General features: G+C 39.4%; 4 protein-coding genes, 1 long non-coding RNA gene and 2 pseudogenes across 7 annotated transcripts; 6 read left to right on the top strand and 1 right to left on the bottom strand.

Annotated features, from left to right (window-relative positions):
- The first annotated feature begins 21,832 nt into the window (after positions 1 to 21,832).
- LOC101470258 (uncharacterized protein C14orf132) lies at positions 21,833 to 56,374 on the top strand. Its single transcript, XM_012921066.3, has 2 exons — positions 21,833 to 22,217; positions 53,721 to 56,374. The coding sequence occupies exons 1-2, from the start codon at positions 22,191 to 22,193 to the stop codon at positions 53,955 to 53,957; spliced, it is 264 nt and encodes an 87-aa protein (XP_012776520.1). The 5' UTR covers positions 21,833 to 22,190; the 3' UTR covers positions 53,958 to 56,374.
- Positions 56,375 to 75,988: 19,614 nt separating this feature from the next.
- LOC101487206 (B2 bradykinin receptor) lies at positions 75,989 to 79,593 on the top strand. The gene is made up of 2 exons (XM_004540378.3): positions 75,989 to 76,081; positions 77,390 to 79,593. The coding sequence occupies exons 1-2, from the start codon at positions 76,062 to 76,064 to the stop codon at positions 78,423 to 78,425; spliced, it is 1,056 nt and encodes a 351-aa protein (XP_004540435.1). The 5' UTR covers positions 75,989 to 76,061; the 3' UTR covers positions 78,426 to 79,593.
- A 3,313-nt stretch (positions 79,594 to 82,906) lies between these two features.
- LOC101469974 (B2 bradykinin receptor pseudogene) lies at positions 82,907 to 83,935 on the top strand (annotated as a pseudogene).
- A 3,736-nt stretch (positions 83,936 to 87,671) lies between these two features.
- On the top strand, positions 87,672 to 89,283 carry bdkrb1 (bradykinin receptor B1). The gene is made up of 2 exons (XM_076877884.1): positions 87,672 to 87,761; positions 88,205 to 89,283. Exon 2 carries the CDS (start codon positions 88,213 to 88,215, stop codon positions 89,281 to 89,283), a length of 1,071 nt encoding a protein of 356 aa, XP_076733999.1. The 5' UTR covers positions 87,672 to 87,761; positions 88,205 to 88,212.
- Positions 89,284 to 93,408: 4,125 nt separating this feature from the next.
- On the top strand, positions 93,409 to 96,479 carry LOC101469423 (B2 bradykinin receptor pseudogene; annotated as a pseudogene).
- A 1,368-nt stretch (positions 96,480 to 97,847) lies between these two features.
- Positions 97,848 to 103,319, top strand: LOC101486926 (B2 bradykinin receptor). Of its 3 annotated transcripts, none has more exons than XM_076877681.1 (3): positions 97,848 to 97,996; positions 98,847 to 98,908; positions 100,832 to 103,319. In XM_076877681.1, the coding sequence occupies exon 3, from the start codon at positions 100,860 to 100,862 to the stop codon at positions 101,805 to 101,807; it is 948 nt and encodes a 315-aa protein (XP_076733796.1). In that variant the 5' UTR covers positions 97,848 to 97,996; positions 98,847 to 98,908; positions 100,832 to 100,859; the 3' UTR covers positions 101,808 to 103,319. The 3 variants fall into 3 exon arrangements, with proteins under 3 accessions (XP_076733796.1, XP_076733795.1, XP_004540434.1); XM_076877680.1 differs by lacking the exon at positions 97,848 to 97,996 and adding an exon at positions 98,056 to 98,290; XM_004540377.6 differs by lacking the exon at positions 97,848 to 97,996 and adding an exon at positions 98,056 to 98,328.
- On the bottom strand, positions 99,529 to 100,700 carry LOC143414046 (uncharacterized). The gene is made up of 2 exons (XR_013094613.1): positions 100,367 to 100,700; positions 99,529 to 99,775 (listed from the first exon to the last, which is right to left on the bottom strand). It is a non-coding gene; the product is annotated as an uncharacterized LOC143414046 (long non-coding RNA).
- Positions 103,320 to 126,574: the final 23,255 nt, after the last annotated feature.

Genomic DNA, 126,574 nt, shown 5'->3' with positions numbered 1-126,574 from the left:
ACACCCAAGAAAGTTCAGGCTGTGTTGAAGAATAGCAGAGTTCATGCCAAATATCGACTTCCAAGCCACTAAAATTGTGCAGACTGTTGTTACTGAATGACTTCCATGACTTCAGGGCTCAGTTAGTTGACATTGTTTATCCTTGGGTGTAGTCAACACTGCAAATCTTCACGACTGGAGGGAATGACAGGAAAGGAATCGTGGTTATGTCTGTGTGTGCGCATGCGTGTGAACAGACAGGGTTGGTGACCTTTTCAAAGAGCTATCGTTTAATCAACCCTGACAGCCTTTTAGAGACCACTTACCATTCATCTGGTCTACAAGATTAGACCCTCCAGTGAAACTACATAGTGATCGAATCATGGCCCCCAGACAGCATAGTGACAGCAAGAAAACACAAAATCAATATTTTAGTGGCGACACTTCATATTTTAGGGGTTCAGACAGCAACAGGCAATAGTCTTCCAACCATTCTTCTTTTTCACCTGATTACTATAAGGGCTGTGAGAGGCAGAAGATAAAGCAGGTCACCAGCCCACAACACACACAACAAAAGTTGTTATGGTTGAATACTACTGGAAAACTGGGACATGTTTCTTAGTTTTCCTTCCTTAAGTGGAACAACCAAACAAAAATCCTCTGAAAGTAGTCACATACAAGGACTGGACTGCAAATAAGGGAAAACGCAGACAATGACCAAAGAAAAAAACTTTTAAGGACCTTCAGAAAGACTCAGGACTACTGCTCAAGACCAGAACATCTTTAGAAAGTTACAGGGAACGTCATTGGAAGCAAAGCATAAAGAAAATGAGGGGTAGTTTAAGACTTTATCAAAGTACTATAAGTGATAATCAGGATCATTCAATTCAGGAGACATTCAGAACTTTCTGGAAACATTTAATGGAGCATCAGTACAGGATGTTGTAACGCAGTATCCTAAAAGCCCTGAGGGGAACAATTTTGTATGACCTACAGGAAAGAATATGAGAAGATTTTCTTTGTGCCCCAAATGAATGAGGCATCCTTGTGACTAACAGAAACCATAGGAGAAGGTGATGTCATTTTGAGAGGATTTGCAAAAACAAAAGACAGGTTTTAGGAACATTCCCAATTTTCTGTAATGTTTCTGGAAATTCATCAACTTTGAAGAACATTACCCAAGTTTTTTAGCAGGTCCTGTTCTACTTGTGAAGCCAGTGTCAAAGCAAACAGTGTCCTGGGTGCTTGGATTATACAGTCAATATGTCTATTCCTCTTTAACTTTGAACACTCTTTTCTATCTGCTCTTTCTCTCCTCACACAAACACTCCAACTGACAGGAGGAAGATTGAACCGGGGACATTATGAGTCTAAAATGACACTCAGCCCTCAGCCCTCAGGACAACGAACTGAGAAAAAAGTATTTCAAGGTTTAATATTTCAAAAACCGTCAAGTTCAGTGTACAAAACTAACCCACTAGGAGTAAACACACACATACCACTTGCACACACAACCCTGAAGACTGGTTCACTGTGAGTGCTTGGTTTCACGCACCGCTGCTGCAAACATGAGAAGTGCATACCGGAAACAGGCCGACGAGAATAAAAGCAAGAACACCAGCATGGGGCACGCAACTACTTTTCTCTTTGTCTGAGGCAGCCTCTCACCTACCCGGCTTCATGTTTTTTATATTAAATATGAAGCATTTACACATCCACGCTGCTTCTTAGTCTTGCATTTTAAATAAAAAAGACCAATCCCCCTGTTCTGTGAAAAACTTCAAAAGCTCATGGAGAAATCAGGCATCCCTGCTCCACACTTCTCTCCAGGCAGACTCGTGCAGTGCATTGATAGTACACTGAGGAATAAATTGATGGAGTTACATTTGGATGAATAAATTAGTTGGCCAACTTGTACTAGAATACATTTACATCCAGATGAGATTAAAGTCCTGACACGCCAGCTCATTACTGGCCTCTAAAGCTTCCTCCAGACGTCATCACCCAATTGCATCCCACCTCATTCAGTCGGATTGCTGTGACTGTGGGAATAATATGTACAGTAACTGGCTGATTGAAGTGATAAATTGCAGGCAGGGAACACAGAGAAGCTACCAGCCAAGCATAATGAAAGCTAGATTTTACTTACAGAGCTAAAGAGACTCCAAGGTACAGTAAAAATAAATATTTTAAAAATTGGGGGTTAAGAGCATTCTCAGTTAAAGGCTAAACTGCACAGCTTCTGTCAACAATCTTTGATGATGATCCCTCTGCCGTTTGCAGTGACCCCCCTTTGTTAAAGAAAAAGCCCCAAATGTTTACCCAATTATAAAGAAATATGAAACTGGTTTTCATTTATGTTTCTTTATGTAAGTAAAGGGCTGAATAATCTAAACATATAGATACATGTATGCACTACTTGTTGTGTATTCAATACAATATACTTATACATTTTTTACTCATGTTATTTCAATTAAATCTATTTTAAAGATTAAGAGTCTACATTGAAACTATAAGATGGCAAGTAAGAATAAATACCCAACAGCGTTTAATGTTAATAAAGTTATTAGATCATGTCAGCGAGCTACAACTCTCTGACATATATTTAAATAACAATGTATAAAATATGTATGTGACATTACTAAAGGGGTTATATATAGCAATGCACCTGCAGAAATGTGTAGAGCTTTTGTGTTTCACCTGTTTTATTGATTATTTGTGAGAACAGAAACCTTACTGGTTTGACTTGGTCTTACATGGAGTCGTTTTAGGGCACAGGAGGCAGCTGTGCTTGACAAAAAAGCTCTGACATCCACTGTACACTAATTGCTCGAAAGCAAAAGGCAGGCGAACACAGAAAGCTGGTGAAAATTGTTGTATTTATACAAGTCAAAGAGAAGAAAAAAGAGAGTTATAGTCATAAAATGAACAAGAACATGACTAACTGCTTAAATCAGTATCCTCCATTTTCTTCCACTTATCCAATTCAGGGTCACAGGGGGGCTTCCACTTATACTATTCCAGCTGTCTTAGAGCAAAAGGTGTAGTACAGTGTGGACAGGCTGCTGGTGTATCAGAGGGCTAACACAGAGACAGTCAAACCATTCACACCCATTCACGCTTAGGTCCAATTTAGAATTACCAGTCAACCCCCCCCCCCCCCCCCCCCCCCCCCCCGCATGTCTTTGGACTGTGGGAGGAAGTACCCGTGAGAGAACCCACCCACACAGGGGGAGAACATACAAAGTCCAAATAGAAAGTCCCCAGCCAGCCACTGGACTCAGACCAACAAACTTCTTGCTGTGAGGTGGCACGATCATGCTGCTAAGTAACGCAGTTATACAATACAATAACTTACAATTAAAAACACATTATTACCATGCTTACATCTGGTTTTCACTGGCAAAAAAGTTACCAGCAGTGTGAAAACTTGTTGGTATTTTGTGCACAAATACAACAGCTGAAGCAAGTTGGTTACCTTTAATGACCACATAGCCAAGCTGGTGATCCTTAAATTTAATGGCACAGTATTACAGAAAAAAATGTAAATGAAAAATATAACAGTTTACAATATAATAACTCTACTAAATATACCTCTATAAAGCAACATTAATAACAAAAAAGATATATAGCATCATGTATACAAAGTCCAGCAGAGTATCTTCATCAGTGTGTAATTATATGTGTGAATGTTTTGTGTTACACCTCATGAGCAAAGTGCTGAATTAATTAATATTCCAACTATTTAGAATGACTGTTAATTCAAAGGGCATGCTTGCAGAATAAAATGATCAAATTAAATTACTACATTCAATTCATTTAGTTTTATTTTCCTATACTGTCACAGTTCTACAGGAAAAACAAAACACACACAGCCAGTTTGCTGGTGCGCAGGATCAAAATGACAGAGCTAAAATGGCCTGCAGCTTAAAGTGAAAAGACTGGACAGAAATGGAAGGGGAAAACAACACCATGTGTAGAAAGGTAAAGGCTTTCCTACAGGGAAATCTGTTGAAGGGAGGAGGAAGACAGGACACCATGATCGGTGGCTTAAGTGCTCAAACAATCACGCACACTGAGCATGCACACAGACCTCTGAAGCATGCCCGAAGAAGCACTAAGCAAATATACTTACTCAGTTGTTATTTTTCATCTTTCATGATGTAAAGTGCAGTTTATTAAATGCTTTTTAATGACTATTATAAACTGAATCATGGTACGTTAGACTTGATTAAAAAATAGAAGAGCTACAGCTTCTACACCATTTGAAGGACATTGCCTAAAGAGTGGTCACATCAGCACCTGTCACTTCTTGCCTTCAGATGCCTTGTGACACTCTGCACTATCCATGTATAACACAACACAAAGCCATAACCTTCTTCCATGTGCGCCATCACATATTCAGGCAGCAATCTGGCTATGAGGTGCTGGGAGGAAGAGGAGGAGCAGCTGTGCAGAATGAGAAGTGAAAGGTGAAGTCGAGGACTGCAGTCATTGCAGGGCAGGTTATTGTGGACGCGTTTTGGCAGGTATATGTTATAGCTCTGAGAAATTGCTGCTGTTTATTGTTTACAGCTGGCAATAAGGACAAGGCAGTGGTGTCGATGACCTCACGGGTTGATGGGCTGCATTTGGTATTAGATCACAAAAGAAAACTGACCCATGTGGGATAAACGACACAATCAGAACAAATAATTTCTTTCCATTGAGGGACGACTCAAAGGTATTCGTTTAATAAATGTTTTGTAGCTAAATGTTTAATAAATAACTGAGAACATTTTGATTTGCAGTGTAATCTCTATAAGAGTTCACATTAATCTAAATAGTTAAATCCTAAACTCTGTGTTTTGACATTTATTTGTAGCTTCTAAATAAAGCTTGCCTCTTAGAAAATAACCTTGAACAGGTTACACTGGATTTATTCCTGAATGTGCACAGGGTAATAAAGGAAACTAATACTTAAATGGACTCTAATCAGAAAACAGCCGATGATGCTTAATGCGGCAGGTTTAATCAGAGAGCTGAACCACACATTGTCCTTGAATGTAGGTCTAGATCAGTACGACCTTTGACTTGGCTGTGATGAGTAAAAAAGTCTCTACAGGTCACAAGTGTGACCTATAATGCTGTTAATGATAGTGGGACACAATTATTTCTCTCTCTCTCTCTCTCTCTCGCTCTCTCTCTCACACACACACACACACACACACACACACACACACACACACACACACACACACACACACACACACACACACACTCATAATATAAAATTTGATCACTGTACTAGTTGAAAGCAGGTTAGTGGCCTGCCAGCAACACTCAACACAACACTGATGTGTGCCAACGGCTTGGTTATAAGAAAAATCATTGAAAATATATGACAGATCTAGAGCTGGATCAATGTTAACATTTAAACCAACACTAACTCACTGAATATGAATGTTGACTGGAACTGATCTGTAGATGTAATGCTGTCTAGCTTTTGCTTGTTGTATTGAAGAATATTAGGGGCACCTTTTGTTTACACGGATGTCAGAGTCTCAATCCGAATTACCCTAACTGTCCCGATCAGCTTGCTGATTGGGTAAGGAGGGTCAGGTGTCCAGGATCTTTTGGAAATTGCATGGTCACAAGTCATCTAATCTTCCAGATATGGGGACTGGATGACCACCAGCAGGTTGTGTGTGTTTGGGTGCAAGTAGGGGACTGTCTTAGGGCCAGAGTGTTATTGATTTAACCCTTGCAAGTTTAGTATTGTACATATAGTTTTTTTTCTTTGTGCACAGGTCAAACAAATCTTGCAGTACACAAATGTGCAGCGCTGACAGATTAAAATGCAGTGTCAGAGACATGTTAGCATCAGTGATAGTAGATGCTACAGACAGTATAGGTTTATTTATGTTGCCTGAACTGGTGACATAATGAGTTCACAGAGTGTGACATTGTCTATGAGGCCACAAATGAAGTGTGACATCACCTGTAAAGCAGAGCTTATTTTATCTATTAGTGAGACATCATCATGCGCACACACGAGGTGTAGGCCACGCAAGCCCTGCTTTCTTTATCTATGCGGGAAAAGAAATGTTGTTTTTTTATGATTAGTATTATTTCTTTAAACAGAACCTGACACAACTGTGACAAAACAATGTTGAAAGAACTACTGACTACGACAGCTGTATATAAGAGATAGCACAAGAATTATAGTGGTACAAAGAGATGAACAGACAACATTTGGATGGTTTGTCATAAAATGCTTTTGTGCTCTTGGCATTCATTTGCAGAACACTACTTATCCATCTCTCTTGCTTTTATTTGTCTGGCCCCTGCCTTCAGGCTGGCAAATGTTATATACACTTACCTTTTGGAAGATAGGTCACCATTCAAACATATGGGAATTAGACAAATGAGATGCAGCAGAGCAAAAATCAAATGTTGCTTCAAATATTGTTCATGCTAAAATATATTTTTAAAATGCTTCATGTAGTTTTATAGATTGCTGCAGGGATGATGGTTTTTTTTTTTTAGTAGGCCAACCTGCAATTTACCATCACCCCATATTGCTCAACAAAATGGCTGTCGAGGTACAGATGGAGTCAGACATGAAAACAAAAGGCAAGTCTTTATTGGACTGATGCAGTCCAAATAATAAGCAAATCCAACAGAAGAACAGCAAAGTCCACACTGAAACATGGAGGAGAAACAAATGTACAAACACAAGAAGAAGCAGAGCACTTTATATACAGATAGCACTAAAACAGGACACAGGAGGAAACAATTAAGAAGAGGTGAAAACAATCAGTAAAGCCACAAAAATAAATATAATTGAATAAAAAGGATTATATCAGGAACCAAAAAACAAAACAAACTAAGATGGGGCGACCGTGGCTCAGGGGGTTGGGAATCACATCTGTAACCGGAAGGTCGCTGGTTTGATCCCTGGGCTCTCTGTCCTGGTCATTGTGTCCTTGGGCAAGACACTTTACCCTACTTGCCTACTGGTGTTGGCCAGAGGGGCTGATGGCGCGATATGGCAGCCTCGCTTCTGTCAGTCTGCCCCAGGGCAGCTGTGGCTACAACTGTAGCTTGCCTCCACCAGTGTGTGAGAGTGAATGAATAGTGGCATTGTAAAGCGCTTTGGGTGCCTTGAAAAGCGCTATATAAATCCAATCCATTATTATTATTATTATAAGAATAAACAAATATATACTGTATATATTGAGGATCCCAAACTCATAAACATAACCACAGCTTGGGACCAGGACAGCAGTGGTGGGGTTTTCCAACTGCTTTTTGAATTACTAATGAAAATGATGCTTGTGGGTTATACATTTTCAAGATACTTGCATAAATAGCACAATTACTATTACAATTGTAAAGGTAAACCTATCTTATCTGGACATTTCAGAGTAAAGCTGTGAGAGACCATGATGATATGCAGTCATGAGGTCAGATTCACAACAAGGCTTTCCAGTAACTGACATACAACTGAATCAGCTCAGTCTCCAAGGTGTTTCCATCTTTTTATGTTGAGCGCGCACACAGACATACTAGATCCGCGGAGTGACAAAAATACCACAAAGGTCATTACAATTTGCCACACATTTGCTGCTAAAAGTCAATCATGTGCATATTTCTACCCATTGGCAAGTGGCCCAATGGCAGACTGCCATGAGAGACAGACTGAGCAATGTGCGTGCCTGTGGATTGAACCAAACCTGTTGTAAAACCATGCTTTCTAAGCTTTCCTTTTTTTTGGTCCAATTGAATGTATGACCACAAAGGACAAGACAATCACTGCCAGGAAGTGCACAAAAAGACATTTGAAAGTCAATTTTATTTACAACGGGTGAGTCCAGCCTCAGGCTAAGATGAATGTTCCAGACAGGCATCCACAAAATTAATCAGGTGATCATAGAAGTAGATTTTAGAGTATCAGCTCATTTCCATTAATTTAGGATGGGTGAGAGCACATGGTAGATGTGGGAAGAGAGGGTGGCCAAAAAAATCAAATAAATGAGTTTTGCTGTGTCACATGGTTACCTCAGGGTGAAGATGTCATAGAGCGCACATTAAATGAAAGGAGATATATTTGAGACTGTATTAAATATTACTTCAGGGGGAAAAGGGCACCCATTTCTAAAATTGTACTAACACAAATTATGTATGAAGAGAAAACATGATGGCTGGGTGTGACAGTTTGTGTAGTGCCTTTTGTGTGATATGCCCTTGATAATAAATAATGAACATAAGCCAAATATTCATGGTAAATTACACTTTATTGATCCCCTGGAGGTTTTTATTAAGAAATCATGAGGAGCAGATTTCTTCAGTATGACATGTTGGGAAACAAACCCAATGTTAAATCTGTAGATCTGTGATTTGATAAATGTTTCACTCTTTAAAAACAAATATAAACAAATAAAAAATATACAATTTGAATGAGAGGTTGAAAGGTGGATGAATGAAGCTCAAGGATGGGGTGAAACACAGTTGAGTGTTCAGTGGGGGAACAATGGCATTTCTACTGTGGAAGTTTAATAGTGATTAACCCAGGGAGGGAATACATTTCTCCTCTTCACTGTGGTTAATGTAGTGAGAGACAGGAAACAGAAAAGGGAGTTTGTAACGACAAGGTTTTATATGTGGGCTTTAGATTACAGTTAGATCTGGACTTTTTAAATTACAACAAAATCATTAAACTCTCGATCCAAAAACCAGTTACACATAAGCACTTTATCAAATAGTACCACATGACTGTAAAGCATGAAATGTTTGCAATAAGCAAAGAGTTTTTTCCTGTAAGTTTATCTTGGTAAATTTTACAAAATCTGTCTGTTATTTTAAATACACAAAACAGAACTAAAATGATAAAAACACAGTGTAAATTAACAGGTCTAATAATGTTAAAATGATGGAAAATCAGGCTCAAATGTTCCTCAAATACAGCAGGTTGCTGTCTGTCATATCTCCCTGAAGATTAATTTGCCAAGTGATGACAAAGAATATATACTACTGAAACAAATATTAGTTACACTGTTCATAAATATGACAACAGGAAAAAAGAATGGAGAAAAGAAACGGGAAACAAAATGGGCTGATTTTAGAGCGGTTGTGAAATAAATAAATAAAATGAAAAGCTTTTACTCGTAGACTTCCAGACGCATGTACTTCACAATGTTCTTTTATGGAATTTTTTTCTTTGTTCTTATGTCCTTACTTGCCCAAACCCTTTCATATCAAATACCTACTTCAGTAATATAATGTCGCATGAAGATGTTGGCTCTTAGCTGTGTGCTTTAAACTGACAGATTTAATAGGAAAAAATAACACTTTTTTAAAAATGTGATATTATAAACAAATTTTCCTGTAGATTAAACTGAAAAATGGCTACAAAAATAAGAGTTTGGTATTTTTATTGGGTATTTGTGTGACTGAAGATATGAACTTACTAGCCACTTTATTAAGTTAAAATGCAAAAATGTAATTAGGCAATCACAAGTCAGCAACTCAAGGCTTTCAGGAGCAGATAACCACAGTGGGCACCACTCCTGTCGGCGAAGAACAGGAAACTGGATACAGTTCAAAGTTTCACTAAAACTGAACAATGAAAGACTGTAAAAATGCTGCCTGGTCTGATGAGCCCCAATCTCTGCTACGACATTCAGATCCCAGGGTCTGAATTTGGTATGAACAATGCAGAGACATAGATTCATCTTGCTTTGTAGCAACGGTTCAAGCTGCTGCTGGTGTAATGGTGTGGGGGATATTTTCTTGGCATCAGGTCTGAATCCAATTGAGAACCTTCGGGATATGGTTGAATGGGAGGTTAACATCAGGGATGTGCAGCTGACAAATCTACAGTAACCGTGTGATGCTTTATCAGTATGGAGCCAAATCTCTGAGGAATGTTTCATCACCTCATTGAATCTGTGCCATGAAGAATGAAGAAGGAAATTCTGCAGGCAAAAAGGATATAGCCTAAGTAGCTGCAACTTAGTACCTAATGAAGTGGTCATTGTGTATACACTGATTTAAGATTAAGAGCTTAAGAGGGGGTAGTAATTTATAATTTATTGAAAAATGAGAATAAAATTGTCATTTTAGAAAGAAATTTGCTGACATTTTGATCAGACATGGGTCACTGTAGGAGCCATTCTTGGGTTAATACCTTATGTGGTCACTAGAGGTCACATTTTTCTGTTTTGATTATGTAATGTAAAGGTATTTAAGGTAGACGCACGTAATCGGCGTCAGGTGTGTCATTGAGAAGGCAAACAGTTTGTGACCGTTGTGCTGTTATGCTATGTCGATACGGAATAAAGACCAAAAAGGACAAGATACATACTGCTGGATTTATTGGACTGTGAACTTAATTCATGCATACCAGTGACATCGCGTCATCCCCGTTAACGACCACCTCAGTGGCTTCAAGCGTAGGCTTAGCCTCTACAATAGAGTCACAAACTTCTTTTTCTTTGGGGAAAAGTTTGTGCCAACTTCGCCGCGGTGTTTTGGAGACTCGGCGCAAACAGGAAAATTAAAGTCTGAGTGATCGATCGCCGCGGAGAGCTGAATGCCGTTTGGAAAGGTTACCGTGGAGGTTTCACGAGGAGCGGACAGCTGGACTAGCGGTCTGTCAGCTGACGACGTGGAATGCTTGGCGATTGTTCCGTGGATGTTGGAGAGGACTCAGAATTCTTCATCGGAATCAGTACGGCGCCCAACGCAAGGTATGAGTAGCGCTACTAATAAATGGCCATTTATAAAAGTGTGCACACTTATTTAAGAAGACGTAATTCCAATGCATTGGTGGTCAACCCAAATAAAACTGATTTATAAACACAAACTCGCATGTGCGCATAAACCCTCAATACTTGATAAATATTTGAGTTTTGGAACATTTGAACTATGGACACAAATAAAGCTGCTGACAGGCCCCCGGAGCCTGCTGCAGAATCAGCTGTGCAAAGTAGCAACGCCAGCAAGGCTGGGACACATCCAGAAAAGGAAAAACGAGTGGTGAAATTGACTGCTAAGGCACTGGCAGAGAGACTAGACAGGCTGCAACGTGATAGAAAAGCTAAATTAAATAAAGCTAATAATTTAAAAGAGAGTATAAGGGTCTCAATGGAAAAAAATGAAACTTCTATGGTTCAAGCATCATTCAATGATTTTGTTGGTTTGTGTAATGAAGCAAAAACAATTCATGGTTCATTGATGTGTTTGTTACCAGATGATGAAAAAGAAAAGCATGAAACATGGTTTAAAGCAAAAACAATGCATTATGATGAGTTCACTTATGAAGTGAAAGAATGGTTGTCAGGTTGCGAACATTTACATTTAAAGGGTGATCATGGTGTCGATGATGGCGTTAAGCCAGAGGACAGTGTTTCAAATGTTGCTGGTAAATCTTCAGTCACTAAAAGCTCATCTAGTGGTAAAGTGAGCACAACTTCTTCTGCCAAAATCAAAGCAAAAGCAGAAAAGGCAGCATTACTCGCTCGTATGGCAGTCCTAAAAGAGAAGCATGCTTTGGAGGAGCAAGAGCTAAAGCTAAGGAGGAAACGTGAACAGCTTGAGCTTGAAGCGTTGCTTTCTGCCTCTTCTCCAAGCTGCTGAAGTTCAAAGTATATCTAACATATCGTCCAATGCTATGAATTCATATTATGAAAGGGAAACCAAGAAAACAGCTGTTTCAGCCACAGTCAAGCCTAGTACACCAGTCAATGAAGATAAACCTGCAGTGCAAATAGTACAGACTGAAAGCAACATATCTGCAATGATCCTGCCAGGAACGGAAATTGAAAGTGAGCCACAAGCTCAAACGGTCATCACAACGCAATTTCACAATGTGGATCCTCCATCGCCCAGGTCCATTCCTACAGCGGCAGAAGGACGGTCGGAGGACATTTGTACCATTTTACAAAGACAAAACGAAATAACTGCAACCCTTGTTCAGCATCAGCGTGCATCGTCATTACCATCCAGGAAAATACCTGTATTCGATGGTGATCCTCTTCAGTACATCTCTTTCATTAATGCGTTTGAACAAGGAGTGGAAGAAAAGGCCAATAAGAGGGACTGCTTGTATTATTTGGAGCAGTTTACAACAGGACAGCCGAGAGAGCTGGTACGCAGTTGTCAACATATGGCTGCAGGACAAGGCTATATACAAGCAAAGCAACTGCTCAAAGAACACTTCGGAAATGAATATAAGATTGCAACTGCTTACATTGACAAGGCGTTATCTTGGCCTGCAATTAAAAATGAAGATGTGAAATCATTGCAAGCATATTCCCTTTTCTTATGTGGGAGTTGTAATGTCATGAAAACATTGCAACATATGCAGGAACTGGACATGCCAGTGAACATGAAAATCATTTTGTGCAAGTTGCCATATAAAATGAGAGAGAAATGGCGAGCGTTTGCATATGATATATTGGAAACCTCTAAACACAGAGCTCGGTTTCAAGATTTGGTTGCATTTATTGAAAGGCAGGTGAAAATTCTTTCGGATCCTTTGTTTGGGGACATTCAGAATGTAACGTCAACAATCCCTGTCTCAAAGGCTGACAACAGACTGAAGTCACAACCAATCAAACAAATTAAAGGGAACAGCTTTGCTGCTACAGCCACACCCATGAACATGAATAAAACCTACAGCACGGAAAGGCTGATTACTACAACAAGCCATGACTTTACAGTAAAGCCATCTTGTGTCTGCTGTACTCAACGACACACACTGGAGGAGTGTCAACAGTTTCAGCGGAAGAAGCACAGAGACAAAATGCTTTTTCTAAAGGAGAAAGGGCTGTGTTTTGGTTGCTTAGGTGCTGGGCACATAAGCAAGGACTGTGCTAAGCGTTTGATATGTAGAACGTGTGGTAAAGGTCATCCCACTGTCCTCCATATTGATAACAATGGTGTAATCCCTGAATGCTATGGAGAGCCCTCCTCTTCAAAGAATGTAAAAACTTGTGGTCATACAGGGGCCGGAAGAGAAAGCGGTTTGCTTTCCATTCTGCCAGTTCAAATAAAGTCTGTTAAAGGTACTAATGTCATACAGACATGTGCTTTTTTAGATCCTGGCAGTTCAGCTAGCTTCTGTTCAGAGCACCTCATGCAAAAGCTAAATCTTGTGGGCAAAAGAACTCAATTCCTGTTACAAACGATGGGTCAAGAAAAGGTCGTCTCTTCCCACTCACTTACTGGTCTTGAAGTTTCTGGTTTAGGCAGCAATGCCTTCTATGAACTTCCAGAAATTCTAACACAGGAAAGGATGCCTGTCACCACGAATAACTTCGTAAAGGAAGAAGATCTGATCAGGTGGCCATATCTGTCAAAGGTTCAAATTCCCCACATAATGGCTAATGTGGACCTGTTGATTGGATGCAACGCTCCCAAGTTATTGGAACCATGGGAGGTCATTCATAGCCAGGGGAATGGCCCATATGCTATAAGAACAGCATTGGGTTGGGTCATAAATGGGCCCATGGAAGATGATAAAAGCAACTTGGACAGCGAGCACCCACCAACAGTTGTAAATAGGATATCTGTTTGTAAGCTGGAGGAGATGTTGAAAAGTCAATATAACTATGACTTTAATGAAAGGGTTACAGAGGAAAAGGGTTTGTCAAGGGAGGACCTTAAGTTCATGAAGATCATGGAAAAATCTGCAACAATGGAAGATGGACACTACTGTTTGAAGTTACCTTTTAAAAAGGATAACATAAAGATGCCAAACAATTTTTCCATAGTTAAACAAAGATTGCAAAGTCTACAACGAAAACTTCTCAACAATGAACAGTTGCATAAAGAATATAAAACCTTTATGGACGAGATGATAAGTAATGGATATGCAGAGCAAATACCTTCACAGCAGCTGTCTTGCGAAAATGGAAAGAAGTGGTACATTCCTCATCACGCAGTTTACCATCCCAGAAAACGATCTATAAGAATTGTATTTGACTGTGGGGCATCATTCCAGGGGACATCATTAAACAAGCAGCTCTTACAAGGTCCTAATCTCACAAGCACATTGCTTGGGGTTTTGCTTAGATTTCGACAGGATCCAGTCGCATTTATGGGTGACATAAAGGCAATGTTTTATCAAGTTAAAGTTGCCAAAGAGTACAGAGACTTTCTGCGTTTTTTATGGTGGCCAGATGGAGATCTGAGCAAGGACATAATTGAGTTTCGCATGACTGTTCATCTGTTCGGTGCAGTATCTTCCCCAAGCTGCGCCAGTTTCGCTTTGAGAAAAACAGCTGAGGACAATCAAACTGAATTCCTAGACAAGGTATGTGTAACGCTGAAAGAGAACTTCTATGTGGACGACTGTTTAAAGAGTGTGGCCTCCACCTCAGATGCTGTTGATTTGGTCAAAGATCTTTCAGCACTCTGTCAAAGGGGAGGATTTACACTGACCAAGTGGGTCAGTAACAATCGCACCCTGTTGCAAAGTATCTCTGAGGAGCAAAGGGCTAAAGACTTGAAAGAATTAAATCTTGACAGAGACAAACTTCCGGTAGAAAGAGCTCTGGGCTTGCAGTGGTGTGTGGAAACTGATACATTCAACTTCAAAATGGATATCCCTCAAAAATCCTGTACTAGGCGTGGAATGTTATCAATATCAAGTTCCATTTACGATCCATTGGGATTTCTTGCACCAGTCCTGCTGCCTGCCAAAGGAATGCAGCAGGAGCTTTGCAAAAGGAAACTGGGATGGGATGAACCAATACCCCAAACCATGTTGCAAAGGTGGAAAGGTTGGCTCAGTGATTTGCAAAGGCTTTCCCATTTCAAGGTTAAAAGGTGTATACAACCAAGAGGGTTTGGACCTCTCTCACATGCACAGCTACACCATTTTTCAGATGCTGGTGAATCTGGATATGGAACCGTGTCATATCTGCGCATGCAAGATAATAGGAAATCCATCCACGTCGCATTCTTGATGGGCAAGGCAAGAGTAACACCTCTAAAACCTGTCACTATTCCACGTCTGGAACTAACAGCTGCTGTAGTTGCCGTCCGAGTGGATCTCATGTTAAGGGCTCAGTTGAGAATGAAACTCGAGCAATCTATATTTTGGACAGATAGTACATCCGTACTCAAATATATAATGAATGAGGATAAACGATTCCTTACCTTTGTGGCAAACCGAGTCTCATTGATTACAACTGCAACTAAACAATCACAATGGAGATATGTAAGCTCAAAGGAAAATCCAGCAGATGATGCTACAAGAGGGCTCAAGGCTGGGAACGTTGTTCATAGCAGCCGCTGGATCGAAGGACCAAGCTTTCTGCAGAAGCCAGAAAGTGATTGGCCAACCAATTTAATGGAATGCTCCTTAGAACCAGAGGACCCTGAAGTCAAAGGTGAGGCCACAGTAAATGTTACTCAGGTAAAAGACTTGCTTGATGCTACATGTCAATTGATGGTGTACTTCTCAGACTGGAGAAGGCTCAAGGTTGCTGTTGCTTGGTTCCTTAGACTGAAGGCAATCCTTCGTTCAATGAGAGATAAGAAAAAAGACCGCAACCTTACTCAGATAACCCAATTTGTAAAAGTACTACATAGGAGAAAGTAAAGAAACCGCAGCTGTACAGACTATCTTCAAAGGATCTTCTGAAAGCTGAGCTTGCCATTATTAGATTTTGCCAGCAACAACAATTTGGAGAGGAGATTGCTACGTTGTCAAGTGGGAAAAGTTCTGTGAGCAGGCACAGCTCAATTTATAGATTAGATCCTTATCTTGACGATGAAGGCCTCTTAAGAGTTGGGGGACGACTGACAAAGGGCTCCTTACCAGAAGAAACGAAGCATCCCCTTGTTCTTGCAAAAGATCAACATGTAGCAAATCTCATCCTAAAGCACATTCATCAACAGCTTGGTCATAGCGGTCGTAACCACACCTTATCCACACTAAGGAGAAGATACTGGATCACAAAGGCCAACTCAGCTGTGAGGAAGGTTATCGCAGAATGTAATTTTTGCAGGAAATATCATGGAAAAGCCTTGGAGCAAAAGATGGCAGATTTACCCAAGGAAAGAATTTTGCCAGATAACCCACCATTCACCAATGTCGGAGTTGATTACTTCGGACCTATTGAAGTAAAAAGAGGACGAGGTACAGCTAAACGCTATGGAGTCATTTTCACCTGTTTAGCCAGCCGAGCAGTGCACTTGGAAGTGGCTAGCTCTCTAAACAAAGATGCCTGCATTAATGCTTTGCGCCGTTTTGTGAGTCGAAGAGGTCAAGTCGCTCACATCCAATCGGACAATGGAACCAACTTTGTCGGAGCAGACAGAGAGTTAAGGGAGGCTCTTGAATCGCTGAAACATACCCAAATAGCGGATGCTTTGCGACACATTGGAATAAGATGGAGTTTTAATCCGCCTGGAGCATCACATCATGGTGGAATTTGGGAACGGATAATTCGTATGATCAGAAAGATTCTGAGATCCGTTCTTCAGCAACAACAGTTGGACGACGATGGATTAAATACGGTTCTATGTGAAATTGAAGCAATTTTAAATGACAGACCCATCACAAAGCTTTCTGATGATCCAAAAGACCTAGAGCCACTTGCACCAAATCACATCCTCCTGATGAAAGGAAAACCATCTTTACCACCCGGACTATTTGACCCTCAGGATATGTATCTGAAGAGAAGATGGAAACAGGCTCAGTACATCTCAGATCTTTTTTTGGAAACGATGGATACATGAATACCTGCCTTTGTTACAGGAGAGACAAAAATGGAACCAAAAGAAGAAGAATCTAAAACCTGGAGATATAGTCATTATAATGGATTCTTCTGCACCACGTGGTTCCTGGCCACTTGGAAGAGTTCTGGAAGCCATTCGTGACAAAAAGGGACTTGTGCGATCTGCACGTTTAAAAACAAAGACTAATATTCTGGAAAGACCTGTAACTAAACTTTGCTTGTTACATGAGACTGTAATCTAAAAGTGTGTTATTTATGTTTATTTATGTGAATGTATAGGTCTAAAGTAGACTGTATTAGTGGCTCCTTATTTTCTTTGTGATTAGAATTGCCATGTCTGATAGCCATTTCAATTAGGGGCTGGGGTGTAGGAGCCATTCTTGGGTTAATACCTTATGTGGTCACTAGAGGTCACATTTTTCTGTTTTGATTATGTAATGTAAAGGTATTTAAGGTAGACGCACGTAATCGGTGTCAGGTGTGTCATTGAGAAGGCAAACAGTTTGTGACCGTTGTGCTGTTATGCTATGTCGATACGGAATAAAGACCAAAAAGGACAAGATACATACTGCTGGATTTATTGGACTGTGAACTTAATTCATGCATACCAGTGACATCGCGTCATCCCCGTTAACGACCACCTCAGTGGCTTCAAGCGTAGGCTTAGCCTCTACAGTCACTCAAACGCTGTAGCATCCGAGCTACACAGTTTTGTTGTTTGGAAAAAAGTACATTGGCTATTTAAAAATAAATGAGGGTAAACTGAGGAAAAAGCTCCAAAGCAACAAATCAAAAAGCAGCTTGTTCATGCAAAAGAATTCATACTAATAGTCTTCAAGTAACTTAAAGAAGTCCAGACACTTTTCTTTGCAAGCTCCTTTGACTACGATGACCTGGATGACTGAGAACCTTCACAGACATACTAATAGAAGAAAATACACAGTGAGCAGTGAAAGGTGTGGCCGTGGAATACCTCCTGCTGTGAGTCTGATGCCAATGTGCTTTATCAAATCTGGCTGGACAATAACACCCACTGTCAGAGAAACAAAGCCAGAGAGGTTATTGCAGTTTTGGACTGTGATAGAGTTGAAATGCATTAATTTAGCCAGGACAGATGTTGTGTGCAGATGCACCCTGGCCTATAACAGAAGCTTCTCTCTGTAGTGTTGGTTGATAAAAAGCAAAAAAAAAAAAAAAAAAAAAAAGCACTCTAGTGGTACAGCAAGGTAAGTAACCAACTTAGAAGCTCTCGGTTTCAAAAGGCTGCCTGAAACGCGACTGAATATCTCAGAAATGAACTTTCATGTGGCTCACATGAGAACTGTGAGAAGCAGGTGCTGTTTGTAAAGCAAAGTCAAGACTACATCCCTGTGGATTTCCCATGGTCAAACACACATGAAGAACTCCAGTATATACAGCTGAGTATTAATAATGAATCAGCTGCGTCGTTGGCTCTGCATCAGTTGTGAAGAGGCAAACCAAGATGTACCGTACTGCTCGAAGGTGAGAAAAAACCTTATCCAGCACATGAAAGATGTGTGCGCCTGCATGTTGCATGCATAATGTGTTTGTGCGCACAAGTGTGGGAGGAGGAGCATAAATTTACTCCTTTAATAAATAATAAACCAGCATGTGTGGGAGGACTGTGTGGATGGTTCTCATTACATATCGTTTCTCTGGTGGTTCTGGCTCAGATATTCCCATGTTTGACTTTTGATGCCTTGCTCTTTTTTGGTTGATTATGCATAGATTTTCAGTGGGAGTAATGATATTCATAGGTTCTGACACACAGCTGTCAAAACCCAAATTATAACAACAACAAGCTCTCTCCCCAAGATTAAGGGTGACTGATCATCCAAGTGTCCACCCATACACGTACACGCTGTGTACATAAATACATGAAGCCACACTAGTGCAAACATGTGCTCTGCGAGAAATGAAGGCCTGGCCGACAGACCACATCAGTCACATCACAGGCTTTAATAAATGTTGAGCAGGCCAGCCAAGTGCTGTAGGTGGCATGACATTATTCCAACCTATAACTATCAACCAGGACTATTGTTACATGACAAGACCCAAACTGATGCTCATTAATAATCTATTTTTACCAAGTTGTGAATCAAGGCCAGTAGCATGTCCACATTAACATGAAAGAGAACAGCATAGGACATAGAAGCACACATCAAAGTCAACGGATATCATCGAACCTTACAATGTGATAATTTTTAAGGCTGTTAAAAACAATCTATGTATTTTCATGTAAGTACTGAGACAAAGATGCTTCTTTTGATGCTTTGATTGTTATTATTACAAAAGGAATATTAAGTGTATATATCAAAAATGGGGATGGAAAAAGTTTAAAGTGTTCATGGAAAAGACCAAGATTCTTTCAAAAAAATTGTGTTCAGGTAATGGCTTCATACATTGCCATAAAACAGTAATTCATTACAGCAGCATGGCATCATTAACCAGTCTTCAGCAGCTAGATCTGTCAGTACGCTTGTGTCTTTAGGAATAAAACACAACATCAGTATGGAAATGGATATGTGCTGCTTTTCTAACCGGATCAGTGAGTCACTTGAGGCAGAGTGTTCCACTGTCTGGTTTTAGGAAATATTGCAGTCTTCAAAGCCACAATCCTACTAAAGAATTCAACATTTGTTGGTGGAAACCTTGATTTCACATCAAAGCATAAATTCACAGTTTCTTTTCATCATCGGTTTATTAAAATATTCATTTCCATTTTTTTGAATGCTCATGGTACAGCCATAAGTTTATTTTGAGAAATTCACTCCACTGAAGCTTCTTTGAATCAGATAGAAAACAGGGCAACTTTGATGTCACTGGAAAAAACATTTAAAGCAGAATTATTACAGATCTTCAGTAATTTCCCTGTGAAATTATTTAACATGAGTGGGAAACAGTATTTTAACTAATGTATTGTTATGACTGTTTGGTTTTAGTAGTTCTTTATTTTCCCAGTGAGGCAACAGACATTACAAAATAAGGCCTGGATTAGTCTGAAAAGTATAACTGAAGCTGGAAACTGAAAGTGGGGGAGTCAAATCTTCTACACTGGAGGATTTGGATGTTCTGTATGCGTGCTCAGCAAAAACAAACAGGAGGAAGGAGAGTGAACTGCTGATCTAGGAGATCTGCTTCATCCCCTCCATGGCAGAGGTTATGGTAAACTATAAAAATCACAACATGGGATCAAGCTACTGTAATCGTGCTAGCCCAAGCCAAGTGCCATCAATATTTTCCACTAACCTAAAAGACTATCATCAGTCCATTCGTGTACATTGCTGTATTTCTCTTAGAAAGGGCACATCACTGTCCTTGGATGATTAATTATCAACTTCAGAAAAACAACAGATAAAGTCTGGGTTGTCAAAATACTGTTAGATGCACTTGCACTTTAGTGTTACTCAAACACAGAAAGAGTTTTAGTATGCACACTGAAGAGCGGGGTCACCATTAAATTAATCAGTCCCAATACCCAAAGTAGAGCGTGCTAATTGGATCTTTGACGAGCCTCTCCAATGAATAATAGCAGCATCCTTTATTCTGCAGGCCTAGTTAATTCACCAGCATGTCATTAGTTTTTAGGTTGGAATTTTTCACCAGAGCCTTGCAGGGGAGCTCTGGGGAAAGGTGACACAGTCGCACATATTTGCAGCATCTCTACCTGTCAGTCTACAGATTCAGCACCACAGCTACACACCTGTTGTTGCTTCTGACTGACCAGGGCTGCAACATTTATACCACATAGCTTAAGTGTGTAATGCACTTTGCAATCATCACATGCATGTTGCATCTAATTTAAAATAATGGAGTTAAAACTTTCTGCTACAAAGGTTCAGGCTCTTATCAGAAAGGCTTTCTGTTAGTTTAGTTATGTTACTTTTGTTGCTGTTGTTCAAGAACTGTATTTTTCTCCCCATAAGGTCACAAACAAAATTGGACAAACAGCCGGTTGAATCTTATAAAAACTTGCCCACATTTAGACGAACTCCGAGTGTTATGCAGTGTTATTAGCAGAAGGCAGGAAGGAAATTATGATGGGCGAAATCCGTGAGCTGCATCTGAATTTCTCAGAGCTGCTCCTGAAGCCACTGATATCACTCTGGCCCCAGAAATTTTGTGGTGGTGTGCCAGTATCAGCGGTTTGTCAGTGGCACCAGTCTTCGTTGGTGGAAATTCTCAGAACAGACTCTAGATCGAAGTCTCAAACATAAGGCTGGGGGTCCAGAATCGGCCCAGCAAAGACTCCAGTCTGGCCCACAATCTGGAAATTGTGAAGGACTGCATAGATTTTTAACTTCTAAGAGTATTTTGCAATTTATACTACACCAGAGTAAAGCAATAGATAAACAATTAAATGAAGCAAAAGTTCATGTTTTTAATCTACTCAAGAAATATCTTGTCTGTAATTTTACACAGTTATCATGTAGAAAAACCGAGATCTACTGTAGAAGTTGCACTTGTTTTCCTCATATTAAGACTTTAAGCAAATATAGAAAAGGCAGTTTCACCGGTTTGGCCCAATTTAGAAAGAGTTTCACATCCCTGCTCTAGATTTTGTTCCCAAACACAGAGATGGTAAAGGGGTATTAAAAGACCCAGCTCTGGGAAAGGTGCTATTGTTATGTTGAAATCCAGATTTCTCTGAATTGAAGAGTGAATATATTTTATACATGCATTGCATCATTAAAGAACTCTTCAGTTCTTATAAAAAACAGTGCATATAAACCAAAAGAATAAAGAGCTATAGTTCCTAGTTTTAGATTCAATGATTGAAAAAGCAAAAAAACATTTTCAATTGTTCTCCACAATGAAAGACTGGAACAATCTCCATGAAAAATGATAGCACTGAATGCTGTCTTTGTTAGGAAATGCAGTCTCATTGTGGGAAAAGATTAAAATACTTTCCCCGCTTTCATTCATTTTTGATTTATGAAATAAAACAGAAGAAAATGAGTAAAAAAACCGATTAAAAGGTAAAATATGAGAAAATGACGTACAACGCAGCTTGAAGAGACAAAGAAACAGCAGGGAGGCACAAAGAGAAAGAAGCATGACACACACACACACGAAGAGCGACAGAGACTGAGGACAGAGAGGGAGGACTTGCACCTCCTCCGTTTTATGTGGCAGTCCGGCTCCCCTGCCTCCTCCACGCTCTCCCTCTCACTCGCGCTGTCTCTCTCGCAGCCACATCTCTTCATTACCCCGTCTGCTTCGCCCCCTCCCTTTTCCTCCTTCCTCGTTATCCCCCTTCATTTCTCCTCCTCATATTCTTTTCCACTCTTCATATTCGACATGCGCTTCACGTGAAGTCCACCTACCAACTTGCGGAGTCGGTGGATGTCGAGTAAACAAAAGCAGGCAAATGCTCTGACGGGGAATTAAAGAAAAGAAAACACGCACGTTCGCATCTTTCGTTGAGTGCCTTGGCTTGAACGGAGCAACAGTATGGATCTCTCATTCATGGCTGCACAGGTGAGACGCTTTGCCTCCAAACTGCTCAAATATATTTAGCTTGTCTGAACTTTTAAAAAATTATTATGAATGTATTTTGCCCGTGGATTTCAAGGGCGTGGCCGAGGATTAAGTTCATATCACGCTTTGACACTTTCCAATAATTGCAGTGTGCAAACATGGTTCAGTATGGATACCATCGCGTCTTTATGCGCGCATATCATTGTGTGAGGGCCAGTGGGACGTTGTTGCACTTCAGCATCACTCTAACAGTCTTCAAGTAAATACTTTAGTTTCCTTCCTTATCCTTTCAAAGTTTATAGCTCGCAGGTTTTCTTTGCTTCATGTGTCACCATTAGGCGTTGAGTTGCTGCACTTCTGTATGCTTTTGTGTCAGAGAATTCAAAATAATGAGAGCTCCAAATGTATATTTTAAGCTTTAACCACATCGTGGATGTGATACTCTTCTTCATTTCGTTTTATTTTTGGCATTTGAATTGCACCAGCTTCACTGGCCCAAATCATTTTTGTAATTCATGCAAATATGGTATTGCACTGCTTTGCATAATACGTGCTGAAGTGATTTTGGCTCCATGGAGGACATGTGCTATTGTGCATCTGTTTAGAACATGGGGTTTGTTTTGATATTCTCCCTGCCCTCCTCCTCCTTCTCGTCTCTTTCTCTCAGTGTCTGGCAGCTTGTGGTTTATCTGGTGCCATCTACTTTGCCATTCGTTGCACAACTACTATTAAAGGGTTCATTGCATTATTTTTTTTCTGCCAAGGGCTGTTCTTTGAGGCAAGATGAAGCCAAATGCTCCCAAATCTTTTTAAATCAAGGACCTCTAAATGGAAATGCATTGGAGCATGGACCCATCTGAGAATATGTTGTTGTTGTTCACTATTACCTGATTTAAAGAGAAGCAAAGTAATACATTATGGAGAGCATGGAAACCTCACAAGTCAAAAGTGAAGATGCTGGAATTAGTTTTGTATTTTTTCTTCTTCATGCAAGGAAGAAAAACAGTGTGTCACAAATGAAATTCTTGGCAAAGGTCCCCAAAATGGGTAATAGATACAAGTAATGTTTAGAGATGGATCAACTGATTAATTTATGAGATGAATACCAGACAACTAGACAGCAACCCTTTCAGTACATAGGGGGAAAAAGAGTGAAAAAATGTAAATATTTGAGAAATATGCAATCATAGGACACTTAATTACAAATTACTAGTACCTGGTTGGACTTTCGGTTGTTTGCAGAATTGCTTCAATCCTTCTTGGTATAGATTCAACAAGGTGCTTGAAACATTCCTGAGAGATTTTCGTCAATATTGACATGATGGCATCACACAGTTGCTGCAGATTTGCTGGCTGAACACCCATAATGTGGATCTGCCGTTCTACCCCATCCCACAGGTGCTTTATTGGATTGAGACCTGATCACTGTGGAAGCCATTTGAGAAAAGTAATCTCCATGTCATGTGCAAGAAACCAGTTCGAGATGATCTGAGCTTTGTGTTTATCCTTCTGGAAACAGCCACGAGAGGATGGGCACACCGTAGTTATAAATGGATGGACACGGTCAGCAAAAATACTCAGCTAGGCTGTGGCATTAAAAAAATGTTTTGTTGGAAAGTAGGAGCCAAAATTAACCAGGAAAAGATCCCCCACACCATCACAGCACCACCACCAGGCTGAACTCTGCATACAAAGCAGGATTCATGTTGTCTAAGCCAAATTCTGAGACGACAACATGAATCTTCTGTTGTTTAATTTTGATGAGCCCACGTAAACTACAGACTCTGCTGCTGTTCCATCTTCTTTAAGATTCAGTATTTTATGCATTCAGAGATGCTCTTTCTATACTTTGGCTGTAATGGGTGGTTATTTGAGTTATTGTTGCCTTCCTATCAGCTTGAAGCAGTCTGGCCATTCTCCTCTGTCCTTTGGAATCAACAAAGCACAGAGAACTGCTGCTCACAGGATATTTTCTCCTTTTCAGACCATTTTCTGTAACTCCTAGAGATGACTGAGTGTGAAGTTCCCAGTAGATCAGCATTTGTGAAATACTCATACTACCGATGTCTGGCACCAACAACCACACCAAGTTAAATCACCCTCTTTCCCCATCCTGTTCTTGGTTTGAACTTCCACACGTCATTTAACCATGGCTACATACACTGAGCTGCTGCCATATGATTGGCTGATTAGATACTTGCTTTAATGAGCAGTTGAACGGGTTTATCTAAGTAAGTGGGAAGTGAGTGTATATTGCCCTTTGTCCTATTGTATGTTAGTAATATATTATGGACAAAGGAAACATGTTTTTAAAGAGTAAAGGACAAAAGTGTGAAATACTTACACTGTAGGCAAAGCAATGAATCCAACAAAAGACCAACAGAATGTTAATATGTTTTATTATATGTATTTATAGCGACCTAAACTCAGTTAGCAAAATAGCTTTTACAGCGCACCAGTAGATAATGCTCCAAGGATGTTTGGTAAGTAGATAAAACTTGTTTTTCAACATTTGCTTGATCGCACATCTGCCATATGTGTCTGTAACACCTTCAGTTCAATTAACATGTGAGCATCAGCTTCAAATGGCCGATAAAGGAACTGCAGTTTTCGGCACTTGTGTGTTTATTTCATTTTGAATGAATGAATTGAATGAAATGAAATGGTGAAAAATCTTGGTAGTTAAGACTGCTGTGTATTACTAGCCCCACACCAGACGATTCCCCTTTAACTAATTTCAGTCCTAAAACAACAGTAAACAAATGCTTTAAAGGGAATTTTGTATTTGGTACTAGAAAGGTGGCTTACCACTCCCTCTTGACTCTTTACCTCACACTTGCCATTTTTGAAGTTCACCTTTTTCAACATTCACGTACCTTCCCCCCAAAGAATGCAGCTTTCTCAGATCAGTAATGGCTAATTTAACTGAAGTGAAATTCATTCCTGTGCCCTGAGTCACTCTGTAATGGTGACTGTGAATGAAGTCAGGCAAATGTCCCTGGAGTTTTGAAGACTGACTTCACAATGGATGATTTTTTGCCCATCCATCTCAGTGTAGCTCTGCTGCCTGCAAATCACTGGACCTTCACCACCACTTTGTCTCTAAAAGATGACGGATGCTGCTAAAGCTGTTCTGGCCTAAAGATTGGAAATTTTTTTAAAGAACTTTAACTCAGATGAGCAGGTTTCTGATTTTCTCTATGTAGAAAATTGGTGGGTTTGAAGATGCACTGGTCATTATTGTTGTAGTATTTGAAAAGAGGAAATTGACCATAGAAACTGAGTAGCTTGCTTGTCATTCAGAAGAACCAATAACATGCACGGTGTGTACCATTACACAGAAACTGGTAGCATTACTGGCTATTGTTTTTCAGCATTTCTCACTCCTGTTTTTGTTAAAATGGTTTTGTATGTTATCCGAGAAACATTTCTAAATAGCTCTTGACAGAACAATGTGTGCACTCTTGCGTTTGGTGAATGATTTGCATTTGGCAGCAATGCTTCGCTGGTTTGAAATGGAAAAAGGGTATACAGCATTAGCTTTAAAGTGGTGGCATCCTCGAGCATTGTGAAACATGGATTAATAGGCGACAATCACGGCAAAGCTTTTGAATGCTAAGCTGAGTGCGATTCGGCAGTTTGCGTTTTATCTATTCAATTAGACTGAACTGAGAAATGTTTCACACAGCTTCCCTTAGATCCCTGTGGATATCAAGATTAATTTTTGACATCCACATACTTATGAATTTCTTTTTTTCCCCAATCCTGCTACTTTGATGTTAATTATATTGTGTATATCTTAGCATCTTGTTGAGGCTGTCACTGTGAGGTTATTTAACTGGCAGATGTTAAGGCATAAGAAAATGAATCATTGTGTTAGTAACTGATGTTGAGGTCAGCCCAAGTCAAGCTTCGCAAACATCCTGGGCATTCTGCCAGTCTCAAACGTGCTTCAGCTGACAGATCTGCCACACAGGGCAGCAAAACCCTTAAGGGTCTGCCTATCCAGTGGAGGGTGTCCCAGTGGCCTTTGCCTTTTACTCATTTTTTAGCTCTTCATACATGCACTATAACCACCTCTGACATATAGGGTTATATTTAATCCCCTGTCATGTCTATTTCTTTCGCTTTAAAATATTTTCATTACCTGGCCAAATTCATAGCTAAGGATGAGTACTGGTTTGTTTCCACATTCTCTCTTAGGCTGATTTGTCTCTTCATGGCAAGCCATCATGATTTCTCGTGAAATTATAGCCCCAAGTCATTCTACCTGACAGGCTTTGTGCATCTCTTCTTGTGTTAAAGAGTACAGATGAGAGTGACAGGATGATGAAGTAAAGCGTTGTTGACAGCAGCAACAAGCAGACCTATGTATATAGACACAAAACCACTTTAGTTTATTTGCCAGATGACATAAAAAGCAAGTGTTTAAAAATGAGCACAAGCTGATAATTTAGAATTAGAAAGACATGCTGGAGATATAGCAAGATATGTTTGCGCACCACCACCCCTGGATATTGAGTCAGATATAGAAATTCAAGTTGACTTATTCGCAAACTAGATTATTTTTCACTAAACACAATTTTGGAAATAGACACAAAGTGTAAATCTAGGCCATTTTTTCTCTTTTCCTTTTTTTTAAACCCAACTTCATAAAAAAAGTCGAGTTACATAATGATATTATCTCACTGTGAATTCTCCACGAACTGACTGCCCCTATTAAAAATCTCCTGCTTTCTATAGTCGTGGCTAATTTGAAGAGTGTAATAATGTCACGGCAGCCTTTTCATCTTGAAGAATTTATTTCCCCTCTGGTCTTCTTTTGTCTGCTTTTTCAGCAATTGCTTTTACATGAAAGCTGTAGTCCTGAGATAGTGAAAACTTGCAACAGACCCAGATTTTCATGTGTCTTCATATTTAGAGGCACACAGGTTGAATGCAAACAGTCAGCTCAAGCAAATTACACGGAGCTGTTTGCATGGGGGGGGGGGGAAAACAATCAGTGCTTTAAATAGATGAAAAGCAGGTAATCGTGCTTTGATAGGTATGTTTTCTATTCTGGTAGCTTATCAAGAAATGCAATTTGAAGGCAGGTCACTGATTTATTTTCCTTTATTGTCTGTACATGCAGTCTTTTCTCATGTCTCTGGGTATAAAAATTTGATAAATTCAAGGACACAGAGAGAGTGAAAAGGCAGTAACCAACATTAAAAAGTTGCTAATGACAAACTCTTATACAAACCCTTAAGAGATGTTGCCCTGCTTGACACGTCTCCATTAACAGATGGGTTGAAGGAGAGGTCGTGCTCTTCAATGCAGGGCCACTTCGTAGTTTACTCCCACTTGATGGATGCATGTAATACAGAATAGCGGGGGGAGACGAGCATACAGTAGTACTGTGGGTTGGTGTTGTCAACTGCTTTTTATGCAGTCTTTCCTAGAATCAGATAGATACATTAATTATCTCATATCGAAGACAGAAAATGCTGAAAAGTCAGTAATGCTGCAGCAGGTGGTTAAATGGCCAGCTCCAGGTTCCCACCCTTCCTCTTTCTCTGATTTGGGCATAAACCACACTAGCAAAAATGCCACGAGTTTCCAATTCATTTCCCACCTGGCTGGCACTTTGTTGTATGTTCATTCCCCTGCTCGCTCGCTCTCTCTCTTTATCTCCACCGTCTTTATCAAATATCAAATAAAGCCATAAAAGTGCCAAAATGATATTAAAAGAAAGCATGCAAATGGGACCATCAAGTTCCTGACTAACAGGAAATTGCAAATCTCTGTTTTTGGCTCTCATTATTCTTGGAATGAAGCATGAAACTGCCTTCTTGTAGAATTCTTTAAACTAGGCAACAGTAAAGCACCTCCACCCAGTGGTACGACCAGTACATCTGTAGTAATGTATTTGTCCAATAAAAATAAAAAAATAATAAAAATATCTATTCACTAAGTCTGTCTTGATTAGTAAGAGCTCACTGCAGTGAAGTTATCAACAGGTGTAGTATTTCTTTCTTGGATGAAAGCTAATGTTATGAAACTATATATTTTTGTTAGTGACTTTAGCCTTTGGAAATCTAAACCAGGAGTATGTAGCATTTGTTAAGCAAGCAGTGCCTGCAGAAATCTCTGTGGCTACACATGGTTAATTAGAGGATGCTAGCTCCAATCCCCCTGTGAGCCTAAATTGGAAGGAGTGGATGAAAATGGATGGATGAATAGTGCCTTAAATTCTGCTGAGCTCTAAATTTAACGAGAAAGGATGCTTGAACACAGCCCATCTACTGCAGATGCAGTAACTAACATTTCAATCATTTCAGAACAGCAACATTTCAAAACAAACCAGCATTTTTACTGCATACTGGAGTCCAGTTCCCCTTGTTTTTCCCTGATCATGAATCTCTGCCCTTTTAGGAAAGAAGCCTTAAGGTAAAATATGGTCAGGAGAAAGAGCAATGGTTCCTCATCCCCTTTTGTGTGCTCAATCTTCACTGGAGCAGGTGTGATTTATTGACCACCGAGCAAAAGTTGGGAAGAGATGGAGATGGAATAGCAATACCTGCCAGCACATTGCTGTTAGTCCATATGCTCAAAGCTTTTTGTATTGTGTGACACTCAAATGATAATAATAATCTGACATACAAGTTTTGTTTTGGTGTCACAGGTGGGATCAAAAATTATTTAGCTAGTGGATTTAATATTGTAATACATTAGGAGGCAACACGTTCTCACTCCCAAAGCGTAACATTTTACACTAGGTGACAAATCATAGGTATGTTACGCCTTTGGCCACCCAACACGTCCCTATATTACGAGTTCGGAAAAATTAGGAAACACGAGAACCGTTTGGAATGAATCTACACCTGTACATTTATTTTATTTAAATCGCTTTGGAAAACACTATCTAACGCGATTAAGGTGGTGGTTAACGTTAGGGTTTGGGCTGGAATACACGACTGGAACGTGTGTTACTGCAGGAGCGTCATTCTATTCGATTTCATGCACAATCCGGTGTGTAGCATAGGAACGCAGACGGTCACCTTTTGCGTTCCCATGGAACACCTCGTGACATGACAAATCGTCGGTATATTACGCGTCGGGAGTGAGAAGGGGGTGTAAGAGGGGAATGATCATGTTAAACTGATCTTAAATTGATCTTGAGTTGCTGAGGATTAGGGTCGTATCGTATCCCATAGTCCCAGAAAGTTGGCTTTGTTCATGTGGACTTTTCAGATGAAATCAACATGTTTGACCCTGCAGAAGTTAACTTTAGAAGCCTGAAATCAATCAGAAGACCCACACCCCAAAAACAGGGGTGTGGGTCTTTCTATTTCAAGTAATGCTATATGTTTTTAAGTTATAAATTTGACTTAGCTATAGCCAAAAGCATACGAGTCAGCAGTAAAATGCATCCAGTGGTTGAAATTCTCTCGTAAAAGATCTATTTCAGTAAATGGAAAGTCAAACTAGAGATTTTTAATGGGATCTTCCAAATTCTTGTCACCAGAGGGACAAACATGTATTTGGCAACAGCTTACGGAAGGCTTACTATCTTGAAAATTCCTCAGATTTTGATTTATAAGTCTATCAATGTTATCAAACAAAATTTAGCCAAGTGAGACCAGATAATTGATGGATGTAGCAACAGTAACCAAGGGAGCCGGGGCTAAATGAACTGTCAATAACTGTCATATTACAACACATAATTTCTCAATTTCACCTTGCCATCTTATTTTACAACATATTTGCACTGTAATAGCAAATGTCTCCCAGCTGTTTCGTACCTAAAATGAGTGGCTACATATTGAAAAAAGTCCTGGGGTGAATGAAAGGGAGACTTGATGGACTGTGACAGCCAAGTATGAAGTAATAACATCTTTCCCTGATAGACCTATGCCAAATGTTTCTTATAGTGTGCTGCTTTAGATATTCTGCAAGCATCAATTATACATTTTGGCATGAATAATCTATTCCCCCTAGATAATTGCAAAGTAGCTTCATCAGCCTGTATTGATGTGTTTTAAATAAAATTAAGATACAATTTAGGGTAAAACTTTGAAGAGTAGTGCCTCGGCCTGCTGTTTGAAAATGAGCTTCAAGCTGATGCTCCAGACGTTAAAACGCACATAAAATGCACATCTGCATTCAGCTCATGAGCAGTTTTTTTTTTTTTTTTTTTTTTTTTAATGAAAAGGAAACACGATTGGCAATTGTGGAGAGTTAAACAGTGAGTGGTTGTTCTGCTTTGGTGAATGGTGAATGGCAGAAGCTGATTACACACTATTAGTGAGGAAGCAGTGATGAATTATGATTGTAGTTAAACATCGCCACGGCTGCTGTAATATATCGGTATCATTATGCATTTTTGGAATCATTAGTATGCTAAAGGCAGTATAAGTGGGTCGTGAGTCTCCAACATGGCGTCTGTAGTTTTCCAGGAGAAGCCAGTTAAATTGTTTACATCTCCACAGTTTAAGTTAATTACCCGCTCGCAGCTTTTCCACAACTTATGTCAGCTGTTACTCTTTCCAAACTTTAAAACCTTACTGGCTTCAAACAATGCCTCCATAATAATACCAACAACAAAATCCTGCTTCTTGATTTGATCTCTTTCACTGGGCCTTACTCTTTGAGTGTGACCTTGGGTTTGTTCAAAGAAAGCAGCCCTAAGGCGAGTGACAAAGTGTACAAAGAGGCCTTCCCCTCCCTCCATTTCCCTCTCATTCAACTCCTCTTCAATCTGCAAAGGAGTTTAGGTTGTATACCACACAATATTACTTCACTGCTCACGAATACTGCTGCCTTAGGAGAAAAGTCTTCCTTTAGATTGGCTTCTAAGGCAACAGCTGACAGTCTCTGTTGTAGCTCTAGCCACAACTCAAGAACAGGCTGCTGACTGTATTTCATATGAAAACATATGATACCTCTCCCATTACAACCCTGGTTGTATTTTAGTACTAGCAGGGCCTCCACTGTCCTTGTGATGTTTTATATAAAGTAAATCTGGCTGCGACCTTCCCTTTCTGGGCACATACAACTTTAATGCCCAGGTAATGAATCAGGCACTTACAGTATGTAAGCTGTATTACATATGGAAGTCATTTGGCATCTCTGCTGGTATGCTTGATTTGTGGAGAAGTACACTAAGTTTGCATTTTTTTTTCCCTTTTAACATTGAATTTTTTATGACGCCTTCAAGGAGTTGTGAATCAGTTGTTGGCAAGTGCTTGAACCTTCTCTTAGCAGGTGTTTTGATGCATTTGAACTTCATAACTCTGTTTTGGAATCAACAGTTTCAGACCTAAGCTTACACCAAACTAAGAAGTATCACAATATTTTACCCGGGGCGTTTTACTCTAGCCAAAATAAGTAAATGGATAGTGAGGATATTCATACTGGAACATGTAGTGCATACGCCATATCAGGTTAGGCTTACGGCTATGCTTTAAGCATAGCATAGGCCCTGAAGGGTCAAAGCTGTGCAGTCTTATACTTTACTGTCGCTCATACTTGTCATTAAGAAGCGATGATATTGTTTGTTGCTGCAGTTACTGATTTCACACCTGAGTCCCGCTCACTTGCAGCCTGTACACATTCTGTGTCTCACCACCCACTCACTATTGCTCCCTGTCATTTGTATACATCTCAGAGTGCGAAAGTCAGAAATTATTTATTTATAATGATGACTGATGGATAGAAGGTCCAGAGACATAAATGCAAGGCTTTCGTGTGCATACGTGGGCTTTCGTGTATATCTTTCATGCTCATTTTTTTCCTTCTTTTGCCGTGCAATAATTAATGTAGGCTTGTCCAGATTTGTTCTGTCAAATTATTCAGAAACTAATGTGTTTTCATGATGCATTGTACATGCAAACATTTAAATAAACTCATACTGCGAGAATTTTAATAAGAACAAACAGAGAGGCACCACTGTAATGTAACTAGGCCAACATGGCACACACATGACAAATGTATGACATCCACCCACAGGGAAAATAACCATTCATAAATGCTGATGTCAACCTACAACAGTCTATAGGTTATACACTGTACTATACGAGTGTAGGCATAAGTATTCTCACTGCCGACAACATACACACTGAAGAAACATCGTCCTCGTAGCTTAAAACAGGCTTTGTGTTTTTTCAATTTTGCATGGATAATGAAATAATGCTTGCTTTTTGTTGTTTACTACAACATACAGCAAACTAAAAAGGCTCAAGCGTCAAATAAATATGACTGACCACTTTTTGCTCTACCAACACCAAGCCCCAAGGACAAAATAATGATAATAAAAAATACATTTTCACTTTGTACTTCAGATCCACTTAAGTAAAGGTCAACCAAAACTCATTCACTTTGCAGATCATTATGCGCCATGAGGCCACACTGACATAAACAGGGAAATCTAATTTTGGAGACTTTACAGCAAGTCCTGCAGCACTTTGTGGAGCCTTCTGTGTTTATTCTTGTGTTTGTTCACAGAACCCCTGTGGCCACTCTTTTTACACCCACACAATCTATTTTGATTAAATATATAAAAATATCAATATCAGCTGGCAGGTTTATGTTTTTTTGTTTTGTTTTTTGAAAAAAAAAAGCATAATACTGAGACTGTCATTGCAGAGAAAAGCATAAAATGTCTTTTGGCTTTAGTAGCCACCCATGGATACATTTAAATGGACTGGATATTATTAAGATGCTTTGCTTTTTTTCTTTAGGGTTAATGTTAAAAAGAGGCATGTTTAAATCCTTTTTACACCTAAAGAAGCATTGAGGCCTTAACCTCACCAAAGAGCCCCTGATCACCAAAGCATTTATAATAACACCACAAAAGCACATCCCTGTTAATACGAGCAGCATAACCAGTTTAGTTGTGTTCAGAGCAGTGCTTGCATTATGGATGGGCCTCTGTATCCTGTAATTGCATCCCCCGAGGCTGAATTCTATGGATACACTTTGACTATAAGTTACACTAATTCATACAATATTGGTAATGAAAAACGTAAACACCCATGTCACTAGTTTTAAAGCACGACCCTTGTTGAAAATTGCAAAACAAATGGAAATGTGTTGAGCGCTCACAGTCAGCTATCCTAGTGTGCTTCTTTCCTGCTTTGCCTTGAAGACAGGTATTTTTGGAGTTTTGTAACTACAATTTTCTATCAGTGTGCAATATGTGTATGGTTGTAATTACTGGAAAAGAATTGACAAGTAAATGAATAATTGTAAAATAGCAAAGTGACTTGAGGCAAGTGGCCCCTGTTAAAGTTGGTTCCCCGTCCACTTCATGGTCTGCTGCCAACCCTGATTCAGAGGTTAGGGATATTTTGCTGGAAAGCATCCATTATGCTAGCAATACAATACAAAAATGCCTTCCCAGCAGGAAAAAGGAAACTAAACCATCCATCCATCTTCTTCTTTTACAGCATCATTTCCCTCCACCCGCTACAGGGTCAATGAGGGAGGCTATAGTCTATCCCAGCTGTAACAGGGCAAAAGGCAAAGAAGCTGGAGTACCCGGAGAGAACTCTTACAGGCAGAAGAAAAACACACAAACTCTACATAGGAAGGCTCTAGCCTGTCTTTGAACCTACGATCTGCTTCCTGTGTGGCAGCAGTGCTAACAAAAGTCAAATCAATTTGATCAAAAAACAAATGTTTATTGCTCTTGACTTGCGTATTGTGTTTGCAGTTAATCTTGAGGAAATCAAAGTACTATTTACTGTGTAACAGATGGATCACTTTTCTAGTGCTTTTTGACAACCATTCGTACCTCTTACATTATCCACCTCATCGGTTTTGTCATTTTATCTTAAATTCATACATATATGAAAAGAATATATGAAAAAATGTGAAAAACACATAGCACAGAGATGACTTTACATTTGCAGTTTACATTTGACAGGAAGTGTTGGTTCTTAATGCTCTGCAGACCTGAGGGCTGCTCTGACGCAACACGTGTGCACATAAGTGGATTACTGTAGGTAGGGGATGTTTGCTCTGATAACCCACGTTTAAATCACATTATTATGTCATACACATACACAAGCAGTATTTATACCAGCAGCCATGCGAATGTTGATTTATATTATACTGCATATTCACAAACAAAGAGAGAAATTCTCTTAATCTGCCTTAAAAAAAAATCCTACTGCCTTTCAGTCACATATCCCAGTAGCTTTACCTTACAGTAAGAATAAACAAATCAAGTTGCTGTTGTTATAAATATTTATAATTTAAATTTTTAAATAAATATATCATGGTGTGGGATGAAAATAGATCATCTTAGCTGTGAATTACAGAAATTAATAAGACAGGTCATTAAGTAGAGAGATGCACAGTGCATACAAATTATCCAGAGATGTTTCAAAATGCATCCATTTCTCTTCAGGGATATACAGTGATACACATAACACACAAATTGCACGAATAGCATATGAGGCTGCAGAATTCAAATGTGACTACTGACGAATAAAGTATAGACAAACATACAAACCAATAGCCATGCTTCTATTCAGGCACTGGTGATCGGTCCTAGAGAGGTACAAACATGGTTAGAGATGAACTCACCAAAACAGAAATAATTTTGTTTGGGGAAGCCAAATGTGTACAACAGTGCCATTTGTCTTTTAGCTTCTTACCGTCACCCCGTGTGATTTTTGACTGTGCATTAAAATGTGAAAAGCAGATTATGAAAGAAGACAAGCTTATTTCAACAAAGTATCCTCAGTAAGGTGAAGGAGTACCTCCCGCCACATGACTTCCAGAGAGTAAGTCACACTTTTATTACCTCTTCCTTAGACTATAGTAATTCTTCATATGTTGCCTCTGATCAGTCGTTACTTTGTCACCTGCAGGCTGTAGAAAATGCAGCAGCTCACCTTTTGACAGGAAAGGAACTGCGTGATCACATTACACCTACATTCCAGCTCATTTCAGGGTCCAGTTTAAAATTTTATTACTTGTTTTTAAGAGTCTCAGTGGTTTTGGCCCAACCTTATTTAATTGAACGTTAGCAACCTTACACTCTTACGGAGCACTGACGTCTGCAAGCCAACTGCTTTTGTACATTGCTAGGCTCAAAAGCAATGAAGAGAAAGCCTTTTCAGTAGCAGCTCCTCTGGAGCAATACTCAGTCTTTCATCCATTGTAAAGCACTATTAAAAACCTACTTATTCTCACTTGCTTTCAATTCTAGCTGAGCAGGGTACCCTGGCTTTCATTATGCACAATCTTATTTACTTTGTTTAATTTTATGATTTTTTTGTGTAAATGTGTTGTATATTTAGTTACTCTTATAGTGTTGTTTTAAATGTGCTATAGAACTAAACACAAATATATTTAAGAAATCTCTTAAAAAATAGACCACAAGTTGAGGCTGGCATAATATTTAACCACCAAAACATTTTTTTCTAATATCTGTAATTTGCCAGCTTAATTGAAAATAATAATGAGGTTTACCGATTTACAAAAAAGCAGTAAAGTCAATGATTATGGAGGAGCTTGCATACACTGGTGGATTAGCCTCAACAGAAACATTTAAAAAAATGATTTTGGTAATTAGCAGCACTGTTAATTTAGTGCAGCTGTGGCTCAAATCTTTCATTGGGTGGTGATCTAATAAATTAATCACTGTATATGTACATAAAGATTTGTAAATACAGTGAGATGATAGTGTAGAGTGTGAGTCAGTAGAATCCTTGAGGAGATAACTTTTCCGCCTATATAAGACGAGTGACTCCCATTCCCATGTCACTGAAGCCTCTGGGATTCAGGAGGAAGAAGATATGAGACCAGCAATGACAAGGTCAGAGCAGTCAGTGACTGAGGGGGAAAAGGATGTCAGGAAGAACTCTGGCATCCAGACCTCATTGAACCATGACCTGGAGGCGTTGAGTGTGCAGGTGTGCACAGATTCTCAGCTTTTTAGGATTTTAAAGTGAGAAAAGTGACATGAGGTGAAATTGAAGATGAATTATTCATGAATCCTCACAAACGCTTGCTGTAATTCTGTTAATATTGTTGCCGCAACAATATTACCGTTATTACTGTCGCAAATGAAATTTAGTCGTAATGAGAGTCTTTTACAAGCTCAAGCAGAGGAAGTGAGATTCTCAAATTAGCCTACAGAGCAGATGACAATATTCTCATTGCAACCACTGTTGGATAAGTTCACCTCATTGTTTGTGTAACATTAGACATTAGATTAGTCTCCTTAAACAGCAAACCTCTCTTTGGGAAGACTTGCCTTTACAGTACAATGCATGTGTGTGTATGTAACACAGACGGGAGACAGAAGTGTGCATAATATGAAATGCGAATATTTGAATACTGCAATTTGCACATCATTATTGATAATTACAATGATATCTACCTTGATATAATTTACAAATGCAGTAGTCTTAAGGTACGTAGGCATGTGGAGGAGAATGTGGTTCCTTGAATCACTGACCCTGAGATCGCTTAAAGGAGAGCTACTCGTCATTTCAATAGCTGAAAAGATGATTCTTCATCTTATTGCCAACTGCTTTGTACTTCAGATAATGAAGAAGATGTGAGTCTTTCTGCTTGGCCTGTATATTAAGAGTAAGAGCAAAGAAGAGCCTGCCCTGCAGCACATCACCTCAAGCCTTAGTCTTACATGAGCGGACACTCAATTCAGCACTTTCGTCTCTGCGCTTGGTTTCTCTGTAGTGAATGAGCAGACATGGATGGAGATGTAGCTGTGGCTGACAGCAGCAACATATACAGCAAGTGCATGGTCTTTTCTAATCTCTCACAAGTGTTCCTTATATACACATTCAACCTGTTTGCCCTGATACTTACCAGTAAAGTTTGAGAATGAAAACCAGATCACTCTATGTACTGAACTTTATAGATTTTACTGAGATTGGGAAATAGAATAAACTCTGTCCTTAAAATCTCAAATGCAAATTCAGTTTAACTCTTCTAGATTTGACCATGATAAAGATTATTTAATCCTGTAAATGAGCCCAGATGTTTGTTTGTTTTTGAGGGTACAGGTCTCTACTCGTTATTTGCTAAAGAGTGTCTCTGAGATGGGCTTATGGTTTGCATCTTTTTTTTTTTTTTTAGAAGACTGAAAATATGACTGAAATGAGTTAAGGCACAAATAAAAACCCTGTAAAAAGTCATGAAAGTAGATTTGCTTTGAGATTTGAGTTATCAGTTCACTTTTATGATCTTACTGCCTTCATTTGCCTCATATGGTTTTGTAGAAAAGGGTAGCAAGTTAATCAGCATTTATTGTGTCCATATATTGTGACAACCTTGCTTGAGGTGGAACAAAGACAAGTTCCTGCCAAATGCAGATGCAACAGCTCCACATGATTCATCATCTGAATTATACAAAGAAATATAATAATGTTCCAGATATTTTTCAGCTTACACAGCTCATACAAACATAACAAAGCTAACGAATTTTAATGAGTGAGTATTTTATTTGTATGTTACTAATTAGCAAGTATCTGCCCGCATTCATAGTGGGTGTGTCAGTAATTAGTATACCACATCTGCAGAATTGGCTTACTTGTACCTCCAAAAACAAAGGTAGCAGTGGCTAATTTTTTTACACAGATACATGGATATTGATTAATTTATTTAAGAAAATAAATCTAAAAAGCAAAACACTTTTGAAAGACTTGCCTGCTTTGTTTGTAAAATGAAGTTAATGATCCAGCTCACAATTCTTTGTGTAAAGGCAGGAACACAGCATCTCAGGCAGTTTTAGACTTTGAGGAATAATGTGATGATTTGAAAAGTCTGAATGCTTGCATCAATAACAATTATGTGTATCACGAATAGAGCCTAAAGAGGTAGTCAGCACATTAATCATCTAAATAATAGAGCAGAAAAAATAGATTTTCTAGACTGCCAGCCTCTGATTTGATCTCTTCAGTTCGTTAAGACTTGTTTTGGAGGATATAGAAGTGAAATCCTGAGTCATCTTTTAACTTTTCAGCTCCATTTTCCCTTATTTCTGGTGTTTTTTAGGTGCTGCTGACTGATGCCATTTTTAGCTTTAGGATTTCTCCTTGTTTTGTACCTGTGTGAACCTTGTGAGTAATGGATGAAGGTATAACAGACCTAGATAGGCACTAAACATACCTCGACTTTAAGACTCCCCTTGATATTTGATGTATAATCAGCCAATTCATCTCAGCGTCTCTGAATAATTGTCTGTCTTTCACTCTTTCTTGTTGCTATAAATCCTTATCTGTCTGCTCCTTGGTGTGATCTAGTTGGAATAAGAAATCAGTCTTTGTTTTGGTGCAATTTAATGTTTTGTAAGCTGATGGATTTAGTTTAATCTCACATTATAAGTTTTCACACTACTGCTAATTACAAATGTGCGAGTAGCAGACACTGAGTAATTACCCCCAGATGTGAACATGCATTATTACAGATATTGTGTTTCAAATAAATGTGGCCTTTTTCTTTAGCTGTCCTACTTTTAATGCATTGTGAGTAGCAATAATGGGGGAAAAGAAAGGTATAAAGTCGAGGTCAGAGACAAAACCAGGAACGCTGATCATTTATAATATCTAAGAAGTATATTAAACTTTCTTCAGTCCTGCTGAATTTCCACTGACCTGACAGATTGATCGAGGCGTCAAGTGAGGATCACTTGGGCTACACTTGTTCTATTGAGTTATAAGATTTATTAAAAAATGCTGCTGGGCTGCTGAGACAGGGAAAATCAATGAAAGCAGAGGTGTAAATCTGACCAGTAGGAACCAAAGGGGTTTAACACTACCGTGCTGGTGAAGAAACCTTTTAAAAACCCTTAAGATTTATGGTATGACTACCTCAATCTGCTACAGTTTACTAAGGAATATGCTAAATTCAAAGTTTTTTCTTGGTGCCTACAGCCCTATAGAGAAGAGTGGTCAGAGTGGTATATTTATTTACTTCCCTGATTAGTACTGTAATTCAGTTGCATCTGTAGAGAGCTAATGTTACCAAAGCCCAAAGTCAATATAGTTCTGCAAAGCACGCCTCCAGAATCTGCAACTTTTTGTTGTCAGATAAGGAAACAAAAAATATTCTGAAATTGAAATGTAATGTAATACTCAATGTATTCAATGTAATACATTTTAATACTGCCTAAAGGTTTCTTTCTATGAGATCTGTGCTGGCTCTTTGCAGGCTATTTGTCTGCAATCTGGTGCTTTCACGAACTCACGAATCTCTTCATTGCTGACTTTAACAATAATACATCTGCCTGCTTGAGAGTGTTGTAACCAGGTCAGTGTAGATGTTGCAAAGCTGTTTTTACCATAGAAATAATTCTGTCATCCCACCCTCTATATGTCTACTGTGGTCTTTCGGGGATTTGGAAGTGGCTGAGCTATCAGTGCTTTCCTTCTGCTAAAGAAAGTAAAAGATTGTTCATTTGGTAACTTCAAAGGTTTTCTTCAGATGTTATATCTGCTTCATTTGTTGTGAAACAACATGGAAAAATGCTTCAACTGGCCATGAAATTACTCATTAGTCATTAGGCCTCTGAAAATGGGGTAATATGCATAAAATAACTTTAATTACTAGAGTTAACATTTATTATTTGATTTCAAATCCACAGAGGTGGTGTACAGAGAGAAAATGACAAAAATTTGGTCTGTTTCCAACAAAGTTTGGACCTACATAAAAAGAACTTCTTCATTTTTAGGGGTTCAGTAGATTTAAGCTATAAATCTGAAATACATCAACAAGAATGAGAGTCCACAGCTGTGTTATGAGCTCTGAGAGAGAGTATTTAGGCACAGCAGTGTTTCAGATAAACGCTAACATCAGCATGCCAATATGCTAACAATTACATTGCTAACAAGCTGATTTTTAGTAGGGCTGTGTCCAGAATCACTCAGTCTGCTGTGTCTATCCAACAAATGATGTACCTATATATACATTTTGATGTTGTGCAGATATTGTAGCCTGTCATCATCACTGGTACTGTGGGATTCTGAGTGTAAAATTTGTTCTCTCAGTAGACTCTTTACTGCTGCCCATATTCATTGCTAATGAAAGCAGCAGGGTGGCGATGTGAGAAACCTGCCAGCCTTTTAGAGCAAGTCACATCTGTGCGCAGTTACATTTAGTATCTGTTGCTGGATGATCTCACTGTTCCACCTGTTTCACTTCTCTGAGAAGAGCACTGATTAGACAGGATTAGATTTAAGTGTAGTAATACATGTCTTATGCATATGTACAGTTTTAGGTCATCTCACCACAAAGGTGGTTTCACTGTAACTTAATGATTAGGCATGCTTTCAGCAACTATTTTGGGGTGTGGTTGATTGACATCCTTATGTCTTTGCACATGGGTGAACCAGCAATAAATAATTCTGAAGAAATAAATGTCACTTTCAATAAAAGTCATATTTTAGTAACTAAAATAACTGTTTGAAATCATGACATTCTGATAAATATTTAGTTATACTCCTTCAAATAAACAGTTTATTAAAAATGTATTATAGGAGGTTTGGGCTTTGGACATCAATTTTGGACATTGTAAAAATAAATAAATAAAAACACCCTTCAGTAGAAAAAAAAGATCTTTCTGCCTTTTGATGGTGTGTGATATTCTCCGTGGACATGTTTAACTAAATCATGATTTCAAAGCAGAAGAGCGTTTGTCTTCAAGCAACAAAATAACTTAATTGTGAAAATGTTGAAACCAAAGCCAAGATGGCTGTGACGACTGAGAAAATCAACAACTTTGTGTTTTCATTGATTGTGCTTGACTTTGCAAGCACAAAGTCAATTCTGAACGCAGCAGGGATCCACTTCTGTGCCTGTTTGTTCTCTAAAGTACTCCTTGTTTTTTTGTTTTTTTTCTTCAAGAGTGCAAGTATTGAGTGTGATTTCAGTCTAGCGTCACTACACCGGTCAACAGTTTTTCAGAAAAATTTCGGCTTCTGAGATAAAATGTGCTGCTTCTTATTGACTTTTATGTGATGAAAAAGAACTGGCTATCTTTTAAAAGACTGTATAGTTTTTATGTACTTTTATTTTTTATTTATTTATTTTTAAATGTATTTACTTTATGGACCCATGTCCACTTTTTTAGATGCATTTTATTCATCATAAACTGTCTGTCCATATATATATAGTAATTTTTCATCTTGTTTCATTAAATAAGAATAAAAATATAATAAAACAAATAAAAATGATAAAGAAGGACTGAATGTAAAACATATTACTACTATTATTATTAAGTGTGGCAGGACTCTGTTCATAGCCCTGTACTGAATTTATTTAGAGCCCCAGCCTGGTGGGCCAAGTCAAAATGTTCTGTCTAGGTGTGACTTCATTATTTACTCACAGTATTATTACATCTTTTTGGATGTCTCCAGAACCAAACTTTTTTATTATTTAACAATGTAGGACACCAATGCAAGAAATATAAGGATTATATTTCACCTGTGCAAGTTCTTTATGCCTTTTCAGCATCACATTGTGAAGAAAATAAACAAATATATTATTTGTGGGATATTTCAGTCTACCTTTACTTTGCACATGCTGCGTCCACACCTACGTGGGGGATTTTTGAAATGCGGCTTTTTCTATGCTTTTGGGCCTCACTGAAAACAAAATGTTTAAAAACTCCTGCCAGGCTGGAGATTTTCGAAAACTCAGTTTTTGCGTTTACATGTGGACGAGGAAAATAGAGATTCAGTCACACGTCAAAGGTGTGCGCCTTTTTTTGACGTCACGCTGTGCGCCATGTTATTATTTACGTGAGATGAATTTGTTTATGCTTTTCCTCCCAGGCTTCTAGACTTCTGATTGGCCAACATTTCTAGATGGTTAGGATCATATTGCCACCTGTTGCTTTGGCATTCTCTTAACAGCATTTGACTTTGTTTGTTGCGTTTACATGTGGACGAAAAACTGCACGTGTGGATGGGATTTTTTTTTTTTTTTTTCAAAACAGAAATGGAAAAATACCCATGTACGTGTGGATGTAGCCACAGATTTGCTGCAAATTGTAAGGTCAAATTTAAGGTCACAGGAGAGGTCAAAAGGTAAAATAGGAAAAAAAAGTGTATTCGGATTTCATAGTTGATGCAATTCCAAATCGTAAGAGCCCAATTTCAACAAAATTATATTAATTTAAAAAAAACTTTTTACCAACATTTCAGCTATTTTGGCTAAAATTCAGGTATTAAATAATGTTTTAGTCATTTTTACTGCAATGTAAAGCATCGTGTTCAATTCAAGTGACTCAAAATTTGGGATAAATAAACATCAGTACAGGAGGGGCACTGTTGCTTCATTGCAAGAAGGTCCTGGGTACCCCAGCCTCCCCCACAGTTCATAGACATGTTTTTTAATTAGTGCTTCTGAATTGTCCGTTAGCATGATTGGTTGCACTAATATTAGATTGACAAGCTGTCCAGGGTATATACTGCCCCCTGCTTTGTGACAACTGGGAAAGGCTTCAGCCCCCCGTATTCCTGTATTGGATAAGTGGAAGTAAATGGTAGGGTGAAAGGAAAAGTTTGACTACATTTATTTCCACTTGACCAGTGGATTAATGCTGAGAACCACCTAGTTCTATCTGATTTTGTTTTAATGGTCATGCGTGAGTGCTTTTGTGGTTAGGTATATGTGTTGGTTTCTCCACTCTTCAGAGACATTTGTTTGGGCTTTTCTTATCTGGAATAAAAACCATTTCAGTTCAACACTTACTGGTGGTTTATCCCCCAGGAGGCAATTACAGTCCATTCTATTTCACAATTACTGTGATCATCCATGTAGGAGGACAGCTCTAGGAACAGCTGGGACGAATAAATCAAAGCTGTGAGAGCTGAGCAGGTGGAATTGTACATTTTCACTGTATCATCTGCTGTAGATTGTAGTTTTGCTGCATGGTGTGTTGCACAGGTGTAGCCATCACTCAAAGCCAAGAAGGTGTGAAATATGCAAGTTGGGCAATTTCTCCGCTGTTATTGGAGTGAAGTTGTGTCCCAACTTTTTACTGTTTTAGTTTGTGTGTGTGTTGATTTCATTTAATAAAAAAAACAAAACAAACAAACCACAGATTCAATTGGTTAAAGATGAACAGTAAGTTGCATTTTTACAGTTTTTTTTTCTCAAATTTATTTATTTTTATATGCTTGTTCATTTGGTTTGTTATCCACACTCCTGTACTGATATATGTATATACGTGCAAATGTGTGTGAGTATTTTTTTCCTGAGGTGCCTGCAACAAACCCATTTGAGTGGCGTAAACTAATTCCATGCCACTCCAAGGATGGAAAGTTACACTTGAAAAATTTAGTGACTGCATGTCTTTTCCAAAACAAGGTCGTGTTGGCTTTGAATAATCCAGACCCCACTCTCAATAGCTTTAATTTTAACCACTTCATTTTCTCTCTTCTTCTATTCCATAGCTTCTGAATCCTAGCCCTTCGTGTTCAAATAAAGGATAAACATCTGCACAACATTACACAAAATACTACACTATCATATGTATTATCTGCACAGCTGGTCCTTTGAATTGAAGGAAAGAAGCTATTTGCACTTTTCGATAGCTACTGGAAATTGGGAAAGCGTGTAAATGTATCCAGGAGGCACAGATGTCAGGCAAATGTATTTGTTTAGCTGACTCAAGGAAGTGAATCATCGGAAAGTCAAGTTCCCTACTCCATGAATTTGATACATGCATGTATGAAAATGTAGCCATATGAAATTATATTTTGTGGTCTCTCATTTTCAGACCTCGTATTTGGCATTTTTGAAAACAGACATTATCACAGAGGGGGAAACAGAGAGTATGATTCTGGTAGGATAGCCATAAAGTATGCCATAAGCCATAACCTTAACAGGAATCTGTTTACTGAGGTCATAAATCAAGTGAGAAGTCAATTTCTAATAGACTTCTGTAAAATCGGGCTTTTTTTTGCATCAATTTTGCAAAAAGTAACGCATTATGTTACTTGTTTATTCCCAGGAGAAAGTAATTTGTTACACTACTTGTTATATTACTTTTGCATTACTCTACAACATTGGCCTGGGGTGCAATGTCACATAACTACCAATTAAAACCTAAACCTTAGGCTGTAGTCTTGCACACCAACATAAATCTCTATCCAAATGAGGACACACAGTATCTTTATTTTACTGTTCCATAGTTGGAAACCAGGGCAAAGAGTGCTTCATTGATTAGACTTTAAGGTAGAATGAAAATGAAAATAATATTCATAAGTGTGCATGGTAAAAAAATACAAGTTAGATTTTTTTTTCATGTATCCAACCATCATGCAGATAACTGCCACACTTTTGAAATGCAAGTAATGATAGATTACAAAAAACACACTATCTGTAAAGTGATTATTGAATTTAGTAATGTTTTATAGCATTGCATTACAAAAAAAATGCAATGTGATATCAGCTGTGGTAGAAAGTAATATTACAAATTCCAAGTTTAAGGCATTTCCAAATCAACTTCATTTCTTAGACTAGGAGGACAAGGAGGTCTTTTTTTTTTTTTTTTTTTTTTTTTTAAAGCAACCATAACAAGTAGGTTGGAAAATCTTAACAGACAAATCTGATTACTTGCAAATAACAAACAGACAATCTCTCCTAATGACTGCATTTTACTCCAACAATGCTGAGTAAGGCGTTTAGTGGAAGAAGTTAGCTTTCCTAGTCCACTGCTTTTGTCAGCTACAAAAAAAGTACTGTGCATTAAACAATTGATTTATTAAACACGTGACCATTTACGATGGGATATATCAACCACAATGCTATGAACATACCCATCCGGTGGCTGATTTTATACAGTCATAATTGTATCAAGACAACGTCTTGTACCACAAGGCCTTCAAGAGTATAGAGAAAATATTACAGTAATTACACAAGTAATAACTTTTTTGAAAATCATCCTTTTTTTTTTTTTCTTTTTTTTTTTACACTGTTTACTTTGTGGTTGAAACACAAATATCCACAAGTTACAAAACAACCAGAGAAATTAGACTCTTTTCACCTTTCCCAGTGGGATACTCTTGAGTGCTGAGGTCATTTGTAAGGTTTCAATTTGGTACCAAGATGGTCTGAAAGTGGCTGAATGTGGTTATTGAAGCCATTTAGCCACTTGTTCACTGTTATGTTGAGGAGATGAATGTTTCCAAATATCAGGAAACTTTAGTCAGTACTAGAGCTTTATCCTAGCAGTAATTCTTAGGGGACGGCCTCCATTTCCTGCCTAAATGTTCAAACGCTATGGGATGCATGTGACCTTGAAGGTTCTAATTTCCAGTGATCCATTAGTTTTTAACTGCTTGATGCTCTACTCTCATATGAATGAGCCACAGAGTAATTGTGGACTTGTAGTTATAGAAGCAGTCCCACTTATCATCTGAACAAGAGGGCCAAACCTAGGGGATCAAATATTTATATTAAGACGTATTACTGAACTAGTATTTCACACGCTTCCATTATCCACTTCACTTTATTAGTATGAATACCCACTGATCCAGACAGCTTGCTAATGAGTTACCAATAAATAAAACATAAAGGTAAAGAATGCAGACAGCGTGGCACACATCAGTTATTGTCTGATTGAACATTAAATTAGGCAAGATGGAGGTGGAGCTCTGAATGCAGGATAAGGTTACAATTAAGGTAGTGTCTAGAGATTAGAGTGAAATAATCAAATCAGTCACTTTTTGAGGAGAAAGGTTGGAGTTGGCTTGTAAAGGTACAAGGTAAACAAATAAACCTGTGGGACAGTATTTGAAAGACAATCCACACAGATCACTGTGCATGCAAATGTCATTAATGTCAGTTGTGTTGCAATTGTAGGTTTGTTTTAGAGACATGGTTAGATATATAGTATGACATTTTTAGGTGCGGCCTTGTGTAGTGTGGCTCTGTGACAAAGTGGAGGAGCAGTTGCAATGCTCTCCATTTGTCCCATATGGGTTTACCTTTTTTTTTGCACATTGTACACATTATTCTGTTTCTATGTATTTGCTATGATTTGCTATTTGTTAAGTAACATTGCTTCACTCACTATCCCGGGTTTGTTTGTGTAAGCGTTTTGTTGCCGGCAAATCAAACATTCTGCAAATTAAGACAAATACTAAGTTATGTTTCTTTATATTTTATTATGTTACTGATTAAGTCATTTGTTCATACTTACTTTGTTTGTCTTTTCAGTCTTCATAAGGGTCAGGTGTGGGGAAACGCCTGCCTGGCATTTCCTCATTTTAAAGTCCTGCTGATGTCACATATGACATCAGCAGGTCAAACCAAGTGGAGGGGTTTCTTTTTCCATAGAGATGCTTCCTTTTGTTTGTGTTAAGGTTTAAAGTGATTTGTTGAATGTTTTTCCTTTCGTTAATACTGCCATTTAGTTGTGTAAATGTGCATGTTAGAAGTGTGTAGAGGTTTTGTGTTTTTAGATAATCTGTGTAGAGTTTTAGATCCCTCAGTTGAGTGAGTGGTACTGGCTGGTGTTAAGGTTAAAGGATTAAAGAACTGAATCCTGTTTAGAAGATACAATGCCAGTGTTTTAAAGCTGTGTACAAATCTTAGAGGGAAATTGTGGGACACGTTGACAAAAAGATATCCTTTGGGGAAAATTAGTGAGGGTTGAAGGAGGAGAACAGGTTTGATTTCTTTTGATTTCTAGAAGTAGTGGTTATAATGTAGGCTTACACAGACAGATATTACACAGAAACACACATGACAGTATTGATTCCAGGCAAAAGGCCTCAAATTCATTTAGCTTTTAACTGAACTTAAAGAAGGACCAAAGAGGAAGGAAAGCATATATTTTGGTTAAGTCTGATAAACTAGAATTAGAAGGTATTGTTAAATTAAAAGGAGCAAATGAAATAAAAAGGCTATACCAAAAACGGGTTATAACATAGGAAATGTGAGGTTAAAATGAAGTTAACACATAGGAGTTGTTTTTAGGCAGCATTTAGCTATGATGAAATGTATACAGGAGTAATTGCTTATATGCTTAAACTTAATTGATTAAAGTGGTTGTTTTCTTTTGGATCTTTTAGTAGAATAGGCGCTTACGATGATTTTCTTGTTAAAAAGGTGACTTAAGATTAGCGTAGAGGAACTTGCAGCAGCGACAATTTGTGCACAGGATGTAGATGATCAGATAAGGGAAAAATAGAGCGAGCAACCGGACGTGAAACCAGCGCTTAAAGAATTTTAAAGTGATGAGGAACGTTGAAGAATATATATAAATACAAGTCAATAAGTTAAGAGCATAATTAGGATCATGCTTTTGATTGAAGAGTCCCAAATAGGATAAGTTAGGGAGGTGCAGGAAAAGGTGTTTTGTTTCCTTTGCAGAAGATCTCGACGACCACAGGGAGGTCCGAGGCCACAAGAGGGGGACCGAGAAAACCTAAGCTTACACATGGAGTGTTCTCGAATGGGAGCTGGTTGAGCCAGAGGACGGCTAGAGAGGGTCTGAGCGAGGACACAATGTATTGCGACCTCTGGTGTTCCAGAGGTCGAGAGAGGGAGTGTGGAGCAGGGAAATTATTTTACTGCTATTGTTAAATAATCATCATTATTACCATTGCATTAATAATATAATCTGCAGTATGATCATTGCTTTGACAATGTAACAGATAGCTTTAAGATGGCCTTAAGATGTTTATGATGATGTTAATTTTGTATTTCAGATGCAGTTTGTACTCTCCTTCCTCAATTTTGAACCTTAACATTTGGGGGCTCGTCCGGTGGTTGAGGGGGGAGAGAATTGGAGGTGTAGATGGAGAAATTTGGTCTTAGGTGGTCTGACGGGCAGACATGAATTCCAGTGGTCGAAGTGAGTGGGCATAAGCCGGCTTATCCAAAGGTAAGGCACTACCTGTTGAATTATTTCCAAAGTGTGCCAAATTGGACATGATAAAATTTAAGTCTACTCACTGAAGTTACTGGTGGATGTCTGTTTTGATTTTGATGAAAAATCTCATGAGTTGAAGCAGTTAGAGTTCTGCTAAGAAGAAAGAAGAAATGAAAGCAGTTAAAGTCTGCTAAAGCAGTTAGAGTCTGCCAGGAAAAGTTTAAATACTGGGTTGAAGTCCCAAAGAAATTGAGTTAGAGTCTCAAGTAGTTTGGTAGGGAATTTGGTCATTTTGTGGGTTAAAGTCCCGGTTGGTCATTAGGTCAGACCTTGGTTGGTCATTTTGTGGGTTAGAGTCCCCATTGTCCATCAGGGTAGATCTGCCTCAGTCATACACTTGTGTTGGGGTGTTGATTGTTGTTTCAAAGTATTATAAATTATTCTAGAATGGCAGTTAAAGTCTGCTAGGAAGCGCAGAGCCCGGAGGTTATGCTCCCTCCTTGTCGTGGACGCGCGACATTGACCTGTCGGCGAACAGGGTTAGTTCAGTTTGGCTTAACTGTGGGGTACAGGGCATCCTGGAATGAAGCTAGGAGTTAGAGTCTCCTTACCGTTTGGAACGGTAGTCTGCGCTTTTTTGGTCAGAAGAAGTTGGACTTCGGGCGTGTAACTTTAACTTAAAACTTCGGGGAAAGCCTTGGCTGGGAAACGCCAAAAATAGAGCTTCAGGCAAAGTTTGGGTTGGTTGACGCTTTTAAATTGAGTTAGGGATTTTAGAGATGAGGCCAGAAACAGTTAAAGTCTGATACTGGTTAATTGGTTGCAAAAAAACTCAGGGAGTTTATCCGCTGGGCGGTTATTTTAAATTTGTCGAAATTGTGTAGGCGCTAAAGCTGACAGATCTGACAGTGGTTGTAAATATAAGACGTCGTTGTAATATAGAATAAGAAAATTTGGTGTGAGAGATCTCTGTGTGTCGAGTCAGTAATGCACTGACTGCCTGCTGCTATTTTTAGATGTGTGTGTGTGAGTGTGAAAATGCAAATGAGTAAGTAGTGAACTGTTTAAACCACAGTTGGTTTTACATATACTGCTGCAAACATTGTTGAGTGTGTGTTTCAAATGCCATTTATGTTCATTAGAGGGTTATAAATAAAGTTTTGAGTTGCCGTAGTGGATGTATAGTAATTGACTGAGTTTGAATGTAGATAGATAAATATAGAGTGCACTGTGTATATTTAAGATTAACATGTTACTTTCAGTACCTTCTCTCAAGCAATAGTTGCTGGTGTGTTTTATTTTTTCAATTTCTTGTGTGTGCTGTGAGAATTAATAGGGGTTTCAATTGTTTTTTGTTTTTTACTTGCTCTTTCTGATCATGACAAGCATGTCTAAAATACTTTTAGGAAAGCATATTTTGAGTGATTCTAAGTGTGTGAATGCTGTGAGTAGTAGGCTTTGAGGGATTGGGTGTGAGGTGTACAAAATACTAAATAATAATAACACTATGAAAGTTTATAGTAGAGTGAGTGCAAGGCGGTGGGTGAACAGAGGAAGTCTGAGAGAGAAGTGTGTGCGTAGGCAAAATGCAGAGTGTGTGCGTGAAATAAGGGAGTATTGTTTTTACATCAAGGTTTAGTAGAACTAAAGTAGAACGTTACAAACAGATAAAGAAGGTAAAATGAAGAGAGAAAATAACTGACAATTACATTAATGAATAGAAAACACACATACACAAAGTGCCATATGTGAAATTATTCTAGGAAGGAATCAGAAGTGAGATAGTTTAATATAAGATGCAATGAAGGAAGCAGCTTACACTCCTTTAATTTCCAGAGCCAGTGTGTTCCCTCCCCTGCCCACTTGGGCCCCGTATCAGGCGAGTATGGAAGGCTGGATAGCCCATGACGGGTAAGATCCCACCTTGAAACCCTGGGACAACCTAAGGCAGGCACAGTCACGATTACTCGGCCTCACTCAGTCCCTGTGAGCTCAGACTCACTGGTGAGATGAAGTGAAGAAGACGGGACCTTAAGGGTAAAGCCGCTGGGCTGAGGCAGAGGGGGAGAGTGGCAAGTGGAGCCCTAACTTCTGGCTGAGGACAAGGAATGCTGTTATTTAAGGGGAAATCAAAATGAGGGTTAGTAAATTTGGGAAAGAAACTGACGGCTTAAGTGGAGAATTATGAAGGAGTCTGACACACTGCAAAAGAAAAATACACAAACAGAAAATGCATTAACCTTATAAAGACAAGACAAGCTCATGATGATTATTTGTATAGATACTGATTAAACCTGGCTTAGAACACAAAGATACGCAATGAAGATCAGCTTGCTACTTGTATGAGTGGTAGAATGGTGTGAATGGTTAATGAAATACACTTGCGTTTGAAGCTGAGGAACTCAAAGAAGTTATATGACGAAGGGAGTGAGTTATGAAAACAAACGGTGATTAAAGTAGTTTTAAAAAGAGTGACTTAGGAGTGCTCTCTCATACTGAGTGATCAAGTAGTGATCACTGTAGAAAGAAATAAAATGATTTAATGAGTTGGTAATGTTTAAACATATGTTTCTGTTGTTACAGCAACTCATTGAGAGATGACTCAGTATGCAAATTAGTTGGAGTGAGTGGTGACGAAGGAACTTCCTGTGTGTGTGTGTGACTGAGGAAGTGACTTTCAGAAGAGGAAGCATGGCAGACAAGAGAAGTACAGATTTGGGTAGGAAATAGTTTATAGTTTAGTGATTATATGTTGTCGTAAGGGGGTTTTATGCTGAATTTAAGTATGTTAAAGGGGGTGATTTTTGTGTGCAAATTGTGTGGTTTTAATGAGACTTTCGGTGTATTGAGGAGGTGAAATTATGTGGTGGCAAGACTTGTGTGTTTAAGGTTGTTGAGGTTGTTGTGGTGATGGGTTGATTCTGTCAGTTAGGTTTGGGTTGTTGTTTTTGTTTTTAATAGAGGGAGTTTTAGGAAACATCGACATGTCTAAAATTGGGCCCATTATTTTGTAACAGTACACTTAAAGAAAACCTGTCAGGTGATTTTGTTTTGTGTTTTGTGAGCTAACAATCAGCTCTATTTTTTCATTTCTGTTTTAAGCAGGCCTGCAACAGTGAATAACGGCGCTGAAAATTCTCGGGAAGAGCAAATATAAGGGGGCTTTCCAGATTACAATTGGCTGAGGAGAAAGCTACCTGTGGGGACTATTCAGGTCGTAAGTCCCTGTAAAAAGGATTTTATGCGAGGCAATCCAGTCCAAAAGCATAAAGAAATATTTTCCTATGGAAAATAAAAAATGACTGAGCTCATTTTGCTGAGGGTGGAGAATCTGATCACTTGCTCCATTATTAGCAATATATGGTGTGACTGCATGTGAGTGAATGTGTGACTGGATGAAGGTGTGGATGAATACATGTGGACAAACAATTTGTTTTTACCAGAGAAAATTTCTGTTTTGTTTTGTTGACTGGGGTTAGATTATGGGATTATAGTATATTGTTGGGAGAAGGCCAAATGTTACGGGGGAGGCATTTTCTGATATAACTCAGTTACCATTAATTGTAGAAACACATGACTGATAATTGTTCTGTGTTAAGTTTATTTGTATGACATAGATTGGATCATGAGTGGGGAAAAACTGAGCATTTTAAGTTTTGTATAGTATTGTGGATGTATAGTACTGGGCAATTGGAGGGAAATTGATGGCCCTATTTAAAGCCAGTCTCTACCAGATGCAGGAGAGAGGAGAGGTGAGCGGTGTTACCAGAGCCATGTTGTGTTGAGGTTTGTTAATTGAATTGTGGGAAGTTTTGTTAAGTTATACATTAAGTTCACTGTAAATTGCTCACCTCTGGAAACCTGAAATGTCTGCATAGTCTGCTTCTCTACCACCTTCCTTGACGTTCGTGCCTGACTACTTCACAGGCTCCCACTGATTCTGATTTGCATTACATGTTGTTCGTGCAAACTTTTAATATAAAAAGAAACGTTAAAATGGAAAAGGTTGATTTGAGATGCCACAGTGGGATGAGTCAGCACTTACAGTGACAGAATGGAGGGCAGAAAACACAGGTTGCTGGACCTCATGCATGCCTGTCTACCCCCATCATGCTCATGTGAACAGCAGGCGCTTTACAGGATGTGTCATGTCATTATTCACCACCAGGGGCCAATGAATGGAGAGTGGCAGAATGCTTTCTAAACAGTGTTTTCCCTTGTGCGAGGGAAAGACGAGGTGTGTGTGTGTGTGTGCGCGTGTGTGTGTGTGTGTGTGTGTTAACGTCTTTGTGCATTAGCCCGTGTTCGGGAGAGAGAGTGAAGGTAAGCAAATGAGCAAGAGAGAACGTCTGTGTAAGCGAGCACTCAACATGCCTCCGAGGTATTTTTAGAATGGTTTTTTTTGTTTTGTTTTTTTGCTCTTTTTCCCCAACATCCTCTGCAGAGTTAGTTCTCCAGTCAGACAATATAATGGTCTGTCATGCATTTCTCAATCATGCACGTTGCTAAAGCCAGAGCGTCAACATTTATAGGACTCGGACTCCTAAGCAATGAGTCATTTTCAGTTGTCATGTTTGAAATCTAATTTTCATATTTATCAAGCATACACACATGCTGTGTTTTAAAAACTTATCCAGCAGTATCTGAAACTAAAAGGACACTCCATGCCTGTTTAGGAAACTTAACCAATTACCTTACAATCTGGCATGCTGGGTTTGGAGGGAAAGGGCATATTTGTCTTGGAGGTTTGATGTGCTGCACTCAAAGTGGGGATTTATGTTTTGTCTATGTCAGATTATATTCTTTCATCAAAGACAAAGTCACTTAAAAACATTAATATTCAGTTGAATTAGATGAGAGACTACAGGCAATGCTGGGAGCTCGGTAATAAATTAAATAAATTTTTAACTTTCTGAAAAAGGTCTGAAGCGATAATGTCAGTGCAGTTAATACGAACTCTTTGGAAGAGGAGGCCCTAATGGGACATTTGTCTACCATCATTTTTCAGACAGATTTTGTGCAACTGCTAAAGGGAGACAGGGATAATTCATGGTCAATTCTGATTGGCTAATTTTCTTGACCTTCTAAGACATGTCGAAAGTTGTGAGGTTAGTGTGTTGGTGAATTTTTAATGACAGATTTTCAGGAACGTTAACAATAAAAATAATGATTGTTATGAAATCAAGTAATTTTCACACTGATTCCTATTGGTGAATTTATACCAAAATATTGTGTTTTACAGTAGAAACACAGGCAAAATAACTTTATTATTCAAAGCCAGTAATTGCACCTTTACATCAACATTTTTAGTTTTATTACAATTTATATTTACATTTTCACAAAAGGTTTCGTCCATACCTTGATATACTAAAAGCAACAGTTTATTTCTAAAAGCAAAAAAGATGATTGTTTATGTTGTCAAATAAACAACCAAAATCCGTCTGAAAAACTTATTTTTAAATGGTTTATGAATTTGTGACCTTTTTTATTCAATTTTAATTTGGGAGTTTAGATTTAGATTTCAGACTTCTTTTCTGCATGAAATGTAAGAATATACCTACAATCTTGTAATGTGAAAATAATTTTCTCTGCATCTCCCTTGAGTGCAAAACTTATTTTGTACTCTCTCCTCACTTTCCCTTCTCCCTTCCTAGATCCCTGTAATGACAGGAGCCTTCATGGACTCCTCGCCCAATGATGACTACAGCGGCGAGCACTCGCTCTTTAACTCCTCGGCCAGCGTCCATGCCGCTGCCTCAGCCGCCTCGGTACAAGGCCAGCAGGATGAGCCGCAGTCCATGTCCAGCGATGCCATCTGGCTCTGGATTGCCATCATCGCCACTATTGGAAACATTGTGGTGGTGGGCGTTGTCTATGCCTGCACTTTCTGATGAACACATGCTGACAAAGACAACCCGCACACTCACACATCCTGCTTTTTCTCAGTCTCCGGACCCCCGAAGGAGGCTTTGTAGACAGTCTCTCGCTCTCTGTGTCTCTCGCTGTCTTTCTTTTTATCCCTCACACTTTTTGGCAGGGAAGGGGAGGGACAGACCTGAGGGTGTAAAAGTAGCGATACTTGACAGTGACATATACACTGCTATACTTCTTCGTTGAGGGGAAAGACTGAAATTTGGCAGCATTTATCAGCAACAAGCACTTTTGAATGCTACAGCTTGAGAACTTGAGAATAAGGTTATGTGCACAGCAACTCTTTAGTTAAAAACAGAAAGAAATCTTTGCTCTCAACCATTAATCAAAAGGATTTTTTTTTAGCTTAAGTTTGTTTTCGTGTTTCTGCTCATACGACACTCACTTATTATGTAGGAGGGAGGATGGAAATTAATGGGGCTTAAGATTCAGGTTGAACTGGGCCATCTGAAACAACCACCAGATAGTTGCTAAGCAATTTAGGACAAAGCAGCTTAATTATGCCACTGAACAGAGATGGTGCTTGTTAAAATATTTAGAAAGTGTTAAAATATCTGCAAGATAAGCAGCACTGAGATTCTCCTATATGCTGATGAAACGGACCATATGGTTATAATGATCATTAGTGTATTTGGTGTCTTTCTAAGGTGAAAGAACAGGAAACTGCATTCATTAAAGACACTTAAATTGACTGTTACAGCAGTGGCATGTCAATTACACAAAAGTAATTTTTATAGACATCACCCCATGGAAGTGCATGTGCAGATGTCCAGCAGAGTCAGATCAAAACCAGCCAGTTCCCCAGTACACTCTCACAAGAGCTTGATGTATAGCACCTCTGAGAATAGAGGAGCTAACTGACCTGTGAATTCACAGCGAGTGAGTGGGCATGATTTATCTGCTTTTTGCATGCTCTATCCTGATAACTCTCCTTACCCAAAATAAACTGGGTATTTCCATTTGTGAGAATGCATCTGAACTTGACCATCTCATATTATCCTTTATGTGTGAGAAAGGCATCTGGTTAGTGCGCTGACCAGATTCTCATAATAGTGAGTTAGGAGTAATGACTTGTTGTCGTCATGCCCTTAATGTCAAATTCCTTCAGTAAAAGTGGCTATTACAAAATCTAATCATATTGTCATAGTCTGCTTCGATAGGACTAGATAGATGTGAACAAAATGTAATTAGAAGCACAAATCAAATTAAACACACACAGCTTTTTTCCCCTGCTCAACCTTTTCCATAGTTGCTTTTTCACCTGTAAGCGATGTATTTCATCACCCAGCAGCAGAAGGTGGAAGTTTCTGATATTACAGTTGTACTGTAAAAACAGTAAATGTATGTATCCCGAAATGATGTAACACTAAGCAGAACTGTGGTAAACCTTGTTATAAATATGTTCAGCTATGTATGAAATCTCATATATAGTTGTCCTTTAAAATTTTCACTACTGGAGGTCATTTGTTCTGTGTTAGTGTGGATGGTAGTGCCAGCTTTTCAGTGGCAAGTAGTTCTTGTCCTAAAGGGGTTACAGTAACTTTACCTTAAGACCCAAAGATACAAATTGGTTTTCACATGAAACATACCATACGATGCACTGCACTTACACTGAAAATGTAGCTAGTAGGCTTTGATCTGCTAATTGATGTTTGTGCTTTGGTTAAATGTCCCTTACAAGCTGCAATGGAAAATTATACAAATATGGGCCTACTAAAGTCGGCAAGTTGTTTTATCTGTCAACTGTTCTATTTTTTTAGTATGATAAACTGACTGTTTTCCATAAGCCTTGATTATACTCCTTTGTGGATATGAACACAGACAGCTGGAGACAGTACAGCCGAATAGTCATTCTTGTTATACTTATCTGAAGTTTGCCGCCTGGGGCGCGTGCGTAGTTGGTGTATTGTAATGTAAAGTCTCCAAATTAGTCTGTGTGGGTCACAAAACATGGCAGGCATGTGGATAGCCACATGAATCCTCAACCTCACTGTCTGCTGAAAAATTTGACATCATTTGGACCCAAGTGGACCCACGTTGAAAGTATAATCAAGGCCTTAGAGGGTTGATAGCTCTTTGCTCAGACAAGTAAGTCATGTTTTCCTGGGATTTAGACATTACCAGTATATAATCCAGTCTTGTAAACACCATAACTGTTCAAATGTTCATACACTAGAAAGAAAAAACTGGCTTACTGTATGTATTGTACTATGTAAAGTAAAATTTAGACACTCAATTACTATAAGAGGACTTTTCAAGCCTGTTATTTTTAATAAAGTGTTGATGTAGAAATATTTAGAAATGTTGTAAACCACATACACAATGCTCCTTTTGTAAAGACATATGCTACTATTAAAATTTATGTACTAATGCAAAATTGGCTTTCTGTATTGACTTAAGAAGCACACACTTATATTTACTGAAATGTCACAAAGATGGATTAAAATGCAAAATATGTGGCTTTGTACGCCGATTGCAGAAACAAGAATTTGTTTCAGTTTCATCTTCAGCTGAATCACCTGGTTTTGTTCTCAGTGAAGCCAGTTCTCTGGCAGACATCAGTGCTGTTTGCTGCTTAGCCATCAGGTGAGATTGATTCTAAGCTCAAATCACGCCATCTGTCATTTTGACACAAGCACCACTTGTTTAAAAATTACCTGGATTTTGTTCTCTGCAGCACTTAGCTACTCTGACTCTCGGATCTCATACTTGTTTTGCTGAACAAACAGGAAGGCTGCAAAAAGCAAGCACTTTAAAAAACATGAATGGGTGTAGAAAGTGCATCTGTATCCTGCTAAATAAGTAACAGAGATATCAGTGTATTTTCAGCAAATCAATGCAACAACAGATAGATGAGAAACCTTTGACCTAGATGTATTTTGAGATGTACAGACATGGTTGCTATCATGAATAGTCATCAAACAAATAGACAAAACTAAAACAATGTGATTTTTTGTTTGGTTTTTTTTATAGAGAAGAGTCACTTTAGCTCGATTAATAGTTAAGTGACTTAACTAATGTACAGTCATGTGGAAAAAGTACCTTTTTAGTTTAAAGGTTTTATGTATCAGGAATAAGATAAAAAATAAAAACATCTGGTCATCTCACCCTTCTGAAATTAGTAAAATTTAACCTCAGATGAGTGAAACATTAGCAAACTAAGCCTAAACGCAGCAGCGTGAGGGGAAAAGTAAGCACATCCCATGACCCAGCTTGTAGAATCACCTTTAGCAGCAATAACTTGAAGTAATTGTTTTCTGATTTTATCAGTGTCTCTATTTGATGTGGAGGAATTGTGGCCCACTCTTCTTTGTAACGTTGCTTCACTTCAGTCAGGTTAACGGCTGGTTGTTGACTGGGCCATTCCAACGCTTTGATTCTTTTCTTTCTCAGCCATTCTGTTGTAGATCTGCTCCTTTGCTTTTTACCAAAGTCCTGTAGCATGATGGCTGATGGATTTAGCTGATACGTATCCTCGTCTCATAAGGAAGCAATAAGGTTGTTGGTTCAGTTTTTGTTAAATACTTAATAACATTGTGTAATAAGTTGAGGTTGTATTTTCCTTATTTTAAAGTAGAAGCAAGAACTTCTACAATTATGTTTGATATATAAAACTTTAGAACCGAAAGGTGTTTTTTAGAACATTTTTTAATCCCAGAATAATTTATTTGCAGAGGTTTGAGATTAAACAAACAAACAGCCATCCTGATGTCAAAAGCACTGAGGGATCACATTCATAATTTCATTTAAATGCAGTGATCTTTACCTCATCCTAAGAACTGAGTAAGTCCTTTCCCAGTTGAAATGCCAGCCAGACTTGGTAATATGTGGATCAGCTCCTTTCAGATTTGCCTTGAGCATTTCTGATCCCCCACCAGCAGATGAGATACAGATGGAAGCAAAACTGAATGCACATGATCTTCGAACAACCTTCACATTGCTTCCGCAGCGTTGCGCCTTCTATCCTCCAAATCCGATCAAACGACTCAGTTGGGGGAAAAAAATCCCTAGGGTCTCACAACAGCCGCTGACTCCTAGAGGGAAGTAAGGCCAGTTTTATTTATAAAGCCCCAAATCACAAATCACAAACATGCCTCAGAAGGCTTTTCACAGCAGCCGGCGTCCTCTATTCTTAACTCCATCAAAGAAAATAAATAACTATTGACCTTGCCTGGGATAATTTATGCTAATGTGGGGTAATCATTACACTTTTAGGTGATGGCTTTGTGAAATGCACATTAGTTGAGACTTCAGCTCTCATACGGAGAAAGTGAAATGACACTGACTTTGCCTGTGAATAATAAATGTTTATTTCAACCTAGCTGGAAAAAAAAATGTTGTGAAGTAGTATGTGGGGAGAGGCTGTCTCACTCCTCCACTGTTGGCCCAGAGTCTCACAGGATGTAACGCTTCAGCTTGAATCGCATCCAGTTGAGAGTGAAAGGTTGGTGATGAGTTGCTGGATATGCTAATGTGTGCCAAGCTGCTTAGACACATCTTATCAAACTGTCACTTTAGAGACACATGGGGACACACAGTACACTGTAATAGTAATTAAATACCAAATATAAACAAAGACAATGTCTGCAGCTTTCTGCCACTATAGTACTTTTTTTCTTCTTAAATAAAAGTTACTGGGCATTTCCATAAATCACATTTAATGCATAGTTAGAGAAATGTAAAAACATCTGCAAATTTGGAAATTTTCCTTCATTTTAAAATGATACATTGTATCAGAACATTTTACCTGTCTCAACAAAAAGGAAACGTTATCATCTGTGGTCTTATAAAAACCTCATAACAGCAAATTGTTATGTGTGAGAAAGCATTGCAACTCCAAGAGCAGAGGCAAGGCAAGATACCTGGCAGAGCTTGCTAGTGTTTGTATGTATGTGGGCGTTTGAAGGAGATCAGGTTTGTTACAGGCAATCAAATACATCTGTGTTTTAAGAAGATGCACAATTGCATGACAGTTATAAGGATCCTATGCAACCAGATTAAGGTCTGACCATATTCATATTCATCTAGGTGAGATTGTGCCAGAACAACTAAATAATTATAGTCTACAGGGTGGGCCATTTATATGGATACACCGTAATAACATGGGAAAGTTATGTTGAAACCAAGGACACCATTGTTTTTCTTGTGACATTACCAATATGTTTGATGTGTCACATGGCCCTCTTCCTATTGAAAAAACAAAAGTTGTATCCAAGATGGCCGACTTCTAAATGGCCACCATGGTCACCACCCATCTTGAGGAGTTTGCCCCCTCACATATACTAATGTGCCACAAACAGGACTTTAATATCACCAACCATTCCCATGTTATTACGGTGTATCCATATAAATGGCCCACCCTGTATTTATATACTGTGTAAAAAAACAACAAAAAACCCCAAAACGCTTTAATTATTTTATTGATCCACTGTTTTGATTTATTCCAGGTCTGCACTTGGGCGATCGTAGCTCAAGAGTTGGGAGTTCGCCTTGTAATCGGAAGGTTGCCGGTTCGAGCCCCGGCTTGGACAGTCTCGGTCATTGTGTCCTTGGGCAAGACACGTCACCCGTTGCCTACTGGTGGTGGTCAGAGGGCCCGGTGGCGCCAGCCGGCAGCCTCGCCTCTGTCAGTGTGCCCCAGGGTTGCTGTGGCTACAATGTAGCTTGCCATAACCAGTGTGTGAATGTGTGTGTGGATGACTGGATATGTAAAGCGCTTTGGGGTCCTTAGGGACTAGAAAAGTGCTATACAAATACAGGCCATTTGCACTGGTATATGCTGCCACTCGCTTTACTTCATTGTAAAAAAGTTGGCAGTGCCACTGACTGCCTGAATCTTGTTTTTCCTTCAGGGCTTATGTAGTCCTGTGAGCAACATTTAGCACTACAAACCTGAATACTCCACTCACTGCCCCCAGTGTTCTCATACATGCATAACTGTAGCTCATACACCGAAGAATCCTGAAAAACACGGGAGCCCTAAGGCTCGAAACATTCATTCATTTACATTCTCAAATAGTAAGTAGACCATGTTTGTTAGTTGGTTAGCATCATGTGTCCTAATACTTTCCACTGTTGCTCATGTTTGGCAAGAAAACTGTTTGTGCATTACGTATTTTGTTTTGATTAGATTTGATTTATTTTCAGGGTATTATTTTATGATATAGCATACAATAGTATTTCTGTTCCACTCCATCACCTGACCACAGGCTTAATCATTTGGAAACATAATGATGTTTTACTCCCCAAGTTGAAAAAAAAAGTGTGTGTTGGTTACAGTTATATTGTCAGCACCATGTCTTGAGTCATGGGCTTGGCTGTGCAGTAGGGAGTTCAAATGAATGAATTTGTTGCGGCACACCACAATAGAAGGAGCCTAATGGAGATGCATTGGTTTGCCGGAGGTTCATGTTAATGGGTTTTCTGAATGGAGATTAGGTTGTTACTGGAATCGATACTGGGATTTTGCTCACATGTTTCAACTTGCAGTCACTTTCAAAACAGGAAAAAAAAGTGCCTCTTTCTATCAGATCACCAGCCTGCTTTCGCTCCATATCACACTGTATTTGTTTAGCTCTGATGAAAAGAGACACTAATATGGTGCAAGTATCAGAGCATGACATGAGTTATGCTGTTTTTGCATCATCTGTAATTGACTCTAGCATGAGAATGATTTATGTCTTGAATAGGATATTTAGGATAATATTTTATGCCCTATCCAATGACTATGCAAGTAAATGAATGACAGCCGTCATTGTTTTGAGATGTTACAGAGATCTAATGTACTGGCCTTGTGTGATTTCATGTTTCATATATTTCATAGCTTCCAAATAGCAAGCTCGGTTCCATATGTGATCTACTCTGTGGAAGTATGGTTCAACTTATGCAACACCAACACTACTCCACTGTATATGCTACACACTAAAGCTCTAAGAATTATAAATGGAATGGATTATTATAAACCAACAAAGTGAATATTCAATAAACTACACATCTTAAAATGTTACAATTTAGTTGAGTATGTTTGTTTTGATGACATCTAGTCAGAAAAATCTTTGCTATTTAAAATATGCAGTGTCTTAAGGTTCAGCCTACAGTTTTTCAGTCAATAATTTACGTTCTTCCCATTGAATTTAATTCTTTATTGTCAACATTTATTTATTTAACTTCTTTTTGTTATTTTGAGAAAGAAAATGTAAATATTGCCCAAAGTAAACTATCATTTCAAATTTGATTGGTAACACACAGACTGAATGGGCTATGGGCTTGTGCAGACAGATACTTCCTTATTGGTCCTTGTCAAGTTTCAGACAGAAAAGTCAAGTGTAAGGCATAGCAACAAAAAAGCCCAGAGTAGTAACACATTGACAGAATAAGGTAAATGTTTTGAGTAGGACTAATGACTGACTTTGGGTTTATGAAGCTATTATGTTCCAGTTTTTTGTATTCACTCTGCTGTTTGTATCCCCAGGTCTTAGTTTGATATCTAGCCTTCAGGTTTCTGTTATCATTCCTTGTCTGTGTTCCTCATCCTCTTGTGTCTAGTTTCCTGTGTTAGTTATATGTGTCCCCCTGTGAAGTCAGTCATGTCTCCATGTTTATTTTCCCCCATGTCTTTGTATGTCTACCTGGTGTCTCCCTCTCTCTGTGTGTTTAGTCAGTGTTACAGTGTGTTTCATGTACTTTCTGTTTTAATCTGATAGTCACTTGTTCTGTGTGCATCATGTTCAGTTTTGGTTCCCTTGTCTCGTCAGTTAGATTATGTCCATCTGTGTTCCCAAGGTGTTTCCTCTCTGCCCTGATTCCCTCTTGTGTATATTGTCTGAGCCTCTTTCTGGCAGTAGAGGACAGTAGTGATCTCCCTCATCCCTTGTGTGCCTGTGTCGTATTTCCCCAGTTTAGATTCCTAGTGCCTTACTAGCTTAGTTATGTAAATCTTTAAATTCTGCAATAAAGCTGTCTTTGGGTTTAGTCCTGCTTGAGAGTCGTGCATTTTGGGCCCTAAACCTGTCTGCCTCACACAGCCACATGACAACTATGGAAACACTAATTACAGAACAGGACACAGGTGAGGGCAGAGCACAGCAGGAAACAATTAAGAGCAAGTGAAAACAATCAGAGGAAAATAAAGTAAAAGCACAAGAGGCACATTAAGATAGGTATTTACCAAGATAAAGCAGGGAGATGAAAGCAAAAACATTTAGATAACAAATCATACAAATGAAACAAAAGAAAAAACTGGGACAACAAAAATATTAAAATCAAAATGAGAACCAAAACTAAAAAACAACCAATCAACAAATCGCCAAGTTTTAAACTATTTCTGTTGTAAAATTTGGTCTTAAACATGGAAACTGTGGGATTTGCCTTTGGACCCATCGTTAAGTGGCTTTTTGAGGAACTGCAGTTTTTAGTACTTGGCTTCATTTTTTCAGTTCTGAAGGTTGCCACTTGTTTCTCACACACAAACACCCCACAAACATGCACTCTAATGATGCTGTTCATTACAGATGGTTATCAATCCAGCTAATATCCTCTGATGAGGAGCGCACAGTGCAGCTTGATTAAACAAGATGATAAGCCCTGTAAGCAGAATCGCTCTTAATGGAATAGTGTTAACAACCCTGCAAAAATTGACACATTGTAGATAACTGATGATGTGCACCGTCAATAAAATTCCTTTTGGTAATTTAACATCAAGTCATAGTCATAATTGAAAGCTCTCTCACTGAGTCATTTAGTGTTCCTGCTGTTTGTTAAGACACAGAAGTAGAAAAAAATAATAATCCACTTCTGCATTAAGCTTTCCTTTTCCACCTCCAGTCACTTGGGATGGTAAATAGTGTTCCAAGTGTGACAGGGAACAGAGAGTCTTAATGCAATCCTGGGGGCTCCACCACCCCCTGATGCTGCCACAGCCTCAGTGAAAATGCTTCATTACTGCTACTCCATGATGGGAGCTCGGCATCACCAGTCACCCAAAAGGCAGAAGCCCTTTTCTTTTGATTTAACATTGCTATTGAGTGGATAGCTGGGTCTCTGCCTCTCTCACCCACTGTTCTATGACACAGGAGGACAGATAGAAAGAGAAATATCCGTCTCTGCCTGCCATTGGTCTCACAGAAAACATCATTCGAAAGAGATGAGGATTTATGAGGGAGTTGCCCTTTGAACAAGATTAATGCGGGCCTGCCCACCTGTGCCCTGAGTCAAATCTCTTTGACATATTAAGCTTATTACTGTTATTATGTTTTAGCACCACTTTCATTTTTATGAGGAAAGTTGGCAGAGAACAGACACATGCAGTATTAACACAGCCTACAATACCCCTTGTAGTTCTTGGTGGTAGAAAATGTAGTGAGGCTGTACTAAAACACAGTGTGTTGGCTAGTGTTATAAAATAAAGTTGCTTGCTTACAGTAAACCTCCTACCAGACATATCTGGAACTATCATAGTGTCTATATTAAATGTGTGTGTGTGTGTGATGTATTTGGTTCATTGTTGGTTCATTGTTTAACCACACCGGTCCCAAGTTCATATTTTGCATTTACGTGTCGCAGAAAGGTGCGAAAGCTCCCGCTTCATTATACCTTCCCAACTGTGGTAAATAATGGAAACACAGATGCAGACTATTTCCTTTTGTGTCTCACAAAAACTCAAGATGTCTGCCACTTAAATGCTTCGAGCTCTAATCTGAGGTACAATCGATTGCCAATGTTTGAGGCCAGGAACTCTAATGAACTTATCCATAACTCTAATGAAACTATCCTCTACAGCAGAGCTAATCCTTGGTCTTTTCTCCTCCCCATGAGGGCCAGTTTAATCACAGTTTTTGATAGTTTTAGCAGGTGCACTTGAAGACGCTTTGAATTTATCGACATTTTCAAAACCAGCTGACCTTTCATGTCTTAAAGTGATGATCGGCATGCATTTCAAGGCAAGCTTTTTACACATTATAGATTAGCACATTTGTAAGTCTGTTTTCTGTGTATCAGAATTACCTTAGTACATTGCAACTGATTCTCTCACTTTTCAATACATTTTAAATCATTCTAGGTGAGTAAAACGTCCAAGGTACATAAAAATAGACCCAATGCATGCCAGTGAAACCAAAAAACTGGATCCCCTTAGTGTATGAATGTATGAATTCAGGCTTCATGTGTCAACCACAGTAGTATATGCAATGAGATTTGCATTCACTCACATCTTTTACACATAGTCATGTTTATAGAAAGGGGGGTTGGACGCCCTTTTTGCTTTGTTGGTCCATATTGCCATTATAGCATCACAAAGTTGCAGCAAATGTGTTGTCCCATTACACCATTTCCCAAAGGTCCTCTATTGGACTGGGATCTTGTGACTGTGTACGCCATTTAAGTACAGTGAAATATTTTTGACACAAATCATCATTGTGCTGGAAGCAGCCATCATAAAATGGGTGCACTGGGGTCATAAAGAGATGGACAGGGTCAGCAACATTACTCAAGTAGATATGTCTGTGTAGGTTCTCAGTCATTCAGGTCATGGTACTCCGAGGAGCTTGGAATCGAAAGCAACTGGATTTCTTTGAGTTTCACGAAAAACTTCATAAAACTCAAAGTCCAGCTTTCTTTCCAAGCTGGTCAAAATGGTTTGCTCAGTTGATAAGAGATTCAAAGTCTGCCAAGAAAATATCCCCCACACCATCACAACATCACCTCTACCAGCCTTTACTGTTGATACAAGGCAGGATCGATGATGCGTTCGTGTTGCTCTACCTAAATTATGACTCTACCATCTAAATGTTGTAGCAGAAACTGAGACTCATGGGACCAGGCAATGTTTTTTGCAATTTTCTATTGTCAGAGGTGCAAACTGTATCCTCACTTTAACTGTATCATTGGTGTAGTCGCCAGCTGTTGCTTCAAGGTTTGATGTGTTTAGAGATACTCTTCTGCATACCTTGGTTGCAAGAAGTGGTTACTCAAGAAACTGTTGCTTTCCTTTCAGATCAAAGCAATATGTCCATTCCTTCTGACCTCTGACCTCAACAACAAACCATTTTCACCCAGAGAGCTGCCGCTTGCTCGATATTTTTTCGTTTGTAAACCCCAGAGATGACTGTGCATGAAAATCCCAGTATATCAGCAGTTTCTGAAATACTCAGACCAGTCTGTCTGGCATCAAAATGCCACATTCAAAGTTACTTAGATCGTGGCTCACGAGTAATCAGAAGGTTGCCGGTTCGAGCCCCGGCTTGGACAGTCTCGGTCGTTGTGTCCTTGGGCAAGACACTTCACACGTTGCCTACTGGTGGTGGTCAGAGGGCCCGGTGGCGCCAGTGTCCGGCAGCCTCGCCTCTGTCAGTGCGCCCCAGGGTGGCTGTGGCTACAATGTAGCTTGCCATCACCAGTGTGTGAATGTGCGTGTGAATGAGTGGATGACTGGATGTGTAAAGCGCTTTGGGGTCCTTAGGGACTAGAAAAGTGGTATACAAATACAGGCCATTTACCATTTATTTATATCACCTTTCTCAGTTTGAACTTCAGCAGTTTTTGTCCAAATCTACATGTCTAAATGCGTTAGATATTTGGCATAACAGGCATTTGAACAGGTATACATATAACAAAATCACTGCGGTGTGTGTGTGTGTGTGTGTGTGTGTGTGTGAGAGAGAGAGAGATTGCAAAACAAGACACAGGTGGTGGTGGATACAGTCAAACATAGGTGAGATTTATGATATACCTAAATTAATGGAAGGAAAGAGACACCGAAATGAATCCTGAAAACTAACAGCAAACAAAACAAGCCCAAGTGGAAGCAGAAAGCAAATGGATAAACTGGAAGCAAAGTGACACAATAAAACCAACAAAATACAGAATATAACTTAATTGAGATTAAATGTAAGTGTCAGATTTCTGTGCTCTGTCACTACACCAAACGTGAGCAGATATCAGCATGCAGACCATAAGGCCTGTCACCATGGAGACTGACATGTTTTACTCCCGTCGCCTGATGCATCCATTGGCAGACACAGTTGAGTCTCACTGACATGGTTGCTGGCCAAAATAAAAGTGGAAACCACTCCAGGGCTAATGCACGATCCATTAAAAGGAGAGTGAGACACATAGAGAGACAGATGGGCAGGCTGACCGAAAATGACAAGATGACTGAGATGAGAAAAAAAAAGGGCCAAAGTAAAGGAAGGAAAAGGATTAACACTGGATGTCCATTTCTCTGAGTTGTGATGAATTTCTGACGTGTGTTTGGAAATTGATCGATGCTGATATCTGTCATCTCAAGCTCACGCTGAAACTGACAAGTGACCCCGGGACACTGTTTTCTCTGTGTAGCAATTCCTACATGTGTCATCACACATAATTATAATTGTTATCTAATATACAGTATTATGAAATAGCTTAGATATCATAGTGACCACTTTTATCTTCAACACTAAGTGTAAAAAAAAAAAAAACTAGTCTTTTTTTGTGTAAAATGTTTCATGCACAGCCTTTACTTAAACAGTACTTTTATTTTGTTACTTTTTTCTTTTACATAATTATATTTTTAAAAAGCACCTCTTCTTTCTGTAACGGGTCAAGGAAGAGTTAATGTCACATCTGACAACAAGCACGCCGATATCATGTGAATTATTTTCATGCATGTGCTGTGCACCAAATTTGTTTAGTTTTAGGAATTCATTTGTTCATTCTGTCAAGGCACTGAACACTACATACTTTGCCCAGTAGATGGCTCCCTATTTATTTTTTTCAAACGCTGGTATCCAGGAAAATGAAGATTTGAAGTAGACACATTACATCCTGTATACAAAAGAGTCAGAGTAACAAGTGTTTCCAATAAATTCCCTTTGGTTTTCTGCAGTTCAAATATGAATATGACAAAGTGTAACAAACACAAGAATGATGTTTAAACTTTCAAAGAGGTAAGATAAGATAAGATAAGATAAGATAAGATAACCTTTATTAGTCCCACACGTGGGAAATTTGTTTTGTCACAGCAGGAGTGGGCAGTGCAAAAGTTATGACGCAAAAATTAGAATACAATAAGAATAAATACAGTACACAGCTGTACAGAATAGAATAAAATAATATACTATATACAGTAAAATAAAATAGAATAAAAATATACAATAAGATAAAAATAGAATACGAATGCTATATACAACTGAGTAAAAATACAACGATGCCAGAAAAGATTATTGCACTTAGTCTTATTGCACATGTGTGGATGTGTGTGTTTGTTCAGTTAAAGTCTTTGTTGTGGAGTCTGACAGCAGTGGGGAGGAAAGACCTGCGAAATCTCTCCGTCCCACACCGTGGGTGCCGCAGTAGAATAGTAGAATATTATTATAATTATATTATTATTATTATTATTAGTAGTAGTAGTAGTAGTAGTAGTAGTAGTAGTAGTAGTAGTAGTAGTAGTAGTAGTAATAGTAGTAGTAGTAGTAGTATACCCATATACTGAGACTTAAGTTTGACACTAAATTAAACATTTTTACATGAAAAGATCCAGGCTTCTCCTCAAAGTGCAGTCTGCAGTTAATGTTTGTGATTCTAAAATCTTTCTTTAGATTAATTATACATTAAGATTACTGTGTAAGTACAGCATAGCTATATAAAGTATATCTTATTTTCATCCCTGTTGCCTAAAGTGAGATTCCCCCTCTTCATTTCTCAAGAACCAGGCTTCTCCTCAAAGTGCAGTGTGTACTTTATGTTGTGAGGCCCACCCCTGCAGAAGCCAGGGCCACACCCTTCAAATCGAAGCAGCTTGGGGAGCAGCCAAGGAAGGATCATGTCACAAAGTCTTCTGATACTTGAAGAATCTTATCCTTTGGAATTATAATCACAAACAGACTGCCTTTTTCTCAAAACAATGTAGCTTTCCTAGTTTTATCACAGAACTTGCTTTCCAGTACTAAACTCTCGACAAACAAAGTAAACATAAACAAAAGGTGCTTTTCGCATTTTATAAATGCTCTCTGAAAGCTTTTTTTTTTTTTTTAAATGGAGGAACATTTTGACTAGTAAGAACACACAATAGCAATACCTAGTTGTGATTTATTTTCTAAGTATCACCACTATTTAGTTTTTCTAAAGATAATATTGACCTTTAAGTCTTTCAGACTGTCAGCAAATAAGGAACACTCCCATATCCTGTGTTATGAGCACCTTATGATGACTCATGTTGCACCCGATGCGCCAAAAAAAACATGTTTATGTTTAAGTGACAGAGTCCTCTTGCAGATGTGCAAAGGAGAACGCCAGGTGACATTCAAGAGCCACAAAGCAAGTAAGTGTGGAGAGCCTGTAAGGAGCAGAATTCTAAAAAGTGACACCAGTGTTTGTTTGTTTTTATTTCAAAACAAGGCCAGATGATAGGCATGTCTGTTTTGAGGCTTGAACTATCAAAATAAGACGAGCATGTTTGAGTTATTGCATTTTAGTCTTCAGACATTCTTTTAAAGGAAATTGAAAAACATGAAAAAAAAAATGAAACAGTGTGTTTGTATGCTGCAGAAGGCTGAGTATCAGAATAGAAAGCTAGCTTTTTCTCATAATTTGCACTGTGGTCTGTTCAAAGAAAACTGTTAAAAATAACTGTTCAAAACTCAAACGTAAGTCTAAATAACTGGCTAAGGTGGTCTGGCAGCAACATAGCTAGTGTCGAGAATAGCACAGATGGGAACTTCAAAAGTCTGTTTGCTCAGAGTCTCTGTTGATAAAAGACTGCCCTTTTGAAATTATTTATGTCAAGTAAATCGTAACCATGAGTTATAGCTACGATTACGTACTTTGCAAGTCACTGGAAGATTAAATATTTTTCCCTAATAAGGTGATCTTCTACCACAGTTTACTTCTCATTCTCTTTTTCTGTAAACTATGAACATACACAACTTTCGCCATAGTCAGTTGACGCAAACACGTTTGAAGTACCATAAATGGTAGATTTCCTGGATCTTAAAATTTTAAATCTTCTTAAAATGTTTTTTTTTTTCAAACAATCAAACCATGAGCTGAAAACAGAAGTAAATTTCAGACGACAGACATTCAGACTGTGGCTGCCCACTTACTGCTGACTCAATGTCTTGCAAAATAATTGTGATGGTTGGTTTGTGATTGTCTTTTTTTTAATTGATTTCAACATTTTGCAATGCCTTTATTAAATCAAAATATTAAATGTAACAGGGGCATCTGTGACCAACTTATTTCACAAGTTGTGGATTTCCAGCAGTATAAACAGCATTGTTCTGTGGTTTGTATATTATCTGCCAGGAACATTTGAGCAGCACTGGTTGAATTTTTAATGTTTGAAGAAATGGGTTTGTGTTCCAAGGTTTAGTGCTCATCAAAGTTGCATTAGTGGTTTCAGACAGGCCTGTGGCCACTCCTTCCACTTTTTGTAAGCGCTTACTCACTCTCCTTGCAAAAGCCCAGAGTGTACGAGGCAGCTGTGAAAACGATAAATACCCAGAGCTGCTCCCTGTTGTCTCAAATCTGTGTGGAGTTATGGAAGAGGAGATGGGGGTGGGACACTGAGTAATGGAGCTCACGGCCTGGAAAAAAATCTTTTGAGACAGGCAGAAGGAGACAGGAAATGAGCTGAGTATTTTCAAGGAGTAGCGTGAGCGTCGCCGCCCCCTCGTCCAGACATTCGTTATGTACTTCACTGCACACACTGAGACATAACTAACAACAGCAGACAGATATGTAGCCTGTTACTCAAGGACCTTTAAGTTTGCAAGTCTATAAAACTTCAGTTAATAAACTGGGGGAGACAATTCATTGGATTTATTTCTATACAGGTTTTTTTTTTTCTTAAAGGCTGTTAAAGTTAATAGACTTTATTTTATGTTGTGCTATTTAAAAGCATGGGATTTCTTAGGTCCTTAGGAGATTTCACGTTACTGGGAATAGTGGGTGCGTTAGTGGAAGATGCTTTGCATGAGGTACAAGGCCCCCGCTGTCTTGCTCAGTAGAGAAAGCTGATTCACCACAGCACTCCAAGGTCTATATGTGCAGTAAATGGTAAATGGCCTGTATTTATATAGCGCTTTACTAGTCCCTAAGGACCCCGAAGCGCTTTACATATCCAGTCATCCACCCATTCACACACTGGCAAGCTACATTGTAGCCACAGCCACCCTGGGGCGCACTGACAGAGGCAAGGCTGCCGGACACTGGCGCCACCGGGCCCTCTGACCACCACCAGTAGGCAACGGGTGAAGTGTCTTGCCCAAGGACACAACGACCGAGACTGTCCAAGCCGGGGCTCGAACCGGAAACCTTCAGATTACAAGGCGAACTCCCAACTCTTGAGCCACGATCGCCCCCATAAATGTACCATTTATGAGCTATAGTCCGAGGTTTTGTCACTTCCTGAGTGCTTTTACACTTGCTGTAGTCGGCGCAGGTGTTTTGTAGCAAAGCTAAACAGAAGTGTCTCTTCCATGCTCGATGAGTTACCATTGTTGATTAACTGATAACTTGGGGCTGGATGTTTCCACAGAAGTGCACCACGAAATTTAGCCGGCTGATTTATTATTTAATTTTTCTTGTACAGGGAAAACTTTTTCAGGAATCATAAACCTGTAGCTGCCTGATCAGTGTTGACTAGAATATCTGAACTTAATAAGCACATATCATATGCATGTGTATAAGACAAAGCTCCTTTTTAATACTTGTTATATTTATACTATGTGTGACTGTAATTATTTTTATTTTATTTTTCTAATTACATTCAAGCACTGATCATTATCCACTAGTGTTTTACCTCCTTTGTACTTAATTATATGGCTTCCTGGTGGCAGCCAGTGTGCCCACTTGGGAGTATAGTATATGGTGGCACCTTTCTATGTAATAGAATTTTGTGTATTTGTAGAGAGCTGGACAAGTGGATGTTTTTATTTTTATTAACTGATTTGCATTGCCCTCATATTTATATAATTATTAAAATTGCTTGTAACAACACTTGTACAGGATGTGTTTGACTGCAGTGCTTATTTATTTCACAATATAGTAACCCCTTTTTTAACTAGTGGTAGAGAAATGGCTTAGAATCTCAAGAATCTTAGAGATATCAGAGCCAAACTTCACAGTGTTCCTTTAAGTTTATCCTTCCACCATCCCATAATATACTGTGGAAAGAAACCACAACAACATTCTCTACTTAAGATTTCGAGCATCAAAAGTCACAGTTACATCAGTGTTTTCATTGGCAGCGCTTTACTATTGTTACAGAGTCATTGAGATAACCATCGAAAGCATGGCATGAGCTATTTCTAGATGAAAATAGAAGCGGTGCAATTCATCTTCTAAAATACAACTCTATAAACAAAGTCTGTTTTGGAGATTTTTCAGGAAGCAAGACACAACTTTGCAATGTGTGCAATTACTTTCACCTCCACTAACAACAATGGGAAGTCTCTGTAACTTTAAATCTCACAAACAAAGTTGTGGCAATATTTCCATCACTAAATTTCCCTCTCTCTACAGCAGGAAACCTCACTTGCTTTTTTTTTTTTAACTGCTCCTTTTATATTAAGCCCATACTTTAGAGGCAACAGAGCAGAATTTAGATTTACATCAAATGCTATTTACATTGCAGGGCTGTGAGTTTAAGACTTAAAAAAACCCCACTTTTATTCAAACATGGAAACTCTGTTCATAAGGGCCCAGATTCTATTCTTAAGTAAATATTACAACCCAAATTCGGCTAATTGGGGTATGCATTAATTGCAACAAATGTGTGAACTAAGCCCTTTTGTTCTTTTGTGTCAGTGGAGCCTTTGCCCTCTTTAGTAGACACAGAAATGTATCATGCAAGTGCATAAAAAGGCATCAAATAAGATATCTGAAATTTAATATTTTTTAGAAATGAGGAAATGGTGATTGAGGAAAGGAAGCAAGCAACCTATTTACTGCAACACTGACACATCTTGGAGGAAAACCAAAGACAGCAGCTGGGAATCTGCCTACAAATGAATGTTAACTGTGTTACTCTGCCTGCAGGGATCCCACCTGCCAGGGATCAAACTGAGGTCACTCTTCACCAATCTAATTACATACTTATATAACAATAACAGTTCTCTCAAAACAAAACAGAATAGTCCAACAGTTTGCCTGTATCAGCCCTATGACTGACATGATGTGGGGAAGTGAAACGTGATTATAAAATACCAGTCTATTCACTAACTTCCTTGTGATCATGCATCCGTTGCACATTAAGAGCATGACCAAGACACACGAGCTTTGTTTCCACACAGCTTTTAAGCCCTTTGTCTCTTCGAATCAGTGATAACTTGAAGATGGCCTTCGGTCTAGTATTCTGTGTTTAGCTAAAATCTTATTACATATCTCTAATTACCATGATGTGCACCCATATGTTATCTGCAGGTCATATGAAAATCTCAGTCCACAGATAAGTGCTTGCTTAATGGGAGAGCTGTTTATTCCATTTTGGTGCTTTTTAGTAATATGTCACATAGACACGAGCCTTTTTCGTTTACAGAAAATCTTATTAGTATGAAATATAAGAGAGACTGTTTTGAGATTAGACGATTAGTATGGACATCACCCTGAGGAAAAGCATCTGGTATCTGGTGGTAACACATCACGATGACCGCGTTGTTTAATTTGTTTATTTGGATTGTACAACAATTTAGGGCTTTACTGCCATTTGTTTAAAACACAACAAAGAGAAGATCAAAGAACCCTGCATAGTGCTTTTCGGTTGATAAAGAGACCAGTCCAGTGGTTTTGTGTCGGCAAATTTTAGGAATATGCTGAAACAGTGGACATTTAACATGCAGAAGGCTCTTCAGTAGGTAGGACAGAACTGAATATACAGTCCCGATCAGAAGTTTAAGACAACTTGAAAAATGGCAAAAAGTCATATTTTGCATGATTGGATCTTAACAAGGTTCCAAGTAGAGCTTCAACATGCAAAAAGAAGGAATCGGGGTGAGACAAAACTTTTTTTTGAGCATGCATTTTATGCAAACAATGCTTAAGGCCCAACAGCGGCTGCACTTCCTGAGGGTCCTCAGGAAGTACAAACTGAACTCCAACCTGCTGCTGATCTTCTACCACTCATCCATTGAGAGCCTGCTAACTTACTGCATCATGGTATGGTACGGCAGCTGCATTAAGGCGGATAGAGCGAGGCTTCAGAGTGTAGTCAAGACAGCACAAAAGATCATCGGCTGCCCTCTCCCCTCCCTGATGGATATTTATTTCTCCCGCTGTTTCAGTAGAGCAGCAAACATCATCAAGGACAGTTCCCACCCTGGTTTCAACATGTTCAGCCTGCTTCCCTCAGGGAAGCGCTACAGCAGAAAAACCCACAGACTCAAAAACAGTTTCTTCCCAAAGAATATAACCACCCTGAACTCACACATGCACCGGTAACCCCCTACCCCCCATTTTTCCCCCATTTCCTCTATGAACCACCACTGTGCAATACCAAATTCTATGTGCACTAACCCAATTGAATATACATAACACTATTTGTTACATATTATTTTTTAACACTGGCATGTATATTTGTACATTTTAAGTATTTTTTCTCTGTTAATAGTGCCAATATGTATATGGTGCTGCAGAACATCATCAGAGATTTAAGGCTTATTTTGTACCAAAATACCGTGAGTTGGGATAGAACAAATCTGCATTTTACAATACTCTCTGACTTGTTGGATTTTACCTGTTTTACCTGACTATTAAGTAACATAACATTTAATCTGACATCTTTGTGTAAAATTGCTTTTATCCACCAAATGGAAACCTACTATGCAAAGATAACCATCTGTTCAGGCGATGTTGATTACCCTAATGATATATTGCCATAATGCCCAGTGAAAATGCACTTCTAAAGAAATTGGCAGCTTTATTCACTGCAATAATTATCTTACGGGAAATATTACAAAGTGCCGTAAATGGATTCTTTTGTCTCTGCACTTCAGTGGTGTAAGGAACTCTCTTCCCAACAATACTAATGGGACGTGTATCCATATTATATTCCTCAGAGATATTGCTCCATATTGACATGATAGCATCACACAGTTGTTGCAGATTTGTTGGCTGTAGTGCATCTATGATGCAAATCTCCTGTTCCACCACATCACAAAGATGCTTTATTGCAGGGGTGTCCAACTCCAGTCATCGAGAGCTACTGCCCTGCAGCTTTTAGATGCATCCATACTCCAACGCAGCTGAATCAAATGGTTGAATTACCTCTTCAGCATGCCATGAAGTTGGGCAAAGGGCTGGTAACAAGCCATTCATTTGATTTAGGTGTGTCGGAACAAGGACGCATCTAAAAGCTGTAGGACAGTAGCTCTCGAGGACTGGAGTTGGACACTCCTGCTCTGTTGGATTGACATCTGGTGACTATAGAGCTCATTTGAGCACACTGAACTCATTTTCATGTTCAAGAAACTAATTTGAGATGATTTTAATTTTATGACATGACAAGTTATTGTACTGGAAGCAGCAATCTTAAGCTGGGAAAATTGCAGTCATAAAGGCGTGGACATGGTCAACAATGAAATTCCGGTAGGCTGTGATGGATCGCAGCAGATGGCCGCCCCTCCCTGAGCCTGGTTTTGCCTTCCTATTGTCGCCAAAGTGTTTGCTCATAGGGGGTCATTTGATTGTTGGGTTTTTCTCTGTATGTATTATTGTAGGGTCTACCTTACAATATAAAGCGCCTTGAGGCGACTGTTGTTGTGATTTGGAGCTATATAAATAAAATTGAATTGAATTGAGTTGAACCGTGTAACTTTTTTCCAGTCTTCTGTGGTATAGTTTACAAAATGTAACTTCAGTTTGCCTGTTCGGAGAAGTCGCAGTCGGTGTGGTCTAGCCCATCTGCTTCAAGTTTTGATGCATTGTGCCTTCAGAGATGCTCTTCTGCATACACTATTTTGTATAAGAAGTGTTGACTTGAGTTAACTTTGCTTTTCTAACAGCTCAAAGCAGTCAATATGTTCTTATCCTTTCACATCTGGCATCAAAAAAGCATTTTTGCCTGGAAAACTGCAGTTCACTGGATATGTTTTTTCTTTTTCAGAGCATTCTCTGTAAACCCTAGACATGGTTGTGTGGGAAAATCCCAGCAGATCAGCAGTTTCTGAAATATATCAGAACAGCGCATCTGGCACCAACAACCATGCCACATTTAAAGTTACTTGAAAGACCCTTTTTCCTCATTCTGATGCTTACTTTGAACTTCAGCAGATTGACTTGACCATTAAATTGCCGAGATGTCACTGGCTGCGTTAAGAACCAGAATTAGCTATCTAGTGAGTATATACATCAGGTCAGAAAATATTTAACATGTAAACATGAACTATGTCAAGCCACAACTGTTTAGTTTTGTAAGAACTTACTAAGAGGCGTACATGGGACAAAAAGTGCCTGGTTTTATTCAAATCCATATCACGGAAAACTGTGTAACAGATGCACCCGTCTGCCATGTCCATTTCACGGTTTGCCTCTCGAAAGCGTGAAATGGAAACACATGCAGAAGTTACAGTAAATGCAGAAGCTGCAGTACCAGCATGAGGAGATAACATATTTAAAGCCTTTTGCGCCCTTTTTGTTTGTCCCCTGCAGCCCCTTTTTTCTCTCTTTCTTTTGGTCCCTTTTCTTTTTCTGTTTCTCCACCACCTTCTCCTGTTTTTCACCAAAAACAGGCCTTCAACCCTGTGTACGCTCTGGTATAATACCCACTCTGACAATAATGTGAATAATGTAATAAACAAAAGAAATATGATTAACAAGATGAGCCTAGAGTCTACAGTCTACTTTGGATATTAGTATGGCTTGTTGCATGTTACTAGTGCATCTTTGAATAAGGTGCAACCCAGACCGACAGACAGGGAGCATTCAGACTGAATGTGAAATGAGAGAAGTGAGGGTTTTTTGCCATGCCTTCTTTTTTTTTTGGTGACATCACTTTAATTACAGTTTCCTTTAGGAGCGTGAGGCAGAGACAGGCAGACTAGAGTGGGGGAGTTAACTGTTAACAGTGCAGCAGGACATCTGAACATAGGAAAATGACTCTTAGACCTACAAGGTATGTATGAATCAAATATACTCTATATATTTTTAAATCTTTCATGTGAGATATAACCAAAAAAAATCCCCTAAGAATGGAGAACAATTTTCCAATTGTTTTATTTTTTAGAATCATTTTGTCAGTAACCATGTGCTCAAGCAGGTTAAATATACTCCAATGTGTGTAAAGCAGGTAATACAACTACTGATAGCTGACAGCTGCTGTTAAAATGAACTTCTTGCCTTTGTTGTTACAGCGAGTGAGACTTTAAAAAAAAAACATGTCTTTTTGGGTGTAATGTAGAGTATAGAAGTATAGAGTTACATATCGACGATGACCAGAAGAAGCATCTTTTTCTCTTTATTTTGTTTTTCATTTATTCTTTTTTGTTGTACATTAAAACATCAGTTGTACTACATGATATGAGAGCTCAGGTTTTGCCTAAGCATGTTCTTCTAAAGACGAGTTTAATCCATGTCAAACATTTGGTTATTTTAACCAACAGAAGCTTCTGCCCTCCATTGTGCCGTCTGCCACATTGCTGCCAAGTGCTCCTTACGCCAACAGAAACAAACTTTGGAGCAACTTTCAGTAATTTTAATTGCTCTTAAACATTCACACACGTGGATGTAAGCATAGGGTACATACAGTATGGTTTGAAAGAACAGATTGCCAATTAGGTAACATGATAGGGGAATTAAGCAGAAGCATAAACAACATTATGCTATGCCTGATGCTCATTAGTGGAACAAGGTGGTTCAGTCTCAGACAAGCTTATATAATTTTTGAGTGCTGCAGATGTGCAAACACCCTTATTGTTCAACAATTTCTTTATGTTTTAAGCTTATCCTTTGGTTCAATACAAAGGTCATAGCTGCAAAGTAGCTTGCTCCACAACCAGAAATGTATTCATCACGTTTATTACAGGCTTTCATGTTCAGCTCTGTTCTTGTTGAAACAAGAGGCTAAGTCAGTGGGTGGAGATTTCTTCAGCAATCAACTAGTTGGAAAACTGAACCTGGTCGACAGAGAAAGAATGACAAACAGCACACAATGGATGTACAGTTAGGACATCTGTTCATTAACATGCTTATTTACTTCTTTTCTTAGAATAAGATAAGAAGAATGACATCAGTTTCATATCTGTATGGTAAATATTGTATGTAGCAGGGCAACTGTTGGGTTTGCAGAGACGATAGCCAGCTAAGTGCTGGCTAAAGCTCCATATTTATCGCATTGGTATTTTACATAAACTCAAGGTAAGAACCTAATGTACTGTTGATGTTTAACTGCCTATTTACTTCATGTCTCATTTTGTCTTTACAGCATCCCAGACTACAGCACCACTATATCATATGGAAACAATAACAACACCAATGAGACTCATTGTCCAGATCACGAACTATGGGAGTGGCTCACTGCACACCAACCAGTGTACATTCTGCTCATCACCGTGCTGGGAATTATGCTTAACATGTTCGTTCTGACTGTCTTCTGCTTCCACAAGAAGGCGTGCACCATAGCTGAAATCTATTTGAGCAACCTGGCTGCTGCTGACCTAGTCCTGGTGTCCTGTTTGCCCTTCTGGGCCGTTAACATGCTCAATGATTTTAAATGGCCTTTTGGTCATTTCATGTGCAAAGTTATCAATGTGGGAATTAAGATGAATGCCTACTGCAGCATATACTTTCTTGTTCTGGTTAGCATCGATCGCTATGTGGCGCTGGTACATGCGATGTCACATGGAAGAATGCGTAGTCCAAAATATGCTAAACTAGGGTGTCTGCTGACATGGGGTTTTGGCTTGCTTCTGAGTATACCCGTGTTCATCTTCAGGGAAGTGAGATATTTCCCTGAATATGGTACTGTGTGCTATCTAAACTATCCAAACCACAACGTACAAGTTATCTGTGATGGGATATTGATCATTTTTAGCTTTGTTATTCCCATTTCAATTATCTCCTTTTGCACTTTTAATATTATTCAGGCTTTGAAATTGCAAGCAATTGAGAGGTTCAATGCTGAAAACACAGAACGAAAGGCCACCATTTTGGTCCTGGCAGTCCTTGTAGCCTTCCTAATTTGCTGGGTGCCATTCCATGTAATCACCATAGTAGATGTGCTTTTACGAGGTGGGATACTGGAAGGCTGTCACCTTGAAAATGCTGTGGACATCAGCATCCAGATCTTCACCTACTTAGCCTTCTTGAACAGCATTCTTAACCCGATCCTATACGTTATTGTAGGAAAGAACTTCCGGAAAAAAGTCAGAGAACTCTTCCAGCAGTGGGGCCACCAGAGGAAAACCTTATCTGACTCCACACGTTCAAACCTGTCCTCCACATTGAAAACTTCTGTATAAAATGCTGTATGCAAATTGCTTTTTGCAAACAAAAGCACAGAAGGATAGTGGGCAGTCATTTAATGATATTGTCTTAAACTAAATGGTTCAAATGAAATCTAAAATCAAATGAAGTTCGTGAAATCGCAGTGGATGTAGCTTTGTAATAATCAGACTTAATCATACATTGTTAAGAAACCTTTTAACGAACTCTTTCTTTAGTATGTTAGCTGATGCACAACGTCTCACTGTTACGTTTAGAAAAGGTGGTTGTATTACAGATTACTACCAAATGCAAAACACTGTTGTTTAGCTTGAACTGGAAAAAAATGAAGACATATTTTATATATTGCAACAACTCACCAGTGTGTGATATTGTTGGATTCATATATTACAAACTGTAGTAGTCATCAGTATCTTGGCTGTACTGGTTCTGTGATGTAAATATGTGTACTGTAAAATAATTTATGTAAATACAACTTTTTTGTTATAAAGTTTATTGCTGAAGATGCAAATGATGCCACTATTTGTTTCACTCAGAGCATAACGATGAATAAAATCAACATGCGGTCTTTCGCTTTATGAATCTTTATGATGCATTTGAATGTTAAGTTGAACATCCAAAGGTTCATGTTGAAACAGCGTCTTGCTAAGTGTTTCTGGTGTTTCTGACTCAGAGTTTCCAGACTTAAACATGTGACTCTTTCAACAAGTTTCCAGTTGTGACGCACAAACATGCTTCTTTTTGTTGGCTGTATAGACATAACTTTTTCTTTTTTTTTTATTGTATATCTGTCCCCCAAACCACCTTTTAATTGCCAAGTGTTTACTCAAAATGGGTTGTGGGCAAGGGTACACCCATAGGTGTCCTCAAAATGAAGGCAAATCTTGCCAAGCAGGATATCAGGCTTCACCACAATTGCTAGTGCTGAAAATTGTTGTGGAACAAAAGGCATGCAGAAAAAGTTACCGCAAATTGTAGAATGTCTGCCAGAAAACACACAGTTCAACCTCGTTTTATGTGTTTTTGTCTGCTTTTTAAAATGGTTTTAATTTTGTGATTTTTAGCCTTGTCCTTCAAATCTGAAATGTATGTCACTCCCACATTCATGTTCAAAGTTCATGTTATTCTGGTTTATGTTGTGCTACTAAATGGGAATATTAATTAAAATTTTGACTATTCTGTAAACACCACAGTGGGGGATGACAGTCACTGAAGAGGTTTTAGTGCAGATGCCTCATTCATGTTTCCATAAGACGTCACAGACTGTTTAATAAACATGGACACAGTCAATATGACTTCACCCTGTTAGTGAAGTTCTGTTATGACACCTGAAAGTGAACACTTTCGACACCGTTTTCTTGGTGATTTGAAACCATGCGTCATAAACACTGGTTAAAGACTTGTGTCTGTCATGGTGCTAGGTCGTTGACCCAGCATTTTGTATTTTATGATTATTTTTCTATGTTCTAGTTATTCTGATTTTGGTATTTTGTGTCCTCCCCTTGTGCCCTGTTCTTGTTCTGGATTTCCTGTTTTATTTTGAAGGTCTGTGTGTGTTGTCATTGTGTTCAGCTTTTATCCTCCAGTCGTCTTTGTGTATTAGGATCAGCTGTTCTTCCCTCCTGTGTGTGATTACCTGATTACCTTGTGTGTGTATATATAGTGGGTGTCGGTCTGTGCTTGTTGTTGGTTCGTCTGCGTTCCATGGTGTTCTGTTCCTTAGTCTGCAGCGCTCTGCCCCTCACCCTGTTTTGTATGATCTCAGGTTTGCTATTTAGTTTTCCCAGTTTAGGTTTCTTCAGTTATTTGTCATCCCTCATTGCCTGTTTTGCCACTCCGCCACTTGTAAATAAACGTCACTCGTATCATCAGTCACTGCCTGCATTTTGGGTCCTTTTTCCTTCAACGCCACACGGCTTGCCTCGGCAGCCGTGACAGTATCAGTGAGCAACTCTACTGACTCTACTAAGGACTCCCTTTTTTTTAATTCACTTTGACAGAAAACTGAGGGGAAAACATTTATTGAGGTCACACAGCAATGGTACTAACTGGAATTACAATGCAGCTAAGGGTGTTGCCCCCTGCTGTCCGATAAAAAGAATGCAATCACATTTGGCTCAACTTTCAAATCACAAAGCTCATTTTGGCTTTTAAGTGACAGTGTGTAAAATCTCATCAGTAGATGCCAGTAGATTGCAGATTGTAGTCAAATGAATTCAATTTCCTTAACCCTTCCAAGTAACATACATAATCCTAGAAGTGGTGGTCATTGTAGGACAAACATGTTTTAGTCAGGCAAGAGAAACATTAAATTTAGACTGTGCACCTGAGCAACCATGGCTGCTTGAAGTGTTTCTAACACTGTTTATGTAAAAAGCCTTGTTGTACCCACTATATTTTACCATATTTGAATAATATCAGCACGTAGCAATGAATCAGGAATAATACTGCATGACTCAATTAAATATTTTGTGGTATTTTGCATTTTTACCACAGAGTGATCACAGAGACTAGCTGCTGTTCATTCGTGGTAAGTGTAGTAAGATAGCAACATGACTCCCGCTTCTGCCCCAGTCTTTCGCTGTTTTGGTAGGCTGTCAGTCTACTCTTAACTTAGCTATCAATATGTAGCTTTAAGAAATGTAAAACTTTGAGACTGATATGAGTCACCGACTCAGAGAAATTAACCTCTCCCTCTGATGAGCGAATATTGAGGTGGGTTGTTTAGGACATTACTGTTACGGCTGGCTGCCGGCGAAGCTCATGGGCGCGTCACTGCAACTCCCCCTGGCTTCTGCTCCGCGGCTGCTGAGTGAGCCCTCATCTGGGACTCTCCTCAGCTCTTTCTGGGACAGTGGCGCGGCTGCCCCTCTGTTGGTCTTCCTTGGTCTCTTGTGTTCTGGGGGCCTCTGGATGTCTGGAGTTTTGATCTCCTCCATACCTGCTTCATGCCCTGGAGGATGGGGCTGTGGCCCCCCCACACCCTCTAGCAGATTATTACATGAAGGAACCTTTTAAAAAAAACAAAAAAAAAACAAGCGCGTCCATGCTCACAGGTGTACACACGGGTGATCACACCCACAAACTACACCCTTTTTGGCTCCTACCTCAAAGCACACTGTGTTCTGTTGATCTTATGTGCTGCACAATAATGTTTAATATTTAGTATTTACTGTCATATTCCCATATATCATTGTGATGTTGTTTATTCTATTACTCTTGTTCTCTTCTGCTTTTTTTCTTTTTTCTTTCTCAGCAGATGATCCAGGTGATTGATATATGCATTTTTTTTTCTCTGCCCGTTCTGTTGGTTTTTGTCTTTTGCCCTTCTCCCCCGTCCCTCTTCTCAGCTGTTTCTCTTTCCCTCTTTCTTTCTCCCCTTCTTTCCCCCAGTCAAGTCTGTCCCGTATTCAGTAAGTGAAAATAAAATCAACAATAAAAGGTGAATCAAATGGACCATTACGGCAAGGCTGGGATGGTCAATTTGGTAAAGTAAATCCGTTGGGCATCTTTGTTTGCCTTTAGACAACAATTCTGATGGCAAAAGAGCCAAACGGGACAGGCAAAAAAAAAAAAAAAAAAAAAAAGGACATTACTGTTGGCTGCTGTTAGCCTCTGTTAGCCATGGCTAACTGCTTTTAGATGGCATAAGTGAAACTTTCATTAAACTGGATATAACATTGTTGGACTTTGATACTTAGTTAATAAACTCTCATATGATGTAAAATATAGTCAAGCTATTTAGCAGAAGTAAAGTATGATTTTTAGGACGCTCAAGCCTAACATTAACTGACATAATGTTAGCTTATAACCAGTGACTGCGCTGGTCAGCACGTTGTCACCTATATGGAGACATCTAATCTGCTGACAATAATTAACTGTGAAAATATTGGGAATAAATAAATATTATGTGTGTTTTTTAAGTGTTGTAGCTCTAACTTCAGTTCAGGAGATAAGGCTCAAGGTGAAGTGGATGACATTTCATTAAGATGCAAGTGGCTTTGGCTTTTATTCTTAATTGATGATTACTTAGTACAAGAGAATGTTTCAGTTTGGTGTTGGATGTAATTACACACTAATCATTGTATATTTATACAATATTCTTTTTATTTTACTAAATAATCCCACAAAAATGACTGACTGTACTTTTAACATGCAACATATTTTTGTGGCCTTCCTTTTGCAACACTAGAAATGCTCATTACTGAATTGGTTGCTAAGACGGTCTACTTTGAAGATGGCATGTGTGTAGTGTGTGTTTTGGCTGATAAAGCATCCATTAGCCACACTCCATTAAATCAATTATCCCCTCTCCCTAAGAACTGAAATCATGGGACAAAGGTAATGATACATGCATCAAACCGCCGCTGATACACTAAAAGGTTAGACTAGAGTATATATTTGTTGTGAACATGCTTTTTTTGTTTTCTACTTTTTGAATCACTGTCACCATCCAACAGCTTTACCAGTTGGCTCAGACCCTCCAGCTGAGTTACTTATGGAGAACAACACAACAGCTGAGTTTGTCTGCAACCACACGGATGCATGGGAGTGGGTTTACACCATGCAGCCTGCCTATATGTCGATCATCTGTCTTCTGGGAGTAATCGGCAACTCCTTCGTGCTTTGCGTCCTCTGTCTTCAGAAGCGCAGAAGTTCTGTTGCTGACATTTACCTGAGCAATCTGGCAGCAGCTGATCTCCTCATGGTTTCCTGTCTGCCGTTCTGGGTATCAACTATAATCAACAAGTTCCACTGGAGATTTGGGGAGTTCATGTGCCAGCTTGTCAATATTGTCATTGGGATGAATTATTATTGTAGTGTGTTGTTCCTTACTGTTGTGAGTATGGACAGATATATGGCTCTCACTAAACCATTGTCCCAAGGAAGGCAGAGGCAGGCTTTCTGGGCACATGGAATTTGTGTAACCATTTGGATTGTTGGTATCTTCCTCAGTTTTCCTGCTGTTCTTTTCCGCTCTGTGCAGTTCTTCCCCCATCTGGGCATTGATGCATGCTACCTAGACTACCCCCATGAAGGGTGGCGATTGCGGTACAACATAACTGTGAACATAGTCTGCTTTCTCATTCCTGTCCCAATTGCATTGTTCTGTAGTTACCACATTATTAAAGTCATTCTAAAGAGACAGAAGATGAGAAGAAGCAACAGCGGGAGTGCGGAGAGGAAGGCAGCATACCTTGTGCTTATTGTTTTGGCTGTGTTCATTCTCTGCTGGCTGCCTTACCAGATTCTGATCTTCTTTGACACCTTGGATCACTATGAGGTCATCTCTGGATGCACGTGGGCATACGTGCTGGACATTGGCAACCAGCTAGCTACGTACCTTGGCTACAGCAACAGTGCATTGAATCCTTTCTTGTATGTGATTGTTGGGAAGAACTTTAGGGAGCGGGCAAGGGAAGTGTTTAAACCCCTTCAATGCAGGAGGAAAGACCAGTGTGAGGCATCTGGTCATGGTAATGCCAATCTCATCTCAAGTAAACAAACAGAGAGCACAAAAATCTAAATGAATTTACATATAAAGAGTAAACTCTTTTTAAAAATATTTGTGTCTGAATTGAATTTCATGTATTAATATATTTTATGTTGTTGGATTAGGGTCTAATAAGAGGGCCTGCCCTGGCCTTTGAAGCTTAGCTTTACTTTTTAATTTTTGTTTTTAAATTAGTGTTTCATTTTCCAATCAATTAAAGCTTCTCTTGTGTGTCTTACACCCACACAAATGACGGTAAACTCAAAAGGTTAAAAGTTACTTGTGTTACGGTAATCCTTTGCATGCTAAAAGCAAAAAATAAATCTCTATGACAACATCTGTAAAACAAATTCAAGCATGTCGAAAACGGATCTTTTCACATTCTTGGCATGTTTGTCCACAACCACTTGTTTCTAGACAGTAGGAATTTCTCTTAGCAGCAAGCTAAAACAAGTCCTTCTGGCATGTACCCCTACTACAAGCTTAGTTTGGTTCTTATTCTTGGGAGGACCGATGTGCAACCTGTAATTTAGGAACCTTTTTTGAACTGTAACCAGCTTAGTAAAACTTTAATAAAGTTGTTCTTGAACTGCACTGAATCAGTCATCTTTACGTTTTTATTGGTCAAACCCTTGATTAAAGCAGAAGATAACTTTTGAGGTTATAAAGAGTGCTGACACCTTGTAAGAGAATGTGATATGGGGGCAACTGGCTGAACTTTTTCTCTCAGGAACTAAATAAACCAAAAGTTACCCCAGTGAGAAGCATGAATTACAGGAAAGGCTGTGACATGGTAATGGTTGCATCTATATTATTTCCAAAGTATACACCCTCCCTGTGACAACTCCAAACTACAATATTTTATATATGTTTTAACATTCTAAACTGAACAAACAAGTAAAAACAACTTTAACAGAGGATGTTAGAGATGATGAGAAGTTTAATAATTGTTGTGCAGAGACAGACGAAATCTTTCCCACTATTTCTAAATAGTGGGAAACCAAATATCACTAATTTCTAAAATGTTGAAACTGAGGGAAACAGTTGACTAATGTTTGCCATAATTCTGTATTGTTTAAAGAGAGGCAGGGTGGCTAGATTAAAAAAAAAAAAAAAAAAAAAAAAGCCTAATTCTGGAAGCAAACTGGTGTTTATCCATTTTGTCTATAAAAACACTGGGCTTTGCTTTTTTGAATGGTCCCATGTGTTAAATTTGGCATTTACAAGTAATCAAAGTCACAAATGTAGGACAGATATATAAAACTGACTAAGCAAGGAATGTTTGGCAAAGAGCTGATCTTCATCTTCATTTTGGTATGCTGCTGTCATTTTTACCATAAAAGGGATTACACAATCTCGGACATACTGATTATTAGATAACCCTTCATCTAAGTCTTCCAAGTACTGATTATAGTTTACATTAACTCCAGTGTGATTTGAAGTTGGTTTAATATTTGTTATTGTTGTCATTACTTTAAATTTAGAACATATCAGAACTGGATGATGTACAAGCTGAGGATAAAACTGATAAATCTGTTTTTATAGCATATGGAAATCATTACCGGTCTAAAGATTTCACTGTTTATACAGTTAATACAATCACAAATGAAAAAAGATGAAAAAAAAACTAAAGGTTTTATTAATGATATCTCAACATCATAGCAAACAGAGAGGTCCAGACAGGGAGTAATGCTGTAATTTCCTGAATCAGTCATATCTTTACAGGACTGTTCATAAGCTTTGAGATACTCTGTCATTTCTTTATATTTTGCTTCCAAGGAGCAAGACTTTCTTGGAATTAAAAAAAAAAAAATCTCTGACCTCCCCTGTATCATTTATGAAGAGATATGACACCTCAATATTTATCAATAAATATGTGGATTGGCACCTGTTTAGCTTAGTGGGTGAGCAGACGGCCATATGCCGTATGGCCGGCCCTTGGCTGCATGTCTTGCCCCCTCTCTTTCCTGTCTCTCCTATTTCTTGTTGAATAGTTTTCTTTATCCAATAGCAGCCTTGGGAAGCCATATAGACAGATAACCCTCACTAACTTCTGATGTACACCTGGTCATTTTGCTTTGAAATATGACAGGAACCACATAGTGCAGGGAATAGAGTAGACTAGGGTACCCAGTGAGGTACAGCTGATTACACAATAACTGAACTGAAGCAGTGTGGGATCATGCTGACAAACAACAGAAAAATTAACATCCCAAGAAGAGCGTTGAGTGTCTTTCAACAAGACTAGAGAACTATTCCTGCAGACTAGTTAAAGAAATTACAAGTAAGCTCGTCTGAAAGATTTCAGGCTGTGTTAAAGATTATAAGTGGTCATACCAAATAAAAGACATTCAAGTTCATTACAATTGTACAACAAAGCTTTTTATTTAAATACTGTTATTTGATTAATGCTTGCACAGTGAATCAGTGCACTTCCAATTTTCCTAGAAGATGGAAAATTACAAGGAGTGGCTCGACCCTTTTCCACAAGTACATTTTTCCATAGACCATGACGAAAGATGTTAGGTAAACGTTGTGTATCTACTGAGTTTTTTGTGCTTTTTTGGGTTAGTCTGTTAGTGTTTATTACCTTCAGCCTGTTTTTGTTTTTTGTTTTTTTAGTTATAGTTTAGATTTTCACATTTGTATCTTTCTGCTTAGTTTGTTCTTAATTCTGGCCATTTTGAGCTTTATATGCTAGCTTATTTCTCTTCATGATTTTATTCTCAGTCCGTCTCCTTTTTGTCATTTACAACCAAAGCTAATTCCCTGAGTTTGTTTTTGCTGCCCTCCTGTGTTCTCTGTGTCAAATCTGCATTCCTGTTTCCTGTTTATAGCATAACTAAAGTTGGTTCGGTTGACTAAACAATTAAGTGTAAAAGTTGGTTGTGCTGTTACTGGTGAGAGCTGCTCTACATGATTTTAAAAGTGTCTCATTTTCCTTGATATCAAATGCAAAATGTGTCTCTATGTCTACTGTTGCCTTCCTCCCCAGTGTTGATAATTTGTAGTGTTTTCATGAGAAATAGAGAGCATGGGAGCTAACTAAACCCCACCTACCATAGTTCCAGGTGGCAGATCAAGCGTGTGCATCTAACCTTATTGCCCAAGGAGATTACTTCTGATTGGATCACTCACCATCTTGCCCCCCCTTTCCCCACTACTTAATTAGTTCTGATTGGATCTCGTCTCTCCAGAACATATTTATGACAGTTTTAATCCCCATGCATTATTTTTATTTAGTTATTGTCTTGTTTTCATCAGACAAAAAATGTTCTTTGGTAAAAACTGTGATGAAAATTATTGATAAATAACATTAAGACTGGTCCTGCACTGTTTCTCTAGGTGTGGGCCTCCTTTGTTTTGTATTATAGTGTGAGTGCAGGATTAAAGCAGTTTTTTCTTATTTATTTCTGTCTTTTGTGTTCAGCATTTTGGTCCAAATCCAACAGTATCATGACATAAATAATTGTTAAAGTTTAAATAAAACCCTGCTTTCTTTGGTATATGTCATTAGTTTCTAACTATCTGTGATAATAATAGTAGTATTTTCACACACTATGAACTGGAATGTCCAAAGTCTGCATTTTCTCTCCAAGACATGCTACATTACGCCACCGTACTCCACTGCAGTTTTAGCTGCTGCTCATAAATGAGCACCGTCCAAATTTTGACTCTTTGATAAACAACTTGATATATTCAACTAGTGGTGTGGAAGAATGCAACTATATACAAAACGCCCATAGCAGCCTCGTTGTGTACTTTACCAGGAGCCCGTGAGCACAGTTAAGCCCATCTCAGACGTGTTATCTGTTATTACAACTTTGACCATCGGAGTAACATTTTGGTGAAACATACGGTAAGAACTTTTTTAATTCCTTTTCAGTATTTGATGCTTAAAAGAAAAACAAAATAAAATGTGGCAATCAGTCTTTTCAAAGTAGTCATCCACTGATTAAATTAGAAGAAAAGATGCAATACACAACACAGAAGATCTACCTGTGATTTTTTTTTCTTGGCTCTTGAGTGTTTTTTAACACAGAAAAATAATCATCTTCCTTTTCTGGGGCTGTTTGCTTCCTCCCCAGAGCTGAACTTTCTTAACTGGATAAAAGAAAGTCATAAAATTAGCCACCCATTGATTGTTTATATAAGCTGTTTTATGTTCAGTTCCTTGTTTAGCTTCAAATTTGAATTCCTACGTAGCACATTTCTTTAATGATGGATTTTAAATGGTTAGCTTTAATCTTTAATGATAACATTGTACTGAAGGTTTATGAATATTTATTTTTTCCTACTCAGTGGAGCCAATGGAACTCACAACTGTGCCGACAGTGTTGACTGAAAATAGCAGCTTGTCTCCAGTCACTGCAGAATGGGAGCTTATCCACACCATCATCCCCCCATACATCTTCACCATATCCCTGGCAGGTCTACTCTTTAACAGCTTTGTGCTGGTGGTGTTTTTTGCCCACAAAGATCGACTGACTGTAGCAGAGATCTATCTGAGCAACATGGCGCTGGCTGACTTTATTCTACTGTGTAGCCTTCCTTTCTGGGCAATGAATATCCTCAATGAGTTCAACTGGCCATATGGAGAGGCCTTGTGCAAAATCGTCAACGCCCTAATCATCATCAATTTCTACACCAGCATCTTCACTCTGGTCATGATTAGCATCGATCGCTATATAGCATTTGTGAAGCCCATGAAGGCCAGCTGGCTGAGACGGACGCTCTACGCCAAGGTGATCTGCTTCATCCTGTGGATATTAGGGGTCTTACTGAGCACACCGACAATAGCTCACAGAAAGGTGAAGTTCTTTGAGGACTATGAGACCACATCCTGCGTTCTGGATTACACCCATGACAGCTATTGGAAGCTGGCCCATCAGATTGTGATAAATGTGGTGGGCTTTGTTCTTCCTGTTTTGGTCATTGTTTTCAGCAGTGGAAATATAATCAAGGTTTTATCTGAGAGGAGGGAAAGTGTTGGTTTTCATCACACCAGTGATAAAAAGGCCACTGTGTTAGTGTATGCTGTTACACTGGTGTTTTTACTATGCTGGGGTCCCTTCCAGGTAATTACCTTTCTTGACATTCTCTGTGATGTCAATGTGCTGGATGAGAAGCTGTGGTCTGACTCTCTGGATATAGGAAGGCAGCTCTCAGCATATCTAGCCTTTCTCAACAGTGTCTTAAACCCTTTGTTGTATGTCTTCTCAGGGCAGTACTTTAGAAAGAAGGTTAGCGCCATCTACAGAAAGACTAGATATCAACGCAGAGGATCAGACATGACCACATATCAACTCTCTGCTGTGTCCACTTACATCAACAGAACAGAGCAAATTAAACCTGTGGTCATTGTTAATGCCAAAGAATAAAATGTGTCTCATACTGATGGCATCTACTTTTCTTTTGCTGCTTATGTATAAAATGACCAAAAAAAAAAGGATATGTTTCTAAAACTATTATGTCATTAGACTTAACACAATAATAATGCTGTTATGTGGCTAATCGGCACTATCAGATGATGTTTATTGCTGTGCATGAGGAAATAATGTAAGTAATGGACAGACACTGCAGGAGAAATAGACTGAAATGCATTTACAGTCTGCATAATGACATTTTTGTCTTGCATTGTGGACAAACAGCATCTGTTTCTTTGACATGTTATATGGATTTATAGCAACAGACTTCTCAGTTTAACTTTGTTTGTCTTTTACGTCTTTAAATTTAAATATTTTGACATATTAGTCAGTATTTATTTATTCATTGTAAACCAAATATTTATATCTTATGGCTTTTGTCTTTCGGGTTATCAACATATGGTCATGTCCATTTTATCTAAATCAAATAACAATCCAAGCAATGTCAGACCCTTTTTATTTAGACCAATGTACTGCTTTATTCATGCCATTTCCTTTGCCTGCTACGCCTTCCTGGAAGATTCTTGGAAAAAACTGTTTACTGTTAGGAGGAAAACCTTTTTTTCCTCACTCATGTTGTTAAAGAAACTGTGGACAATGCTCAGATAGTTTATGTGTTTCCATATGTTGTTAACACATTATAAGTAACCGACTTTAGCAGACTCCCAAACAGCCTGCCTCACAATTTTCATTTCACCGGTACATGATGCTACTTGCTTCTGGGTGTTAATTCTGTCAACTCATTAAACTTTTAAGCTAAGAGGAAATACTGTGGGTGGGGCTAAATGTTGCTGTAGCTTTCTTGCCTTCACCTAACATTAGACCTTCCCAAAATAAAAAAAAATACTTAGCACCCACCACAGTGCACAACTGCCCCATGACTATTTTTCCAGTGCAGTTAAATGTTCTAATGAAATACTCAAGTGGCTTTATTTTTTAAATGGTGCTATCTAGCAAACAATGTATGGTATTGTATTTGTTATGTAATCTGATGTGCAGTGTGACAGTTTATCTGAAAGTGGCCTAGTCCATCTCTCTGTCCAGCTGAAGACAGGACTGTCACAGATGTTGCATTATGCATTTTGGGTGTTCAGTAATTTTCACTCTCAGAGCTGATGTTACACATGGCCTGTATTTTTATAGTGCTTTTACTAGTCCCACCTAGGGACCCCAAAGCGCTTTACACACCCAGTCATCCACCCATTCACACACTGGTGGAGGCAAGCTACAGTTGTAGCCACAGCTGCCCTGGGGCAGACATAAGTATTTAAAATCAGTTAATTATGTTTACTCAGTCAAACTATTTATTGGTGTTATTTGGTTATTTAGGCAACTGTATTCATTTAGATATAATGGTTTGTCTCATTATGTAATGCCTATCAGGTTATCACAATAATTATCAGAATATGTACATACCTGTTCCTATTTTTGTTGCTTTTTACATTCTGTATATGACTGAAAATAAATATAATAGAACTATAACTCACCAAAAACCAGTACACTACTTTTTCTTAGCTATTTCTGTTTTGATTTGCTTTAGTCTCTCTGCTTTGAAGACAGTTGCACAATGCAGTGACAGTTATTTAGCATTGCAAGTTTTCAGCCATTCAGTAGGCATGTAGACATGTCAGAGCAGGAAAAGATCTGGCAAAGCAGAACATTGTTCTTCTCAGGTATTTCAGTCTGTGGAAAAACAGAAGACGTGTGCTCTTTTTTTACCTACTACCAAAAGGGCCACGTGTTCCAGCGGACAACATAATGGCCTCCTGACTCCAACTTTACTGTGAAAAACATGTTAGTAAATCAGCATGCACAAAACCAGAACCCAGAAGCATCGAAATGGACTTCAATCAGGTTTTTGTTTTGTCTCTGTACTTGTGTGTTTTTCTCTTGTGATGTCAATGTGACATCTGTGAATAAATCCTAGTTTTCCTGGTTGTCTGGCTAAAGCATTCTTTAAGCATATGGTCATAGAAACAGTTGAGCTGCGATACAAAGTGTCACAAATTTTTGGGACATTTGTCAGATCTTCACATTTTATATTATTCAGAATTAATTTGGCAAAGCCTATGCTGGTATATTCACAATCCGAATTATGCTAGGGTATCCTGTAATTGAGTTTTAGGATATTTTAGAAATTAGAAGTTTGGCTGCTAAATACTCAAATATTGACTCTATCTCCACTTTTCTGCTGTTTGGTTTCGGGCTTGTGCAGCATGCACTGAGTCTATAGTGCTAAGAAAATGTTGCTTTGCGAGAAGCCGCTGTGGGACAGCCTTATAACAACTGTGAAATACAATTAAAAGATCCTTAAGATCCATCCTTTAAAAAAATAGAAAAAAAACAAAACAATACCTGGTGCTTCTCACTCATCATGTGCTCCTTCGTCTTCTGTTACTGTCAGCAGTGACTATCGTATCTATCGAGCTATGTTCTTCTGGTCTTTGTCAGGACCTGTTCTGAGTCTCCGCGCTCTTATTAAACTCCTCCACTTATAGAAAGAGAGAGAGAGAGCATGCATTTGAGAGAGACAGACAGAGAGAGAGAGTTAACAAACATTACCATTATTCTGGTCCCACATGATGCTTGTAAATGCACGAGACCACATTTAGTAAGTTGTCAGGAGCACCTGACCTAATGCTCTGATCTCTACAGACTTACAAACTGAATTTAAAAAGTACACACACACACACAGTTAAGTAAATTTAGTGCAATGATACACATAATGCTACTGAACGAGGAAAAGTAGAGGATTGGCTGAATGAATGGAGGAGGGGGTGGCAAAACATCGAGTCATCTCATATCATCAAAGACATCTGACATCACTTTAATGTCAGTTTATTTTCTCCTTCAAGTGAGCAAGTGGGGCAGAGTCAGAAAACAACTGCAACTGGAGTTACTGGGAGGGTGTAGCTGGCTAGATTGATGTGTTCTTTTTTCCATCTAGAGAACAGACTCTTTTCCCTAAAAGGTATGCATGAGCCTTATTTGGCTTGGTTTATACTTGTCTGTGTTTTTCTCTGTGGTTAAAATATTTATCAACAGCACAGATTTAGAAACATGATGTCTGACAGTGTAAACATGTCACGATATAGACTGGAGATCATTAACTGGAATTGTCTCTGCATGTTTAGTGTTATAGTCATTATCTTAAGCCAAATGCACTCAGAAGATTTACGCTGAAACAAACTCCAAACACATGTAAAAAGGAGGGTTTGTATTTTGTTATGTTTTTGTTTTAATCTTTATGCATTTAGAATTAATTTAGGAAGAATGTGGCTGCAACTGATGGTGAGGATATGCAGAAAATGAGGTTGCTATAAATATCAGTGACTCAGGTCAGTCCTGATAAACAGTAATCAGTTATTAGAAACGTAGATGTGCTTGTATTGTACTGTTGGAACTTTAAATGACTGATAATGGAAAGGGCTCTGCATGTAAAATAGAAAGGTATTCTCTTTTTTGTCATTACATGTTTATAAGCAAAGAAAAAGACACACAAATAAGTACTTAATAGAGGTAGACTGGTATTATCAGTTCGAATAATAGCCAAAATTATAGCTATAATAGCTATAATAACATAATATAATAGCTGGTTATTTTTCTTAATAGAAAAACATTATTACAGATGTTTCTCTGGGAAGAAGGAAAAATTCAAAAATATCTTGTTGCAATGGTTGTGGCACCCATGGTTTGATGATAGATTAAGCAAAAGCGCCTCATCAAAATTCAACTAACACACAAGAACGCTTGTTATTCAAAACAATTATTAATCTCTTAATTTTGCAGATACACTTTCGGTTAATTGGTGACTTTAAATAGGCTGTGATTTTAAATGTGACTGTAAGTGTGAATTAATGGTCTCTCTCAGCCACAGTTTTTGTGTTTTTGAGTCAAATTCTTTGCAAAATAAATGAAAATGTAGCAGCAGTATTTTGCATTATATATCAGTGTTACTCGTAATTATGTGTATCTCTGTACTGTGCGCCATCAAAATAACATAATGTTCTCACATCAAACTGTTTTTAGAATAATATTTTATATTTTATTTGCTGTCCTCTGTTTTTCTGCAGCATCCATTCCAACTCTTACTCTGTCAAGATGTCTGGAAACCAAAGCAACACAAGTGAAAACCATTGTATTGTTGACAACAACAGCTTGATCTTCACTCTGGTTCCACCCTACATCCTGGTCATCAGTGTGCTTGGAATCATCTTTAATGTGTTTGTGCTGATGGTTTTCTGCCTCCACAAGAAGGCCTGCACTGTGGCTGAGATATACCTCAGCAACTTGGCTGGAGCTGACCTTGCTCTGGTGTGCTTTTTGCCCTTCTGGGCTGAATATACAAGAAAGGGATTTGACTGGCCTTTCAGTGAAAGCCTGTGCAAAGTGACATCAGCTGTTATCTACATGAATGCGTTCTGCAGTATTTACTTCCTTGTTCTGGTTAGCATAGATCGTTATGTGGCACTGGTGCACCCGCTTTCCCATGAGAGGATACGCAGGCCGTTTTACGCCAAACTGGGATGTCTGTTTGTGTGGGGTCTTGGCTTGGTCTTTGCTCTCCCCGTGTTCATCTACAGGAAGTTAGAATTCAAACCTCAGTCAAATCTTACTCAATGTTCACTTGACTTACCACAAAATCAATATATGGCATCTGAGGTGATAACCATAATTTTCAGCTTCATCATCCCTATTATCATTATTTCCTTCTGCACTGTCAGAATTTTTCAGTCACTGAATAACAGGCTAATGGAGGGTTTAAACTCTAAGAAAATGGAGCAGAAGGCTACCACTCTCATCCTGGCAGTTCTCCTGGCATTCCTGATCTGCTGGGTGCCATTCCACGTGACAAAGATACTAGATGTGCTCCAAAACACTGGCATTCTGAAATGCCACATCACACTGACCATCGTCCAACAGATCTCTACGTACTTTGCCTTCTTCAACAGTGTCCTTAACCCCATTCTCTACGTCATTGCTGGAAATAACTTCAGAAGAAGAACTAAGGAACTCTCCAAGCAGTGGAACAATAAGACTACAGAAACATTCAGCCTCATGTCAACTCGCATAACGACTCTGAGGCTGACAAAGTCTCAAGCTACTCTCTGATCTTTTGAGTTTTGATGTGTGCTTTGGTTATTTTAAATTAACTGGGTAATTATTCACCCAAGCATGAGAAAAAATTTTTTTTAGGCAATCTAAATATATAGGGTTTATTTAACATTGTTCATTACACTGTATCTCCAGAAAGTAGTAGTAAGGTTTGAGTGCCTTGAGGGGTGCTGCTATTTTTTTCCCCTAATTCTATGCACATACAATACCAGGAATTTGGTGGATATCCATATTAAAGAAGCATATTTGAAAGTAACGCACAGTCTCTTGAGCATTTAGAGTCTTGGTTCTGCATAATGTCAGTGAGAGTGATATCCTTGATATTATCATCTCAGGTATACAGCTCTGGCTGTGAGCACAGCAGTCCCAACCACCTACTATTTAAGTCATGCTCAGAATAAAGTTGGCTTAGAGAGAAGAAGCTGCAACAGCAAGAATGAACTAAGAGGCTTCACTAAAAGCCAAGATAAATAAGGATTAACTAGGACTGTTAATCAGGCAAAGTTAGAAGACGCACACATACAGACGCACACACACACACAAATATAATCCACATCTCTTGTTTTACATCAAAAGTTCAAGCAACAAGGGTGGGGTTGCTTTCAAAGCCAAGGATCCGGTATAGCTTCGGTATAACAGGATCTGAGACGCGAATCTGAATCTGCCATTCTACTGCTTTATTTTTTTTTTCAGTTATATTTTATTAGATATGCTTTCAGATCTAATGCAATAATAACACTGCTACATAATTGAATAGCATTACCACATTTATTCTCTATTACATAAGTAATGGACACAAGCTAATATAATGGAACGACTATACAAAGGAGATGAAAGAAGGTTAACAGCGTTAAAAGCATTAACACAAGATTTTAATGGTTAGATGTTCCACACTGTACATGTGAGTGGTTGTGTATTAATATGTCTCTGTGCTGCAACATTATGCGGTTTTACTGCTACCGATTGGAATACTTTAGTGATGAACTGTAAACCACTAAACCTGTTGTGCTGCGCAGTATTACTTACTGTTGTGTATTACATTGTAAAGAATTCCTTTCCTACTCCTGTGACTCCAAAAAGACATTTAACCTACCAATACTGAAGAACTACCTGCACACTGTATTAATCTTTGCATGTATGTAACAGTATATGAAAAACAGCGAATTGTATGCCTCGTACTCAAACTCCGCTTTTAGTGGCAGCTTCTGTGTATGTATTGTGAAACATTTATACAGTGAACTTGCGATATATCACCTTGCTAGATCAGTGTAAATACAAAAACTCAATAATCCTCATTTACTGGCATCTTCTGTAGTCCGCTGTGGTAAATAAATGTCTACACACCAGGGAACTTTAAATTCTAAATCAAAAATAATGTTTTAAATTAAACGCACATCCCCTTTTAAGTTACACTATGTGAGTTATTAGATATTTTATACTTTGGATTAGTTGGTGATTTCAGCTTGGCAGTTGTGGTGAATGTGGGTCTTAATGTAAATCTGTGTTGGCCCAGTCCAGTGTGGATTCCCCGTATGACAGCTGGGATAGACTCCAGTCCTCATATGTCCCAGAACTAGATGAATGGTTAAAAGAATAGATGGATGGCTATGGTTCTCAGCACCTCTGATAAGCCTTTATTTGGTAAGCTGTGATTGATTAAACTACAAAGGATTAACAAACTCCAGGCGTACCTGTCCACTCAGTGGCAGGCTTTGAACTGTCAACAGGCAGCTGTTACAATGTAAACAGCAGGCAGATCTCTGTCAGTATCGGATTTATCTCATGGACATATTGGCACATCCCAGTAAATTTAACAGAATACACTGAACCACACGGGGACTATTGAAATAACATGATATAAATATTAATTTTCTTAAAAGTTCTGTCCATGTAAATGTTACTTTTTTGGGGATTAAACATGAACATAAAATAATGGTTTCATTTGAGAGAAAATTGCATGTGTCAAAGTGGAGTATTTTCTGTTTGTTTAGTGTAAATGTCTTCATATCGCTATGATACAGAATAAAGGAAGTGATTTTGGGTTGAGCTCTAGTACTCTATTAATCTATTAATCTCTATTAATCTAATACTATTTTCCTTCTGTCACTGGAGTCTCCCTTTCCAGCTAGCTTCCCCTGTTGCAACTGTGTCCTACAAAAACCCATTCATTCCCGTTTTCTCTCCCCCTTTATATAGATGGGCTCAAATCATCACCAATCAACCACTCCCTGCAGTAATCTCCAAATGGCTGACTGCTTGACTAGAGGGGAATCTCCACTCCCACATAGGTATGGCCTATAGCTCACCCGAAAACACAAAATTATGCAATAATTGAAATGGAAAATAATGCCAACCCAATGTTTAGTGAGAGATTCTCTCAATTATTCCACCAACTGATAACAATAGTATTTTCATTCTGAGCTTAATCAAACAGTTCAAACGCCTTTTCAGATGTTATGTTCACAGAAGGCCCGAGTCTATAAAGGTCCATAAAACAATACCTGAACCAACACCATAAAAATGAACCATGCAAAGAGACAAAGTGCTACTTGAAGTGGAAAAAACAAAGACTGCATTGACTGAAAAGCAGAAGAGCTGGCTAAAGAGTGAGTCATTATATATTAGTTTAAATTCAGTTTACTTTCTCTTTTAAGTAAGAAAAACACAGCTATTTAGTAGGAATTCGTTTGGCCTTTTTTTTCCACCTGGAGAACAGATTCTTTTGCCTGCAAGCCAAACTTAATTTTGGTTGTTTTTTAATCCTTCATGTTTCTGCCTTTCTGCTCTGCAAAGGGGATTAACAAGTCAACACTAACAGGGTTTTTCAGCTTTTTGCCATTACTTGTTCAAAACTTTAAAAACACCCTTCAATTAACTTACACGCTGTGCAAATTAAGAAACTTGCACAGCGCGATGGGTGTGGCCCTGTCAGCTGCTGGTCACGCCTAGGTTCTCACACACCTACTTCTGACCAAGCTCGTCTGGGCAGCTACTTAACAGAGCGATGGAGCTTTCTCCAGCGCAGGATTTGTTAGTCCAGGAAGTACAGATCGTGTTTGCCCGCAGGGGTCAGTGTCTAACGGCTGCTTCCATTGTTTTCCCTGCAGGAGGAGCGTGGAGAAGAAGGACAGCACAGCACGCACAGGGTGTGCAGAGTCACCGGGGAGCACGAACACGGACGCCACTGGAAGACGCACACGGGAGTCTTGGGGAGCGCGGGGATTAGTTTGGCATCAGTATTTACCACACTGTAAATAAACGCACTGTACACACAGACCTCTGCCCCTGGGTCCTCCTTTCCCTCACAACCCCAGACCATGACAATAATGTGCATAAAAGCACTCATCTGAGGTTTGTTTTTAAATGCTTGATATCTATTGAAGCCAGTATTACATATTGAATCAGAATCTGGCATTAATCTAAGACACTAAGACATTTCGGTGTTCGGACCGGTCTGAGGAAAGACGAGAAACGCTTTTAAAGCTGAAGCGCTGCGGTCGGGATTTAATGAGGTGCAGTGCCAGTTTTACGATGGAAGGTGTGGTCACAGCAGGTATTTTGGTGGCTTACCTTATTGGTGAAGTATTTGTAGGAGTGTTTTCTTTACGGGTTAAAAAAAAACTTTCGGAGGAGAATATTTAAAAGAAGCATGCAAACCTGATTTGCTAGATTTCCTGGACACTAAATGTAACTTTGAAAAAAAAAAAAAACACCTCTTACTGTTGATTATGGAGCTGAAGTGTTCATTTATTTGGAATAAGATGAGGAAATATTATCAGCGTGCGTAACTGTGACGGATGGATCCCTCTAAGCTGTGAGCGCGGGGACAAAACTTTTGCTCTGTTCTGTAAGTCTCGACGGAATCCCAACCTTGCGTTTTTAGAGGTGGGTACTTCCTGCTCTTAAGTAGTAATACTAGAATTTTATTAAAAACCGGCTCTGTTTTTTTTTTTCTCAGCACCACACAGGGATTTTTATGTTGTTGTTTTTTGTTTGTTTTTTTCTGGCTATGAGAGACAAGCATATCATATTTATAACTGTAGCTGTGATGTCATTATGTTAGCGCGTCGGGTTACTGTCTGAATAATATGGGTAATTTAGGCTATAATAGGTTTCTGCAACCTCACAGCTCGTAGAATAAGCAGTGGAATAATATGGACTACAATACACTACAATAATATGCTCATGTTCAGATGATGGAGTAGTTTGGAATAAACTCACCGCTGGATAAATCTGTGCTGCACCTGAGTCTCAGTCCTCAGAATCTCACAAGTTTCTAAGAAGAGTTCATCCTTAGACAAAACCATATTTCTTCTTCTTGCTCTCATTTACCTTAACTGCTAGACTGTTTTCATAGAGAAACAGGTTTAAAACCTGCACTTACACTGTAATATTTCTTTCAGGACTTCATTGACACCTCTACTTTAACTCATCGGGCGTGCTTGTTTTTGAGTCTCTGCTCTTGGTAGGTAATTACTGAAATTAACTGACAACATCTTTGTATATAAATTAAGGCACTGTTATGGGAGATCACCCCAACAACCTTTCACTCACATGGGTACATTTTTGCAACTGTACCATCATCATGTCACTTGCCCCTGCGGATTTTAGTCTTAAAGTCGACACTGTTCCTTTTTTAGTAAACCCCCACAGTAGCTTTTAATGCCAAAAGACAGTTTTATAGATTAAATCTACCCCTAAATATAACGATGACAGCTTTGACCACTCACTTTGTCTTTATTAACTTCCATGCATGCACAGTAAATCCAGCATGTCCAAATTAACACTGTCGGATTTGATTTCAACACTATTAAAGTGTCTATATGGGTCCACACCAGAGAGTGTTAATTTAACTCTTTTTGGAGAGTTGGTACGTTAACTCTGATTTAGTGTTAAACACCAAATCTGTCTGGAGTTGATAATTTAACACTTGGTGTTAAGAGTTTATATATTAACTCTCAAAGAGTATTTTAGTTTAACTACGTAAGAGTTATCTTCTAATTCATTCTAAAAAGCGGGAATTTTACTGTTCTGAACTTCTAGAAATTTCTTTTGGAAATAAACATTTACTAAAAAGATGCAATGGTTTTTGAAAAACATTTATTCTGAACTGTGCACCACAATTTCAAAACATTTTCTGAAAGATGTAACAGTATACATGTTCTCACTTTCATTAGAATTTTGTTTATCAAAAGGTCTGACATGGTAAATGCAAATAACAGCATTCTCATCACTTATTTCTTGAATACAATATGCATGTCCTTCATTCATCCCTTTGTGGAACTTCAACGCACTTCTGCTCTCCCCCATATTCCATCTTCACAGGCATATCCTGTGTGGAGATCGAATAAAAATTAGTTGACAGTAATTAATGGCACAAATAATCCAGTAAACAATTGCAGCACAGTTAAAAAAAAAAAGGAATCCTCTTTGAGCCATTACTTGTGTAAAGTATTTTCCCAAAAAACAAGGACACAGGCAACAGGTAATACTGAACTAAATGTAAAACCTCAACTTTTTTCATTTTTACCTAAACCGTGTGCACAAAACTCTGGAGGGATCTATGCTAACGTAGAATCCAGTCAGGACGTCTGCTACTGCTGTTTGCTCGTTTTTTTTAGTTTTTTTTTTTATGGGCGATCGTTTTCAGGCTTCAAGTAGCACCATTATACCAACATTTCACATTCTAGACATTGCTTTAGGTGTATTTGACCAAAAGTTTGACTGAAAATTCACATGCAAGCTTTTTTTCAAGGCTGTGGTATTTGCCCGCAAACAATACCTTTCAGCTAGCTAAAACAGAATATTATGCTATCAGCGAGCAACATGGCTAATGCCTTTCACACAGCTTTGTCTCAACTCCAAAGAGCCACAGAAGTAAAAGCTAATAATAATTGAAACAATCTTTGAAAAAATGACTTACCAAGCATGGCAAACAACTCAAATATGTAGAGCAAAATGTTCTGAAACGGCTTCACTTCAGCTTCGATTGGAGCCGTGCTGGGGGCGGAGTCTGTGAATTTACTCTGTTGGTGTCATAGCCCCTCTAGGAGTTCAGAGTTAAGAGGTCAAGAGTTAATGTTTCCATTGTAACACCTCCAGATTTGACAGAGAAACACTCATTTTTAACACTCGATTTTAACTACTATCATTTTACACCTCAGAGTTACATTAAAAGAATGTGACTCTGCTTAGAGTAAAATTAACTCTACTTTTGCAAGGAGACTATTAACACCAAAAAATTTAACACTTTTGAATTTGCTGTGTGGAATACTTTAAGTGTGGATATTTTTTTTCCTCTTTTGAAAGAAAAAAGGAAAAGAAAAATAATTGTGAAAGTTAGCCTACAATAATGTTTTATCTGTACTCTGTTCTCTATTTTCTGCAGTATCCCTGTCAACCTCATCCCTGTAACGATGTCTGGAAACCAAAACAATACAAATTGTACTAATCTTGAGCCAAATAGTTTGATCTTCACTCTGGGTTCATACTACATCCTGGCCATCAGTGTGCTTGGAATCATCTTTAATGCGTTTGTGCTGATGGTTTTCTGCCTCCACAAGAAAGCCTGCACAGTAGCTGAGATCTACTTGAGCAACTTGGCTGGAGCTGACTTTGTTCTGGTGTGCTGTTTGCCCTTCTGGGCTGACTATGTAGGAAAGGGCTTTAATTGGGCTTTCAGTGAGAGCCTGTGCAAAGTGATACCTGCCATAATAAAAATGAATGCACTCTGCAGCATTTACTTCCTTGTTCTGGTTAGCATAGATCGCTATGTGGGGCTGGTGCACCCACTGTCCCATCACAGCATGTGTAGGACATTTTATGCCAAGCTGGCATGTGTAGTTGTGTGGATTCTTGGCGTTATCTTTGCACTCCCCGTATTAATCTACAGGAAGTTAATCCCCAGTACATCAAATATTACTGCATGTGGCATTCTCTTCACTGAAGACCAACATCTAGTATATGAGACAATAACCATAATCTTCAGCTTCGTAATCCCTGTTTCCATTATTTCCCTCTGCGCTGTCAAGATTATTCAAGCACTGAGAAACAGGCTAAAGGGGCATGGGAAGGAGCAGAAAGCCACCACTCTCATCCTGGTAGTTCTTCTGGCATTCCAAATTTGTTGGGGTCCATTCCAGTTGAGCAGGATACTAGATGTGCTTGAACGTGTTGGTATTGTGAGGTGTCACACCATACTTGACATCTACAAACAAATTACTGTGTACTTAGCTTTTTTCAACAGTGTCCTTAACCCCATTCTCTATGTTGCCATTGGGAGAAACTTCCAGAAAAGAGCAAAGGAATTCTTAATGCCACAGAAATACAAGAAAACAAGAAGATCAAGCACACGCTCCTCATGAGCACACCCCACAAGTGTTAAATCTGGAAATGGCTTAAGATAAGCAGGATTGTGACCTTTTGAGTTTTGAGGTGTGCTGCTGTGATTGGTGATTTTATACAATGACAATTATTTATCCAGGCATAAGAACTTTTTTTCTTTTTTCTCTTTTTTTAGCATTTATGTAATGTGAATATATGGGGTTTAATTGTCTATGAAACATTGCTTCTTCAAAAAGTGATATACAGGCATAACATATTTGTTACTTAAATGTGATATATATTTCTGTTTTATAGTGATTTTTGTTCCAATACAATATGAATAACATTTACACTGGCGGATGCTCATATTAAATAAGAACAAAAATATAATATAACAACACAAAATCATATGAAGGACTTGAACAAGGCCAAGTATAAGAGCAGAGAGATGGTAGTGAACTGGTTTTGAATAGGGCAAAAGTTACGCAGTTTTTCTTGCAGGTACCACATTATGTGTTTTTCTTATTTTCTGTCATGTATTTATATTCTTACAGTGGTGGATGCTCATGTTAAACTTAATGTTATCAGTTATCACAGATTACATAGTTTACATTAAACATGATTCATATCTTGAAGTCAGAATATATGCAAGTCTTTTCTTATGTTTATCCATTTTTTCAAATTTCAGTTCAGGATTATTATGTTAAAGCTATTCATTGGCATCCTCCAAATATTCAGTTCGGAGTACCGCTGCTGTACAAGGTGAATGACCTGGTGTATCTCTCTCTCTCTCTATATATATATATATATAAGCCCACTAACAGTCCAGAGACATGCTGTTGGTGGGCTTGAATTTGAGTGCGAATGGTTGTCTGTCTCTATGTGTTAGCCCTGCGACAGACTGGCGACCTGTGCAGGGTGTACACTGCTTCTCGCCTTAAGACAACTGGAATAGGCTCCAGCCCCCTGCGACCCTGAAAAGGGTAAGAGGAAGAGAATGGATGGATGTTTATTTGTCACGGTTCAGGGTCATTTGACCCAGCATTTTCAGTTTCGCATATTTTTCTGTATTATGGTTTGTATTCTGATTCTCTTGTTATGCTTTGTTGATTATTATTATAATTCTATGTTTCAGTTTATTCTGGTTTAGAGTTTTGTTCTTAGGTTTTGTGTCTTGTGCCCTCATGTTTAGTGGAGGTTTAGTTCAATGTCAAGTCTGTGTCTTTGTGAATTGTTTCTTGTTTCCTGTTTTACTTTGAAGGTCCATGTCTTATGTAAGTGTATTCAGTGCTTCCTCCCGTCTCGTCAGGCTCATCAGGTCCAGCTGTGTTCCCCACCTGTATGTAATCTCCCTGTTTTCTTCAGTGTGTATTTAAGTTGTGTCAACTCATGTACTCACTGGTCGGCCTGTGTATAAACCGTGTGTTCTCCCTGCTGTCCTTCTTTCATGTTCAGGTTTGCTGTTTAGATTTCCCCATTATAGATTATCTTTAGTTCCATTTCACCATTTTCACCTTGTGTTTTCTTTTCCAATAAACCTCTTTCGCGTCTCAGCGAGTGCCTGCTCTTGTGTCCTCATTTATTCCCCCACATGACTCACCCTGGTTAGCCGTGACAGTATTATTATTATTGTTATCAACAGTAGTTAGTTGTACTAATAAAAATACAAACCGGATTCCAAAAAAGTTGGGACACTAAACAAATTGCGAATAAAAACTGAATGCAATGATGTGGAGATGGCAAATGTCAATATTTTATTCAGAATAGAACGTAGATGACAGATCAAAAGTTTAATCTGAGATCATTTCAAAGGAAAAATATGTTGATTCAAAATTACACGGTGTCAACAAATCCCAAAAAAGTTGGGACAAGTAGCAATAAGAGGCTGGAAAAAGTACATTTGAGCATAACGAAGAGCTGGAAGAACAATTAACACTAATTAGGTTAATTGGCAACATGATTGGGTATAAAAAGAGCTTCTGAGAGTGGCAGTGTCTCTCAGAAGCCAAGATGGGTAGAGGATCACCAATTCCCACAATGTTGTGCAGAAAGATAGTGGAGCAATAAAGGTGTTACCCAGCGAAAGATTGCACAGACTTTGCAGTTATCATCATCAACTGTGCATAACATCATCCGAAGATTCAGAGAATCTGGAACAATCTCTGTGCGTAAGGCTCAAGGGCGTAAACCCATACTGGATGCCCGTGATCTCCGGGCCCTTAAATGACACTGCACCACAAACAGGAATGCTACTGTAAAGGAAGTCACAGAATGGGCTCAGGAATACTTCCAGAAACCATTGTCAGTGAACACAATCCACCGTGCCATCCGCCGTTGCCAGCTGAAACTCTACAGTGCAAAGAAGAAGCCATTTCTAAGCAAGATCCACAAGCTCAGGCGTTTTCACTGGGCCAGGGATCATTTAAAATGGAGTGTGGCAAAATGGAAGACTGTTCTGTGGTCAGACGAGTCACGATTCAAAGTTCTTTTTGGAAATGTGGGACGCCATGTCATCCGGACCAAAGAGGACAAGAACAACCCAAGTTGTTATCAACGCTCAGTTCAGAAGCCTGCATCTCTGATGGTATGGGGTTGCATGAGTGCGTGTGGCATGGGCAGCTTGCATGTCTGGAAAGGCACCAGCAATGCAGAAAAATATATTCAGGTTCTAGAACAACATATGCTCAAATCCAGACGTCATCTCTTTCAGGGAAGACCCTGCATTTTTCAACAAGATAATGCCAGACCACATTCTGCATCAATCACAACATCATGGCTGCGTAGGAGAAGGATCTGGGTACTGAAATGGCCAGTCTGCAGTCCAGATCTTTCACCTATAGAGAACATTTGGCGCATCATAAAGAGGAAGGTGCGACAAAGAAGGCCCAAGACGATTGAACAGTTAAAGGCCTGTATTAGACAAGAATGGGAGAGCATTCCTATTTCTAAACTTGAGGTCTCCTCTGTCCCCAGATGTCTATTGAGTGTTGTAAGAAGAAGGGGAGATGCCACACAGTGGTGAAAATGGCCTTGTCCCAACTTTTTTGGGATTTGTTGACACCATGACATTTTGAATCACCATATTTTTCCCTTAAAATTATAAATTTTCTCAGTTTCAACTTTTGTTCCATGATTTATGTTCTATTCTGAATAAAATATTGACATTTGCCATCTCCACATCGTTGCATTCAGTTTTTATTCACAATTTGTTTAGTGTCCCAACTTTTTTGGAATCCGGTTTGTAGTAGTGTTGTAGTTACTATTTATCATTTTATCAATGTATCTATTTTTCTTCGTCATTCACAATTCTTGACCCCGGAGGGATCTAAATTAAATGCACTCATACAGCAAATCCCCTCAAGTATGACACATCTCACATTTCCTATTGTTTTTCATCAAATAAGGCAAAGGCAGATGATGTAAGCATTACAGAAAATATAAACACTTACCACATTATTTTTTCATTCTTTATCATAAATCAGCTAAATTATATTGCGTCTCTCTCTCTCTCTCTCTCTCACGCCCTTGTGGTCTCTTCCAAAGAAAAACTTGCAAAAATGTTGGATTCTTGCTTAGTGTATTTACAAGCATCCTCGGCAAATAGGATGTTGTTTTAGTTTTTGGAACGTAGGACTGACAACAGCTGTCAGTCCTATATATAGTAGAAGGATACAGATCCAAATAAAAACATTATGGAGACAGGTTCTGGCCTCTCGAGTGGCTGGTGATAACAAGGCAGGGCAGAACATCCACATCTGGATTGGCACCTTTCAGGTGATTGAGGAGTGAGCTGGTAACAAAGGTTGCAGGATCTCTCTGGGGGCTGGACAGGTGGCCAGAGACAGTATCTTGACAGATGGCTGCTCAGGTCCATGTGGATACACTTGAGTCTGATAGCTGGGACTGCATGAGTTTGAGTTCAGAATTTACACATGATTAACAAGACTGTGATACTCTGGTTCAGCTGTTGTCGATCCTACGTCCAAAAAGTAACAACAACCTCCTATGTGCTGAGGTTGCTTGTAAATACATTAAGCAAGAATACAACATTTTGGTTTGATGACAGACAGTTTTCTTTGGAAGAGCCCACAAGGGCATGACAAATATTTACGTATTTCTGAAGACATTTCTTTAGAAAAATAGAGGAATTAACTACACAGAGGAAGCGATGACGCAGAGAAGATGCATATTTTGTCTAAAATTATTTTGATATCAGTTTTTTCTTTTAAGTTAAGCAAACAAAGACATTAGTAAGAGGTACTAGAAAAGTGTACCTGATGGTTTTATGTTGTCTTTTTCTAGAGACAGAATCTTTTGCCAGCAAAGTATGCACATGTTTAATTTGGCTTGGTTTTCTTTTTTTTTTACTTTTCTGTTTTAACTTTGTTCTGCTCCTTTTGTTTCTGTTTTTCCACATTATTTGTGACTGAATTGCTGAATAATTCTAAAAACATAAAGGGAAAATTCTTCAGTTAACCTGCCAGCTTTACAAGTTTTGAAAACCAGCATCTAAACTGGAGATTATTAATTAAACTATTTATGTTTTGATAAACAGTTTTAGAACATTTATGCTAAAGCAAACACATATAATTAAAACAAAATTAAAAAAAGTTGCATTAGAATACAAGGAGCTGTGAAAATGATGATATGCAGTGTTTGTGCTGTGAACATCAGTGACTCAAGAGACTTTTTTGGTGAATGTAATACTCAAGGAAAACCTTTATTTGATAAACATTTTCACAAAATTACTAAATAACAATATAAACCTATATGCACCAAAACAAATTACTATCCTAATAAGAACACAAATACAGTCTCTTTGTTTTTTGAGTTGACAACACAAGGCAAAGATGAAAACCAACCCGAAGAGACTAAAGCAATCGCCACGGTGATTCTATTTTAGAAACATGCACAAGTAGAAATGGAGTCTTCAAATCTGACCACTAAAAACTGCTTTTGTTGCCTGATGAAGATCAGGCTTTGCCTGCTGGGATTGCGTCTGCATACATTCAGCTATAAAACCCCTCTGGGTGCATGCTGTCTCTGCAGATGCTTAAAGTTCTGTCAGCTGTGTAATCAGAATCAGAATACTTCACTAAGGAAATTATGTGTTTACAGTGAGACAATAGACAATAAGAACAGTAACAGACTAAACTAGATTAAATAATGCAATATATTACAAAGTTTACAAAATATATGAATTAGCTCTAATATATACAAAGAGCTCAATCATAAATATAAAATATATGACAGAGATGAAATATATATGACTGACATTTTACTCCAAACTTTGTTATTTTCACTGTAGGATGTGAAAAAGGGTGTCATGACCCAAGCAGCCAGGAACACACAGGGACAAATGTAATCTTCAAAAAAATGGGTTTTATTATACCCCCAAAAAGGACAAGATGATTACAAAAATTCAAAATAACAAACAAAGTTTTTAAGAACCAAGTGGGCCCATAAAAGAGGTTACCTTAACAGAACGCTACTCAAAAGTCACTTAAAAACATAACTCAACAAACTGACCTGCCCAAATGAGAAACAGCTCCAGTTATATAGCAAATGAATAAACCATTATATACACCAAAAGTGAAAACTAAAGAGATAACAGCTAACCATCATTCACGAAGAACCCCATTCCCCCTGCATGATCACAATAGATGGTCCAGTCCACTTTATTGGCTTCTGCATTTAAACCAGCTCCACCCTCAGCCTCCTCTTTCAGCCAAACCAGGAAGGACTGGAGCAGAGGTCAGGTAACTCAGAAAGAGCAGAAATATAATCAATATAACATACCTATATAAAATAACAAACAATGCAAAGCAAAGTCTATGCCACCATTTGGGCTATAGCTTAGTGCTGTCATGCATTACAGGAAAACTCAAAATATCAAATTAGTTAACTTATGATCACAGAAGCTTTAGAGTATAACGTAAACATAAGACAAAAGACCAAATGAATATTACCTAAGTATCTCAATTGTGTGGTTGCATGCAGCCATCACAAAGGGTGTAACTATTGCATTGTGTACTGTGCATTAGATGGATCAGTTGTACAGGCAGGAGTGATTTCCTGTGTTGTTCAGTGATGCATTTGGGTAATCTCAATCTCTCAGTGTACGTGCTCCTGTGACAGGCCAGCAGGTCATTGAGTGGGTGGGAGGTATTGTCGCTATTGTCCTTATCTTGTACAACATCCACCTTTCCGACACGACCTTAATGGACGATTGAAACCGGGGTAACAGTTTTCCACAGGTTTCCACAACAATGCGACTGTTTCTGTCTCAGTGCAGCATCTACTTTACCGTCGAGCTCTTGTGCTTTTGTGCAATAAAAATAAAACTGATGCACGTATCTCCACTCCTCAAACCCATGGCGAGTGAAAAGACTGAAAAAGAGTGAATTCTCAAGGATATTATGTATGCTGGTGTAGGGAAGCTGCAAAAGGTTTTAGGTCTTGAGATTTCAATAGCAAGAATACAAATATGTAGTTGGAAAGACACCATAATTGTTCTCTTTTACTGCGCTGGGCACTCTACTACTGTAAGTTTCTAGAGAACCTCATGTAGAAGGAATCTATGACTCATATTGACTGATAATTGATTTCTAACAAATGGTTTTAGATTTGATCAAACAATAACAGTGCTACAAAACTGATTATTATTGACAGAATATCAATCATTCAAACAACCTTTATTTATATTACACAGTTGAAAAATTTTGCAGTCAAAGTGCTTTACAGATAACAACATATGCCAAAAAAATTCCCATATTAAAGGCTGTGGTTAAATGAATAAAATTAATAAAACTGAGGGCTTGTAATGAACAATTTAAACCCTCAGTTCAAACTCTGTCCCCTACCATCTTGTTATATCAATATATGCTATATCTCTGAGTGTTCGCATGTGCTTTTGCTGTGAAAATTATCACTGAGTGGACTTTATATTTTGTGGAGATGTTTTACCTCATCTCAGAGGCTTCTTCAGTATTAGTGGTCTCATGCTAATATTGAGCATCTCATATGCATCCACAAAACAATTTGCCTGCTACTCTGTTGTTCTTCTAATAACAGTTATTAATTTAATAATCATTCATGTTATTGTTAATCTTATTTCCAATCTCTTATTTAGACTTAAATGTTTCATGTTATGATTTTTCATGATAGGTATGGGTATGACACAGAGTAACAATCCATATAATCATCACTAAGGTCTGAAACTTTATAAATAAACACTTCCCCTGCAGATGATGACTTAGTTGCTTTATAGCTACTCTTTCAAGAATTTGAGATATAGAGAGCTGGGTCAAGTGAGGACTTTTAAGTAATGGCTCATTTACTGCTACATTAAATATGTTTATATTAAAGATTAAAGGATTAATTTCAGGACTTTTTTTATTTATTAAACTTTTATAAATAACAATCACTTTGTGTGAGATAAATGGTGCCAAGTAAATCATCATATGAAGGAAAGGACAAAGAGATAATATATATAAATATTTACATCAAATATTTTCTGTTTTTTTTTTTACATCAGTCAACTCAGTTATGTTTATTTCTAGACCACCTCAGTGTCACACACACTGTAAAATAATATCTGAATCAATAAAAACAGAATCGATGAGAGAGGATATGAACCCATTTGGGTTCATTTGAGTTCAAGTAAACTGAGAAAACTAAGAGCAAAACACAAAAGACAAATAGCTACCAAAATAAATCAGGAAACAATAAATTATAACCACACAAGTGGAACACTAAGGGAAGAAATAAACACAGACTACTAACAGAGAATACCATACAGAAACCATACAGGACCCATACAGGAACCATACCAGACCATATGAGGAACAGAATAAATGAATAAGCATGAAACCAGATTTATACAATAAAAAGATAAGACCAGTGGTCCAAAACCCAAGACTATGACAAAATAAAACCACATTCCATTTTTTTTTTCTTGCCTGTCCCGTTTGGCTCTTTTGCCATCAGAATTGTTGTCTAAAGGCAAACAAAGATGCCCAACGGATTTACTTTACCAAATTGACCATCCCAGCCTTGCCATAATGGTCCATTTGATTCACCTTTTATTGTTTATTTTATTTTCACTTACTGAATATGGGACAGACTTGACTGGGGGAAAGAAGGGGAGAAAGAAAGAGGGAAAGAGAAACAGACCCAGGTGGTGTTACCCTTTTCCCTGCGGTGGGGGGAGGCAGACCGCCCCGACTCCGCAGCAGCAGGGAGGCCCCACACTCCAGACCGCAGTCGGACGGCCAACTCCTCCTCCTAGCCCCCCCGCTCCAGCAGGTCGCAGAGAATGGGGGTGAGAGAAGACTCCAAACCTCCCTCCACCCGCTCATTGTAGTGTTGATGCATGTGTGTTCTAAGGTGCATTTAAAACCCAGGAGGGCATGGAGCTACCTGCCAGAGAGCAGCAGGTAAGCGCATGGTCCCTCCTGCTGGCCCTCAATGTCTACGTGTATTTAACATTGAGAGGTGGGCAACGACGCCAGGGGTGGGGTGTACACCCTGATGGTACTTTGGATTCCGTGTATCGTGCCCACCCCCAAGATCCTATATGTATGTGTAATGAGAGTGTGAGTAATGTGAATGTCTAAGTTGTGGGATAAAATTGAGGCAGAGGCAGCCAGAAGGGGACAGGGGGGGTGGCCTCCTCTGCACCCTGGTGACATACCCCTACTCCAAGGTCCTGCATGTGTGGGTGGTTGTGGTGGAGCGGGAAGAGGGAGGCAGCTGGAGATGGGGAGGGAAGGAAGGGAGGGGCAAGTGACCCCTCCCTGGGGCCAGCTCCCCCGCTGAAAACCACATTCCAGATCCCACAGGATGTTTGTAAATGCACTAAACAATATTTCTGTGAATTATCATGAGATTCTGACATTTTGGCTCGATGTTTAAAAACAGACAAATTCTCTGTAAGTGTCCCAAAGGGGGTGTACTATATTGATAAACTGAACGCTGAGATCTTTGGAAGTAGATATAGCAAACAGACAGAAGACTATTCGACGATGGGAAAGTGACATGGGGCTGACAGCCACAGAGTTGGAACACAGAAAAATCAGAAGGTGTGGGGACACAACGATCCCAAAGGGGAACATAAATCAAGGAACAAAGCTAGAAAGAACTATAACAAAATTCTGAAGTAATGGGAAATAATATTAATATAATATACAAAACTAGAACATAACCCCCAAACAAATCATGAACCAACAAACTCAAAGCACTGTGTTACTGGAACCATGACAACTGTTATCTTTTTTCTGTGGTATTAGCATTAAAACCCATGATGAATAAAAAGATATAGGTGAAGAAATGCGCAGTGAACTGTAGCAACGCCCTTAACTGTATAAGACTAGAGCAGCATAAATAAGGGATGGTTAAGGTTCACATGATTTAGGCCCAACTCTAAGCTTTATGAAAAGAAAGGATTTAAGTTTAATCTAAAGTTTAGAAATGGTCACGAGCATTAACGTTTTGAGGAGCAAAATGCAAGAGTCAAACAGGAACTAAACTCAAATCAGCATTTAATACTTTTTTTTTTTTTTTTTTTTTTCTTCTAAATGACATCAGAAACAGCAGTATGCGACATTACGTGATGGCAGAGCTTCAGTTCATCCTTTGTCATTTTTTTTTTTTTTTTTTTTTTTTAATAAATAGGACAGGGGGAATGAATGAGAGAGAGAGGGGGAGAGAAAGAAAGAAAACCAAAGGGGAGAAGAGACGGTGAGAAGGGGGGGGAAGAGAGACAAAAAAAAAAAAAAACTCCTGGGTCACCTGTATGGAGAAAAAAAAAAAACCAAACAAACAAACAAAAACAAACAGAGGAGACAGCAAACAACAAAGAGCAACATAATAATAGAGAAAACAAAGCACCATCACAATAAACTAGCTAGTCATAGATATCAGTATTTACTAAGTAATAAACGATATTGTGCAGCACGCAAGATAGACAGCGCACAGTGTGCTTTGAGGCAGCAGCCAAGAAAGCTTTAGTCCGCGTCTGTGAATACCCATGTGTGCATACCTGTGTGGATCAGCATGCTTGCATTCCAAAGGTTTCTCCATGTAATGATCTGCTAGGGAGTGTGGGGGGGCCATAGCCCCGTCCTCCAGGGTGTGAAGCGGGTATGGAGGAGATCAAAACTCCAGACATCCAGAGGCCCCCAGCATTTAATACTAAAGAATTCAGTGAATTAAAAAAGTCCACTACAGTTTACAGAACAAAGCCAGTAAAACTAAATTCCAGATCTCTCAGTACACCAAGCAAGGAAAGAGGACTGCGAGTGATGCAACAAAGAACAAAGAGGAGACTCAGACAAAATATACACAAGATAATGAGGGGAGGGGTAGTGTATGGGGAACACAGCTGAAAGTGATTTGGGAGGTAAAATTTTATACAAAACACCAGAGACACATGACCATCAAAGTAAAACAGGAAGCAACTACGCAGGTTAAGGAGACTTAATATACAATGAAACACTAGGGGAGGAGGATTAAAATGAAAGGCACAAGGAAGTAAAAGCAAATACTCAAAATGTAAATGGAACCTATAGTATAAAAGTAATCAGAACAAAAGACTAAAAGTGAAACAAAGATACAAAAGTCACAAAGTCAAAGACTCAGGACGATCTCTCACAGTTGGATTTTTGCAGGATCTAAAGAGCAGACTCAATATACTGTATATTTGTCATTTTATCTCGTCTAGTGATCACCTGACCCAGTGGCACTGAGCAGCAACATGCAGGCTGCAGTGCGTGAGAAAGTATGGTGTAGAGGTACTTCATAGCCTTTTTTGTATATGGAAAAACTGCAAACAGTGATGCATGTTGGAAGGAAATTTTCCTCTGTGGCAACACCATCAACTTACATAGGGATATGAAAGAACGCAACTACATAGCTCATATACACTACAAAAACAGCTCTACTCCATCCATCCATCCATCCATCCTCCCAGTCTCTTCTGCTTATTCTTTTCAGGGTCGTTGGGAATCCGAAAAACTAGCAAATGAATCTGCTGTATGCCTGAGATTTTCACACAAACAAAACAAAAGCTTTCTATAGGACAAACTTTAGTGTCATTAATTTTTTCCCCCTATATTTTAGGCCTTTATTGATTGTGACAGTGAAGAATTGACAGGAAAGCTGAGGGAGAGAGGGGAAGACATGCTGCACAGGGCTCTTTTCTCAAACTGAAAAGTTGTTTATGTGGCCTTACGCTTGAAATAAGAAAAATGATGTTATTCTTATTGTGGAATTTCAAACAAACCATTGCCATACCCTGTAACCAGTTAATAAAGCTCAAGATGAGCTGAAATATCTTATTAAGAAAAAGTCAGACATATTTTCCTAAAATGTGCAAAACTTGCTTGTTAAGAATATTTTTTCTTAGATAGAAAAATAAGAAAAAATATGCATAAACAAGGTTTTGTTTTTTTTTACTTCCTTGAAAATCGTTTTATGCAGTGCAGGTGTGTAAATAATGTCTCAGTCATGTCTGATGCTGCATTAGGTCAAGTATTATTGTTCATCATAGTTACTTCAGCAGACTGATTAGCTACATAAATATATGGAGTGGACCCAAAAGGTTTATTTAACTCAAGAGTCTTAACCATGAAAGCATGGTAGGAGCAAGCGTCTCAGGAGTGGAGTCACTGTAATCACAGGGAGAGGAGGGTTATTTCTGTAATGCCGGCAGTAATTTAATCTTGACACAATGCTTACTTGAAAAGCAGGAAAACAAAGACCTCTGGGGGAAGCAACCTAGCCTTGGTGGGGCGTGAGATGAGTGAAACAAGATGTTTGACCTTTTCACTCGTGACCAGTGATCCAGGAGGGGAGGCAGGCAAGATGTCCGAGCTTTAGTTATTTCCAGAGCAATAAAAGGAATCATCAAGCTGAAAAAGCAGAGGGGTGAGTTTGCAGCAGTTATGCGATGGCGAAGTAGACCACATTTAGTCAAACCAGAAGAGCGACAAGTATGCTGGTCCTGAGCAAAGGAAAACTGGAGATGCAAAGCTAATACAAGGAGTAACACGATATATGCTGAAAATACTGGCTGGTCTTAAATGCAAATCCAGTGATTGCTCACAGGTGGGAAGAGGCAGGCACAGTATTCAGAATCTGGACATAGGAGCCGTAGTCATCATGACAGGCTGCCCATTTTAGCTACATAGCACACTTAAACAACACAAGCTGACACAGAGATGAACATTTATATTTCAGGTCTCCATTTTTATATGCTCATGCACTGTCATCCTTTTGCAGATCACAAACAGCCATAGCAATGTTTTAAACTTTTTTTTTTTTTTTTTTTTATATCTTCAAGACTCTGCTGTTCTTTTAAGAGTGACTAAAACAGTCCGTGCATCTGACTGTCCCCATATGACCCAGCGCTTTGTGTTTTCTTGTATTTTGATATTCATTGTTTATAGTTAGTCCTTTTGCCATTAGATCCTAGGTTCCTTAGTTGTAGTTATTGTTCATTGTTTAGTAGGTCTCCTTTGGGTCATCTTCCCATGTGTTAAAGTTCCCCTTGTTGATTACTGTGTCTTATCTGTCATGTTTCTGGTCTGCCTGGTTAATGCTGTCATGGCTGCGTCTTGTCATGTTTTCCTGTTTATTTTGAAAGTCCAGTTTCTATGTGTTTGTGTTTTAGTTTACATTTCCTGTGCATCATTATGTTCATCCTGGTCAGCTCTTTATCTCACTTCCCCTGATCACCTCATGTGTGTATTTAAGTCATTTGTCTCTTACTGTTCATTGTCAGGACATCTGCCAATTTCCTTCATGTCATCTAGTCACAGTTCCAGTCACAGTCTGAGTCATAGTCATAGTCTTTTGTTATCATAGTCGGTCATAGTTTTTCATCGTTTTTCTTGGGGTTTCATAGTTTCATGTTTTCAGCCGAAATAAAGGCTCGCCTTCTGTTTGCAACCAGCTCCTTCCTTCAGTGTCTGCTTTCGGGTCCGCTCTAACAAACACACTGGTGCACCCCACCGTGACATTATGTAGTTACTATGGACTTAAAATTTAGGATATAGTGGTTGTATTGATGTATAGCAATTTGAAATGCTCAAAAAATGTACACTACAGCATGTAAAAATGTAAAGATAAGTTCTGGCAGACTTGGTTCTATGGTGAGCTTGAAAGGGTTAATCCTCAATTTATTTTTCTGCAGGTGATTATTTTTATTATTTTTTAATTGACAAATGGCTCTTTCCTTTGAATAAATGAGTCAAACTAACAATCACCCATTGTTTGTTAATATGGTGGTAGTAACTGCTCTGTTGCAAAACTGGTGCAACCAGTACTTTTTTAAGTCATTTGTGCTTCCTATATGTGACAAGCTGTGTAACCAGGCCTGTATTTCTTTTTAAACATGTGTCCAAACCATGTGTTAGAGTGTCTGTGAAGGTTCTCAGTCATCCAGGTCATTGTAGTCAAAGTAGCTTGCAAAGAAAAGCGTCTGGACTTCTTTAAGTTGCTTGAAGACGTTTCACCTCTCATCCGAGAAGCTTCTTCAGTTCTAAGGTCAAATGGTGGGGAGTCCCAGATTTAAACCCAGTGGGAGTTTTCCCCCAAAGAGGGACCAAAGGACCCCCTGATGATCCTCTAATCACATGAGCCAAGGTGTGAACACGGGTGTGGGTCCCAATCAGCCAGGGTTTCGGGTGAGCTCATTGTGAAACCTGACCCCACCTTATCATGCGATTTCCTGAGGTCAGCTGGCCCAGGATGTGAGTGGGTGTTAAGGCGTCTGGGAAGGGATCTCAAAACTGGATTATAGATGGCAGAGAGTTGGTGTCGTAAACCACCGCCTCTGTTCAAAGATGGTCGCTCACAGTGGACATAGATGGCTTCTTTCACTCCTCTTTCAAACCATCTGTCCTCTCTGTCCAAAATGTGAACATTGGCATCCTCGAAAGAGTGTCCTTTATCCTTAAGATGCAGATGGACTGCTGAGTCTTGTCCCGTGGAGGTGGCTCTTCTATGTTGTGCCATGCGCTTGTGAAGTGGCTGTTTGGTCTCTCCAATGTAGAGGTCTGAGCATTCCTCGCTGCACTGTACAGCATACACCACATTGTTAAGTTTGTGTTTAGGAGTTTTGACCCAGATGTCGTCTACATATCTGTACCAGTGGCTGGGTACTCTTCCTTTGAAAGAGCCAAGAGCCTTCCTTTCCACTTCCTCCATGTAAAGGTTGGCTACAATAGGTGACACAGGGGAGCCCATGGCACAGCCATGTTTTTGTCTGTAAAAGCCTTCGTTGTATTTGAAATATGTAGTGGTGAGGCAGAGGTCTAACAGTGTGCAGATCTGATCGGGTGTAAAGTTGGTCCTGTCTTCTAAGGAGCTGTCTTCTTGTAGTTGTTTTCTGACAGTCTCCACTGCCTCCGTGGTGGGTATGCAAGTGAAGAGAGAGACTACATCAAAGGACACCATGGTTTCATCTGGATCCAGGGTAAGTTTCTGGACCTTGTCGGTGAAGTCGGTGGAGTTCTTGATGTGGTGTGGGGTGTTCCCCACGAGAGGAGTAAGGATGGTAGCAAGGTGTTTTGCAATGTTGTAAGTGGAGTTTATGCTACTGACTATGGGTCTGAGTGGGACAGCTTCCTTGTGGATTTTAGGAAGTCCATAAATGCAGGGTATGGCATCCCCTGGGTAAAGGCGATGATATGATTTAGTCCTTTTCAAAGTCTTGAAGGCAAGCTATAACTTTCTTTTTGTAGCTGCTTCTGGGGTCTCGCTACAAGCAGCTACAAAAAGAAAGTTATAGCTCCTTTTGACCATGTGTTAGAGTCTGACAGCGTCTTATAAAAAAAAAACCCACCTGTGTTAGGTCAGTGACAGAAAACTTTATTTAGATCTCCAAGTGAGTAAAGTGAACATGGGAAACTACCTCGAGAAATAAATATAGCAAAGAGACGCACATGAGGAAAAAATAGAGAAGGGCTCACTGAAGAGTGAAAGAGGTGCTGATAGAGGGATTCAGCTAGCATATTCCTTGTCTGGCATCACTTTAATATCAGATTACTTTCTCCTTTAAGTTAAGAAAGCCAAAGACAGAGACAGACAACGTTACAGGTCGTATGCTTAATTTGTCTTACTTTGTACTTTATTGTGTTTTCACCTCTGTTCTCAGTAGTCAAAATAGTTGATAGGTTGATTAAAATTTAAAAACTGTAAATCATTGTTCTTCATTGACAGTGTTTTCTACATCATAGTATTAAATGATAAATTGTAGAAACATTCTGAAAAGCAAAACGTCTTCAGTTAACTTACCAGCAGAGACGATTTTGACAAATCCAAGAACAGTTGAGACGATCACAGATTACGCCCAATGTAATCTGTCACCATCCAGGCTGAAGACTGTTATCTGGATTTGTCTCAACATGTTTGGTGTTTTTTGACACGCTACATCCAAATACAAAAAGAAACTTTACACTAACAGGCATACACATATGATAAAGAGATCTTTAAGCATTTAATTTAAATTCTCTTAAGCAGCAGCAAATCTGTGTTGTAAATATCAGTAATTTAATATATTTAAATGCTAAACAGTAACAAGTAGCACACAAAAAAGTTGCCATCCCTTTGTCCCTTTTTTATATTTGTCAGTAATAGAGAATGGAAAGCTCGTAGAGCTCTAGAGAAAAACAAACAGAAATAAGTTTGTTTTTCTAATAAATACAGTAAGAACAGTAAATTCAAACTGAGCACTGCTACGTTTTTACTACAACTACAGGAAAAAGAAGGAAAACAAGAAGAAAACCGCAGGCTAAGTTTTTGTCTTTGGAGAACACTCACTCTATTGTTTAGCAGAGAAGGGAAATGTCTTTAGAGCCAAGGATACATACCAAAACATGCTCTCCTGCTTTTAAAACTGGTGGAACTGCTTCGTTTTTCCAGTATTTTGGGAATCTGCTTTTTCTGATTGTTACTCTTATGAGATGTGTCACAGGTCTTATCAAAAGTCTTGATATTTATTATGATAAAAAATGATAAAACTATATACATCTTTTGCCATAGAGTATAGTCACTTAATGATGCATGTGATTCCTACTTCATTAAACTACTAAATGCAACAGGTTTGTGGTGATTCTGCTGCTTGTATCGTTAGTTGTTGCTGAAGAATCAACATTTTGTCTTCATTCTTTTACTAATTGTACTAATTGTGTCAAGTATAACTCATTTGTCTTGCAGCAATTATCTCCAGAATAATTGAATTAAGAATACATGAAGTGTATACTATTTATTTTCTGTTAATTTATTCTCTTTCTACTACTTATTAGATAAATTAGTGACGTTGTTTTTAACAAGTTTGAGATTTTTGCTTTCTATAATTCCAGGTGTTTTTTATTTCCAAAACTGTAACAAATCACAACATGGTTGCATTGTTGCTGTGTTGTGTAAGAAAAATGGTGCCAATTCAAAAAAGAAAAGAAAAATAGGTGTTCAAGCCTAATAGGACATATACACAGAAAACTGAAGCGTTTACTAATAGTGTTATATGAAGGCTGATGTGCAGGCAGGAGTGGTGGTAAGGAGGGCCCAATGCGCAGACACTTGGAGGCAAACGTTAACTCAAAAATCTCAGCTTTATTGCTGGATGTTAGAAAACAGAAATCTAACTGAACTGAGAACATAAAATTGTCATGGTCCGGGTGTGTGCCAGTGTGTCTCCCTCCGAGCCGGCGTCTCCACCCCTGGGAGGGGCCTCAGTGTTTTTGCTGATCGTTGACATCTGTGGGTAATTAGCCGGGGGACTCATAAGGCCAGCGTTCTCAATCTCTCTTCGCCAGATTCTCTGCTAAACATCAGTCAGTGCAGGCCACCACCATAATTTCCTTACGTGTTTTTTTGTGAATCACCTTTGCTTCACTGTATGTTTGTTTTTTGTGCGCCTCCCTTTTTCAGCTACACCTAACTGTTAAACCCCTGGCGAAGAGCTTCTACTTGGATGCTGGACCTTCTGGCAGTCCCTCAGGCTACCACCAAAACTACCTACCTGCCTCTCTGCCTCCACGCCAGGAGTTTTTGGATTTACACACCCGGATTACTCCCCCTCTATGTCATCTCCGACCTCCGTTGGCAAGTACACAGTACGAAGGAGGATTTTGAGCCAAACAACATATTCATATGCCTCCTTATCTATGTTTTGAACATTTGCATTCTGTTACAGTGACCCCGACCTTTTCCTGGACCTTTTGTGACTTGCTTTCCAGTCCAATCCCCGGACCCGGACCAGATCATTATTTAGTTAACGTCTACGCTCACCTTTTGTTTATGAATATTTTGTGTGCACATTAAACATTATTCTTAAAATATATTTTCGAGCTGTTCGGCGTCTTGCGTTTGAGTCCTGTCACTCGTCTGAAACGGTCCCGGCCGTAACAGTAGAATCTGGCCAGCAGTTATGGACTCAGCAGACGCGGAACGGTCAGCCATTCAGAGGCAGGGGGCGATATTAGGAAGTCATGAACAATCTATTCAGTTCCTGTTAGCCCAGCAGCAGACTCTTAGAGATGGTCAAACTAAAATACTTGAGACCCTCCAGGCTCTACAAACTGATATTTCTACTGCTGCTGGTTCCGCCTCGGGCCCCGCGGGCCAAGACTCCGGTACACCAGCTCCTCTGCCTCAACCTGTTGCCGTTGCATCTCCACCTACATCAGCTTTCCGTGATGCTACGTCCCCGGAGCCCGAACCATTCTCAGGGGATCCAGGGAGTTGTAGCGGGTTTTTGCTTCAGGTTGACCTTGTTTTCGGTCGTTCTCCGCGCACATTTGTTGCGGATTCTAATAAGATATCTTATTTGGTGGGTAAACTGCGTAATCGTGCACTTAAATGGGCGGAGGCGTATCTATCGAAGAATCCTTTGTTAACCTGTTCTTATGAGGTGTTTTTGGGGGAATTCCAGAAAACGTTTGCGCACCCCATTTCTGAGGGTAGTTCTGCGCAGAGGCTGCTGGATCTTCGCCAGGGCCGTCAGAGGGTTGCTGATTTTTTGATTGATTTTCGTACTGCTGCCGCCGAAACCAGTTGGCCTGACGACGCTCTGCGTGGGGTGTTTTTCCGGGCATTGAACGAGGGTATGAAAGACCAGCTTGCCTCCCGTGATGAGCCAAAATCTTTTGAGGAACTGGCGTCCCTCTCCCTTCGCATTGACAACAGGTTGCGTGACAGGGAGAGGGACAGGAACTACAAATCCCAGCGCCGTTTACCGCGCTCGTTTCCTGGTACGTCACCGTCGCCGCCTCCGACTGTGGACTCGCATGAGTTTGTCGCCTCGGCTTACGTCACTGATCCCGAGCCGGAGCCTATGCAGATTGGCCGGTCACGGTTGACACCGGAGGAGAGGGAGCGGCGGCGTCGGGCTCATGCCTGTTTTTACTGTGGCTCGCTGGAACACTTGATTGCTGCATGCCCGAAGGAGGGAAAAGGTGTCGCCCGCCGGTAGAATCGGGGATACGGGTGGGCGGTTCGAATTCTGGTCAGAAACCCCGTTTACAACTCCCTGTCACCTTGGAGATGCTACAGAGTACTCATTCGTGCACAGCCTTATTAGATTCTGGTTCTGAACAGAATTTAATTAGTCTCGATCTCGCTGAACGATTAGGCGTTCCGCTCGTGCGCCTTGAGCCGCCCATTCCAGTTAAAGCGATTAATAACCAGGTTTTCACTAGAATTTCTTTTCGCACTGGTCCAGTGTCACTGTGCACTTCGGGGAATCATAGGGAAAAACTCACCTTTTTTGTCCTCGATTCACCTGATACTCCGCTCACTTTGGGTTATCCCTGGCTGTGCTTACACAATCCGCACTTGGATTGGGAGGGGCAAAGGGTTGTCAGCTGGAGCCCTTTTTGCCACTCCAATTGTCTGACTTCCGCCCGTTTTCCCGGCCCGGGGGAGGTTACGGGGACTGACGAATATGTCCCCGATCTCTCAGGGGTGCCGCCTGAGTATCATGATTTGCGGGAGGTATTCAGTAAGATCAAAGCGCAGTCCCTACCGCCCCATCGCCCTTATGACTGTGCGATTGATTTGCTCCCCGGAGCGTCCCTGCCCAAGAGCCGGTTATATAGTATCTCTAGGCCTGAACGTGCTGCGATGGAGGAGTATATTAGGGATTCATTAGCGGCTGGGTTAATCCGTCCGTCTTCGTCCCCCGTGGCGGCGGGGGTTTTTTTTGTAGACAAGAAGGATGGGTCTCTTCGGCCGTGTATTGATTTCAGGGGCTTGAATGACGTCACTGTTAAAAATAAGTATCCCTTGCCACTCATTAGCTCCGCTGTTGAATCGCTACAGGGTGCCACGGTGTTCACTAAGTTAGATCTTCGCAATGCTTATCATTTGGTGCGAGTCCGTCAGGGAGACGAGTGGAAGACCGCGTTTAACACCCCCCTGGGTCATTTCGAGTATCTCGTTATGCCTTTCGGTTTAACGAACGCTCCAGCGGTGTTTCAGGCCCTAATAAATGACGTCCTGCGGGATTTCCTCGACCGTTTTGTGTTCGTCTATTTAGATGACATTCTTATTTTTTCTAAGTCTTTGGCTGAGCATCATTCACATGTCCGTGCTGTCCTTCAACGCCTCTTGGAAAACAGACTGTATGCCAAGGCTGAGAAATGTGAGTTTCATTTGACATCGGTCTCTTTCCTGGGATACATCTTGGCAGGGGGGCAGGTGAAGACGGATCCGGCTAAGGTGAAGGCGGTCACTGACTGGCCTGTGCCTTCTACTCGCAAGCAACTCCAGGGGTTTTTGGGATTTGCGAATTTCTATCGTCGGTTTATAAGGAACTACAGTCTAGTGGCGGCTCCGCTTACACGCCTTACCTCTACGAAGCTTCCGTTCGGCTGGTCCGCCGAAGCTGACAGCGCATTCACGGAGCTGAAACATCTGTTTTCTACTGCGCCCATCCTCGCTCAACCCGATCCGTCTAAGGCTTTTATTGTGGAGGTGGATGCTTCTGATGTGGGGGTGGGGGCTGTGCTTTCACAACGTGCCGGCCCCTCCTCTAAGCTGCGGCCGTGCGCCTTTTTCTCTCGGCGGCTTTCACCAGCGGAACGGAACTATGATGTGGGGGACCGGGAGCTGCTTGCCGTTAAGTTGGCGTTGGAGGAGTGGCGTCATCATCTGGAAGGCGCGGCGCTACCGTTCCTGGTGTGGACGGATCATAAGAACTTGACGTACCTACGCGGTGCGAAGAGGTTGAATGCACGTCAAGCTCGTTGGTCGCTGTTTTTCGCACGTTTTAACTTTTCCATTTCCTATCGCCCGGGTTCCAGAAACACCAAACCGGATGCCCTCTCTCGGCAGTTTGACTCTGACACGGGTCCGGCGGAGTTTTCCACCATTCTTCCGGCCGGCTGTACGGTGGGAGCTATTACCTGGGAGGTGGAGGACGCCATCGACCGGGGCCTCCGGACGGAACCGGATCCGGGCACGGGACCGCCTAACCGGCGTTTTGTTCCCGCGGCTGCTCGCTCCAAGGTACTGGAATGGGTGCACGCTTCGAGGTTTGCGTGTCACCCGGGCAGGGGCAGGACGACTTCTATGGTTAAGAGACATTTTTGGTGGGCCACTCTGGATAAAGATGTTCGGGAGTATGTGGCTGCGTGCCCTGTGTGTGCCAGGTGTAAGTCGCGTACTCACCGTCCTGCTGGGCTGTTGCAGCCGTTGTCTACGCCTCATCGCCCTTGGTCCCACATCGCCCTGGATTTTGTTACGGGACTCCCGGTTTCGGCTGGGAAGACCACTATTCTCTCGGTCGTGGATCGGTTTTCTAAGGCTGCTCATTTCGTCGCTTTGGAGAAGTTGCCCACTGCGGCTGAGACGTCTACGTTGTTGTTGGACCATGTTTTTCGGCTTCATGGCATTCCTGTGGAAATAGTTTCGGACAGGGGTCCGCAGTTCTCGTCCCAGGTTTGGGGTTCTTTTTGCGCTGCTTTGGGGGCCAGGCCTTGTCTGAGCTCTGGTTACCATCCTCAGACGAACGGCCAGACGGAACGTTTAAATCAGGAGCTGGAGGCCGCGCTCCGCTGTGTGACCTGTCATAACCCTGCGACTTGGGCCTCGTATCTGCCGTGGGTGGAATATGCCCACAACTCCTTGGTTTCGTCTGCTACTGGGTTGTCACCGTTTGAGGCCTCTTTGGGTTATCAGCCGCCCCTGTTTCCGGTGGAGGAGGCTGATCTTGCTGTCCCCTCGGTCCAGCATCATCTACAGCGCTGCCGTCGGGTCTGGTCTCGTACGCGGGAGGCGCTGTTGTGAGCTGTGGCTCGCCAACGTAGCTGTGCCGACCGTCGCCGGTCTCCTGCGCCTGTTTACTCACCTGGACAGAAGGTGTGGCTCGCTGCGAAAGACATCCCTCTCAGGGCATCCTCCCGCAAGTTGTCTCCTCGTTACATCGGCCCCTATTCTGTGGACAGGGTCCTCAGCCCTTCGGCTGTCAAGCTCCGTTTGCCTGCTGCCTTGAGGGTTCACCCGGTCTTTCACGTTTCTCAGGTGAAGCCGGTGGTGTCTAGTCATCTGTGCCCGCCTCCGGTGCCCCCGCCTCCCGCCCGGCTCATTGACGGGCATCCTGCGTTTTCTGTCCGGCGCATTCTGGATGTGCGGCGGCGGGGTAGGGGGCTGCAGTTTTTGGTGGACTGGGAGGGTTATGGGCCGGAGGAGCGTTCTTGGGTTCCTCGTTCTTCGATGCTTGACTCTGTGATGGTTTCTGATTTTCTTAGGTCACGTCGTGGGGCGGGTGCTGGTCGGCCGCCGGGTGGCGTCCCTTGAGGGGGGGGTACTGTCATGGTCCGGGTGTGTGCCAGTGTGTCTCCCTCCGAGCCGGCGTCTCCACCCCTGGGAGGGGCCTCAGTGTTTTTGCTGATCGTTGACATCTGTGGGTAATTAGCCGGGGGACTCATAAGGCCAGCGTTCTCAATCTCTCTTCGCCAGATTCTCTGCTAAACATCAGTCAGTGCAGGCCACCACCATAATTTCCTTACGTGTTTTTTTGTGAATCACCTTTGCTTCACTGTATGTTTGTTTTTTGTGCGCCTCCCTTTTTCAGCTACACCTAACTGTTAAACCCCTGGCGAAGAGCTTCTACTTGGATGCTGGACCTTCTGGCAGTCCCTCAGGCTACCACCAAAACTACCTACCTGCCTCTCTGCCTCCACGCCAGGAGTTTTTGGATTTACACACCCGGATTACTCCCCCTCTATGTCATCTCCGACCTCCGTTGGCAAGTACACAGTACGAAGGAGGATTTTGAGCCAAACAACATATTCATATGCCTCCTTATCTATGTTTTGAACATTTGCATTCTGTTACAGTGACCCCGACCTTTTCCTGGACCTTTTGTGACTTGCTTTCCAGTCCAATCCCCGGACCCGGACCAGATCATTATTTAGTTAACGTCTACGCTCACCTTTTGTTTATGAATATTTTGTGTGCACATTAAACATTATTCTTAAAATATATTTTCGAGCTGTTCGGCGTCTTGCGTTTGAGTCCTGTCACTCGTCTGAAACGGTCCCGGCCGTAACAAAAATAAACAACAAACCAGTTGAAAGGGAAAACACACAGCATGGTAGATGGTAGATCGCAACACGGACAGAGGAAAATACACGGCTTAAAAGACTAGAGATGACGAATAATATCAAAATAAAAGTTCAATAATAATGTAAACTCAAAACTCTTGGTCGATGACCCAGGTCTCCTAACAAATGGAAGTATTCAGTATCCCCCGCTCTGTCCCCTTCTTCAAGTCTGTCCCGTATCTAGCAAGTGAAAATAAAAAATAAATAAAATAAACAATAAAAGGTAAATCAAATAGACCATTACGGCAAGGCTGGGATGGTCAATTTGGTAAAGTAAATCAGTTGGGCATCTTTTTTCGCCTTTAGACAATAATTCTGATGGGAAAAGAACCAAACGGGACATGCAAAAAAAAACCCAAAAAAACAAATGAAAGTATTTTCTGTCTCTTTTGCACAAAGACGTCATAAATTCTCTGTACTCAGACAGGGAATTAGGAGACTTAAGCTCAGTTGTGTTGAATTTTGACACAACATGAGCAATAAAGGCTTTTAATATTATCTGAATCCTGAGAAAAACCATGCATTTCAGTTAGGTGTATTTCTTGATCACATCAGTGTCAGATATTTTATAAAACAACTATTGATTATTTTAGTAATTGAGTAATATATTGATTATTTCATCGATTAATCAAGTAATTGGATAAGAAATACTTTTGTCTTTTTAATGAATGGCCAGAATACAATCAATTAGGAAAAGATAAGCTAGACACCCATCCATCAACTCAAAGGAAAGCCAGATTTATACAGTAAAAGTCAATAACAAAACTGGGACTCTCAACACTACTTTACCATGGGAGCAGGCAGTACTCTGTATGACACTCTTTATCAGTTCACACTCAAACACTGTTATTTCCCAGAAATAGTGATGATGATCTGACAAGAATGCCAAATTTTACACAAACACTGTCCTGTGCAAAACACTGGGACGTATGGCTGTTGACGGTGGCTTACCACTACTAGCAAACCATAAAAGACCTTTAAGTTCAACAAAGCTGAAGTTCAGAAGTTCAGTATGCTCCCAGGCAAAGCAATCCATTATGCAAGTTGTCTGAATTACTGCTTTATCTTCATGAACATAAATTACCTTTTTATAGTTTTGTTGATGTTTAAAATAATATTAAAAATAATATTTTCAGGATTCCTGGAAATTTCTTATTAATCGAACACTGGCCTTTATAGACATTCAGCTCTCTTGCCAGCAAATAAATATCCAGCAGTTAGCAAAACTTAGCAGATTACCAGGCTATTTTTTCAAAGAGTGATTAAGAAATCCAAAATTCACAGTTGCATAACTATAACATGACTAGTTGTGCTCCTGTTTAGAATTGTGGAGGCTACACTGCAGCAGGGCCACAACTGAACCCAAGTAGCCTACTCCACAAACCAATTTAAATGAACCTATCGTCCTATGGTAGCTAGGGCAGACTCCAGGCCCCCTTGACCCTGTTAAGGATAAGTGGAAGACACTAGATGGACAGCTGACAAACTTGAAGGTCTTTTATGGCTTGCTAGTACTGGTAAGCCACCGTCAATAGCCATACGTCCCAGAACCTTTTTACCTCATGGTAAATATGACCAGATCAGTCTTTCATCTTTGGAAACATACCTTAATTACGGTATGTTAAGGACAGACCAAAGGAGAAGGCCACCACTCTCTTCCTGGCAGTTCTCCTGGCATTGCTGATCTGCTGGATAATATTCCGTTTAAGTGAGTTACTAAGTGTGCTCGAAATAGTTGACTTTCTAAGGCGTCATCTCATACTGGTCATCTACCAACACATTTCTCTATATTTAGCCTTCTTCAACAGTGTCCTTGTCCTTAAGCCAGATCTCTTCATTATCTTTGGGAAAGGTTTCAAGAAAAGAGCAAAGGAATTCTTTAAACAGAGATCCAATCCAACAGTAAAAGCATTCAGCCTCGCACAGACAGATTCCAGGCTTGGCCCTGGAATCTAACATTTCCTCAATCTGATCTGTAGAACTGTGATGTTTTCAGCTGTGATGTGTGCTTTGATAATTTTACATAATTTTTTATGGCTTATCCAAAAAGAGTAACTATTAAGCTCCTCACCAACCAGCCTTAATCAGTCCAACTCAGCCCCCACCTCTTCCCCCCACTGTCACTCAGCACTGGTTGCCCACAGGGTGTAACAGGCAGTGGGAGCCAACTGTGTGGAGAGTGAATACTCGACCCA

The sequence above is a fragment of the Maylandia zebra genome, linkage group LG19, assembly GCF_041146795.1.
Source record: "Maylandia zebra isolate NMK-2024a linkage group LG19, Mzebra_GT3a, whole genome shotgun sequence".
In the NCBI taxonomy this organism is placed as follows: Eukaryota; Metazoa; Chordata; class Actinopteri; order Cichliformes; family Cichlidae; genus Maylandia; species Maylandia zebra.
Note: the sequence above shows the minus strand (reverse complement) of the source record. Positions and strands in the feature narration are given on the sequence as shown.

Bases quoted from the DNA above. Each gene is read 5' to 3' on its own strand.
- LOC101486926 (XM_076877681.1), top strand. From the start codon at position 100,860: ATGTCTGGAAACCAAAACAATACAAATTGTACTAATCTTGAGCCAAAT.
- LOC101487206 (XM_004540378.3), top strand. From the start codon at position 76,062: ATGACTCTTAGACCTACAAG. The intron at 76,082-77,389 runs GTATGTATGAAT...TTGTCTTTACAG, and splicing joins ATGACTCTTAGACCTACAAG to CATCCCAGACTACAGCACCA.
- bdkrb1 (XM_076877884.1), top strand. From the start codon at position 88,213: ATGGAACTCACAACTGTGCCGACAGTGTTGACTGAAAATAGCAGCTTG.
- LOC101470258 (XM_012921066.3), top strand. From the start codon at position 22,191: ATGGATCTCTCATTCATGGCTGCACAG. The intron at 22,218-53,720 runs GTGAGACGCTTT...CTCCCTTCCTAG, and splicing joins TCTCATTCATGGCTGCACAG to ATCCCTGTAATGACAGGAGC.